Below are 137,363 nucleotides of genomic sequence, written 5' to 3'. Positions count from 1 at the left end.
TGATAACACATTTAAAAAATTTATATGTGAGATAAAGACATCATATGGCAACCTTTTTCGTGCTGCGGCGGATAGAAATTAAAAAAAATTTTTTTTGCATAGAACGGTAAAATTTACATAGAAAAACCACCCTACTGTATAACTCATGATTTAGGAAATACCAAGTCACTGTGGAAAGGAAGTGAGAACAGAGTTATATCGATCCACATCGACTTATAAATCAGCGCAGAAAAGAGAAAGACCAATACACACTAAAGATACACGGGATACAATCGATTTATTGAGTCAATCTTGTCCGAAAGAGAGTTTGGGGGATGTTTTTTTTTTCTCCTGATGGGGGACTGAGAAACACTTCACTCGGATAAAACTGCGGCTCTCCCTGGAAAAACAACCACATGAAAAAGAAATAAAGCATAAAAAATATTATTCATATGTAAAACTGAAAAACAAGAACATTAATTAATGAAGTCTTGAAATACAGGGGAAGAGCCGCCTGAAATGATGACGCCTCCGTAAAAGGCCAGTTTTTTTCTGGTACAGAATTTGTTGGAACGTGCACGTGCGTATTGTGAACCTGACATGATGTTTGTTTCTGTGTAATGCTTGTTATAGTGCTGCCATCTATTTTTCGGACTACGAGTGAAGTGAAAGGGTTGAAGACTTGTAATTTTGTGGGCCTGTTGCTCTCCATGGCGAGACTTTTTAACGGGAAGATCGGCTCGCATTCGCGATTCGAAGTTGCGAACCACAGAAAACCAACTGCAAAAAAAAAGGCGGATAGGACTAGAGAGACTGGAGACCCGTTGATCAACCATTTATCACTTTGATTCTTTTGCTCTATTCATTTAGAAAACACTCAACGAATGGATAGGGATCCCCACTAAAACGCCGCGCACCCTCTTCTAGACTCGTGAGATTTGTAAAGACATTGAGCTAGACGCGGGGGGGGGGGGTCCCTGTCAGAATGGGAGTTGGTAAATGAAAAGAGAAAACATATGTCCATAAATGTACATAATTTTCAGCCTTTGTTCAGCTACTCAAGTCAAAATTTAAATAAAAGTATTGACGTTCCTTAGAATATTCAGGGGGAAAACAATCCCTGCTCGTGCCAGTATCATCGTTACGTGGAAAAGAAATGATCGGGCTCTGAATTGGCGATTTCTACGCCCCACATCCAATCACTATGTGGTATTTGTGAGCCAATCAGGGAGATTTTGCGCCAAAATAAGAAGAAACTAAATAGGATGCGGTGATTCAAAATGCGGTAAACTTGCTTGGCAATCTTGATGACATTACAGATGAACTTGGCAACCCGTGTGGAAGCTTTCTATCTCTAGGAGGTGCTTATTCATGGCCCTCCAATTCCTTGAGTGGGACTCCTACGTTGGGATATCTGGCGGGGACGTCCTGGTCAGATTTTTCCACGTTCCCCATCTGCTAGAGCCCTGTCAGTCCCACCCTTGACGATAGGTGGGGAGGAGGCGATCATTTTTAATAGTATGCCTTCATGAAGGGAACGAAAAAAGTGCTGCTAAACGATATTTTTGTGGGCCCTGCGATGATTAAAATATTTCAATCGATTCAAATCTCAACTTTATGAAGACTCCAATATACAGTATTTAGGCACTTGCTTATTTTTATAATGAAATCAATTTAGAAGAGATTTGATTTTTCCTTATCTCTAAAAAAAATACATAATGATATTATTTTATCTCGTTAAAATTTATCTATTTGTAATATTTCTTGGCATTAGCGCAACGCGATTGATTCCCAAGAAGGAAGGTTACGTCAGAGTAACACCTTGTAACGTTCTTTTTTGTGATTATCTATCTTTTATTTATAGTTTTAAAGCTGATGATGATGATGATTATATATGATAAAATATTGTAAGAACGTGCATTTTTTTCTTTTGATAAAACAGGGGAGAAAAATTATTACGCAATTTTTTGCAGCAACTATATCCCAAACTTTTGATGTTGGTCCGATGATTGAGGATATATCGCGATTTCTGTTTTTTGGCCGCTCAGTGTACTCTGAATCACATCGAATGATTACATGGCGCTAACTTGAAAGTCCGAGGATCAATTGTGTAAATTCATAATTCTTACAATACAAACTTACCAGAAAAGAAATACGAAACAGTGGTTCTCAAAATGTGTGTCCCGTCTCCCAGCATGCCCCCCACATCTTGAATCCAGGGCCTCCCTACACTGATATATTCGACAGGCCCCCTTTATAGTGAATTCATAGTGTAAAAAATAATAATAATAATGAAGTCTGTACTGAGCCCCCAGGCAAGGGGTCCCAGTACAGATTGCCCCTTTTTCAGTCCTACCTTTGTGGGGGGCCATGGTTCCCTGCGGCGTCGCCAAATTTTGTTGAGGGGAATCGTATTGAGCATAGAATACTGATATCTGCCAACGTAATAATGATTAATTGGAATCAGACTTTACCCAACATTCGCACGACTACCATGAGAGGGGGAAGGGATGGTAAATGAACAGTATAGTGAGGGTGCCTGAGATAAAAATGTCCGCTAAGCATTGCAAGAGAGAAAGTACAAGCTAGTAAATTATGGCAGAGTCATCATTTTCATGTGGGCTAAGTAAGGCAGCTGGGAAATGATTGCTGAGTAAGGCCAAACGATGATTGTTGAAGGCCTTTGATAAACGATGGCTGAGTAATGCCAACTGGTGAAGTATGAGCAGCAAACTTAAGTTTCGGTTCGACCCATAGGCCAAGAATCAACCCCCTGGTCTAACCACTTGTTGATGGCTTAGGTAAAGGCACTGGCAAATGATGGCTAGGGAAAATAAACAACGTGTAAATCAGTGATTCCCAACGTGGGCGTTAACGCCCCCTCTGTTTCTCGGAGGGCGGTAGAAGCTACAGGTATAACATAGGGTCCTATGGGTTAGATTGCGTTGGGGGCGATGGGAGAAAAAATTTTCTGAAGAAGGGGGCGACGGGACAAAAAAGGTTGGGGAACTTTGGTGTAAATTATGGCTAGGGCAAAGAAACCACGGGTAAATGATGATCAGGGTAAAAGAGTCACGAGTAAACGGTCTCCACGGCAAGAGGGTTAAAGAGAACCACTTTAAAAAGGAGGTTCACTAAAAAGTCTTTTAGCCTGTGTCCCACCGAAAATCCCGGTCCAAGGGAATTTCGGGATTTAGGGAGAGGGGTATGAGGGATTCATATATGCGTTCATTTTCGTGGTTCATACCTTTAGTGTATTCAATTATTACCTAAAAATGAATACTCATTGTTGTTCGGCAACCCTTTGACAACGCAAGCTGCGAGGGCACTCCTGTTCAGGTTCATCTCGGGAGCTGTCGTCCATTCGTGGGAAGATGTGTTCAGGTATTCCACGTTCGGCACCGTCGTCATACCTACATAAATACCCGAAAAGCATGTGCAGGTTGAATATTCGACAATAACATCTCGGAAAAAAATTGTATTTTTCATTGTTTAATAATTAATTTATAAGAAATGCATCATAGAAAAATGTCAAACATGAGTGAAAAATTGAGGGCTTAGGTTTGCCAGACGTCCCATATAAGCGGATTTAAAAGCGTACTACGGAGGTACATCTTATATTAATGGGTTTTGGGGGGGGGGGGTTTCCAGCCACACCACATAAAAATTATTGCGTTGAGGGTCGATCGTGTACTCTGACCTTCCACGTTCCAGTTCATATCAAATGATACGCATGCCTTGAGAGTGTTTATAGCTATACCCAAGCTTCCCATGCATTTTAAGGTGGGTGGGGGGTGGGGGGTACTTGTTCTATACAGAATGTTAGGACGATCGGTCGAACATAGGGGTTCTTAACCTTCTTTTAGCTGAGACCCAAAGTTAACAAATCGACACCATAGAAAAATTAAAAACTCTTGTTAAATATAGTCCATTCTGGTTATAACGATCTCCCCCCCCCCACACCCCCCCCCATCGTTCCGTTGAAAACGGACGTAAAACCCGGTGGTCGTAAAATCGAAAGGAAAACAAATAGGATACTCGTTATAACAAAAAAACATTAATGACCGATCCAATAGGCCAATATAATGAAATGGTCGCTATAACGTGGGGCCGTTATAACGAGCGTCTACTGTATTTCTTAAGGTCATTTGTGAAACCAGTAGCGTAACAAGTGGACTTTTACGACCAACCTTAAACAAAAGCCTCGGTGATTCAAGTTTCGGTTCGACCCGTAGGTCAAGAATCAACCCCCTGGTCTAACTAACAACTTGTTTCCAAAACTTTTCACTTCTGCCACTTCCCACCCCCTCTCTCTCAAAAGAAAAATTCTCTCATCGCCCCCCAGTTTCCTGAACAATCCCATACGACCATGGGATCCTATATTGTTATCGTATATCTGTTATCGCCCCACCTCCGATATGTTCCATCATCTCCCTCCCTTAGAGGAACACTAGTCTAATCCATTTTTTGATTCTGGAACACTAGTCTAATCCATTTTTTGATTCTGGAACACTAGTCTAATCCATTTTTTGAGTCTGGAACACTAGTATAATCCATTTTTTGATTCTGGAACACTAGTCTAATCCATTTTTTGAGTCTGGAACACTAGTATAATCCATTTTTTGATTCTGGAACACTAGTCTAATCCATTTTTTGAGTCTGGAACACTAGTCTAATCCATTTTTTGATTCTGGAACACTAGTCTAATCCCTTTTTTGATTCTGGAACACTAGTCTAATCCCTTTTTTGATTCTGGAACACTAGTCTAATCCCTTTTTTGATTCTGGAACACTAGTCTAACTGGTAATGGATTTATAAGCTAGTCTAATTGGTAATTGTAACACAACACTAGTCTAATCCATTGTTATGGAAGATTTCTCAAGATTTTTTCGTTGACTGCACCATTGGAAATTAGATAATGGTTTTAAGTATCTAGCGGCACATCCTTGCTCGATCTTGAAGCACTTCGGTGGCACCTAGAAGTGCCGGAAGGGAGGAGGGAATGTTACAGTTCTCACTGCGTTTAATATATAATTTAATCCCCCATAGTATTTTACGGCACCATAAGATGTCGCAGCACACTGGTCTATTCAGGGTGCATAGCAAACGCGGGGGGGGGGGGGGTATGTATGGTGGCATTCATTTTATTACTGGTGAACCGTTGATCGTGGAAATATACTTCCAATCAGGAAAGGTTTTCCAAATAACGTGCAATACTCAGATATGTCATTCTTGTTTCAAGGGTATAATTATTAAATTTTTTGTATAATTATTAAAATGAAAAAAAATTAACTTTTTATACAGTCCCCGTGGAAACCAAAACCCAATTAGAAAGTTGTTGCCCTGTGTCTATTGATGTCAACAAAGAAAATTCCATGTTTCTAAGTGCAATATTCACTGAGATAAAAAACTCGAAAAACGGAGCAAAGTTGGGAAAAACAGCTCTAAATGCGGAAAACCCGTTTTACCCGCATATAACACTGTTTTGCTCCAAATTTTCTCCGTTTCTCGAAGTTGAATATCTCAGTAAATATTGCACTTAGAAACATTAGATTTTTTTTTGTTGTTGAGAGATAAGGCTTTGTTGAAAGACAACTTTCTAATTCGGTTTTGGGGCTCACGGGGACTGTTTAAAAAGTTATTCTTTTTATTTTAATAACCATACAATCCCTTGAAGCATGAATGACTTATCTGAGTAGTACACGTTATTTGGAAAAACCTTTTCTAATTGGAAGTATATTTTTTACGATCAACGGTTTCACAGTGAAATGCCATAATCCCCCTGTTTGCTATGCTGCACCCTGTACAGACCAGTGTGCTGCGACACTTTCATCAACCTGTGATTTGAAAAAATCTGGTATCGAAACCTTTGAGAACGTTTTCATGTTCTACCACAATTTTGTCCATCCAATCAAATGCAAATACAACGCCACAACAGGCAAAATTCCCAACAATTTCGCTAGTTTCATAGTCATGGTTTTTTCATGCCCTACCACGCAACAGTAGAACTGAATATAGTATTCGTTGGCACGATTTTAAAGTCGTACACCCTTGACTTCAAAATCGAGGGTTTACTGCATTTTAACACAGTAATTATAATTAAAGATGAATTTTTATCGATGAATTTTTATCCATTTTTTAACGATGAGCTTGACAGAATTGCCAAAATAGAGCAATGGCGAATCTTGCATGAAACTAAATATGGCTAATTATTATGGAATGAAAATGAGATTTTTTTTCTTTTTTTAAATTATATTTTTTACCATTGAAACCTCCGACGACGTAGAGTTTGCCTTCGAGAACGACGGTTGCGAAATTGCTGCGCGGAATCGTCATGGGAGGAGCTTCTCGCCAGTGCCTGGTAACAGGGTCGTAGCACTCCACTGCAAAAAAATAAATTGATGAACAACACACGGTAAATAACACTCTCTGCAATACAAACCCATAGTTGCTATCCGAGGAAAAAGAGATCACGTGAAATTATTCAAGTACATAATAGTGTCAGAGACGAATTAATGATTTTGCCACCCTTCTCGTATTCTAGTCTAACTTTCTTGACCACCCATTTCTCGAATTTACTACCTCTTAAGCCAAGTTTTCCTAGGCAAAAGGTTTTCTACGGTGCGTGCAGCGTGAAATCGCTGATTGGTTAAAAACATGAAATTCACGTTTTTTAACCAATCAGCGTTTTCACGCTGCAGGTAACCTACTCCTAGGAAAACCCGGCTTTAGGCTATTACCTGCTCAGCCGCCAACCGCTATAAATACGTCTCTGTCTCTAAGTCACTCACGTGATAGCAAACTTTCTTGGTCAATCTTTTGGGCGTTCACTGAACTGTCCTCTTGTTTATTAGACCACTCTTTTATGCTTACACAACTTATGGATCTCCAACTTTCGAACCCATCAAATCACTAGTTTTTATAACTAGTGATTTGGCTTCACTAGTTTTCATGGTTGCAATCGATTTCAATACATCGGACATACTTCTTTTTACTGGAGATAGACTAAACGTTCATACAAAGGTTTCTAACAGCTGGCTGATGCCAAGATATATTTTGGAAAGAGAGAAAATTCAACTGCTCCTGCGGGGAATCGAACCCACTTCCTTTCACTTTCCGGGTGAACGCCCTAGACCACTAGACTACAGATGCAATTGAATATCTCAACCTTTCCTTTCAGCTAGTGTGTACTGAACCAGGTGGTGACTTATCCGAGGATAAGTCGCCATTTGGTGGCATTGTCAGCAATTATCAGCTTTGGCCTGAGTTAGGTCCGACCGTCCATGTACGGTCCCGTTCAGTGCACACGAGCTCTAAGGAAAAATTTAGATATTCATTGCCTCTGTAGTCTAGTGGTCTAGGGCATTCACACGGAAAGGGAAAGGACGTGGGTTCGATTCCCCGCAGAGGCAGTTGAATTTTCTCTCTTTCTTTCCAAAATATATCTTCGCATCAGCCAGCTGTTAATGGATAGCGGGGAATGACATCATCCTCGGATAAACATTCATAGTCGGCAATAGCATTGGACAGACAGGGACTTTTTTTGGCATCCCTGTACAGCAAACACAGGCTCAAAATGCGTTTTTCCGTTTGTGAGATTCACAAAGAAAAATAACATTACGTTTTCCCCGCTGCTACTATAAACTGTGTACTAATATTCTTTTGTTCCATTTTTATTTGAACTATTTCCAGCGTTTCAGCCATCGTTTAATGGGCGGTTGACCAAGCGCATAGTCATTAGCCATCAATTTGTATTCATGAGTAAGTACTCACAGTGTAGCTATTTCATACATGAAACTTCATTTCCATTAATTTTTTTGTTGTTATTCGCCCTCTTCTATAAGATTGTGAGTTGATTTACGAGGCTTCGTGCGACACAAAATATAATTGAGATATGACTTTTTTATTGTGCGTACGTCTATTACAACATTCTGCCATTATAAAAATATTATGAAGATAAATAAGAGATAAATGACCGTCAAGGGAACGACATGTTTTTCGTAAGAGATGAATAAACATTCTCTCTCTTTCAGATGCTATATTATTTATTTGTATGTACGTATGGTTGGTATAATGACTTTCTACGTTGCCTACTGACTAGGAATAAACATGTCCATAGGCAGTCGACAATTTAGATCGAGAGAACCGAAAGATACCCAGGGTCTATCGCACGAGGTGATTTCATCACTGTCCCATGGGAATTCGGGTGCCTCCGGAGATTTATTGAAGTATGAAAATGACATTGTCGGCCACTACTGGCAGCAAACAGAAGCGTATTTACAGGGGGCTAGCGGGCTATAGCCCAGGGCGGGAAGTTTGGAGGGGCAGTAAATTTGAGGAATGAAAGATCAAGATAATTAGTAGAATGGGAGAAGGGCGGCAAATTTTTTATGTCGCAAGAGGTAAAACCATAATAAATCCTCCTCTTCCAGACAGCGAGGGATTAGATCAGTGAAGGGTCAAAAGAGTGGCTAAGAATATAGGCTGACCATATTTTCTCGAGAGAAATACGGGAAATTGAGATTCCAAATACGGGACATCACCAATTATCGCCAAAAATGACGCCAACCGAACAAAGTTGCCAAATGTTGTTGAAATCACGGAAAAATCACAATGCCTGGAAATGAAGCATTACTGAAAATTGCAGTGGATTAAAATGAATTCCACGAAAAAACATGTTCACCAAGACAAATGTGGGAGAGAGATCAATATATTCTTATTTATAGTTGTAATTATCATAATATAATTTATGAGTTGAAAAATAATTTCAATGTTTGACTTCAATAAAGAATAAAAATTCAAGTGGGCTTCGTGTAAAACACGGGAAAAACCGGGACACGTTTGCTAAAAAGTCGGGACGGCCAAAAAAACAGAAAATACCGGGACTGTCCAGGGAAATACGGGACGTATGGTCACCTTACTAAGAAAGTGTGAAGCATGTTAATAATCAAAAGAGAAACTTGGGGTACGACCAGATCGGTTTTTCCACACAACGACACTCGTTAGAAGATATCTGTGATTCTTATAATTGCGTTCAATTCTTATTTTGTATTCTTACCGCTGTTGAGCCGGTTAGTACCGTTGAATCCACCGAGTACAAAGACGAGGTCACCGTAAGCGCAGACGTTGACGCCACTGCGAGGGGAAGACATCGTGGGGATGAGAGTCCACGTATCGATGCTCGGGTCGTACACTTCTGCCGAGTTCAGTACTTGTGTACCGCTGAAGCCTCCGGCTATAAATATTTTGCCTAAAAATACACAGTGATTATTAATACAGATAATTTTAAACGTCATTGACATTAATTACTGATGACAGTGACTTCAAGTAAACAGTCTACATTAGATGCGTTTCCCCAAGATGAGCAATATTGCCCATACCCGGGGGGGGGGGGGCGTGTTGGAGATGAGGAACAATAGCGTCAAAGCCAGGGGGTGTTGTGAGTGCTCGAGCACCCATGGCAATTTATGGCATGGGTCTGAGCACCCCCAAGTGGAATCAGAAATCAAAATTTTCAACGTAAAGATCAAGACCGAGCACCCACAACACTTCCAAAGAGTTCCAAACATTTCCGACATACCTGGTAGCAGGATTACCCCGTAAAAATCATGCTTTTAGACCACGGAAATAACAATCTTGCTAAACTAAGAGAACTAATTTTCAGGGTAACGGTGACCTCGAAAGCCCATGAGAATCACGTCCCAGGAAGACCCACAAGATTCTGGACGAGGAAGACTTCGCGGATTATGTTTTGGAGAAGTTTCTGGAAGACCACAGTAATCAAGCTCCAAGTACAACAATCATGATAAGTCACATTTAAAATTTGGATAATAAAATATTTCGCACTTTAGTTCAGTGGCATTTATTGCGTTGGAATAATGACTCTGCTCTGGGTAGCTCCTCTTTTTTCCGATGTTTACCGTAATTCATTTTTTTCTTAATCACCGAATGTTAAGGCGCGATAGCCCAGATCGATAAGGTACCTAAAGATGCGAAGGATGTTTAGAGATGTCACGAGTTCGATAGCCGGTTCGTCCTTGTCAAACTTGACACGCCCTTGTCCTAACGCGGAGGTACAACAGAAACGGTGACATGATCACAGAATAAGATTGGCTCAACAAGAGGTCCCACACCTCTTGTAGTTGGCGTGTCTAGTTAGCTTTCGTGTGCAGAAAATGAACGTGGTGCGTCAAAAATGATCGAAACATCAGAATTTTAAGAAAACAATAGCTTAAAAGAAATTCAAATTCTTGTTAAATATACAAAAGACGAAATCTGAACGATTGCGATGAATTAGTGACGCGATTGTGCTACGATGAATGAACCTAGATCTGCTCAGATCGGATACCTCAAATACAATGTTATCCCCGTGATAAACCAACAAATCCGCGTACAGATTACTCACTTTATGCGGTTAATCAGTTCTGAAAAACAATCGTGTCAGGCAATTTCTCGTAAAGTGAGATCGAGCAAAGCAGAGGATACCCGTAACACAGAAACGGGACGTGGGGACAAAATGCCACGTAACTGGAAAGACCGAATCCATATCAATATTGACTTGAAGTTGGCTTCTCGGCAGCTGAGGAGGGGGATGGTGGAGGAGAGACAGAGAATTGGAATGGATGATGACGCGAACTTCGAAGCTTGTTATGGGGCAGAATGCCAATGAAGAGCGAAGCGTAATATCGATACGAGATAACGATAAATGATTTGAAGCTGTCAATGCTACGGCAGTGCACCAGTAGTTAGCTTTGCGCTAACAATGTGGGACGGAAGTGCAAGCCCAACACTTCTAAGGAACGGAAGTTTCCGTTAGGCTTGTCAAAGCAGAACGGAAGTGGCCATCCAGGCTCGTCGATCTGGTACGAAAGTGTTCGTACAGGAATGAAATGGCAGTTCAATCTAGAAAGCACGACAGCACTTGAGCGCATTGAATGGAGCAAAGCGATTTGAAGTTGATGCTACGGCAGTGAACGAGTAGCCGTAGTTTGATTTGCGCCAACAATGCGCGTACTGAAGTGAAAGTCCATTTCGAAATCGGAACTCAGTGGCCGCTCAGGTTCTTTAAACTAGAAAGCTTGCCGTCTAGGCGCGACAGCGAAGATGGTTGCGTAGGTGAGAAAACCCGAACGTAAGCGGTCGTCCAGACTCCAGAGCCATGTTCTGGTTTGGTGGCCGTCCAGGCTCTTCAAATAGAAGCGTTCTAGTAGCATAGACGGTGGGAGAAACTTATTATCTGGTAACCAACACAACACAACAGATACCTGTGTTTGTGTCAGTCACTTGGAACGGAAGCCCCCTGTTGTTAAAAAAAAATTATTGGTTTCCGTGGGGGCTTCGTTTCATGGGGGGGGGGGGCGCCGGGGGAGATTATGAACAATTATACCTTGATTTTTTGAGAAGCCAAACGGGGATCAGAAAAATGTTGTGAGCAACTGATAATGCACATCATGTCCATTTATGCCGACAAGTTCCAAGAGAATGGTTGCCTGAGTAAAACTAGAATGAAAGCGGCCATCTCTATTCTATTCCAACTAGAAACGTTCTAGAAACGCAAACACATGATGGAAAAATTAACTTTTGTCATATTTTCCGGTAATCAGCACAGAACGATTAGTTGTGTCAGTCGCTCAAAGTTCCACTGTCATTTCAAATTATTCGTTAACGTGGGGCTTCGTTTCTTGCGGAAAAATTTAACGCATATACCTTTAAATTTCAGTTACGAAAAAGCCCCAAGAGAATCAAAAATGTTTTCCAGCAACTGATAATACACGTTGTCCTTTTGACTGTCTACAAGTTTCAAGTAAACAGAATGGATGATGATACGAACTTCGACGCTAGCTATAGGAACGGGATGTCAATAACGAGGAGTCAAGCAAGTGCATGAAATAGCGATTTGAATTTGTCGATGCTACGGTAGTAAACTAGTAGCCGCCGTTGGATTTGTGCCAACAATTTGTGTCAACGTACTGAAGTGAAAGCCCGACACTTTGTAGAATCAGAATGGAAGTTGCCCGGTCCAGGCTCTTCCAAGAATGGAAAAGTTATCCAGGCTCTCTCTAACCTGGTACGAACGGAAGTGGCTGTAGAGGATAATGGCCGTCCAGTCTCTTCAAATTAGAAAGAACGTGCTGCTCGGGCACGAAAATGGTTGCAAGGAAACGGAAGTATCTATTCCAACTGGAAGCGTTCTAGAAACGCTGGGCGGAGACAGGCTCAGCTTACAATTTTCCAGTAGGAAGCACAGAACAGAAAGCTGTGTTAACTGGAATGCATCTTTTATTTCAAATTATTGGTTACCGTGGGGCTTCGTTTCTTAAACATTTTAAGGTATATTAGTTTAATTTTTCTTACGAGAAGCGCCATGAAAACTAAAAAAATGTTTTGACCAACTGATAATACACATCTCCATGTTGTCCTCTGAATTGTCAAGAATCAGCTTCCTATGTAAAAGATCAAGACGAGCACTTTCAACACTTACACTTCAACAGTTCCGACGCCCTTGTTAAGGGAGCGGTAATAGCTGCTGACGCAATATAGGATCTTATCAGATCGATCAGGAGGGAGGGGAGGGGGTTGGAAGGTGATGAGAAAAATCTTTCTTTTGAGAGGGAGGCGGTAAAACAGAAAAGTTTTGGTAATTACGGTCTACGTTATACGGATTACGTCTGAAGTTTCGCGTCTTCGTGGAGTGGCTAGTGTTTAAAGCAATATGCGAAGTAGACTTTCACTACGTGACGTCGCTAGACTTCGGTTCAACAGTACATATAAACACATTTAAAATAACTTATAATCAACTTCGTGCTTAAATATACTGCTACTAAACCACACATACACCTCGCCCACATTCCTCTGCGGGATTTATAACAAATTGGTACATATATGGAAATATGGAAAATGCATATATGGAAATATGGAAAATGCATATATGGAAATATGGAAAATGCATATATGGAAATATGGAAAATGCATATATGGAAATATGGAAAATGCATGTATGGAAATATGGAAAATGCATATATGGAAATATGGAAAATGCATATATGGAAATATGGAAAATGCATATATGGAAATATGGAAAATGCATATATGGAAATATGGAAAATGGAAATATAGAAAATGCATATATGGAAATTGGGCGCTCTCAACGTCATTCATGGCAATTTGTGATGATTATAAAGATACATTTCTCTTGTCAGAACGGGTTGTTAAACTGAAAGGAAGTTTGTTATATTCTGGGACAAATACCGTTCTGAGGTCTTCGAAATACGCATGCACATATACACACTGTTTATGACAAGCCTGGACAAATCGCAAAAAAATCTAGGTGCCAGGAAAACATTTTTACCCGAAGAAAAAGATCAAAATAATTTGAAGCCTTAGTCCTTTTAATTTTTTTTTTCAGGACATAGTGATCCTATTTCGTGTTGGCAATGTTATGCTGCTATAAATTCAGAACATTTTGTGAACATCGGAGCAGCCAAACATTGGCTGGTCTCAGCCTGCAGTTTAGTTAACTATACAAAGAAAATGTTTAGGTACCAATAACAAGTTTTTTGTCGCCATGGCGACCTGGCGCCTGGGATTTGTTCAGCCCTGGCGTATGACAATGTGAATTTTTCAAATACCACTTATCTCTTAACAGGAAATACTTACCGTTCAATGTCGCAGCGTTCGCGTCGCTCCTAGTGTGGTGCATCGACATTATCATCTTCCACTGGTTGTTGCCGCAATCGTAACGCTCGACAGAGTTCATGCGGACCCGTCCGTCGTAGCCACCCATGGCGTACACGAAACCGTCGATCGTGGCGACGCTCACGTAACAACGAGCGACGTACATGTTCGACCTCTCCCTCCACCTACAAACGACGGGATCGAACGCCTTGACACTGCTGAAGCAAGAATTTCCATCGAATCCACCGATCATGTAGATAATGCCGTCCACGACAGCAAGCCCGTGGTACGCCCTGAAGAATCGGAAAAAAAAAATTACTATTCACTATATAAACAACACAATGGAAGACCTCTCAATAGCAAGCGTACAGGAGAGAAAGGCTAACCCAGGGAACTTCAACCTTCGAGACATTGTGGGCCAATTCAGATTTGCCATGAAGCTTACGGGCCATGCCCCCCCACACAAAGTTGGGGTTGACAAAGCTCCAGCTCAGTCCCCGGGAGAGATGATTCTCTATTTTTTTTTCATACAAGAAATTCACTAAAGAGGGCCTTTAAAAACCGTGGTTTGTGGGGCCCACCAGAAAATTTCCAATCTAGGGGACCCGCTGCGGGCCATCGCATCAAGTTATATAGCGATATTTATAATCTAAAGATGAATCCAGATTCACAAGAACTTGATGTAACTTGCAAATGGTGTCATAACGGATTGGCCAAACACGGCTCCGAATAAGAAAAAAAGCCAAAAACAGCCAAAAAGAATATTATTTCTTTCAGTTTATTTAAAAAAATATTTACATATATATATATTTAAAATAATTTTAAATATTTGTATTTTTTAAATAATTTCAAATTTAGTAATAGCATAGTGATTGGATGTGGAGCATAGAAATCGCCAATTCTGAGCCCGATCATTTCTTTTTCTTACAACGATGACACGAGCAGGGAATTTTTTCTCCTGAATATTCTGCTTGAAAATGGACTACTTAATGACATCATAAGCAGACTGCGAAGCCTTCTATCTCTAGGAGGTGCTGGCAGCACTGACAAACATGATCGGGCTCGGAAATTTCTATGCCCCACATCCAATCACTATGCGGTATTTGTGAGCCAATCAGGAAGATTCTACACCAGAATAAAAAGAAACGAAATAGGATGCTGTGTTTCAAAATGTGGCAAACTTGCTAGGTAGTGTAATGACGTTTATGGCAAATACTGCATAGGTCTTCTATCTCTAGGAGGTGCTGGAGGGGGGGGGGTGGACGCTATCAATTACGAACTGTACCCACGAAGTGCCGAAAAACCTCTGGACCGCAAAAAGTTGAGACGGCGACACTGGTAATGAATCAGGATCAGGTGAATAGTGTTAATGGTTGTGGATGCGAGTTTCATCGACTTATTATTATGTTTTTATTTAACACTCTTCCAAGTTTCTGCAGCTATTTCCTAAAAATGGTTGATGGACCAAGGCGAAGAGCTCCGAGGGCAACATGTTGAAGACATCCCTGGTTTCAACCAAACTCGAATTCCTAGACAAAGTTATCTCATTGTATATAAAAGATTCAGCCCTCACCTTGGCAGATCGTCGGTGAAGGGCGACGGGAACCAGCGCTTAGCTCGGTTGTCGTAAGTCTCAATGATGTTGCTGGCACTTCCGTTGAACCAACCGCCGATGACGAATATGATCTCGTTGGGAATGCGAGGCCGGACTGCCGGGTGGTGCAGTTCGAGGGGCATCTGTACGTCGCCTGCATTCAACATGTCGGAGAACAGCGAAGAGACCTGGTACAAGATCGGCGCGCAATCCGGATTGTCGGACACGAAAGGATGAGTCGCCACTTGTCGATCGTAGAACCTGATCAATGAGGAAAATAGAGGCAAGAAAAGAGAACAAAAAAGTTTCAGAGAGGACCGAAACACAGGCATGTAATTTCTTTTCGTTTAAAATGAAATTCGTATCATAGGTGGCAAATGCCGATGCTTACTCGAGGGTGCTGAAGCCAAAACGGAAGCAAAACAGAAGGCGAGGCATGTACTGGAGCCTGAATTCGGGATCGTTCTCAACCCACTGGACGGCGGCCCAAAACACCGCGTTTTCATCTGGGGCGTTCAACTCGTCGGCGTGCAGGGTCGCTTCGAGGTCATCCACGGACATCGCCTCGAAATACTTCTGGTTGACAAACACCTAAAGGAAAGGCACATAATTTTATGCTCAAGCATTGCTCGCGAAAAAAACACTTGCAATACAGTCGAATCCCGTTTTAACGAATATTGTTATAGCGAAAATCTCGTTTTAACGAACACTTTTTTTTTAATCCTCCAAATAAGTTTTACATAGGAACAATGCTAGGTAACCTGGAATTCCTTTATAACGAAATTTCGTTTCAACGAAGTGATTCCTCCAGTCTCTTGGCATTCGTTATGACGGGATTCGACTGTATTAAGGGGAACAGATGTTTTTTGGATATTATGTTGAGGTGAACTCGGAAAGAAAAGTCATTTTGTCTCCACCGGGACTCGAACCTCTTCCATATCGGGTAAGCATGCTACCATCTACACCACTACAGACATGACCTTTCTTTATTTCACTCACTGTGGCGTGAGGCGCTGAAGTAGAAGCATTAGTAGCCTCTCTTAACATCAGGAAATGACCCCAGGTTATCATTTTTTTTATTTACTATCATTGCAGGAATGACCCTATTGGTAGGGTGAAATTTTAATTGTTACTTGAATTTTTACAAGTAAGTTATAAAAAAAACCAATACATTTTTGGATTTAATTCGGGATGGGCATGTTCACATGTCCACAAGGGTGAGACTGACAGGGCTCCGTCCCGGGGACAAGGGATGATTCTTATAATTTATTTTTCTCACTCAATCAACTCACTGCAGAAAGACCTGTGAAAAAATCTGTCCACCAAGTCCGCAACAGATCACAGCCTAGGGACCCTGCTGCAGGATGTGAGGGTGGGGAGGCCCATGAGAATGTGAGGACCATGCCATGGAGTCCCCATGCCCATGGGGATTGCTCGAAATTAACTTCACTTCATGGAGATCCACTGAATATTGACTTTCTCTACAGGGTGGGCCCGTGGTGCATTGGCCATCACTACAAGGGCTCCGCGACATCAAAAAGTTTAGAGAAATACTGAATTAAAAGGCCATTCGAGGTCGCTTTTATAAAGCCAGGGTCACACTCGTGTCAAGGCTGGCCCAGTATGTGCCAAGGTTGGTCACGGGGCAAGTAGTAAGGCTGTTGCACCATTGGCAATGATCATCAATTGTTGATGGCCGGTAGAACAGAATGAGCAGTACCTTCAAGCCTTCAACACAAGTCAAAGGTGCCGTCTTCCTTCCCGATCTTCCAATCCGTATGGCAGCATATTGGTCGAAGAATGCCGGCAGTCACAACATAGAGATTGCTCTGAACAAATATTCGCCAAGGAAGATTGGACCAAACTGGGCCATGTAGCCTACGCCACTGCTGCTTCTTTGTGTCAGGGGAAGACAAATACTGGAAACAAAACATTTGTGGAAGTTTGACACGAGTGTGGCCTTGGCTTAACCAAATATGCCCAGAAACGAAAATAATGTTATTATTATTGACCATATACATGGCCATTAAATAATATTGCGTGTTATTTTAAAGTATAAGACATAAGGAACTTACTCGTTCGAAGTTTTTCAGCAAGTACTTCTTGCACAAACGAATCAGATCGACGCAGGACGTCGCCCTCGCAAAGTTCAGGATCTCGACGCAGTTCCGCTCGTTCAGGTTGTCCACGAGGAGCTCCAGGCACTTCCCCTTGATTTCTGGCATCCCCAGGTTTTCCGACAGCACCATGACGCTCTCGGCGTGACCCTCCGGCGACACGTTCAGCTCCCCAGCGTACAGATACTTGATGATCGCCTGGATGTCGGATCCCGTGAAGCCGATCAGGGGGACAACCATCTTCTCCTGCTGGGCATCCATCGGCGTCTCGATCACCAGCGCCCTGAAGAAAGGGCTGGCCGAGGCCAGCAACTCCAGGTGGACGTTCGAACGGTGGCCATCCCAGGTGCTCAGCTTGCCATTTGTCAAGTGGTCGTTTTTGTGCAGAGCCTCGAATTTTTTCCGGATCTCGTCGATGCTATTCGCTTTGGGCATTTAAGTCGAACGGTTCGAAAGTTTTGTGTGAATCTACCATACCTCAGAAAATGTTTGCGCAATAACTTCTAGACTTTCCCTCGAACGGATTTCGTTTTTTGTTTGGATTTCGATACTCAGTTCTGCCTGGGCTTTCAACTCTGCATAAGAATTTTGAATGACGGTTGCCGTTCTAATTCAAATTATCCGAAAAAATAAAAATGGTAAATATATATAGAAATACTTTATAGCGGCTGGCACCGTCGTCCAACACCATCCTCTTAACCAATTTTATAAGAAAATAATAATTTGCGTTCATTTACACACACAAAAACACACATGTATAGAAATACTTTATTAGTATTTTTTCATTCTCTCAGCCTTCTGTGTAATGAAACCTGTTTCTCGCAGAACTGAACTGGAATGACGTCACCAACTATCAGAAAGATGTATAAATGTCCGAATTTCTGGTTCAGTGGTAGCCAACCTTTTCCTACACCTTGTAAATAATTGGACCTCAAATCTTGCGTACAGTCAACCCTCGGTTTACGAACTTAATTCACTCCTGAAGTCAGTTCGTAAACAAAATTTTTCGCAAACCGAAATCATTTTAATAAACAATGAAAAAAGAAAAAAAAAAGGCATTAATCCGTTCTCGGGGCTCCGAATATTTCTGGTGTGAACTTTTACAACAGCTCCTGGGCATAATCAATGGTTACCATCAAACCAATACACAAAAAAATTACCATAATTCTAAAGAAATGAATACAAACGGAATTAAAACGATGCCAGAAGAAAGTTTGGTTTCGTAAATATGAATAATCTATAATCTTATTGTCAAAGCCCTCAAAATCTCCGTTCGCACTACACAATCTGGCCATAAAATATCTGGCTTCGAAGCTAAATTCATGGTTCTCTGTAAGACACTCGCAACCGACCTGTTGTAAATAAGAACTATGTAATGTAGGATGATAAAAATAAATGTTTCCAGAAGTTACATTGCAGATGTTCGTGATAAAGATATCATTGCAAAACATCTTTGAAAAAGTTCTTTTCTTCAGAGCTTCGTAAAGCTTGAAACGACCTGCTTATCCAAGGGCTGGACCAGATTAGCCGTATTTGGTGGCGGGAATTTTGCTTTGATGAAATATCATTCCTCAACCAAATTCTGTCGAAAATAATAATAATGTAATCTCAGACGTCTGAAAAAATGTCTCTTTCGGGAGTTAAGCCGTTTTGCGTGTTCATAAACCAAGATTAGTTTGTAAACCGAAGTTAACTATACCCATAGGATCGTTAAGAGATTTCGTCAGTATGAAACATGCTTAGTTCTTATCGGGACGGAATCTTTCTTGACAGAGAAGTGCCATTTTCTCTTGTAAAAAAATCTCTCTATATTTTTTACAAGCGACCGCAGAAGCAATGACTACTGCGATAAATCCCATCACCGAATGGTTAGTGCACCAAGCTTTCAGTGAGTGGACGGAAAGAACAGCCGCTCGTAATCGGCTAAACAGTACACGTACCCCTTGAGGTGCGTCTACATATACTTATTCGGTTTAGGGGTGATAAATAAATGCTCATAACTTTTCTCTTTCTTCTTTTTTTCTTCCTCTTATTTTCCCACCCACGCACAAACCGATTGCGAGGGCAGCACTCCAGTCTACCACTATAAAAAATTTAAGAGGCCGAGCCTGTCTGATGCACCGACCATCGTCGGATCATTGCAAGTACCACTTTCGTTGCTCGTGAATCATTCGACTTATCAATCATCATCATGTTTCAACCATGTTTGTCACCATGCAAATAAACCTGTCATCATGTTTGAGAGAATCATTGCAATATGTCATACCATTCACATTCTACGAGAGCTTAGCCAACTTAAGGGCAACGCACAGCATGGGTGTGTGTTGGGAACCTCTACTTCACTACACATCAACTCCAGCCACATCGCTATATGAAATTTACTGCCGTTAACAAGTTGGGTTGGAAATGAAGGCGCCATCTATCGGTGATCACCTCAAGTTCGTTTGGGGGAAAATATCGTGTTATCTAAATTCTTCCCCGGGATTGAACCTGGGATCTAAGGACAACTTTGACAGTGGTAGATGAGCATCGTACCACCACGTCACGAGGGCATCGTCACCAACCTCTGTGGCGACGTCATGAGGTGTTGGTATATTGATTTTTGCTCATTCAATGCGTTAATATGTTTCATTTCTAGGCCATTCTGTGGAGCCGCGGATAAACGATGACAGATCCAATGTCATGCCCCCCCCCCCAAAATGGTAGGGCTGACAGAGCTCTTGCCCTGGGGCCAGAGACAGTTTGCACCATTTTTTGTTTTTTATGCCATAAATTCACTATACGGACCTGTGAAATTTATGACTTGGGAGCCTGCGAAGGATTCCAGCCTAGGAGCCCTGCTCCAGGATGTGGGACCATGGTTGATAAAGCCTGAGAACTACTTCCCTAGAATAATTCATGTTTGTGCTCGAGAAGTGCTGCCATCTGTCTTTCATGTGTAAGTGACAGATGCCTAATTTTCGTGATTATGCAAATATCACGTTGAAGATCTGAGCCTGCTCTCCCCCCCCCCCACCCCTTTCTCTCTCGGGAGAGACCTTTTTAAACAGAAGACCAGCTCACAGTCGGACTTCAAAGTTTGAAAACCACTACGAAATTGACTTCAAAAATGTGAGTGAGAGTTTGGCAGCCCGTTTGCAGACACGGTAAAGATCGGCAAGAAACTAGGTGGTCAATCAATTGCATAAGAAGCAAAGTCCAACGTTTCAAACGTTCCCGCAAGGACGCAGGTGTTGATTCAACTTAGACAGAAAACAACCAGTCAGACACATAATCACTATTGAATCAAACAATCCTAAAAATTTCATATTTTATCCCTCATATATACATATCAATTTCACAAATTTCATAATTACCTTTTTTTTCATCGCTTTCTTTTTTTTTTCTTCAGAAAGTTCCGAGACGGTCCGACAAGGGTTGAAATTGTCACCAGAAACGATGGAGCCTGGGCCGTGTACGGTTTGAACAGCCCCGTGTGCATAAAACGACCGCGACAAAAAATGATCAACTCCAGTGATATTTACTCCATACCAGTATTGAAATTACAATGCATTAAAATCATTTTGATTAAAATGATTTCAATACTTTTTATGATACATATAAATGAATTATGCCTTCTAAAATTGTACGGTAGAATAGCGTCTTTCGCGGCTGACAATATATTATGTGTCGAAGGTAAAAATATTTCTCATTTGATAACTAAAGTTTAAGATGACCTTAGACAGATTAAACACATGGCTAGCAGAAAATAAATTACTTCCACACGTAAAAAAAAACAAAATTCATGTCTAAAAATTAGAGATATAAAACCAGAAACTCCATTATCACTAAGATTGCACGTTTGTAAATACCAATCCCAAATATCTGTTCTTGCAGTCACTCAGAAAGAGTAAGAGATTATAACTACTTAGGTTGTAGTTACATACAAGACGATCTAAAATTGAATAGCCATTCTAACAATGTCTGTGATATGATAAGAATACAAATTGCAGCTTTATATACACTCATGTCCATAAATTAAGGATAACGCCAGCTCCGGCAAATAAAGGTTCAGAAACAAAACAAACGTTACTTATTCATAAAGCCCATTTATTAAACAAAAGATAAAGAACAAAAACGATGGTGTATGTATGATACCATCCATAAAAACTACGATTTTTGCTCCCTGGAGCAATTGTAAAAAATATCTCCTTTGCAAAAACTTTCTATTACATGGTTGGTATGATGGTTAATACATTGTATGTCTCCCATGCGATGAAATACAGTCCGTACAACGCCTAGGCATGCTGAGTATCAAATTATCGATCTGATCTTGGGGAAGATCACTCCACTCAGCAAGCAATGCTCTCCGAAGTTCCGGTACACATGTAGGAGGTGGTTGACGGGCTGCAACTCGTCGGCCAAGCATGTCCCACACATTCTCTATCGGATTCAAGTCAGGTGAGAGTGCTGGCCATTCCATACGGGTTATATCCTCAGATTCAAGGCATTCGTTTACGATGTTTGCTCGGTGAGGACGGGCGTTGTCATCCATAAACACAAATTCTGCGCCCATGGCATCCCTAAAGAAACGTACATGTTGCTCCAGAATGATGTCCCGATAAATCCGGGCTTTCATGGTTCCGGTTTGAACATGCAGATCTGTTCTGGAACCCAGTATAATTCCACCCCAAACGAGCGGTGCTGCACCACCGTAACGGTGTCGTTCAATGATGTCGCCTTGGTGGTAACGGGTACCTGGCGTTCTCCGTATGAAAGTCCGACGTGAATCAGACTTCAAGCTAAACCTGGACTCGTCGGAAAACATCACACAAGCCCACTGTGACGATGTCCACATTGCGTGTTCTCTACTCCAGGCTAATCGCTGCCGACAGTGAGTTGCCGTGAGCGGAACACATTTGACAGGCCTGCGAGCATATAGACCAATATCTCCCAAACGTCTGTACACGGTTTGAATTGAAACTGTGGTACCCGTGGCTGCAGATAGCTGACGAGACAGGTCGGATGTTGTGCTCCGTCTGCTTCTTTTGGCAGTTACTGCCAAATACCGGTCTTCATTCGGTGTTGTAACTCGAGGGCGACCTGTACTGTAACGTCTACTGACATTTCCGTTATCTTGGAATCGTTGCCAAAGCCTAGAGATGACACTTTGGGCAATTCCAAGTTCCTCGGGTACTTCCATCTGAGTACGCCCACATTCTAGGCGGCCGATAATTCTACCACGTAAAAAATCATCCACATGCGTCCTCTGTGTCAAAGCTATTTGCTTATGGCACTGAGTGCCTTATAGAACTCTTCTTTGCCACCATTCCTTATATACCCCCCTCTTACACTCTCGTCATTGTGACGTACTATCGGCATCATCTGGTGGCTTCCTGAAATTTGCATATCATTCTTGCAGACGTGTGTGATAATTCTACAGGTGAAATTTTTACTTTAGATTTCGATTCCCGTGTGATTCTGAATTATCCTTCCTTAATTTATGGCCATGAGTGTAGATTAAGAAACATTGTAAGTCCGGAACTCCTTAAAACAGTTTTCTACGCTTGGATCCATTCAAGAGTAACCTACGCTATTACAGTGTGGGGAGGTGCCTACCACGATAACATCAAGAACTTAATTAACAATCGCATGAAACGTAAGGTAATAACATTTACTAATCCAGTTCCACTGAAATTAGCAATTTTAATACTTGATCTAAGGCAAATTTATGTGTATAAAATGATAATTTTCATGACTAAAAACCATAATTTATTTCTTAAAACTAACAACGATAGAACCTCAAATAGATACAACCTCTTGTATTCAACTCTAAAAACAAATAAATACCTTGTTCAAAAAAGTATAAATTACCTAGGACCAACCATTTGTAACAAATTCGGAAAAAAATCATCAGACCTTAGAATAATAAAGAAACATCTCGAGAAAGAAATTCCCATATTTTCAAACTCTCTATAACGAATTTTAAAAAGTTTACTGAAAATATAAATAGGCAACCAAAGCAAAATTTCAAATATCTATTATAAATAAATAAATAAATCAAGAACCTGCCGTTTATTATACAGTATATAGAAATATTTTAAGCTCTAAAACGGACCAAATGGGTCCCTAAGAGCTGCATAGTATATGTTTTGTCTTTATTTATTTATTGTGTATATTATTTGTATTCATGTATTTGCGTATGTTGTTTTGGAATTTAAAAAAAAGTTAGCATCGAAATGAGCTCATCATTACCGCACGCCATCCTTTATAACACGATCAATGAATCCGTAATAAGAAACATCTCAAGTATCGAGAGTTTCGTAAAGAAAAAGACCAATAATAACAGTCTGGAAGCAATCCATTAACGGAAGTTAAATGGAGGTCGGGGTTTATTATCCACAGAAAGGGCGAGCTTCTGTATGTTCAAAAACTTGAACCATTTCCCATTTGAAGCAGTAAATTTAATAATAGAGATGGCGCAATATATCTCGGAGTAGCACTTGCAGTGTCACAATTATTACTCCATTATCATTATCGTTCATGGCTAAGTAGCTCGATTGCTCTCGGATCCTTTTAGAGTGTTTATCGATCCCATAAAAACTTCTCTTCATTACAATAGGAACATTATTGAATAATAACTACTGTGATAGTCTAATAATAATAATGGAAATAATTATCTACATCCTGGAATTCCATATTAAATTAAACCTAAAAATTTTAAACAACAATTGAAATTCATGAAACCGTAGCTCGTCGTTGTGTTTATTATCAGAAATACAGGGCGTTCATAATTAAAAGACCCTATTTTAAAGTAGTCTACAGGTGAAACCAGTCATCAGAAAATTGTGAAATTTTGTGGACTTCAAAAGTGATGGGAATTTGTTTCAGGGGGGGAAAACTAGTTGCACGTGTCACTACCAGAGGGCGTTTTATTAAGAAATTACACATTTAGGCAAACGTTTACAATTTTAACAATTGTTCAACACTTTTACAATTGTTGCTGCAACAAAACATGTTCCACATGATGGCCATCATTTTCAGATGCCATGTGAAATCGCAAGATGGCATGTTCCACAACCGACCGAAGTGTGTGCTTGGAATGTTCAGCACGTGGCGTGAAATGCTGCCTTTAAGCCGGGTTTTCCTAGGAGTAGAACTTTTGCGCCGTGTGCAGCGTGAAAACGCTGATTGGTTAAAAACCTGAAATTCAGGTTTGTTTTTTTTTTACCAATCAGCGTTTTCACTCTGCGTGCGCTGTAGAAACCTGCTTCTAGGAAAACCTGGCTTTAAGGTCAGGTAAAGTTTTTGGATTGTCACGACTTACCAGACGTTTCAAACGCCCCCAAAGCCGAGAATCGCATGGATTAATCTCCGGAGATCGGAGAGGCCATAGATTAGGGAAGCGCTGGCTTATGACACGCTCTTCTGTAAAATGTGTTTTAAGAACATTCTTAACACAAACCGCAATGTGTGGAGGAGCTCCGTCTTGCATAAAGATGTGTCTGCAAGGCAGTGACGTGCTTCCAGAGCAGGAACAATTTCATTCTGTAACAGCAATCCATATCGCTTCCGGCTATCGAACATGTCAACCTCGTAGAAGTAGGGACCGAGAATAAATGATGCGGTAAATCCACACCATACCGTCACTTTTGGTGAATGCAACGGAACCTCTAAGATAGCTTGCGGATTTTCTGGTTCCCAAATTCGACAGTTGTGTGTATTGACTGCGCCATCCAAGTGAAAATGCGCTACGTCTGTCCAGAGGATATTCCAAGGCCATTCTGAATCGACCTCAACGCGAGCTAGAAACTACAATGAGAACCGGAGTCGAGCGTCATAATCACGTGGAAGCAACCGCTGCACAAGTGAAAGTTTGTACGTACAATATCGGAGGATATTCCGCATGATCTTATGGACAGTTGAACGTGGCCTATACAACGCCTGTGCTACACGCCTGACGCTACGAGAATTTGATTCCACCACGAGAATTTGAAGCTCTGTCCTCTTCCCCCAGATGCGAAACCTCCTGTACTGCGTCTATGGAAACGGGTTTTCTTCCTCTTCCAGGACGAACAGCCAACGATCCTGTGGTTTCAAATTTCGTTATCATACTCCGAAGTTTTTCAATGGTGGGCAATGGTGTCGTCTGATGGGCAATTTTGAGACATGTCCAATAACACTACTCTGGTTTTAATGCTTCTCCCGGCCTTGGCGCAAGACCTTTGGCCCATATTCGTAATGAAACCGTTTTACGCTATACCTCGGGAGGTTCGCAGCGCAAATAAGAGACAATGGTATCGTCTGTTAGATATATAAGACAAATCCGATTATACCAATTTCATTGTGTAAGGTACTCACCGCGCGACTCAAGGCACAATAAACGTATTCACGTCAAAACTTGCATGTCTATTACACGGTCTACCCCAATTTATTTATTTATTTATTTTTGAACTTTTCAGGCTCATAAAAACCGGAATCGATAGAAATTTCGTCGTGAATGTTTCAAATATATATGGATTTTAGCATTAGGATAATTAAATAATGAATCGCATGTAAATGTGATTCATTATTTAATTATCCTAAATAATTAAATAATGAATCGTAGGGAAGTACTTAAGAAATTTACATTTTTCTCCTAAGGAGAAGAAAAGTTTTATTATATTTTTCATTGTGTGAACAGACTCGTAAACAAACTGGTATTTGTATAAGTATAACGAGCATTTCGAGCATAAACTGAATGCGTTTACTCACTCCGAAGATTAATGGATTTCTTTGTAATTTTCTAAAATCACAATGCATGAATAATGAGTTTGGACGCGACGCGCTAACGCACACAACTGAAAATTTCTGGACATTGTTATTTTCCTACGAATGGATGGGAAGAGAGGACGGATATTAATAATTCTGAAGCCTAAAATATGGGTATTAAGTGCTCGCGTTTGAAAAATCGTTCCCGAATCCTGAAATTTTTATATGCTCCGATGTAAGTGACGATTTGGATCGGTTCCAAATTGGCAATATTTTTCTCTCCCCCCCCCCCTTTACATTTTTTCTGGAAGAAGGTCACCAAACGATGTGGTGAGTCAGTAGAAGTATCAACGATATCTTGGAAAGAGGAGTTTTTTCTTCCTCTACTAAGCAGAATTCGATTTTGTCATATAACGTTGAGGGTAATTCTGAACTGAATTTCTAATATAAACTTTAAGGAGGCACTATAGCACACTAAAAGAAACACGAATGGTAAATGCATTGGCTTGAGTTACGGGATTTAGGCTCTGACTGCCGATTTAGGTAATATTGACTCCAACTGCTACAATATGAAAAACAACGCAAAATGCAACGAATTTCTTATTTCATAATACAGCATTCCTAAAAATTTATTTTCCAAAAAACGCATTTTTTATAATGCATTTCATTTCACCGGTTGAGAACACTGACCTGGCATGCTTATTGACTGCTCCTGTGATGAAAAGTTGTCAAAACAAACAGATTTATGATTGCAGTTGAATTCATGAGGGATGAACTCCGAATTCACGAATTCCGAAAAAAGCAAACAGGCGGCATTCCTTAGCGAGCCAAAAGTCTCTAACGGTGGATAAAATGCATTGCAAATAAGACACCATGAGTTATATAAGATGTAAATGCAAGAAATTCCGTGGTTTTTTTTTTCTGCCTGATATAGTACTCCCGTTCAAGATTTTATATTGCATTTCCCAACTTTCCACACTCCAAAGTAGAATGTGTCGAAAACTGCAACGTACGGTACATATTGTTCAGTGTTTCTGCTGAACAATTTTAGGGAAAATTTAAGCACAAGAGTTTTGCAAGAAATCTGGATTATCTCTATTTAACGAATCCGCGATAAATATCGTAACCTTGTCATAATCTAACCTCAGAAAGAAAAAAGTATAATAGATAACAGAAATTTTTTTAGAGTCCTATTTCACCCCCTCACCTTACGTGTTTTCTTTCGTTCTTACATGTATGCAGTAGAAAACCACATTGTACGTGTGGGGGAAAAAATCTTCCGTAGATAATAGGGTTGCTATACAGCTTCGCGATGGTGAATAGAGAGGAAAGAAAACACAGAGAAATCGTTTGAATTTATTCCGCTGGAGTGTGGACGTAATATTACGGCCGTGATCGTAAAGAAGTTAAATGCAAATAAAGAAAACACTATTATATGTAGGATTTTTTTTCACCGCAGAACACTTTCAGCCAACTGAGGGCTCGTTACAGAGACGCAATGCAAAAAACATTCTGCTTTGACGCTTCCAAGTATCCCCCCACCCAGAAAGGTTTGCACACCAATAGAAATCCGTAAGATCTTGCTTACCCTTACGTGTATACCCTTGAAATGCGTAAGAGACTTCTGCATTTTCAGAAATGCTTTGTGGGGGGTGCAGGAATACTTACCCCTAAATATGCGTACGGGGCATGTGTACTCCTGAAGAATGCATCGGAGGCTTCTGTATTTCTTTAAGCCGGGTTTTCCTAGGAGTAGAATTTTTCCGGGTGCAGCGTGAAAACGCTGATTGGTTAAAAACTATAAATTCAGGTTTTTTTTGACCAATCAGAGTTTTCACGCTGCACGCACTGTAGAAACCTGCTTCTAGGAAAACCTGGCTTTAAATTGTCTAAGAAGTATTTCTAAAATGTGAGACGCTTGTGTATTTCTTTTAAGTGTGTATTAAAGCCAACGTAGTTCTAGAGATGAGAATAGGGTTCGCGTAATTTTAGAAATGCGTAGAAAATTTGCTTACTCTCAGACATGCTAACCAAGCGTGTTTGTGTTTCCAGAAATTCGTAGGCTGTTCTAAAAAAAAAATGTTTATTTCAAAAATTTCTTCAGAGGCTTGTACATCACTAGAGGTACCCAATAGGTGTGCATGCTGCTATTAAAAATGTCCAGGAAGATCATTCACCCATATGTGTATAGCCTATACTGTGTCGTGACTGGTGGTTTTTCAATCTTTTATTAATTTCCTAGTTTTTTTCCGCCATTGCTGATTATCTTTCCCTTACCCCGAAGGGTACCAAAGGTTGGGCATCATAGTGCAGTGCCTTGGTGCAGTGTTTCCCAGAGTGGGCGAAATTGCTCCGTCGAGAGCGATGGAAGCTCTGTTTTTAGTTCAGAATCATCCTGTACATTATCGACTTTATGATTTATGTTGTATTTTTTTAAAATCTCGATTCATGTATTGAGATTACAATATCAAAGGTATAATCAATAGATAAAATTCTTCAAAAATGTTAATTTTATAGCTTTATCCTTAAAAGGATAGGATAACCTCATAATGCCATATTTCTCAAGCATGGCCACCCATCCTTTGTGTAGCAGGAACCCCTTAGTGCGATCTTAAAATGGGACTTTCAACCAGAGTCTTAGCCTATGTTGATCTTCTAGTAAATTCATAGCGTTAAAATTTTAAAATTTAGAAAGGCAATCCCCAGGTCTTGTCAGTTTTTTTCTCATGCTAATAAGGATCTTTGCATCGTGTGCAAAGAATCTGTGACGTGTCACATCTTTTCTATTATAAATAGGTTCTCACATTTCTTTTGACTCGAAGAGCTTGAGACTTTATCGATTCTTCCCCTCTGGATTCGTATCTCAGCTACGAACCCTCTGGAATAATTTTATTACAACCAAAATAAGTGAAGAAATTTAAACAACATAATCTTTTTTTAACTTATTTTAATGTATAAAAAATTAATTTCTACAACAATTTCTTGCTCTCTCTAGTCTTTTCGTTGGAGGATTTCTTTGACAGATTCCTTGACATGATCCCAAAGAGATCCGAGATCCTCTTTGTAGGGCCTCAGGAACTCGATGGCTTGGATGGCGACTTCTTTGCTGACGTTCTTTGTCTTCAGTACGAGCTGTTTCAAATCATACAAGAAAATACGGATTAGCGAGTATGAACAACATAACACTGATACACAGGGTCGTCTTAACGCATGGGTCCTACTCAGGTAAAGTCAGTTATATGGAACCACATTATTATGAGAACTGTTATTATGATACTCTAGGCCAGTGGTTCTCAACCGGGGGGCCATATGGCCCCCTTGTGGTACTGGGATACTTCAGGGGGCCACGGAAGAAAATGGAGAAAGGGGCCATGACAGGTGGTTTGGAGAGCTGAGAAGAAAAATTAAGGTGTGAAGAAATAAAGATTTTACATTAGTGACTAACACTTACAGTGAGAGAGAGAATCCAACAAAACCACCCATAAAACCAGGGTGCCTCTAAATTTTTCAGATTCCCCTTCCCTATATGAAATTTATTGTATGAAAAAAAAAGAAAGATGAAAACCATATTAGGCCCCGGGCTGTAGCTCTGTCAGTCCCACTCTTGTGAGGGGCCTCATGCCCATAAGTGACTCCACCTTATGATATTTTGTATAGTACAATTAATTTTGAAAATAAATAGGAAATATGTAGGCTGTTTATTTCCAGCTAAAGTATGGGACTACCGTAGCATCACTTTGCCTAAGGACGAGGGACCCATGATATTGAGACTGTCCTGATAGAACTCGGACTAGCGGGGAGATCAATAAATTCTAGGCTAGTGGTCTGGAGGCCAATTTTCTTTGCAAAATTTTCGTTCAGTATAAATTCACTGAAAAAAATCATTTCAATATGTATAAAGTGTCTTGCTTCTAGATAAGAGTTTAAAACTCTGGATAAGACGGGGGAGCCACGAGAAAAAAATATGGTTCAGGGGGGGGGGGGCATGGGCAAAAAAGGTTAAGAAACAATGCTCTATGCTGTCTGTGAATTAGTAAACTGAAACTTCCGGCCAGGTATTAAAAACAAAAAAAACAATTTACTTCCCCCCCCCCCCCCCCCATGCTGTTTAGGTGGCTCTGCACTTACGTCATTCAATCTCTACTGAAACTTCTTTTATCGTCTTCCATGCTAAATTCTTTTGTAATAGTCGGCCAATATATGCAAAGAAATTACTCGCTGTGGCATTCTCTAAGATATGACCCACGGACTCAACCCATGGCTCGCAGGACCAAATGTGGCCTTCGGAGTCATCTGACACGGCTCGCGACAAATTACCAAACCACTCGAGTGCCCCCCCCTCCCCACGGAAGATTATTAAATAACTTAAGTGAACCGTGGCACATGTCCAGACCATTTACAATGCCAACGGCACTTATCCAGATCACTTAAGAGACCCCAAGCAAATTTCCAAATTATTTTAGTGGCCCACGACACACCTCCAGTTCACTTAAGTGCTCATGGTACATTTCAAATTTCTTAAGAGGCTGACAACACATTTGTAGATCGCTTGAGTGGCTCGGAGCATCACTCAAGCTGCCCACGACTAATTTACAGTTCACTCAAGTGGCCCGCGGTAGTTTTATAGATCTCTTTCACGGCTTGTGGCACATTTCCAGATTATTTTAGTGACTCGAAATGCATTTCCAGATCACTCAATAGGCCAGCGGCACATTTTCAGATCACCTGAATGGTTCGATGCATATTTCCAGATAACTCACGTGGCTCGCGATACGTTTCGAAACTAATGAAGTGGCCCGCACTATTTAAAATGTTGAGCACTCTTACAATATAAATCCGGGGGATTACACTATAAAAGTTTCATAAAATAAGTTTTATAAGCGTTTTTCCAAATTTTAATAATGCAACCAATAAGCTTATCAGTTGCATTTACCCGAACGTAATCAATAAGCTTATTGGTTGTTTTTTTTTTCAAGTAGTGTAGTATCCCAGCCTAAGAACTATTCATTCGACTGCAATTCTTTGGTTTAACAGAAGCGGCGGCATGACCACAGAAAAAGATTGCTTCCGCAGGGAGTCCCACATTGAGGGGTTAGCTTACCAACCTCTCAGTGAGTATAAAAGAAAACAAGCTGCCGTTCGGAATCGGAACTAAATTGTGGGTCCCCGGTGTAATTAGCCTTCGTGTGCAGAAAATGGCCGCGGTGCGACAAAAATGATCAAATGATAATTCTCTTGCTTATCTTTCACAAGATAATAACATTAATATTATTATCAAAATAATAATATTAATCCCTTAATATAATTATGGATTATTTTTCAGGTGATTTTAACACTTGAGGTCATAGATACGTTTTGACAAAAAAGCATAGTACGAAATTGTGGTAACGGAACTTACCTCTTGAGCGATCTTCTTGATGTTGGCGATCTTGCCCTTGGCCTTCTCGAGTCCGCTCTTGATGGTCCTCTCAACCCATTCTCCGAACTTGGCGTAGTTGTCTCTGAGTTCGATGTCGATTTTCTTGAAGTAGTCCTTAACCTTCTGCAGAGCTTCGTTTACTGATCGGGCTTCCCTGCTGTTTTCGTCGTCATCGTCTTCAAGAAGGGTGTCGATGATATCAAGAACCTTTTCCTTGCCTTTCTCCTTCAGAGTCTTCAAGAAATGCTTTAGGATCTGGAAACGCAGAGAGAGGGGGAAGAAAAATACATTTAATAAACTTATTTAACACTCAGCGTGCTCCCAACATCCAGGGATGAAGACGGTTTTCCGTCTCATATAGTGTTGTCCGTCTTAGATAGTGATACCCTTAGCGAATGCCTCGGCTTACGAAGTTTTCGGCTAAAGAACATGATTCCGGAGCGAATTATCATCGTTAGCTGAGGTATCACTATATTCGCAACGTATGAGTTTGAGTGACATCTATCTTTCACAAAAAACAATTGAAAAAGAAATTATTTTTTTTACGCAGCCGTTTTGAGAGAGAGCAAGTTTTCTCCGACTATTCCCGCAACCTAGGGGTTAATGGTTCTCTTTACACACTAATTTCATTCATCGCGGGATTCCTGCACATCTCGTCATTCTGTAATAATTGAGATGATACTCGATCTCGCTATGCTTTTTTCGAAGTCTGTTTATTTTTCAAGATAAGATGAAATATGGTTAATAGGTGGCATTCAGACCAGTTTTATCCTATAGCCAGGGCGTCGGGAGTGTTTTAGACCTGTGGATACTTTTGTCTTGAACTTCACGTAACAAATTTTGATTTCTGCAACTATTCTGGGGGTACTTGAGCACCCAAAACATCCCCGGCTCCGACGCCACTGCCTACAGCTCAGAAATTACCAAACTTTTTACGACCACGTCAACCATGCGAATACACCATCTTGGAATCATTTCGAGATGCCCAAGAACAAAAAAAATCAATACTTAAATAAATATTAGGATTTGAAGAAAAGATTGCCATAACTTTGTTAACCCTTTAAGCGGCGCAACAGAAATCACTGAAACCCCTTAAAAACACCACTTTCTTTTTAACTAAGTTTTTTTTTTATCTTTTTTTAATTAAGTAGGCTTCCCCCGATTTTCAGCAGATGCAAACCAACGGCGTATAGGGAAAATTGTTACCGCATTGAGAAATCAACTTTATAAAATATCTGGACTTGTCAATGCCAAAATAAGGATACGAGATATCTTGTCAATGCCAGTTAGAGGGTTAAAATTACTGAAATGAGACGTGTCATTGTCTCAAGATAGACACGCTATGCCAGATGTCATCTATAATGGCACCTGAAATAATCATTATGAAATTTCTTATCTTATCTTATAAAATCTGAACTAGAATTGCATAACTGATATTGCAATTTGATATAGCAAATTGCTTAAAACTCGTATCCATTCGACGAGAATCTTTAGTAAAAATTTAATTTAAATTATATGAACTTACATCGCTTCCTTGTCCCAAGACTTTCATAAGTTTTTCTTTGACCAGTTCAGAGTCAACCTTGGATAAGATCTGCAAAAATATATATATATTCGTTTTTATAATCATACACTTATACGACATCTGTAATCGGGACGAAGGCTAATACAGTTAAATAATTATGGAAATAAATCGAAGAATCCTAGACATTTTAAGAATTCAATGGAATCATTATTTTATGGGTTTTTTTCCTTCTTTTTTCCCCCTGTTTTGGATAGATATTATCATGCTATACCCGTGAAACATAATTAAGTTCGAGGTTAATTAGGTAAATTGCGTCTCCCCACTTACGTGCTTCTTGAGATTTCTCAAAAATTCTTTGAGGTCGATTTCACCAAGAGTTTCTTCGATGACTGTGAAGGAGCGCTTGCTCTTGGTCAGTTTGTCGAGGAACTTGTCGAAAAAGTCCTTTGCCTTGTTCTTGATCTTGTTGAGAAGATCCTTAGCACGGTTTCCCACGTCTACCTTCAGGTCCTTGAGCTTATCACGGACTTCATTCAGCTGGATAAATGATTTAAAAAAAATTACGTTGGACATGAATTTAAAGTTGCATTGATTTTTTTTTGTACTTGACACATTCTTTAATCATATCCACTTTATAAAATTTTTCAAATCGAATAAAAAATTCAATAGATGGCTCTTGGAATTACAAACCTTGTCGATAATATCCTGTTTGACGGTTTTGCCTTGCTCAACGGCATCCTTGATTTTCTCTAGGAGCTTGTTGAGGGAATCTCTCAGTTCTTTTTCGAGTTCCGTCTTTATGTTATCGTCAGCGCTAAAAAACGATCATTTTTATTCAATAAAATGATAACTCCTCTCAACATTTCATTTCACACCGTACACCGTCCAGGCTCTATCGACCATTGGCAATATGTTAACCATTGCTCCGGAAGAGGGGCTGGATGGTGTCGGATGCGTTACCCTCTCAACAAATAACTACATTGAAGCTTCTATGAGTGAACCACCATAGACGGATTAAGGCGCGGAGGAAAATATTGGGCTCCCTTAAATTAGAAAAACTGTAAAGGGGCCATTCAAGTATTACGTCAGAAGATTTTTAGCCATTTTTGGCCTCCCCCTGTCAGCAAAAGTCATCAAAACACTGACCTCCTCCCCCCCTTGTCAGCAAAATTTCGTCAGAAGCTTAGAATATTTCATATCTTCAAAGAAGGTGGTTGATGACGTAAGCAACTTTCATATCCCTCCCCCCCCCCTGCCATCAAAAGTCAGCAAATCCGAAACCCCCCCCCCCCCCCGATGCTGACGCAATACTTGAATGACCCCAAAGTTGAAGTTTTACGGACTGTTCAAAAGTCGGCGCCCAGCACGCGCGCGCCCGGTGCACCTAACGGGTAGGTCAACGGGACTCCAAATCAGACAAGAAGGGGACAAAAATTATAGAATGCCTTCATTAATTCTGAAATTATTTGTTTGATTAATTATGGAATTATTTCTATATCATTTATTGAAATTTCCATCAATATTCTAAATTTTCATTAATATTTTATTGTGCCTCTTTTTTCATTTTTGTACAGATATTTTTCAGTATTCCTGTGAATTCTGTATTGATGTGTGTGCCTTTTTAGATGTCCATTTCCTCCCTCAAAATAATAATCGAGTTTCAAGAGGAGGCCTTCAATAATGTTTGGGCCCCCCCTCAAACCCCCGAAATCACTGAAATGCTCTTGGTAAAGATGATCCTGTTGTATCCAGATTCTCACCGGGTTCTATTAACTTCTCATCTTTAATGTTAATCGAGTCTTTAACACAGTGGTTCTCAAACTTTTGCCTCCCACGGCTCTCTTTCCTCATTAGTCATTGTTTACTCGAAGATCCCCAGAATAATCTCGAAAATAACCTCAATTCGTGGCACACATTGAGTAGGCTCACATCAATATAGACAGCTCACCGCTACACCCCTAGGAGCTGCGGTGCACACTATGAGAAACACTGCTTTGGTCCTTTGTTAAGAAAGGAAATAAATTTTTCTCGCGAAATTTTAATTGTCTTATATACGAATGAGTCTTAATTTCGGACCAAGAGCTTTCAAGGATAATGAATACCAACGGTACTGTACTTACTAATCAGCTTCCTCAGCGTCTGCGACATCAACGAAGTCTTTCAGTCGAGGAGCTTCGGCCATTCCGGCCATGAAGTCAGCCACGACTTCATCAGCTGCCCTGTCGAGAGCTATAAAACAACAAAAACAATTTTGCATTTTTTTTCCCCGTCTACGCTTAAACTGCAATTAACTGCTAAATAATATTGCACTGAGTTCGAACTCACCATCGTGCAGCAAATCAGCCGCAGCACAGCCAACCAAGAACAAGATCAGTAGAGCTTTCATCGTGCTATAGTAAAAAAATAACGGAAAACAACCCTAATTATAATAAAAAATGCAATCAGTTTTTTTTTTCTTGCAGTTTCATCCATTATGTATCTCAAATGTTGAAAGCAAATTAGAGAAATTTTCAAGTTGTCAGCTTAATCTCGTAGGTCTGAAACAGCTTATCCATGAAACATGCATTGTTACATGGAGTTTATGTTGTGGGTATTTAAGCATGTAAAATTACAGTGTCTTTCTCAGAGGTCGCTTTTAGGGCCGTGCGAAAGGTGTGGTTGCACTGGACCCTGTGCTTTTGAGCAGGGCGTACTCAAGGTAATACAAGTGAAGAAAATATACAGGTTGATTCAAAAGTCAGTTAGCAATTCAAAGTTTAATAATTCACGTAACGCAAAGGGATAAAAATTGACACACGTGATGGAAACGACACGGGATTTTATTGAAATTTTTACAAAAATGACCAAAATTGTAATTACGATTTCATTTAAAATTATGATTTATAATGGTAATTCTCATTTATGTTATCAGATGAAGCGTCATCTGTTGGCCATTTTCGTAAATAATTTTTTTTATGGTTTCAATATAAAACCTTTATGTCGTTTCCAGCATGTGTGTCAATATTTATCCCTCTACGCACCTTATTTTCAGGAATTATTAATCTTTCAAATGTTAGCTGACTTTTAGATCACCCTCAGATGCTGTCACCCCTCTTTTACGGCCAAATGATAATTTCTCCGTGTATAATAAAAGTATGGTTTTCAAACCCCTGATTAACGGTCACGTCTCTTTTACGGACGAATTTTTTTTTTTTTTTTGTTCTACCGATGTCCGCAAGAAAGAGGTTTCACTAAAACAGAAATTAATATATCAGGAAAATAAAACCGCCGTGGAGGGAAAGGTAGGGTAACACTGGAAAGATAGGTATATTTAATGCCCAGGGTACCAAACGTGCCCTTTTTCTTCCCAAAATTGTCGATGGGGGGGACATAAAAAATATATGTTTTGCCTGGGTAAATAAATTTGTTTTTAGTTTTGAGTCAAAGAATAAAACTGGGGCCCCCAAATCATTGAAAGCTTTCAACAGATCTTAAGTATTTCTTTGATTAATTCAGAATTTCCATCAGTGATGGAATTATTTCTTTCATTAATGCTGAATTTTCCTCATGATGAAATCACTGAACTTATTCTATAAAATAATGAATAAATTATTTTGAATTTTATCGCTGATGGAAATTCAGAATATTTATTTCTTTCATTGATTCTGAATTTTCATCAGCGCTGGAATTATTTCTTTCAATTATTTTTCTTCTTTTTAATCCATCAATTCTATATTTTTCATTAGTTTTGAAATGTTTTCTTTGATAAATTTGAAATTTTCTTCGGTTCTGAATTTTCATTGATTGCTGTGTTAATTTACATTTATTATATATATATATTTTTCTTTTTGTATGGATATTTTTTATCGTTCCTGTATATTTTGCCATAATTAATGAATTTTTGGATGTCGATGAAATTACATTAATTACATAGATGGATTACACAAATTTAAAAATGTCAATGGACCATTGTACCAACTCACCTGAAGGAATTCTTCAAGAATGCGCTGCAATTCGTGAACCATAAATTTTATATACGTATGTAAATTATTTTCTACTTTTTGCCTCGTAGAGATAACATTTTCAGTTCTACAAATCAGGTTCATATCATTATATCAATGCTACATACTGCAATTGTTATTTCTTTTTATTTTTATCAGCAGAACACATTACAGGTTCCCACACTTCCATAGATGTAACTGACTTATGGTGCTTGATAAATCAAATACGACTTTTTCCTTAAAAAAATAAAAAATAAAATATTTAACATAGTGATCCTATTTTATTACTATATTATTATAATGATCCTGTTTCGATATTTATCAATATTATTGAATTTTACATTTTGATGAGAGATATATGAATGGGGAATAAAAAAAGGCACGATTATGGCTATATTAATTACGAGGAACTTTTCCAAAAAGAGATCTTCATAGTATTTCTTTCTAGTACAGTAATATCCCGACTTTACGCTATTTGAGTTACTCAAATAGCGATGTTAGTAAATTTACACAAAATCTCTTATTTACTACCCGAGTTTTGATTTTGGAGTAACGCAATTTTCAGTGAAAAATACACATATCTGAAATCCATGTGTAATCTGGGATTATTGATGAGAGAATATAGAGATAATTGAATGATAATCAAGTTAAGAGAGCATGGTATGCAATGAAACTACACTGTGATTTTCTAGAGGCTACAGTGTATAAAGACGAAAACTTTGCCGGGATTTCGAAATGGAATCCCAAATCTTGTTCGGTACCTGCTATATTTTTCTGAGAAGATCATAATTTCAAACCTGAATTCTAACGAAAGTTTTAAAATAATCTGTTTGATATGATGTGCTCTTCAACCGTTAGAGGGCGCTTTTTTATTTTCTGCAATATTTAATGAAATGACTTGATAAATGTAATGGCTTGGCCTTCATGAATGTGAAATATGGCGAGAAAATAATTTTTTTTTTGCATCCCTGAGAGGGAAGGTGGGTGGTGGTTTATCGCCCTTGTATACAATGATATCGATGAATTTTCAAGATGTTAGTTTTAAGTGGAAAGGATAAACTATAAAAATAATAATTTATTACAGTAAAACTTGGAAAAAACAGAGGGACGAAAAAAACAAAAAAAATTAGTCTGTAAAAGAGGGGTGACCGTTAATCAGGGGTTTAAAATACACACTTTTATTATGCAAGGGGAAATTATTATTTGGCCGTAAAAGGAAGGGTGACCGCATCTGAGGGGTGTCTGCTAAGAGGGTTTTCACTGTATTTCATTGGCAAATATTTGTAAAAAATGAAAATTTTCAAAAACTTTTAGGTTATTAAAATACATAACGACAAATCTGGTAACTATTCTGATTCTATTTCGTATGATTTTGTATCAGCCAGTACTGAAAACACAAAAAAAAAATGTGCGAAATGAAATCATAAATTACAGAATATTATCTAGAAAATTATTCTAAAAATCTGTATACAAAATTCATTCATATTATCCGTTTCTTCTAACTTATTTTTATAAATCTTGAAATTTCTGAAAACTTGTGACACTTTTCTAAGAACAACGTGGCACTCTACAAGTAAGCCTATTTTACATATTAACTGTTCAGTGGGGCTTCTCTTTCGTATTACAAAAAAACACATCTTTATGATGTGCATTTACTGCTTACGTGGATGTTTCGTTTTGTCTTTCTCTTCAGAAAAAGGGGAGAAGCATGGGCGAAGATACGGGGGGGGGGGGGCGTGGGGGGCATCCCCCCCCCCAGAGTCAAACGTGGAGTCGACTGATCTAATGTATATATGAATTGACATCATCATCATCGTGCCCCCCCCCAGCAATAATGACTTTGCACCCCCAGACTTCCAAGTCAATCTCCGCCTATGGGGAGAAGGACACCAATCTCCCCACTTGCAAGCATATCATATTATAGCCTAGCAATAAAAACTATCACACTTCCAAGCTCTAATTACGAGGAGGTTTACCCCCCTTTTAAGAACCTTACTCCTGGGTAAGGTCAAACAGCGTGGTGGGAGTCATAATGATTGATAAAAAAAACAATTGGTCATAGCCCAGGAGTGAACATTTTTTACATTTTCTGGTGGGCCGAATAGAAAGGCTCTGGTGGGCTAAAAACCAACCAGTTAAAGTGTTAAAAACAGGCTTGTTTCAGCACTCAAATGTTCTGCATCATGTCTCTGAACTGCACATGCTCGTCACCAGGTCCCACATTGTACTCAGCGTTAAGATGCTCCCAAGATATGTACAGTTATTTTCAAGACCGTAGTGGGGGGGGGGGGGGGGCTTGGAGGTCTGGTTCCCCCCAAAATGTGAGAAAATGACCGAAAAAAGGGAAAAAGATGGCCAAATAAATTGTTCTATCTCTTTGCCCCCCCCCTCCAAACGACATTTCTGGCTACGGCCTGGTCATTTTTACTGGGACCAATTCTCTGGTTGGAAATAATTCCTGCATAATACCATGCCCTCTGGGGCAATGGGCTTACATCACGCAAGCTGCAGAGCCAGGTCATGCTCAGTTCAGTCTGTAATCTGTCACAAAGCATTCGTGGAGCGCTTAAGGTTAGAAATCTTCAACGAGTTTCGTCTGTACATACAGGTCATTGCTTAGACGGATGCTAGTTGAGATCCCACTCTAAATTACTTGTTAAAGCTTCTTTGACTGTTGGTGAGTTCTCTCTTTCATTCAAAAATGCTCAAGATACCCCCACGTTGTTGCGAGATTCATAATTCCGAATTATTGTTAAAATCACCTTATAACATAGAACTCGACAATGTCTTTCTTCAGTCTTACAATAGGAGCACTGACGGAGGTCATCGGCGATCGGGGAAGATCCAGTTGGAAAAGAAAAGGTCTGTTTTTCATTTCCATTTTTACCATCAATTATTTTTTACGACATTCAGGGCCCCCAACTAAAAGGGAGCAGGCGGGGGTCTGATGCCCCAGAGGCCGGACCAGAGGCGAAGCAAATTTCTCTCTTTTACCCCTTCTTCAACATTACAAGGGGTGAGGGTGCAAAAATTCGTACTTGCCCGTGCTGACCAAGGATCTAGTTGCGACCCCCATAACATTACCATAAGTTTTACCGGTGTATTACCATAAATTTCCGGCTCTTAAGCTTGAGCACTATCAACCAGAGTCGCTGACATGAAGTTAGAATTGAGCGGGGCGGAAAGGGCACCGAAAATTAACGGTTAACCCGTATATACGGGACTCAAGTGCATAATCAGGAGGAGGGGGTGTGTGTTGCCCTGTGTATTCATTAATTATTGAGGTGAGTTACCCTCAGATAAAGTATTGAAGGGGTGGGGCGCGGGAGGGGGGATCAAACAGCATTACCCCCAGAGGTTCCGGTACCTAGGACTCGAAGCTATATCTATATCATAGGGTTAACAAAATTCTAAGGCCAAACTTTATTTCGGAAAAAGTCGGCAACTTGACATTGACTCTCAATTACAGGAATTACAGACAAAAAAATGGAGGTTAGAAAAACAGTTCTAGACAAAGCCATAATATGATTTCAGTACGACCTCTGTATAACGTTGATCACTTTTTACGTCACCCTGTATTTAACGTCATTTCTTAAAGAGCCCTGCATCATTAATTAGCAAATTAGAACTTTACTCAAGAGTCAGCCCGCTAATAAATAAATTTTCATTGGTTCCCAGGGTTGACGTAATACCGATGTCTGACTGTGTAATGGAGTAGAACCTCACGATAACGGATGGAATGGGAATGGAAATTTTGTCCGCTGTTGGCTATAGTCGATATCGTAAAGAATATTAAATAAACGTTAGGTATCTGTGTGGTAGTGAGAATACAGAGGATTCTTCCAATAACGGGCACTTCCGATATTGGGCACCTCTGTTACACGCCCATTGAATGGTACTTTTCCAAGTACCATGTAGTAGGGTTTTATGTATTCCAGTCTTCTTACTAACAGACACTACCAATTCGACCTCCCCGAACATTTCAGTCCCATGGAAGTCCGTTACAGTGAACTTAACGCATGGGCCTGTCCGGGCACGGCCGGGGGGGGGGGGCTTGAGAGCACCGGGGGCTTCCTAAAAATGAGATTCGATTAAAATTTTCGAGAGTAAGCATGGAAATTAGTTGGCAAGCACTTGTGGCCCCAGAAGAATCTCTTTTCCCGGGGCCCATGATGCTCTTAAGACGTCTCTCTGATCCGTTATCGTGAGGTTACGGTGCCTTTTTACTTTTTGGCACGATTTTCTTATAACTCTCATCACTCATTCGGAAAGTTCAAATGTAATCTTTTATAAGAATTCAAAGTTCACACAATCACTCGAGACACACTGATAACCACTCGCAGGACCTCCAGTATAGTCCTGCACAGGAGAGTAGCGAACGAAAAACGGGACAAGTGGCTGACTCACTTACTTGGCGTAGTGTCAAATTTTACTATATTTATAATCAGTAGATCTATACTTATACACTCGGACACACACTGGAATGTCTTATTAAGCCGTATAAGCCGAGGTCGAGTGAACGTAGCTCATTGCGTAAATCTTCTCAGAGTAGTCCGCAAAACTCGAAGTAGTCACCAATATGGGTTCGACTATCGCTTCGGCGGTACCGCCCGCTGGCTATCTCCGTCCTGTACTATTTTTCTGTACGGGAGGTTTATGGGGAGTAGCGGACGAACGGGTCAAGTTGCAGACTCACTCACTTGGCGTAGTGCATGGAAATCGGCAGGGATTAATTCGTCACTCTATAGTCACACCCGGACAAGTCTTAAGCACTTTATAAGCTGAGGTCGAGTGAATGTCGACAGTGCGTAAAACTTCCCAGAGTAGTTCGCGAAACCCAGAGTCATCGACATCAACACAACAGGCATGTCACATGAAACATCATCACATGGTAAAACCTGTCCAAGTTAGACACCTACGGTTCCAGTTAAAATCTATCCAAGTTGGAGAGGTATCCAAGATATAGAGCAGTGTTTCTCAAAGTGGGAAATGCTTGGAGGCGTGGATGCTATGGAATGGTTTGCTGGGGGGGGGGGGCAATACAGGCTAATTAGGGTATAATATAGGATAATTACAGGTATAATATACGATCCTATGGGTTTTCTTCAGTACGGGGACGATTAGGGCCGGACACAGGCAAGTATAAAGGGCATGGCCCCAATGATTCTGTCCAAGACAAGGAAGGAACCCACAAGTCTACAAGTCTATAGGGTTTTGAACCAACCATTCCCCCCCCCCCAAGCCTAGTGCACACGCGGGTATAGGAGCAACAACCTATCCCTTTGACGACGTATTTAAAATTACATAACTACATGGAAGGGGGCGGATAATTGCATGCTTGGCATGGCTGAAAGAGTATTTAGTTGCGGTCCTCTGTGGACAATCGGTCGTCTACCTCTGGCAGCCCTTCCATTGCGGTGCTCTGCGTACAGATATTGCAGATATGGCCCTCACAACTTTGAGCAAGGCCTTTAGGATGTGATCTTTGAGAAGCCTCAGGACAGATATTTTACACGGACCCCTTTAAGGGAATTTATAGTGGTGAAGAAACAAATAATAATAATACTTCTTGACCCCCCCCCCCCCCAGACTGAAGACCTGTACTTTACCAGACTGATAAACCTGTCAAGCGATATAGCCTATAGCCAGGTTTGGTGAAGGAGGGTGCCCGAGGACACTGGAGAAACAACGGGGGGAGAATTATGAGTACCGCAAAGCAGTTGTCACATCGAGCCGCGAAATATTTGAGCCAGTTCGTGGCGTTGCGAAAGAAAATTTCTGAAGAAGAGGGGGAGGGGGGATGTGGAACAAAATACATTATTATAGATATTCTTGTTATAGGATCTAAGTAACTATCTAGAACTTGAAAAATACCTTTAAAGTATAGTAAAACCTCTGATTAACGTCCACTCCCATAGGCGCCGGAACCTCGGGGATTAGGCAATTTGAGACGCCCATCAGTAAATTTTGTAAGGGGGGTGAGCCCCCCCCACAACAATTTCTGAAAAAACAGTGCAATTCACCTTCCGTCTCCTGCGAGTCCGTATATACGACCAGCGCCTTCCAGCCCTTCAATGTTTTCTCCATGTCGGGCCGCCTCTGGTCATCCCTATTGACCCTATTACACGGTCATACAATAATTTGCCTCGAATAATGCATTTCAAACCTCTGATGAACGGTCACCCCACTTTTACGGCTGAGGGTTTTGTCTCGCTGGTGTCCGCAAAGAAGGGGGCTTTACTGTAATTATTATTTTAAGGATAATTTAAATATAAATTATTGGTAAGAACAGAGATTTTTTTGTAGGAAATAATTAATCCAAGCCATTGTTAAGAAGTTTGGAGATTTTTCTGCCTCTCTCTCAATACATATTTTCTTATTTTTCTTTCTATGAACTCGCTTCACCGAAAAACTCCAACTACAATTTGGAGGACTCGTCGCATCGAAGCCACAAGTCCCTTAGACGGAACCTGGTGATGTGAATCCCGTTTCCCAGGAGCAAAGAACTGGACGTCGATGTGGCAACGATTTCCACGGACCTCATCTGACATCATTTTTACGACACTTGAAAACAATTTGTTCGCGATGTGTATGATGACGGCGCGATATACACTTATGTACAATTACAATAAATTGTGACGTATTTATGACGTAGTCGAGTGCTTTTATTATTCCTTTCATTTTGGACTTGTATGCAGTGTATAGAGGAAACACGCTGTTATGATTTCAATCATAACAGTTTTCTCTATTCGGTAGAAATAATATTGCATTTGGATAGCATTACCTTGATGTTTAGAAATGTAGAGATCTTTGACGATATGTAGAAATAATCCTGAAGGTACTGCTTAAGTCAAGGGTGCTCAAATTTTAGGAGAGTGCGGGCCACTTCAATGGTTTGAAAATTTGTCACAGACTAGTTAAATGATCTGTAAATATACTACTAGCCACTTGAATGAACAGTAAATGTACCATGGCCTTGAGTGATCTGGAACGGTGTCGTAGGTTACTCAAATGATCTGTAAACGCGCCGTGGATCGCTTGAGTGATTTGGAACTGCACCACGTCACGTAAGTGATCTCGGCACGGGAAACGTTCCGCTCGTCTGTTAAATGATCTGCTGGTCACTTTAGTGATCTGGAAATGTGCTGCGGGGACATATAAGTGATGTTGAACTGCACCGCGGATCACTTAAGGGATCTGTAAACGTCCTGCTTGTTTCATTTTCTCAAAATTTGGTTTGAGATCGTGGGGCCACATCAGATGACTCCGAACGTGATAAAGAAATAGCGATAATTTATCACGTCAAAGTCGTGATTCTACAATTTCATTTACCATCCGTGGATGAACTATGTACGTTCCGCGCCTACACTTCAGTTACATGGCCCGCCGGTTACTGGTGTCCATGGATGTCTGTGCTACTTGTCTAAGACTTATTAATACCCGTCTTTTATGCCCCAAGTATTACAAGACTTCCGTCCTGTATACTCCAGGATTATCCATTATCTATATGCCTATGCCGGAACGTATTGTGTGAGTGCATCTTTTTTATATGCATGGCCCTACCGTATTTGTGTTGTCAGTTGAGCTGGTTTGATATTCTTCCGCGTGCTGCCATCTGCCTTCCATATTTAGAAGTAAAAAATTGTCATTGCTTAGACTTCCGTGTTATGCAAGTATTATGTTAAAGGTCTGCCTGCTCTCTGCGGAGAGACTTTTCCAAACGGAAGACCGGCCTGGAAGTTGGAAAACCGCAGGAAACCAAATCCAGCCAACCACCACTATGTTGGATTCGAACCCGGATCCTCACGATGAGGGGTCCAGCACGATGCCCACACGACCGCACAGCGGCAGCAATGATTACTGCAGCTTCCCCGGCTGCGAACGTACCAGACAGCGCTATTGACGACAGCGTCGATACGCCGCTCAATCACGTAAGCTTTTGTATTCATACGGATTGACTTTCTAAAACTGTCGCAAATTTTGATTGGATCGCATCGACAAAACAACCGCCCCCTTTCCCGACGAGTGTTCCTATGAGCGCGGCGATCGGGTCAAAAAGATCAAGGGCAGAGGAATCCCCGGAGGAGGCGGAGCAGGAGGATCGGATGCGTGCGTGCGTGTTGCAGTTGTCGATGGACGTTATGCGGTAAAGACACACCAACATGTCGGTGAAGGGCATGAAGAGCATCTTCAAAGAGTGCGGCGGGGGCAACACCACAAACTCCGTAAATTTCGTCGTCGAGAACGAGGTGGGTAAATACCATTTACAAATCGCGATTTATTATCCATGTTGACTTAAAACATTTTATTCGCGGATTAATCAACATGTACGCTGACTATAATGGCCTCGAAATGTCAGTTGTAGAAAAGAGTAGAAACATTGAAATGACAGCTAAACAGCCCCCTCCCCCCCACGAACTGTCGGCCCTCGCCTATGTGTGGAAGCGATTTATAATCCATGTGGGCTATTAATTTCTCTCTCTCTCGGATATCCAACATGTATATGCCGACTACATTGGCCTCGAAATGTCAATTGAAGAAGAGTGGGAAATATTGAGATGACCGCTAAACACCCCTCACTTAGAGCCGGGCCGACAAACTGAAGCCCTGTCAGTTTCCGCCATGGCCCCCCACATCCTGTAGCGGGGCCCCTAGGCTGGGATCTTTTGCGGGCCCCTCGGTCAGACTTTTAACGGGCCCCTTCTGCTGTTAATTTATAGCGTGAAAAAGCAAAAAAATTACTACCGTCCCGGGCCCCAGGGCTAGAGCCCTGTCAGCCCCCCTATGTGGGGAGAGGGCCCTTGGGGGGCATTGCACCCCCCCCCCCTAGCGTCAAAAGTGAAGTCAACTAGCCTAATGTATATGTGTGTATATAAATTGACATCACATCAGTGCCGTCTTAAGGCATGGGCCCACCCCGAGGGCCTCGAGAGAAAAAGGGACCTCACAAAAAAATGAGATCTTGTTCAGATTTTCAAGAATTTGCCTGGTAGGGCCTCAGAAAAAATCATTTGGCCCGGTGCCCATGATGCTCTTAAGATGCCCTGGGCATCACCATCTTGCCCCCCCACCGACTTCCAAGTCTATCTCCGCCTATGAAAGAGCCATGGATCTAAAAATTGATATTCTCTGAATTTGTTTAAAATACAAAATGTAAGATCTTGGCGCCTGATTATGACAAGAGGGGGGGGGGCGGGCTTAATATAGTAATCATGGGCCCTGCAACAGAGGTCAAGTATATTTTGTTTAAATGTTTTGGGAATCTGAATAAATACCATGCGGGAATCTGGCCCTGGACGATCCTCTTTCAATAATTGTGCGGCTTTGTCATTTGAGTCTGCGGCTATTTTATATTAGTGCTTTTTAATTTTATATGAAAAACGCATTTTCATATTCCATCATTTGTGTGGTTAAAAAAATGTTTTCAACAACAAGCAAAGTGTTTTAATGAAAAAAAAAAATACAGTATAGTTGATCATCTCTACAGAAAGCTTGCGCAATTAGTCTAATTAACACTTGTAAATTGCCTTCAAGGGCCAGATGAGGTTAAATGCATTGATGGTTTAACTTGTTTTGAATGAATACAATGCTTTGAATTCAAAATTATATCTATCAGCACCATGAGAGGGAATATTAATGTGTATAAGCAGGTGAAAATTACATACCTTGGGTAAATAAATGTCCCTGTTTTGTTGCCATTGTATTTCACCATGTTGCTCATGAACAATGGTGTATTTTGTTGTCTATGTTGGTGGTACGAAGATTTTCAACAGCTGGCTGATGTGAAGATGAATTTCAAAAACTCGCCACCAGTGGGGAATGCACTGTGTGCCATATTGTTAAACGAAATAAGACATGAAGACATCTCTGGGGTTACCTCAAAGCCACTTATGGTGATAACATAAACAATTTTGTGGTATTGAAAAATGTGATACACCGACATGTCCGTAACATTCCTCCTGATATGCTAAGAGCTACTGTTGAGAACACAGTAATGCAATTTAACTTGCTTTCAGAAAATGGTGGATGCCACATTGAACGTGCTTTACAACTTGTTTTAGAAGCGATTAAAAAAAATTTTAAATCAATGTCTTCATATCTTATTTTGTTTATTTAACAATATTGCATACAGCGCCATTCCCCACTGGTGTAAGTTTTTTAACTTTTTCTTATGGAATCCCATGACCTCCTGTAAACTATTACCAAGTTTGATAACATTTTGTCCGGTAGTTTTCCTTTTGTGGCCATTTCAAAGTGGAACTTTAATTATAAAGACCCTGCATAATAGTCCTTCCAGGGAATATTCTCCTTGATGAGGGTATTCTCAAGTTATTTATAGAGATTATTTATTATAATATGATATATATTATAATAAATAATTTTATATCTCAAGAATATTCTCCTAAAGATCATTCTCGAGAATTTTACATCTCTAACCTTACAATTTTTTATTTATTTTTTACTATCGATAAGCAGTGGCGTCGGAGCCGGGGGTGCTGTGGGTGCTCGAGCACCCACGGAAGTTTTTAAAACAGGTCCGAGCACCCACAGAATTGATTCAGAAATCGAAATTTCCTACATGGAACTCAAGATGAGCACCCACAGGTTCGAAACACTTCCGACGCACCTGTCGATAAGTAGAGTGCTGTGTAATTTCATATTAAAAATACTGTATGGTATTCGTTGGTCCTGCAAAAAACAGAATAAAAAAGTGATGATCTGTATCGAATAATCGAAAAAAATAAAATGTGAAAATTGAGTCAATAATTGTCAACCACTAGTCAGTTATTTTGTCATCTTCAAGTTGGTTTTTTATGTTCATATGAAATATGATGAGCCTTAACGTAAATTAATTTTTGAATACGCGATCATTTTTCATCAAAAAAAAAAAAATCATGTGCTCATGTAGTGTTTTTATTTTCCAGGCTAATCTACCAGCTTTGAGTCGATATTCGGTTCTGATTCAAGTGAAAGCATGTGGTCTGACAGCTGTAAATGATAAAGTAATTAGTTTTAAATTTCATCAACTTTTTCATATTCTCAGTGATCGCATTTGTTCTTTTCACAGGCCCAAGTTTTGCATTTAATGTATTTCAAAAAGTCTTTTACAAGGGTTTTTAGGCTTTAAAGCTAATAGAGGCCTAAAAAAAAATTAAATCCCTTTTTTTTTCTTTTAATTTGTACAATTTAATTTCTTATGTAGTTTCTGCGGATGGCTGCACTCAATTACGGAGCTATGGGAGATACTATCAATACTACGGAAATCTGTTTTCTTCAATTTGTATTTTATCTTTTTTCCCCTGAAAAAAAATTTGTCTGAGTTTCTATTGCTGTATTTTTTTTTTTAATTGCTTTGATCTTTACCATAATGATAAATTTGTATACACATGTGAGAGTTTTTTGCAAAATTCGCTTTTAAATTGTTTACACTATTTCTTAAGTTGCTGACTATGCATTATGTACACGTATAAAATTATTTTGGCCTGGTTTATGTGAAGTAATGATGCATGTTTTGTCATAAAAGAAGTGACACACACACACAGTAATACGCAAATCAATTTACTATTCTTTATTTTTAAATTACGATTTGCAGTATCAAATTTAATTTCTAAGAAAATTTCATTTCTAGTTGTTGCAGTTGGTTTCACGAGACACTTCATCACGACTGAGTGTTGGGAAAGACATTTCTGGTATTGTTCGTGAGGTTGGGAATTCAGTATCTACCCTAAAACCGGGCGATGAAGTTGTTGGTAAGAATCCAGTATTTTGAAGATTTCATTATTTTGTTATAACTTTAGCCTGGATTAGGTAGTCCTATATGCAAATGCATTTGTGTGTATATGCATTTGCATATTTTGGTCTCTTTTTTTAGCATTAATGGATATAAATGCATGAAATCAAAGAATTTTTTTAACCCTGGAATACTAATAAAAATATGATCTGATAAAAACTACATTTTAACTGCCCATACATCTACGTTTCTGAGATGTAGAGTTAGTATTCTAGAGTTAAATCATATCTGCATTTTTTTGCATGTTGATTTTTTAATGCGTATTTTCTCGTTTTTGGTATATATTTTGGAATTTTTTTTAACTTTTTTCAACTCTTTTAAAGCTTATTTTGGGTTTTTAATGCATATTTTGGCATTTTTAAGTACATATTTGTATATTTTTAGAGCATATTTTGCCGTTTTTTTTTAGTTCATATAATCCGGGCTCAAGTTATAACCTAATGTTTTCCATCTTGTGATGAAGAAAGTTTGTTTCTAATAAGATGCGGTTCAGTTGTGTGTTCTGTATGTTTATGATCTGAGATGAAACATTTAAATTTGATAACTAAAGCTGATTGGTGGTGTCATTTTAAATGTTTGGTCCCAAATCTTACAGATCCTTGTGACACACTATTGTGCCGCGCCATTATGATCAAATACAGTTTGAAAAACGTTACAGTAAAAGTCTGTTATAACAAGAGCTTCAATTGCTAAAAATACTAGTTATGACTGATCCCAAAGCAGAATGTGCTGAAAACTGTGACTTAAGTCGCAGAATAATCAGTGCTGTTACAGAAGAATTTTACAAAAAATGAGGAAAACACTATTTTGAGAATTTTCACCACGCATTTTCAGCCACCTGAGGGCTTGTTGCAGAACAATGTAAAATATTCTTTTTCGTGGATGACTGACGACTTCTCTTTGTCAGAAAATTTAAATTTTTTTGCTCTGTCAAGTAATACTATAATGTTCGCTCACCCAAAGGAAAGGAGAAAAAAGTTGTATTTCAAACACTTTCTCTCTCCTCTTCTATTTTGAAAACTCAAAATGTGAACAATAGCTAACTCCACCCACTGATTGACAGGTTGGAGAGATGGAAAACGTGTTCATAGGAGAAGTATTTGTTTATATTTAGTACACGTTACAAGCATGTTTTTGGAAAATATTTGCCATATTAGGTATACAAATTGTTTCATAATTTAGTACCTCGTTATTTGATATTTAGTTTTTGTATCTTTAACATCAACTTGTCGTTTACGGTGTATTGTAAATTTCCCCATAATAAATTGGAATATTCTGGTTATAAGCCATATTCATTGTATTAGATTTATATTGTAATACTCTGAGAAAAGTTTTTTTCCTGTATATCTTGCAGATGGACTAACATATTTGCTCTTGTTATAAGAAACAGTTCCATTCCCAAATTAATTTTTTTTTTTTTTTTTTTGGTCCTTTTTGTAAACAACGAAACAATTTAAGTGAATATTGTATCCATCGTAGTTCATTGAAAGTTAGGGAAAATAGTTCATAAGTTGGTTTGAAAATGATAAGGATATGCATTTCAATCATCAAAATTATGTGATATATTGTCTTTCAGGTGTTATTCCTCTTGATTATGGATTTTCTGGTTGTGCAGATTTTGTGATAATGCATGAGTTCGATGTCAGTGAGTACTTGTCTTCTTGAATATTATTCTGTTTATGAAGTTTGGGGGGGGGGGACTCATTCAGAAATGTGAATATTTTGGTTCGAATATCTTTTCTATCAAGCAATTTTAGAAATTCTTTGGATCTTGTAATGTAAGCATAAAAGTTGATTGTAATAGGATTCACATAGAATATGGGAAAGATGTTTGCGAATGCCAAAAATGGGGGAATCTATAATGTAAGCACAAAAATAATAATCAGAAGTTCATCCCAGTTCAAAATATAGACTGTTTTTAATAATCTAGCATTCAATTCTTTAAAATATGTACACTCATGTCCAGAAGTTAGGCATAATTCATAAAATGCAAAAAAAATAAACATGGATGCAATGATTCGAAATACTTGTGAAGAATCATGGGACAGGTGAAACATTGTGTATAAGCAACTCAGACATGCACAAAGCACCGGTGCATGTTGAAATGAGTATAAAATGGCCTCGAGTAGCATGGCTATTTTTGGCTGAAATTTTGCAATTGCTGTGGAATAGGGCATTGCTAACAATGAATAAGGATGAAAGATGTCACAAAGATGCCAACTGAACATGTTTGTAAAGGGACGAATCATTGGAATGTTGGAATCCGGACGATCCCAAACTGAAGTATCTAAAATTGTGAATGTACCTTAGTGTGTATCTCCAGACTGTGACAGAGATTTCAAACCACTGGAGATTTTACCTGATAAGTACCAGGTCAGCCAAGTGTAACAACTGCTCAGTGCGAGTGATATTCAGGCAATAACTTCATGCCATCAGAGGAACCGTTCTTTCAGGCCACTGAGTTCAGCCAGACAGCCGCTGTGGTGGTCAAGTGGTCATAGCGACAGACTCACATCGGGAGGACCTGGGTTCGAACCCCTCCGCCAAGACAGTGGTGGTCTTTTGAAGTTGGTTTCCCACCAAGCTCCGAACTTGAATTTAAAATTGCTCTGTGAAGCTTGAAACTCTTTTGAGCACACAACTCGTCAATAGCCTCTTCAGTAGTATGGGAAATCATTGTGCAGCATGCACGGCTACTAGAGGCACCAAATTAAACTGCACACTGCATTAAACTTTAGCATCACATTAATTTAATCATTCAGTCTCACTAAAATTGGCCCTCATATTGTGAACCTTTCTCTTTCAACCATTTTCTCTGGATAATAAAAATTTTTGCATTTTATTCTTCTATAACCCTATTACACCAACATATTGTGTTTCCTTCCTTTCCAATGCAGATTTCCCTGAGTATTCACATAAACAGGAATGATGCTTAACTTTTATATATGATTGCATAAGACCACCATTGAACGTATTATACAGTGTAGTTATCATTACAGCATCGGCTGTGGACAAATAGTTTTCTCATAAGCATTCTATTATAAGAAACTTGTTTTATATAAGTATATATTATGACCGATCAGGTAATCATAAATTTTGTTTTTAAATAAGCTTTTCTCGTTTTAAGGTGCCATCATGAGTCTGAGTATCTAATCAATGTTTGCTGCTCTGATACTATTATAAAGTGATATTAGTAGAAACTAAGTGTACATACAGAGCAGAATCAAAATGAATCAAATATTTATTTCTTTGCAGCAAGGAAACCAGAAGAGATCAGCTTCGTGGATGCAGCTGCATGTATAGGGGATGCAGTACGTGCTTACACTGCACTGCATTATCTGGGGAGAATGAGCAGTGGAGACACCGTGTTGATCATGGATGGAGCTTCAGCTTTCGGCAGCTTGTGCATTCAGTTGGCTTATCATTGGGGTGCCAAGGCTAGTTACTGATTTGGGATTTTTTTAAAATATTGATTTGGAATGCTGTTGTTAATTTTATTATTGCGGAACAGATATAACTAGCTTTTCAAATTTCAGTTTCATATTGAAGTTATTTTTATTTTCTTATTTGCCTTTCTCAAACACAGGTAATAACTACTGTGAGCAGTGATGAGGAGAAACAATACCTAGCAGATATGGACAGCCAGTTGGCATTAATCATCGATCTGAGAACAAAAAGTATTCCTTACTGCAGCACCAATTACAGAAATGGAAACAGCGAGCTTGTGTGGTCAGCCTGCATGGAAGAATCTGGTGGTCTTGGTGTTGATCTCATTATTGATAATGGTGTCACTCTGTTTGCTGACAATGAACACAGGAGATTGGCGAATGATTACTATTATCATCCTGTCCCAAGCAAGCATGAGATAATCTCAGCTCTTAGTGTGGGCGGACGTTGGATTACTTCCAAAGAAGACCTGCAGGTATTATTATAGTCATTTGTGTTTCTCGAGTGCAAGCCTTTTTATTGTTTTTTTATTTAAAGTCTTAATTCTTCCTGATTAAAAAAATGTTCTGTGTATATGTATGTATACACTTTACAGTTCATTTGCATTTATTGTGGAACTATATTTGAAACTATGAGTAGTTCTTTACCTTTACATTAGGTTGCATTCCCAGTGAACTTCAACTTCAATTCCTGTATCCCCAGTGGGCTTCAAATTACATTCTCACAACCCTTTAAATAATTATACATGTAATAAATAACCTATATACCATAGAAAATTTCCCCACCTTGAACAAAGTTGATTTTTAACCAGCATTAAGAATCAGTGAGTTAGATTTTCATCTGTTTCTTAATTGTTAGATTTTCCTTTTAAATTTATGTGTGCAGTAGACTGTCAATAATCCGGTCTTGCACTGTCCAGTCCAGTGTCTGGCCCGTCCAGTAATCTTGCATTTTAGGCTGGTTTTCTTCAAGTATAGAAAAAGAAAACACATGCCACACTGTATGTTGTACCATGCAGTACAATTCCCAGATTTTGTTTGTGTATCCCAATTTACGTACAACAAAATGGAAAAAAATATGAAATACAAATTTTCACCACAAATCAGGCCCATCATTTCAACTTTTTCCGGGAACGGGGGCAAAGTATATATATATATATATTTGTATATTTGTATATATACATGCCATTTCTAGTGAATTTTTTAAAGCAGTCTCCTCTCTCTCCTCCCCCCCCCCCGATCCACCCCCATATGACACGTCTGCCACAAGTCATTCAAGTTGAATTTACAGCTCAAGTTAATCAATACCAGTTAAATCTTCATAAACAATTTAAAGTTCAAATATTTTACATTTTAATTATAGTTCATTGTCAACAAACAAATTTATGTTGTTGACAAAAGTTTTTACCCTCCTATTCACTTCTTGTTCCCGGGGGCAGTTCGATCGGTATACACTAGGAATGTGCGTCAAAAATTGGTTTTTCTCTGTAAATTATTCAAAATTACTAACGGTACACGGTTACCTCTTATTACTAACGGTATCTCTAAATTATTATTATGTATACATTCATCGTATACAAATTTTTAAAATGGAGTTATGTTTATGATTTATCACTGGTTTTAAATTAGTGATACAGTAGACTCTCTGTAATCCGGCACATATCAGACCGGGGGCTGCACTGAATTATATATATTTTGGAAGGTCTTTGAGAAAACAATATATTCAAATTACTTAATTTGAATTGCGCCAGATTTTTATCAGCAAAACGCCATGTAAAGCCAAAAATGAATTGAACTTTAAATATGAATTTAGAATGTTGTGTACATTTTAAATTTTCTGAAATTAGTTTGCATAATGAATCTGTACATTTCTTCTGTAACAAAAAAATAAAATTACAATTATACCTGATAATTGTATTGTTCCATTTGTAAAAAAAAGTGTTGCGCTGGGGGTATATTCCTTGGTAAAGTCAACCAGCTTCCCACCTTTCTCAAGCTTTATAATTATCTTTTTTTAACAGGAGTTAATGTTTTATGGTTTTGTTTCGATTACATTGCACTCACAAGAGAAACAATACAGATGCAGACAAGACACTATCACGAATGAAGGATCTTGGAAATCAAAGCAAAGATTGAACTGTATTGACACTATGGGTGGATTACAATACAGAATATTGTTCAGTATTGTCTTCTTCTAAACAACAAACCCATGCAGAGACACACACGGACATTACCCATTTCTCCACATCCACAAAGAGCTGACGCCACTCTTTATGGGGGCCATATAGTGTATAATTCTTTGTGGCCACACACACAATAGCTATGCTGTTTTGTTTTTTTCTCCTTGTTTATCTTCGTATTTTTATCTTATTGGCTTATTTGTGGAACATGTTTATGCGCATGTTTTAGCCTGTAAAAGTGGTCCGTGATGGAACAAAAGAACCTGCAAGAAAATGCTGGATTAACGCGCGGTCGGATTATTGAGTATCTACTGTATTTTACGAGAACTTCCCTGATTTCTTTCTTTGGTCACCCTTATATCATGGTATTTTCTCACTCAAATATGGTCAACTTCTTATGGTTCAAATTATGTAATTTAATGCAATAGCTCTTTAGAGCTTTTTTGACAGTCATTTTTCTTCATTTTTTTTTACTGTTGTAATCATTTGAATCGCACAAACATACATTTATTCATATTTTCAAGACGGCTACAACATCTTAATTTATTTTTCTAATTATTGGTTTTCTCTTGCTGTAGCTTGATCCTGCTAATTCCAGACTGCTCTTTCTGAAGTGTGCAAGCATTGGCTTTCTGTTTGAACATGCTTGGACTTTATCATCAACACAGCAAGGGCAGTACCAACGTATCCTTTTGAATATCATTGTATTTTAGATTCAAGGGTTTTATGAATTATCAATATTATGTGAGAATCTGTCAAATTTATATCTAATATACTTTTTAATTAGTTTTCTTGCACCTTTATTTCAAATAACAATTTGGTTACCACATTTTTTACTTATGATCCACAGATTATGTGCTTAAAAAATTAGAATTACTTAGTGCAGATCATATACCATTGCGCAGTATCAACTTTTTTTTTTCTGTGAGGTTGGAATAAAGCCTTCCATATTTAAAATAGTAGGTAGAAAAATAGGAATTTTTTTCCCTACAGAAACATGACTTAAAACCATTTGCATTAAATGGAATTTTTGTCAAAGCAGTGAAACTTCTGTAGATTAAATGTACAATGCACCTCGTACAAATTCCTCTACCAAATTTGTAACAGATTAGTACATGCCAGAATGTGTGTTCTCAGTTTATGTGTTGCCCTAACATATTTATTTATTCAGTATTGATTTTCTGAGGCCTATACAAAAGAATGCAGTGGAGAAATTTGACAGCTGTTACAAATAAAATCGGAAAGAAACTTAATTTTTGAAACAGTCTATGCAAAAATAGGTAAATATATATATATATATATATTGGAAAAGTGTAAAGGCTAGAGTATATAGGATATGAGCAGTGTCAATATTTAAAAATAGAACATTTTGAAAAAGTTAATCGAGAGAGATGTCTGTGGATAGTATGCGGTTAGCTATTGAGTTGAGTTGCTCTTATGTTCAGTAATAGAGATGGAGGAGGACCCCAACAAAAAATTTGAAATGAAGCAGGTAATTTATTTCGAATTGATTCTAACTTTTTAATATTGGAGTGTATATAGGAATCCCAGATTTTTCACAGGCACATGAGGAGACTGGAACGATATAGGTTTGGAAGCAGAGATGTAGTTGACATTAGAGTTCGGACTGAGTTCAGAATTCCTTGTCAAGAGTTCTAACAACATTTATGTTATCAGAATTGCACTTGTTCCGTGTTCTTGCTGGGGCTACCATCTGCCTTCCATATTTCGAAATTTCCATCGGTAGATTAAATTACTCTATGGATCATTCACACATTGAAATTATGGCTCTTTCTATTTTTGTGGAAAAATTATAAATTGATTTCTTAACGAAACATACTAGATATTCTGATGGATATAATGGAAAAAGCTGCTGATGGAATCATAAGGTGAGATCTGAATTTGATTTTCTTATCAATTCATCCCTGTTTTGTTTGCTTGTAAAAGTTACACTGACTGAATATACATATAATGTTTTCTTCCTTTTCAGGCCAAATGTAAGTCATACTGTATCGTTTGAGGAAGTCCCAGAAACTATGAAGAAACTCCAGAGTATCAGGGTTGGCAAACCAGTTTTCAAAACCGACTGATTGAGAAGTTCTGTCAGTGCTTTCAGTGATGATTTTTTTTGTTACGTGCAGAGTAATTTATTCCATTTTCTTTTAATTTTAGTTTTTTGGACTTATATCAGAGTCTTTTTTTATTGATATATCTTTTTTGTCTGTCTAGTCATAGTCATTGTAATTTTTGTTTTCGTTTTAGCCCTTCAACAGTTGAAATTTTGTTTGCACAGAGCACACTAAGTTGTAGCATATAAATCACGTTGTTTCTCTTGAGCATTTTATAGATACAGTCACTATTTTAGAAACGCTATATTTCTCTAGTTACATAGTTTATAATATTAGAATGCAAAAGTTCACATTCGTCCTTAACTAATGAGGGTAGTCAATATTTTGTCCCATGGCCATTTATGTTATCGACTTCTAATTCCATTGGTCATTCATGTTATGGACTTCTAATTCCATTGGTCTTGTTGAAGGGAACAGAATTGAAGTTTGCTTTGCCTCTTACTGGAATGCTTAAACTATACATTTATCACAACATGCAAGATATATAAATATATATCAAAGCGTAATTATTTGTACAAAATATTGACTACCTCAATCACAAACACTTTTGTTTGGAAACAAATGGTGCTGCAGATCCTGTCCAAATCATTGTTTATTCCTTTTACCACATACATTTACACATGCTCATTTTTGCCACTCTAATATTTGCTTCTGTGCTTTCGATGAAACATTCCATGTTGTTTGACATGACATTAAACATGCTTGTGCACATAGTACATTCATACTGAGATGAAAGGAAGTGATTCCAACATCTTTTGAACTATTTATATTTGTTAGTCTTTATTATAGTCATCAGATCGGCCAAACCTCTTTTCTAAAAATTTCATAATTTTGGACATTTTCATGATTTTTTTGAAACCTTATTGAATGGGAATATGTTGACTTCATTCCCGATTCTTTAATATTTGTTCGTTTAGATAGCACTGACAACCTTTTCAAAAGTCAACTGTAAGTTTAAAATTTTTTGTTAAAAACACGCGAGTTTAAAAAAAAAGTTACCTAGCCAATGGAAATTTTGGTTGGCTCGAATTTGAATTACCATTATCCAACATCTCTCATTGGACAAAAATAGAGCCAAAGCCATGTACGATATGAACGAGAAAAAAAACCCAATAGTTTTATGGGAAGACAAACTAAAAGTACGAAGTGATGGTTGTCACATTAATATGTAACTATTTCAGCAATCAATTATAAAAAAAAAGAGCAATGTATATTATAAGTCACTGCTTTCAAATGGTTTTTAATCTGCAATGTATTTATCAATTTAAATGTTATCTAGATGTTTCTAATCTGTGTTGTTAAATGGATGGTAGACCCCCAATAAAAAAATTTTATATTATTCAGCATAATTAAACTTTTTTTTTTGTGAGACTGTATCAAAAAATTTGAAGAAATGTGCACCTAATAATTGGCCCTAGTGTAGATATTGGAAATCAAAATTTTACAGAATAGAAGTGAAGAAAAATTTTGTACTCTGTCTATAACCCTAAATAAATGATAAAAAAATAATGTATAATATGCAAATAATCGTCAAGACGGATTGCAACAGTTGGCATGCAGGCTACATGTGGCCTTGATAAGGTAAAAGTATCGTGCATTAAATTAAATTTATGATTGTTATTTGAGCTATCGGTTCCAACAATAGATTTCCTGACTACTCATTTCTAGTGAAAAAAGTAATTTAATAATTAATAACTTACAAACTGATTATTTTCCTCAATTTCTCTAAAGTTTATGATAAAGTTCCCCATGATAAACTTCTCCTTAAGCTCTCTAATCGTGGCCTCAATGTACAATTACTTGAATGGGTGGAGGCTTTCCTAAAATAATTGAAAACAGTTTGTCCATTTTAAAGATCATAACTCCCCGTCCACCTCTGTAAAGCCTGGTACCCATCAAGGATTGGTCCTCTCCCCATTATTGTTCTTAATTTACATCAATGTCCTCCTATAATCCTTCAACTGCACCACTAGATTCTTTGCTGATGACTGTGTAATTTACCGTATCATTCACCAAGAGTCTGATCACGAACTTCTCCTACATAACCTGGCTTCCATTGCTGACTGGTGTTCATTATGGCAAATGCCTATCAATATCTCAAAAACAGTTCACATGAGAGTTACTCATAAATTACTTATTCTTGAATATTCTTTCCTACGTCGCTGAAATCTGGGTTCACCTACACCTCCAGTAATATAGACAAACTTGAATCAATCCAAAATACACCTGATTTGTCCACGACTGCTGGTCACCTTTATTTTTGTGTCTGAACCTAAACGAACTTAATCTCCTTCCTCTCTCCACTCTTTGTCTCAATTCTCGATTAACCCCAATATATAAGATTTTCCATGGTCATCTCAACATTGATATGACCTTCTGGTATCCTAGCCAAACCATCCTACCACTCCAGAAGACTCCACCATTTCTTTAAAATAAGTTTTCGCTTCTACTGACTGCTTTAAATACAGCTTCTTTTCTCATACCATGGGTGAATGGAACAAACCAGATCTATTATTGACTCCCCACCCCCTCCCCCATCACAATTTTTTTGTCCAACATAAAACAGTATCTTTGTCACTTTCGATCACATCCTTTGTATAGGTCCCAAGGTCACCAATATTGTGTAAATAAATAAATTTAAATGATGGTGTGGCTTATACATCAAAGTGGTACCACTTGTGCTGCCCACGATGTTGGTTCACAAACAGAAAGAAGTTGGCCACTCCGATCAAGATGGCAGCCAAGTATGATGTAACATATGTAAATCACAATTGTAGAAGTTTGTCAACAGAAACATCATTCTCATTTTTTAACTTTGACAGCGTTATTCAGGGGTACCAAAACATGTCGGGTTCCTGGATGTCACTGTGGTTATTTGTCTTAAATACTGCTTCTAATTTTTCATTATTTACACACATTTCATTAAATACACACGGAATACACATTGTTCACAAAGCTTTCTTTTTTAAGAAAAGATTGTCTTGAATATGCCATTATATTTTTAGATATGATAAATGAGATATATAGGGTTCTACTGTGTGTGCACATTATATGAGAATAACTTCAATCACGTGTAGCACATACTTTTATTCACATGTATCAAGTTATAAGAAAAACGAGACAAATTCGAAAATTAAGAATGCAATATGAGTATTTTAACTGAGAAATTTTAAATGTTAAAAAATACCAGAAAAAAACTCCCAAAATGTTTTTTTGGTATTCTTGATTTGATTCTGCGTTCTTCAAAGGAACGAATAAAGCACAAGTTATTGTACAGCAAGAGATTTATACTTATGTATATAACAGAAGAGCACAAGTACCATTGAGAAGGGAAAAATAATGTTGATATGTGAATGTACAGTATTATATTTGGGATATATAAAAAAAGCAAGACGTCCATTTTTGTGTTATGAATTCAAGGAAGTCTTAAATTTGATGAAATCTTTGTAATGTATATTTTGCTAATCCGCATATTTTTATTTTGCAAATTGTATTAATTTTTTTCCTCGCCATTATTTGTTTTCGTCCATGTGTCCGCCACAGCTTATGCTTTTTATCGATAATTACAGCAGCTTATGTTGGAAAATATAAGCATCTTTGCTGCTAATAAAGTATGATAGCCCTATAATGTGCATTATATGTTTAGATTCATTGATGAGATAGATTTATAACTAGGTTACGGAGTCGGAACTAAAATAATATGACATATACTATAGAAGACTAGAGGTGTTGAGGATAATGTAATAATCAATTAAATTACTTAGCGTTTATGCTTTTAAGCATGCTTTTGAAGTTCGTTCGACTAATAAAATACCTTTAAAGGAGAAAATTCATGAAAGAATAAAGAGAGAAGCTTGGAATTTTTTCATTGCGATAGAATTGGGGGGGGGGAAAAGTTGACTCTGTAGAGATGATAGTATTATTTTCGATATGTTGTGATATAGTAGTTGGAATTGTTTGGAAATCATGTAATTGTTATTAGATTATTTTAATCCTAATCTATCTCTACTCTATTAAATACTAGACTTTTTTCCCAAATTTTTTCATATCATGAATATACATATGATCAGAACGTAAAATTTTGTATTTATGAAGACCATATACATCAGGGGTCTTCAACCCATAATCCGCGGGCCAAATGTGGCCCTCAGAGCTGTTGGCTGTCTCCTTGCTGACCATTTTTAGAAATAGCTACTTTACATAGAAAAATTATTAAATTCCAAAAAAATAATGCTATAGAGCTCTGGCCACTGGAATCGGTACTGCTGTATTTAGAACTCTCTGTGATATACTTTCCAGATTCCATAGTAATGCTGTGAATTTGATACATTAAAAAGGCTGTTGTAGCAAATTCAGGGAACCCGGAGCCAAAACACTTTTTTGAGGCCTATGTTTTCATTTTGGCTACATATTTCGATCAGCCAAATTCTGCATCCAAAAGACATACATAGTTACAGAATTTAATGAAATGTTAAACACCTTAATGAAGGAAATAATTTTAAAATTATTGAAAAAAAAATCATAATTGATGAAAATCTATAATTAATGAAAGAAATATTTACAGAATTGTTGAAAGAAATTTCAGAAAACTCATGAAAAAAAATTTTGCAAAAATTTTTCATAATGAGAATTTAAATTATTAATGAAAAAATTTTTCAGAATGATCAAGCATGTCTCAGGTTTAATAAAGAAAAAAAATTAATGAATTAATTAATGAAAGGAAGAGTTATTTGAAAATAACAAAAAATTTAAATTCAACGAAAGAAATGAATTCAGAGTAAAAAATCATTGCTGAATAATTTGGGGAACCCTGTTTAATAATTGAGAATACCACTGTATGACTTGGTAGCCCGCTGGCTTCATGGAAAGTTTAATTTGGCCCACAATGTCCTGAAGGTTGAAGACCCCTGATATGGGTCTTTTTTTCTCTCTTTAAAATTTCTGTATGAAATGCAAATATTATTTGATCTCAAACTATCGTTATTTTGTGAATCTGGGAATAGTCACGTTTTTAAAAAACACATTTCCGTTGGGGATCATTTAGTAATCATGCTCAACTTTTTGAATGATAACTATAGTGAAATATTTCCGACGACAAAATTTAAAATCAAATACTTTGGGATATAGGGTATAGCACAAATGCATAACTTGTCGAAAGAAGTATTTTGAAAGCAAAATTTACTATAGAGAAATTAGGGTTAGTGAACCGGTTGTTTGATTTGAAGTTATGATTAATATTCTTGTAAAAATTTTAAACATAATCTCATTTAACGCTCCAAGATTGTATTTATATGTTCTAAACTTGAGCCCATGCTAAGTATCCCAAATTGCTCTCCTCCTGCCTATAAATATCTTTTAGTAATATTCATGTTATTACCATATTGGTTTTAAGAAAAATACTATTCATGAGACTATCATTTTGTTCTATTTTTCATTTGTATTCTTGTCCTGAAACCACCTGAACATGAGACATTCCTATTCTGTTTGTTTAAACATTGGAAAAGAAAAGTCTGAGATTGTTTCTAATGAAGATTAGAAATTGTTATTAGATACGTAAATATGTGTATGTGCTAATTTGTTCTTTAGTATTGCATGTGTTGCAGTTTACAATAAACTTTCGTCAAATTATTCTTTTGCTCATATTTTTTCCTACATTTTTAAAAGAGGGGTGAAAACTTTTTGAGTCACATTTATATAAGATACAAGTATCTTAATAAGGCTGGGATTGTACTATAGAATTACACATAGCTCTTTCATGTAACTAGAAAAATTCAACCAATGAGCATATTGGTTACATTCGAGCAAGTGTAATCAGTGGGCTTATTGGTGGTGGGGTTTTTTCCCAAGTTTTGTAGAAGATCATTTATCAAACTTTTATAGTGTAATCCCCGGAATAAGAGAAGTGCTTCAAAGCAGCCAATTTAACCCCTCTATTATGGTAAGTGAACTTGGTTAATTCAAATTTTAGGAATTCCCTTTGAGTTCCTTATTCAATTTTAACGTTAAAATTATTTGTACTGTAATGTTTTGGATAATCCGCAGTTTTTTTGATTCAGTTCTGGTAAAACGTGTTTACAATTCATGTCTCTCTAGCATCATTGTTCGTTTAATTTTTGAGTATCAGTGTAACATTTTTTTCCATGTCTCACAAAGTTCATACTCGTGTTCAACTCTAAAAAAAAAGTTAACTTAAGGATGTTAACTTAAAAAAGTTAACTTGGACATTGATGGAAAATCAAGTCACATTTCACAAGTGAATCTTCTTACGAAGAGGATAAAAACATATTCTAATAGTTGCAGAGGTTAAGGACATGGAAAAAAATAGGGCTGTTGAAGTTAAAATATCGCATTTTTCATTCTATAAATCATCTTGAAGATTTTGTGCAATGTTCAAGAGTTTATCCAAAAGAAAATTACAAATTTATAAATGAAATAGTTTTCGCGATCATTTACATTTTATATAAACCCTTGGTGTAACAAAGAGAAAGTTAGCATATTAAGTGATAGCATTCAATACGTTTTTCATAATTATCAAGAGTTTTTGAATTTTTATGCAAGTATAGTTTTCCTATAGCGATGAATTACATAATTCGAATTTTTTTTTTTTGCTGTGTCTGTCCCCTTGAGATTCGAATGTATTTCAGACATAAGCATCGAAAATTGAAATCTTTTTTCCTTGTTTGATGTAATTTTATGCATTTTTTCGCAAGTCAACCGACTAAGCTTTTTCCTCTTTATACAGTGTAACTTCGTCTATACGTCGCTCAGTAATACGACGTTTAGGGACCGTTCAAGTATTACTTCATCAGATTTTTAGTAATATCCATCAAATGTACGCAATTTCTCTAGGCCAAGAAGAGAAGGACCCAACCTTCAGAAGAGTGCGGGTCACAAAGTGATTTGCAAATATGCCGCGGATCCCCTAAGTTCTCTAAAACTGTGCGTTGTGATTTGTAAATAGGCTGCGGCTCACTTCAGTGATCTGAAACTGACGCTGTTCACTTAAGCATTCTTTAAATTTTACCCGAAATTCCTTTAGTACTCTGGAACTGTGCCGCGGTGATATGTAAATATGCCACGAGTTACCTAAGTAATCTGGAGCAGCGCTGCGGGTCACTTATGTGATATGGGGTCATTCAAGTATGTCAGCATCGGGGGGGAAGAGGGGGTTTCGCATTTGCTGACTTTTGATGACGCGGGGGGGGGGGGGTTTGAAGGTTGCTTACGTCATCAACCACCCCTTTTTGAAGATATGAAATATTCTAAGCTGCGAGGGGGGGGGGGTCAAAAATGTATGAAAATCTGCTTACGTAATACTTAAATGTCTCCTATGGAAAAAAATGTGTCGCCTAGTTTATTTTTACGAAATTGGGTTTGAGATCCCGGACCACATTGAATTACTCCGAGGCCGGGCTATGGGGGTTGAGTATATACTCTGTAGACAGTGAAAACGCAAGATGCAATCAAACATTGAATTTATTTGAGTATTTTCAAATAAATGCAATGTATATATATTTTGTATATGTCTGTTGAGAAGAGGGCGTTTTTTTTCAAAGGAGTCTCAGTTATGCTACTTACGCATTTATACAGCGTTTTGACCCGGCCTCGTGAACGTCGTATAAACGGGGTTCCACTGTATAACATACATTTAGAATTGAACTCGTGCCACTTTAAAATAAGAGAGCACTTTAATCCTACCCTTCAGTGTGCAAGGCCGTATATATCCGGTCAAAAAAACCTTTTTATTTCATCAATAACAAGCCTAGCATTGGCATTTTATAGGGATGTTTAGTGGTTTCTGCTATGCTGGTTAAACGGGTCAAGTAGCCCAGCAGAAATAACTAAACCTTCAAAATTCCACATCTTATTTTTTAAATGAAGTAGGTGTCATGCTATGGCATGAATCTCATAATTTTTCTCAATTTTTGATCGACCCCTTATGTTCGGAATCGACAATTGTTAATGAGAGAGATGCGTACATTTCGCCTAAGAACGTGTGTTCTGCACCTCGCTAAGAATAGATTTCTCTATTCTTAGCGCGGTGCAGATCAAAAATTGCAAAAAATTATGAGATTCATGCCATAGCATGACAGTAGGCTTTCTTCCGTTTTTCAGCAGGTGCAAACTAAGGGGAAAAGTGTTCCATTGAGAAATCTCATTTACACAATACAGTAAAACCTCGTTAAGTCGTCACTCCGGTTAAGTCGTCATTTTTCTTCAGGCCCTTCCACCTCTCATAGACAACAATGTTATTAAACCCTCGTTTACTCGTCGCTAATTTCGGTTAACTCGTCACTGTGAAAAAATTTGAGAAAGTGAAACAGACTATTTTTATGGCTCCCATTAAAAAAGAGCTTATTAGCAGCATTGCCATATGCTTAAAAGTGACCATAAAATCCTATATACCCAAACGGAACAGTTTAAGTAACGAAAGTTACGCTGGGGAAGTTCATTTGCCGACTAAAGTTTTTGCAACGTTGGGGACTGTTCAAGCCAAAGCGCTTGAAGAGTCTCCGGGGCGTCTCTTCAAGCGCTTTGGTTCAAGCTAGATCTCATTTCTGCCTGGGCTCTACTGGAGAAACCGCGAGAAACCCAGGCTCTGTCGTAAGAAGCAACGTAAGCACTTCGGCCCCCCCAGGAGGGAGGACCAGGGCAACTCCGGCAAAACCAAAATTTATTGATACGCCAAGGATTGCACATGGTGCAAGGAAATCAAAAATTATGTAAATCGAAGAATCAGATTAATCAAGTCAAAATGCAACGCGCGGGCACGGGTACTAAATAATCATAGAAAGCATGGACTCTACTAATTTATGGCTTGAAATTCAAACAAAATATCTTTGTTGAAAAAAATTTGACATTCTTTCCCAAGTTGAGGTCTTCTGTTTACTTTTCCCTGCCCAGGACCCCTCCACCAAGTCAAAAGTGTTCGAGATTACTTTGTAGTTGTATCATTAACTACTGATGAAGGATTAAAACACCAAATTTTAAATTTGATGTATATGTAAAATTAATGTGCAGTAGAGAGTTCTATTATGAAGAAAAGCTACTTAAATCTTTAGACTAACAGTTGCTCTGTTAGTCTAAATTAAAAATTACTAGTATAAATCAAAGTGTACAGTACATTTTACCACAATAACTTAAGTAATAGGAGATAAAAAGGTAAAAAATTGCTATTATTTATTCTTTCACGATCTATAAATTTTGTTAATATTGTTATTTTGATTAATACTTTAATAAATTTCAAATTACTTTAAATTTATACGATTTTCACAACATTGCACATTGAAACTGATGGCACTCCGCTTAAGCCGTCATAATTTTTCGATAACTTGCGGTGATGACTTATCGAGGTTTTACTGTATTTGGACTTATCAATGCTAAAATAAGAGACGTTTAAGAAGGCGGGACTAAGGAGAGGCGTCATGCTGCTTAAATAGCTAATGAGAATGTTGGACCACCATATATGGCCTGCTTTCATTAGTTGTTGGAGAACCAGAGTTGTGGAGAGAAAAAATTAGATGTGAAGAGAGAGAGAGAGAGATTTTTCAAGTGAGGAAACGTGAATTCTTTCAGAATGCAGCAGAACGGCCCACATAGAACCAGAGCCATCTTTTAATGTATGAGCTTATCCGGGGGGCCTCTCACGTCCATAGAGAGAGCGTACAGATGAGATTTGTTGTCTATTGATCGTCGACAGTTAATATGCGAGCTGTTGCATTAGACCGGTTTCTCTGAGCACAGAATTTCGATATCTGTACGGAATGACGAAATATAATACGAGATACCTCATACAGTATTAGGGAATTTTTAAGTACTCTCTCGGAAGAAAAAAACTGTGTACACGGAAGTATTCTTAGACTCTAAACGTCCATATTTTGTAAACATATTCGCCATGAAAAAATTGCACCTTTCTCAGTTATTTTTGTCCATGACCACAAAAAAAATGGGTAAAAACAAAATTTTATATATATATATATATATCACTAAAACTATGCCTTCAGGAAAATACTGAAAAATAAGTACACACGCACAGTGCAGTATTATGTGTTACATGTGAGAAATATCAATAAACTGGAACCCCTTCTGCCACCTATCAAATAAAACTTACAATTCTTCAGTTAAAATCAGTGACCATATTTTGATTAATTTGCCGCATGAAAAAACAGTTAATATTTTATAAGCTATAATGTCAGTTAAACTATTAAGTTTGCGTCAAAATTTTAATAGTTACTGTTTGCGTATATTAAAATAACATTAGTAAAACTGGCAAAAAGTATCAACTTGCTTTTAGCTTTCTTCAGGAGTCTACTCCAGTTCGAAGCATGGGCGGAGATATGGGGGACATTGCCCCCCCCCCCCCAGCGTCAAAGGTGGAGTCGACTGATCTAATATATGTATATATGAATTGATACATCATCATCTTGCACCCCTCAGACTTCCACGTCTATCTCCGTATCTCCGTCTACGGTTCGAAGATGTGTGTTTCTCACGTGCAAATAACCACTGCGCAGTGGTTCGCTAAACCTTTTTTTATCCCATGGCCCCCTTTGGACCATATTTTTTTTCTCGTGAAACCCCGCTCACTCTCATCCAGGAGCGGGACTCTTTCCACGTACTGAATTGAATTTGGTCAAAACTGAATTTTTTTAATGAACAAAATCCTATAAATAAGATCGATCTCCGAAACACCCTGGGCCAGGCACGGATCGAGAAGTATGGTGATAGATTGGCTTCCCAGTGCCAAATTACATGGGAAAAAGAGATCTGTGTAAAATATGAGACGATCCAACGGACCTACATAATAAATCTCCCCTCCCGAAACATCACCATAGGCCTGCGTCTATCCCGGGTTAGAGTTAAGTGAGCTTCCTTCATGTGGAAGTTCTGCCATCTCACTGTCGTGGGTAAAGTGCTGTCCTGGGGTCTCATATCTTCCAATTATAAAAAAGTATCCAAATAACGTGCGGACCTATATACATACATATAGGTGCGTCATTAATATTGCAAGAGACTGTATAGTTATCGAAACATAAAATTTAATTTTTTATACGGACACCCTGAGCTAAAAAACACAATTAAAAGTTGTTGCCCTGTCTTTCCTGAGGCCAGCAAAAAAAAACCTTTTACGTTTCTAAGTGCAATATTCGCTGAGATATTTTAATTTAAAAAACGGGGGGGGGAACAACCAAAACTAACGGACAATGCTTCTTTCCCTTATTTAGCTGTTCTTTCCAATTTTTGGCTTAGGAGAGACAGGGCAACAACAACTTTCTAATTGTGTTTTTGAGGACAGGGTTAATAAAAAGTTAATTTTTTTTAAATTTTAATAACTGTACAGCCCCTTGCAATATGAATGATGTTATTTGCCGTCATAGGCGTACGCAGAATTTCCTCGAAGAGGGTTTCAGATGTTTTTCCCTTCTGAGGGGAGGTTACGTTTTTTCCTGCAAAATAACACTATAATCTTGGCTCGAGGGGGCTTGGAACCCCCCCCCCCTCTTGCGTACGCCAATGTTTGCCGTTATATAATGAATGACGTAGTGCTGCACGTTATTTGGACACTTTTTCCTATTTGGAACTATGCCTCTAGGTTAAACGGTTCGCTAATTAAATGTGGCCTTGGGACTTACTACCCAGTATATAGTGTTCGCGATTGTGGTTGGTCAAGTGCATGACCCCCACAAGGGGTAGGCTGACAAGGCTCCAGCCCTGGGGCCCGGGACAATTTTCAGAATTTTTCGCTTTTTCACGCTATAAATTCAACATAAAAGGACCCGTGAAAGTCTGGTCGGGGGGGGGGGCTGCTCCAGGATGTGGGGGCCATGGTCAAGTGGTCATAGAGACGGACCCCACTGACGCCACGGTGGTGGTTGGCTGAAGTTGGTTTTCTGTGGTTTCCAACTTCGAAGCACGAATGTGAGCCGATCTCCCCGTTAAAAAGCCTCGCCGCAGACAGCAACAGACCTACAACGGTATACTATTCAATCATTACACTGCTTCATGCATTGTTAGAAAAACTGATGGCAGCGCTACACAGAAACAAACTTCACGGAAGGTTCACTAGACACACACACACATTCCAACATGTAGCAATTCATTAGAAGTTCCACAAAGGAATATGGACGAGGTACATGTCCGGTTTAGTAGTAGTATATCGTGTTCACAAGCGCATATATGAAAACTTTCAGTTGTTTGGGGTCCGTTCTTTGACTTGGGAGCTCTTAAGATATCATTGACTACGGGAGTGGCATTCTTAGTACATGCCCACGAAAGACTCCTCACAAAATTTCCCGTATTTTTCCGCGAGGAAATATGGTTAGCCTATACCGTTCTTAAGCAATCGAAATTTCATTAACCCCCCCCCCCCCCTCCTACCTTGTATTTTTAGCTTCTCTTTCTACAAATTATACATTCATTGCACAAACTTCTATCTTCGTTAATTGCGATGACTTCGACGTTTTGAATCAGCTGAGACATCTATCTCTTCTTCTGCATAGCACGCCTAACACTCAGCTCAAACAATCGTTTTGTTTTTTTTTTGCGGTCTGATACAATTATGCCTTTAGGCCGCTGCACACTACTCTGCCGTGACGTGGGAACACGTCACGGTGAATTCTGATTCGTGGAAATTCTGTATGTCATGGAAATTACTTTCCCATGCCATTTCGCGTCAATCTTGCGGCCATAAATTAAAAAAGATTTCTATGCCTAAATTTTTTAAACGGACTGTACAAATCTGAAACTTAGTCGATCTTTTAGCTTAACCCAAAGTTTCAAATCGACGTAATTCGGGGCCTAGGATAATGTATCTTCGTTTCGTTGGCTACGTGTGCATTTCGAGTTTCTTAACTTTATTTGCCCACAAGCCTCCGGTGGTATCGGCTAAACACGGGACCGAGCTTCAATATGTCCAAATTGTAAGCATTTATTGTACAGTATACTTATTATACAGTATTGTGAGAAAGTTTTGTTTTTTTCTACTCCATTTCTATAACTCGAATTTCTCAATTTGACACCGTTTATACTTTATACCTATATCATACAAAGTTATTTGGAATAGTAGGCCTTTTTAATCGAAGTTTTTAATTCAAAGTGTGTTTTGGTTTCATTTTTCTACTTGAAAGCGCCCAATCAGAGGCTGACAAGAAAAAAACATTTGGGGTTCTAGTGTTGTCAAACGTCTCGGGTCCATATGGTATTCGAAGCTATCCAAAAGATGGACGGTGGGATCAAGTGATGCACTGTACATTCATGATTGTGTTCTTTTCTGGGGACTAAGGTGTGTTCAGCTCCAATGCTGTATTTACGGGGGGGGGGGGGGGGTAGCGGGCTATAGCTCATGGCGGCAAGTTGGGAGTGGCAGTAAATTTTTAGGGATGCGTGACTAAGAAAATTAGTACATAATGGGCGAAGGGCGTCAAAATTTTATAACCACGGATCAGCCTCTGCCCAGAGACCGAGATTGGAGTGTTCGCAAGCATGAGTAAACAAAAGAGCGTGCGAACACGTGTGAGCAAAAGAGTGACCTAGAACGTGCGCAAGCATGTGAATAACTGAAACAGTGACGTAAAGCGTTTGCAAGAATGTGAATGTCTGAAAGAGTGACCTAAAGCGTTTGCAAGAATGTGAATGTCTGAAAGAATGACCTAGAGTGCGTTCAGGCATGTGAATGACAAAAATAGTGTGCAAGCATGTGAATGACCAAAACAATACAAGCACGTGAATGGCCAAAAGTGTTCTCAAGCATGCGAGAGACCAAAAGAATATGCAAGCATATGAGTGACCAAAAGTGTACAAGCATGTGAATGACCAAAGGATATGCAAACATGTGAAGGACCAAAGAATATGCAAACGTGTGAATGACCAAAAGGGTATGCAAACATGTGACAAAAGAATACGCAAGAATGTTACTGATCAAGAAGGACTTGACTTAGGGACACAGGTGAGGAGCACAGGGCAGCGAATTCGAGAAATAAGCAGTCAAGAAAATTTAACTAGAACGGAAGAAGGGCGACAGAATTCCTGTAGCCCACCGGCGGCAAAACCGTAAATACGCATCTACTCAGCTACCACAGTCATGGTCCCCGACAAGGGGTGGGCTGACAAAGTTCCAGCCCTGGGGCCCGGGACAATTTTCACAATTTTTTTGCTTTTCACGCTGTAAATCCATCATAAAGGGGCCCGTGAAAGTCTGGTCGGGGGGCCCGCAAAAGATCCCGGCCTAGGGGCCCTACTCCAGTATGTGGGGATCATGACCACAGCCCTCACAAGTTGTTTATAGGTAGGGGGTGCACAACCTTTTCAATCCGCGGGCCAGATATGTGGTATGTCTACCACTCGTGGGTCAGAAACCTGTACATAAAGAATGATCCTACGACACGTATTTTACGGGTTATTTCCGTAATTTTGGCAGTCCCAACTTCTTTTTTATAAAAAAACACATTCCCCGTTTTTTCTACTACTTCCAACAAGGCTTAGCTGAATTTTTAAAATGAAGAATTACAATTATTTTCATGACTAATAAGTAATACGGTAATTAGGACTCTTTATCATAATTACATGTATTGTATTCATCTAGCATAATTTGTCAAACATATGCAATACTTTTTTTTTTCAGTGAAATACATTTTCACTGGCAGTACCCATCATTTTTTCCACGACTGTAAATTTTTCGAAAATTCTAGCGATAGTTGGCGACTTCACTTGCCTTTGACAATTTCTTTTGGCGATATCTCGTATTTTTATGAAAGGTATATGGTCAGCCTAGGTATTTATCGTGCTGTGTGTATTGATACTTTTCTACCTGAAGAACTTCCATTTCTCCCGCGGGCCGGAAGTCGTGCACAGGGGCTCAAAAACCATGAGCTTTCAGGTTCCTGTGTCTATGCCCAATATACAGGGTGTCCTGTAAGTGCTAATGCAGTCTTTATCTCATCAACCGTTTGTCGTAGAGGTATAGTTTCAATTTCAAAAATTCTCATGTGTTCAAAAATTACTCAGTTGCCAGTTTTGAGAATGGAAAATACAGCGTGTCGCAAAATAGGTGGTCGAGTGGTCAGAGTGACGGACTCGCATCGGGAGGACCCGGGTTCGAACCACACCGTTGCCGCAGCGGTGGTCTGCTGAAGTTGATTTACTGTGGTTCCCAAGTTCGAGGCGAGAATGCGGGCCAATCTCCACGTTGTAGTCTCGCCACAGAGAGCAATAGGCCTACAACGGTACAAATACTCAATCACTACACTTCCCACACAATTTGAAATATAGATGGCAGCACAAAATATTCTCACACAACGCTATACACTGACTGTTAGGTACACACACTTACACCTCCAGCACGACTCAATCCGTAGTAAACTATCGATAGTGATAAACCAGAGTTGTGCTCGGTTTAAAAAAAAAAGTGTGTCACAAAATAAAAAATCTAAATTTTTATACGGTCCCCCTGTCCTCTAACTTCCAGTTAGAAAGTTGTTGCCCTGTGTCCAACCAAAGAGATCCTATGTTTATAACTGCCCAACTTTTCTTGAGCTGGACAAATTTTAGGCGACAGGTCGCCATGGCAACTAAAAAATTGGCATTGGCGCCTAAAATTTTCTTTGTCTAGTTACTAAATTGCAAGCTGAAATCACAAAATTTTTGGAATTTATGACAGCATATCTGCCAATGTGAGAGAGGAGGTCACTATTCCCTCTATAAAAGTCAAAAGAATCATTATTTTGGACCTGTTTTTCGGGTAAAGTTTTTTTTTGCGTCTAGATTTTTTTTGCGATTTGTTCAACCGTGGTGTACATAAATTAAGGTGCCATATGGTCATATTTTTCCTTACTTCATAGGAATGTCTCTATCTTCAATGAAGATTACTTAAAATATTTATTGAAATCGTGGATGAAAATAATTTTCGTAACTTTTAAATAGTAGTATGATAATGCTATGACGATTATGTGTAGCGCAATTTGTGGAGAACCCCTCGGGATAGTAATCTCCTGTTGCTAAACCGAAAGTGTGAAGATATGCTCGAAGCTTCTAGGTTAGTCTGGAAAAATCCCTTTTGACCTTTGGAAAGTGGCGCCACCAACTTGGTTCTACGAAATAAAATTCTGTGGAAACTTCTCTCTCGAAGGTTCGATGAGCCTATAAAAAGTGATGTGATCACAAGAGAGTCAGTGTTGTTGGACTTCATCCTCAAAGTGAGATTGATTCTTATTTTTAGTTCGTTCTTGTGAATAATTGTAAATAGCTGTTTTCTGTAAAATAAATCTGTGACTTCCTGCAAATCGTTCCTCTGCTTATTTCAAGGGCTTGTGAGAAGTTAACCGGAACAATAATTAGGACAATAAATATAAACATTCTTCTCATATATTCTTCAACCACTGGTCCACGGACCGGTGCCGGTCTTTCTAACATTTCGTCTAATTTTTAAATTTTCCACCGTATGATTGAAGAGCTGCATTATCGCCCCGGATGAGGTTGAAAATGCTTTACAATTTTCTATTTTTGTGAAAAAATATTGTTCAGCTGTTTCAGTAATAAGACCCAGAGAGGGAAATCGAATGGAAGGTAATGGAGCGCTTTATATCACAAACACAACGCCGAAAACACCCACTTATACTGTTCATTTTCGCATCAGCCAGCTGTTAAAAATCTTCGTATGGTAGCGCTGAGTGACGTCATCCTTGCATAAATCGTAACCTGGTGGAAGCGTCAGCAGTTGTGAGCTTGGCCTGAGTCAGGTCCGGTCACGTTCAGTTAGACCTTTTCACTACTTCACCGCAATATCTTCAAAAAGGGTGGTTGATGACGTAAGCATCATCCAACCCCCCCCCCATCAAAAGTCAGCAAATCGGACCCCCCCCCACCATTGACGCAATACGTGAATGACCCCCTATGGCAATTTCCAACTAGTGGGGATGGGTGGGAAATGAAGACGCCATCTATCGGTAGTCAACCCAGGCTCGATCGGTAAAGAACTTTTCGGACACGTTCTTTTGGGTAGATTCGAACCCATGGATTTTGACGACAACCTTCATCGTGGAAGACGAGCATCTTACTAACAACGTAAGGCAGTGGCGGCATTTTACCATCGTTTAAACTTAAATTAACCGGCAGACCATTTAATTGACCATTGTTTTTTGAAAAAGAGGATTTATTCCCAAACCTTCCTACCTCATACATGCACTTGCACAACTTCACATACATTACTCACTTGTCTTTCCCTTCACCGGGGGTCCCCAAGGGGCCCCAGCCCGTATGTTGGCTAATGGTCCGCTTTAAGGGCCAGTCACCTTCGTAAAATTTTGAGTCTGGTCAGGTCAGACGAGCATCTTACCACTGCGTCACTCGGGCACAGAACTTTCAACTGGTCCTTGGTCTCAGAAAGGTTGAGAAACGCTGCTCTAGACCAGTCCTGATCTGGCAAGCTTAGCTATAAATTATACGCGTATTGCAAGACATCACTCGTGTTTCAAGTCAAAATTTAGAAGAAAAAAAATTTCCTTGTCTTGCAAAATATTTGTGAACTAAGATTTTATACTGCAAAATTGGTAATTTAAAGATTGTTTTCTTTCAGTTATTCCGTCATGGCGACAGAGCTCCAATAGGCGTTTATCCCACCGATCCAAACTCAAATTACAACTGGCCGGAAGGTTTGGCTAAACTCACTCCGGTAAATATCGTTTGAATGAATAATTACGCACATTGAACAGTATTCATGAACATAAAAGCTTTGGATGTATCGCACTTTTATAAATATTTCTTACCTTTTTAATTTTTATATTTTAGCTTGGGAAGAGACAACATTATATGCTTGGAAAGACTTTGCGCAAACTATATGCAGATTTCATCACAACTAATCCAAGTGAAGTAGGCATCCGATGTATACTTTTTCCCCTTCAAATTTCAACATGAAATTCCTTTTTTTTATGAGAAACACCGAGTTTTACTCTTATATATATACGGGGTGATTATAAAAAAACTATCCCGACATATGGGGCCCCTAACTATCATACCATTCACAGAAACTGAATGAAATTTTGGCATAAGGTATTTTGAGGTATGCGCTCAAGAATGATATGGAAAACAACAGTGTCACTCTAACAGTTACGGTTACAGTGAGAAAATTTCGAAAATATCAAATGGCAACACCAATTTTTTTGTATTGGAATGCGATCTCCATACTGAAAAACACTAAAATGGCACCTGTAGCACGAAAATCCCCGGAGCTAGGCAAGGAAAAAGTAAAAAGGACTTTGCCGTGCACCAGAGCATTAATGTTCGTTTCATTCGTCACACCGTTTCTTCGGCTGAGATCCCAGCCTGATTAGTCCTCCACAAGGTCATGTGGAAAATTTGTGAAACACAATAAAATGCTTTATTTTATGCTGCTTCTCTGTCCTCACTTTTAGCCTATCTACCGCCGGTGATTTTCATGCTACAGTTGCCGTTCGAACGCTATTTAGGGTTTTTCACAATGGAGATCACATTCCAATACAAAAAACTTGGTGTTGCCATTTGATATTTTCGAAATTTTCTCACGGTAACCGTAACTGTTAGAGTGACACTGTTGTTTTCCATATCATTCTTGAGCGCATACCTCAAAATACCTTATGCCAAAATTTCATTCAGTTTCTGTGAATGGTATGATAGTTAGGGGCCCATATGTCGGGATAGTTTTTTTATAATCACCCTGTATATATTTAACGAAATACTTCATAATCATTTGCATTGATATTCTTTAAAGCAAAGACGTGCAACTTTTTTTAGTCTGTGAGCCTGATAGCTCACCTCTGCCGGCTAAGATGCCCCCCAAAGCTGCTGGTGAAACGACAAAAATAAATAGAAAACGGCAAACAGCCTGGAATTCTACACGAACACGTCTTTCCACCGTAGGGTATATTATTTAAATTATCTAAATATGCAAAAAAAAACAACCTCGAGTTGGTTGAGCCAATTTGGCCTTGAAAGTTACTTGAATCTCAAAGCAATTTTTTTTCTCTCTTAGAATGATCTTTTCACCTTGTTTCCACAATATTAATGCTCGTATAAAAAAAAAAAAATCTGTCGGCATTATATATACACAGTACTGTGCATGCAAAACAAATACCTAGTAGATTGACATTCCTGTGGTCAGATGGCATAATGTCACACAAGTCACTTTTCCCAAAAAAAATGAGTTCGCATTCTGGAGTCTCGTTCGTCAAAATTTTAGAAGGAGACAAAATTTTGCCCATCTCTTTCTGTTTACGAGGAACCAACGGAGACAAATTGCAAGAAGTCAGAAAGCCCCAGTATCATATTTTGTTGCAAAATATTGTTTACAAATTTGCCCTGGTGAAAATTTTGGAAAAATGACTTATTAAATATTGCCATCTGAGCACAGATTTGCTATCGACTTAGAAACGCTGCTACAAACTTGTCAACAAATTAACATTAATAAGATATTAGGCAACATTTTTTTAAAGGCAATAATATGTACATATATAATGTTGATATTTGAATAACTTGGGTTAGTATTAAATGGGTGGGTGGGTGTGTGTGTGTGATAGTTTTAGACAATATTCTATTTGAAAATTTTAATATTTTGTTTTCATTTCCCCAAGATTGATGTCCTAAGCTCAGAAGTTGATAGATGCATGAAGAGTGCTGAAACTAATCTAGCATCATTCTATGCACCACGAGAAGCATGGAAGTTTGAGAGCAATTTTGATTGGCAGCCTATTCCTGTTCGATATGTACCAGTAGAGAAAGACAAAGTAATTCTGTACATCTCTAATTTTTTTTATGCTATCAGCAGTCATTTGTCACTGATAGTCAAAAAAAATTATTCCTTTCTTTCAACATTACATTCTAATTTAGAGACTGCAGGATTATAACATATTTTACGAGACTGATTTTTTTTCCTTCAAAATATTTTTTAAATTAAAATGTTTCATTGACATTTTCATGAAAATCAATAACAATCCGTTCTAAGGGAATTAAAATTAATGACTTGAAATTTTCTAAGGAAATATGAACGCATTTTTCGGGAGGAAAAGCTCCTGCTGTAATTCTTATCAAGGGCCGGGATTATACTACACAAGCTTGGTAAAAGATCTTTTACAAAACTCAAAAGAAAACAACCAATACGCCATTTGCTTACATTCGCTCAATGTAATCGATACAATTATTGGTTGCATTTTTCAAGTTTTATGAGTTTTTTTAAGAGCTTTTATAAATATTTTATAGTGTAATCATCAATAAGCGTATCGGTTACATTCGTGAAAATGTATTATGTAGGCTTATCGGTTGTTTTTTTTTTCAAATTTTAGAAAAGATCTTTGATCAACTTTTATAGTTTAATTCCGGCCAAAAATAATTGTTAGAACCTTTATCCAGAATTTTTGTTTTCAGTTTCGCTTCAATGGCACCCTTTATTAAAAGGCTAAGAGTTCTCAGTCATACTTATTCATAAAGGTAATTTTAACGCCATTAATCAATGTGATGAAGTTGCCTCTAAGGCAATACACATATTGAGGTGACAGGGAGGTACGGGAGTGTAGAATAGATTAACGACGAAAACAGTGGTATAGTTTTGGTTTACACAGCACATACTTGAGGAGCAAGACAAAGGAGAGAAACAAAACTCAACGAGGCTACGACTTGAAATAAGTTTGTTTTCTTCTCGATCTGCGGATATTGGTCCTGTTTTCTCCCCCTTCAATAAAAAGAGCTTCTGAGGGATCATTACAATCACACCCTTACATTTCAGAACCCCTCTGGTCATTTTCTCCATCTTCCCACCTGACTATGTGCGGGCATCTCTTCCTCCACCCAGGGCGATTTTGTCTTCCTGGTCGTAATTCTTGCACCTCGTCCCACTATGTGCGCAGCCTAAGAATGTAATCCACTATTGAATCTTAGTTTTGTATATCACTTTTATCTAAAATGGATTGATTATTTTTGTTTCATGTACGCAGTACCTTGAAGTCACTAGTTATTGTCCTCATTCTCGAATGGCAGAGCAACGCATGATAAATTCTGACGGCAGTCAACAAATAATAAAAGACAATTGGGTAAGCTGATATTATCTACCCGAGTTCTAGTGGCTCAGCTTGAACTGGAAATGGGCTTGATTTCCCTTTGCGAGAACGAAAAGTCCATCTGATAAAAACTCAATAAATTTATCACTTTTAATCATTAAATTATAATATTGTTGATAACGTATGTAGCAAAGGTTTGCATTGAGTTTTCACTCGGCATTTGGTCAATGGAGTGCAAGGCATCTTTAGGAGTAATGATGCAATGTGCCGGGATCGTCACTCCAGCAAATGCAACGTGTGAAACCTTTCAATTGCAATGACTTAATATTGCGGAAACATTTTGTTCTTTGGACTATGTATGTATGTATGCAAAAGATTTATTAGAATTAATAAAGTTTGCTTGAGACGAAAAAAAAGGGTTTAATGCACGGTGCGTAGGTAACAGCACGTATGGTATTTCACTGGCGAACCATTGATCCCAGAGGCATACTTCAAATTAGAAAAATTATCTAAATAACGTATATATATACAACTCAGATACGTCATTCATGTTGCAAGGGGTTGTACAGTTATCAAAATAAAAAAATTAACTTTTTATGCTGTCCCCATTGAGAAGAAATAAAAGTTTCTTTATTTCTCCTCTAAGGCTGTCCCCGTGCGCCCAAAAACTCAATTAGAAAGTTGTTGCCGTCTCTCCTGATGTAAAAAAAATTCACTTTTCTAAGAGCAATAGTAGGGGAAAAATGGGGTTTTCAGGACAATAGGCACTCCCCACTTACTCCCCACCAGGACAATAGGCACTCCCCACTTACTCCCCACCAGGACAATAGGCAATCCCCACCTTACGAGGGGATGTCTTCCGCAGCCCTCCGCTAGATGGCGCTCACACGCGATAAGGGATGCCTCGATAAGAGGGATGACGCTTTACTGTTTTTTTTCCCTAAATTAAATTGTTTTATTGGGGGTCGTTCACAAAATAAAATTTTTTATGCCACGCCAGGGATCTTTCCTAAATTACATTTTTATTGGGAGTCATTATTAAATTAGAATTTTTTTATGTCTGGTTGTTCTTGAATTAAATTTTTTTGTCACACAACACTCCATCTTTCTTAAATTAAACTTTTTTATGTCAGTTTTCCAGTCAATAACGTCACCCTGTGTATACCGAAGCTAACAAGAAAGAGAGGGCTATGGCACTCGAAAGTCACGTGATCAACTGGGTTATACTTTTTCTCCCAATCATCCTAGAAAGTTAAAGCTAATGACGAAAATTAAAGTTTCCAACATCATTAAATTATCGCATGACGTCACATTTTCTAAGAGGGATCGTTCTTAAATTATCGTTTTCTCTAACTTACTTTTTTTTTTTTTCAAACAGGTTTGATGAGGGCTTAAATTATTTTTTAAAATAAAAAAATTATCGTGTTTAGCAAATACGATACCAAAGAACCTTTCCCAAATTAAATTTATTTTATGTCACATTTTCTGAGGAAGTTATTCTAAAAGGCATCGTCATTAGATTGTCGTTTGGAATTTTCTTTTCTATGCCAAGTGATGAGATTCTGTTCAAAGAGGGGTCATTCCTAAATCATAGTTTATATATATTTTTTTTCCTATCCCCATATTCAAATCTGACGTGATGCGATTTTCCACAAGCTCGTTTATAAATCAGCTAGTAAAAATGCATGTATAACAAGTTCTTAAGGAACAATTTATTTGAATATAGCACCACTTTATTTTCGTATACGTCCTTCCAAAATGATCGTTTTCCCTAATACACTCCGTAATGGGATTTTTTTTTCAAAGAGGGGTTGTATCGCTCGTAAAACTTTTTTTGTGAAATTTGTCACAACTCTGACGTCACATCCAATCAATTTCACATGCCCATGATTTCAGTTTTTCACAAGGGTCGTTCTTGAATTATCGTTTACACGTCATTAAATTATCGTTCGGGTAAACTTTTCATGCTCTGACATGTTTTTACAATCCTGTAACTTTTCTTGAAATATGAGTTCTTTTACCTAACTGAGAGAATTTTCCGAGCTGTAAAATAAAAGAGCTACCGCGCAAATGAATTACAAAGTCTTTTCTACAAATCAAGTTTTCATTTATTCAATATTTTAAATAATTTTCTTCAATCATGCATTTCAAATTTTCGTAATTAATCAAGCAATTTTCCGCGACGTTATGATTTTCCTACTGGAATTTTAGCGATGTCATGAAAGTCAAGACATGATCGTAATAGATGCAATATGTTATGTTATCATGCAACTGTAGGCATTCGTGCCCAGCTGATAACCCATGGCGCATCCATGACGACTAAATATTTTTCCCCGCGAAATCATATCTTTTTTTTTTTAACTTCCGACTATAGCATCGATAATGTAGAACTCGTGTTCATCACTTCAGATTGGTGTGTGTGTGTGTGTGTGTGTGTTTTTTCGCTAGCTTCTGTTATTTTTTTCAATGACATTCTCTCTAATGTTCTGGTTACAATAAAATAGTTTATGTTGGAAAAACTATAAATTGCGAAGGAAGGAGGAAAAGCTCCAATGCAATTCTTCCATCTACCGAGATATCACACTTAGTACGAGAAGAGGTTAAATAAATGTCGAACTAGCATAAAAAAACTCTTGATCAGTATAGTTCATTCTTAATAGTCAACCAGCAGGCAGACTTTCTAGCTTTCATACAAAATAGTAATTTTTTACAGCATGCATTTGTTAATCTTAAAGAAACCCCCGCGACGTTTTAGTGGTCTCACAGTCAAATAGTGTGATAAGACAAAATATTTTATCCGAATTTATATGATTTCATGAAGTAACAAAACATTAAAGGTAATCTTTCAACGAAGAGTCGAGAATCACTTACCGAGGTGGATGCTCATTCATCGTTTATTGAGACTGCAAAAAAAAAAGTTAGCTTACATCGTTTAATACTAACTTCAACCTTTTACCTGCAAACTTGCGCATTTGTGAACATCGGGGAAAAAATAACAGCGATGAAGAAGATGCTATAGAAACAATAAAATCAAAAATGTAGTAATACCACAAGAGGCTATGAAATACTTTTAACATATATTTATTTTTATTGATTATTCTAGATAATTTCTTTGAATCGTATCATTTTCCACACAACTCAACATCATCATCACCATGATTCATTAGTGGATCTCCATTTGGATTTGCCCGCAAGTTTCCATCCGCAAGAAGTTCTGGGTACAACTGTGAATCTGATAATATCGGGGAAGTCGCCTCTGATGGTAAACTTGAGATGTCGATTAAAAGGACTTCATTGGCTGATTCACGATTACACACCCAATCTCGAACCCGTTGTTGAGTCTAAAAAATGAAACATTTGGGGAAAAAACCATTTAATTTAAAAAAAAATAGTTTAAGTATTAAATAATTTAAAGAATAATTTTGCTCTTTTCGAGTTTTCATACAAAAGATTTCAATTTTAGTGATGAGGATTATATAGACAACCGAAGAAAAGAACTTTTATTTATTTTTTGTTCCCCTATGAGATCACAAAACAGTTTATGAAACTATGACGGTGAAACTGAATAAATCATGCCGATCAAAAGGCGTGTTGCACTTCGATAGTATGTTTAAAATGTTGATACTAATAGGAAAACAAAAAAAATATTTTTTAGCATCGATTTTTATTTTTCTATTCAGCATAAAAATAGTTTAAACAAAATTAAGTGTCAGGAATATTATGTTTATTACAACTGACTACGTTCGAGAAACTTTTAAAAATAGAGCAGTCTATACAAAACGTATGATTTTAATCATAATTCACAGATATTTTTGAGCTATTACGCATTATTTCCTCGAAATTAGCTTATTTTTATACTTTCGCTGAACATTGTATACTGAAAAACATTGTATACTGAAAAACATTGTATACTATAAACATTGTATACTATAAACATTGTATACTATAAACATTGTATATAGTCATTTTTATACACTACGTGGCTATACTAGTTGTCAATGCAATGAATATGCTAAATATTTTCTGAAATATGTTAGTTTTTATGAAACAATACATGAACTTTGACAGAAAAGAATTTCAATATTTTATATTTAAACAGTTGTAAAATGCAACTGAACATACAGCCAGTTCATTGCACAGTTAGTATCATCTGAAACCACGACTAAAAAAAATGTCATTAAAATATCGAACACACTTTTGAGGAAATGAGTTTTGCGCGCAGTGTAGTTACGAAAAACACGAATCTTCATGAAACACGTTTAAAAATTAGTTGAGATCTATACTCCGATTGAATTGACACAACTAGAATTTTTTTCAACACTTCAAATGTATAAGAATAAAATAGTTACGTATTTCCATGAAAAAGAAAAGAATCGTCAATTTCCATGAAATTCGTCATTTGAAGATAGTCTGCAACCTTAAGTTCAGATCGAGAAACGCTCATAACGTTATATATATATCGATCGCTAATAAATGAGAGATGCACATCACACACGGTTCTTATTTTTACCTTTAAAACCAAAAACGATCCAAACTCTCTTGGATAATTTTCACCGCTTGATGGATGTACATCATTCTTCACGCATATTTAAAATGCAGGTTTAACACTCCAATAAAGCCGAAACCACTGATAATTTTTTTTTATACTCTTCTAAATTTTTAAATTTTCATGGCAAGAAAGGACTGAAATTTTTCTAATCAGAGACTAATTCAACCTCAAGAGTCACAACAGGCGAAATGACCAAGACAGTCAAAATTAACAGGAAAACAATATAAAATAATTGTTTGATTTCACAATAAGAATCAATAAAACAGAATAAATTGAAAACTACTTACATCAATTTTCCTTTTTTTTTCGTTGATGAATTTCCCTCCTCAGGAGACCTTTTCATAGATGACTGGGCATTCCCTTCCAAGGCATCACACATCTCATGTAAGGATTCTATGCTCATTTCAAACTGAGCGAAGTCATTGAGTAAATCACACTCTTGCTGCATATTGTAAGAAAACCTAGAAAAATTCAGCTGAAATGTGAAGAAAATGTCGCTGTCACAGTGAGGTGAGTATCCCGACGTGCTCTTGGTATTTAAACTCTCTTATCAGTCAATGACGCATCATGACAAGTAACGCGAATAAAAGAATGAATACGGAAAGCCGTGACGTGGACTACAACATAATTTCAATTAGCAACTTCTTATCAAAAATATACTTCGAATCAATTTCACTCTGTCTTTTGAAAATATCACTATCTTCTAAATCCGTAATTGAAATAATTCAACCTCTCATAAGAAAGTCGCAACCAGACATGAAAAAAAGTTCTTTCGACTCCATTCTTGAATTGCCATATGAAGTAGTTGCATATCACCCGACACATGCGAGAACACTATGTATCGATCACATATTCAGAGACCCTCGCGAAGAATGGTAATGAAAATTTTAACAACTTTGAAGCTCCACGTGAAGAAAATCCCTCTTACTTACGTCACTCAGATCACTGTATAGACTTTTTTTTTCTTCACATCTCTGTCTCTACACTCCACAAGCCAATATAGCGCATTTTTTTTAAATTAATTATTTTTTTTTCTGTTTGAAACTATAAAAAAATTTTAAAAAAATGGTTAAACTCTTTCCCAGATCTAGTTCTTACATTTTAACCACTCCCAAAACGCTAAAACTTTAGCTAAAGCACAATGGCTCAGCTGCTTTGGGTGACATGAACATGAAACCAGACGAAACATTCATCAGGGAATCTAATAGTATATAGGATCGAAGACCGAAGTTTTCGCTTTTTCTTCGCCCTTCACGAAAATCGTGTGATAATTTTCATCTATCCGGGTTAACGTCTGCTACAACCATCTCGTACGGGTTAAAATCCAAATACCACACAAGGTTGTGATGTTTCCACGCACCCATGAAACCTGGGAGAATTCTCCATCACTTAAAACGTGAACACTAAATGGCGCTTTATAAATGCTATGATATGTGTCATCTGTTTCCAAGTTAAAGAAACTTAATTCCTTAATAATAAATTCTCGCGAACTCAACCTATAACCCTAGTCATCTAACAGGCATGTCATAGCAAACAGGAAGAAATTTACTTACTCATAGAGTGTAGCGACAGAGATGGGAAATCTAAGTGCACTAGCTGGAATCAAACGAAAGAAATGAGGTGATTACAGTTTATCAGACACCAGTTCAAATAAACTTAGATTAGACCAAGTTGAGGATTTCAGCTCGTATAGAATTATGCTAAAATATCAAAGTTCAACTAAATTTGGGGGGGGGGGTGATGTGTTACGCCGCGATTGCAGCCGCAGCTAACATGGCAACCTAAATGGCTCAGAATAGAGGCACTAGTGTTAGTCAGCCACTTGAGTGTTTGCCCATCCTTACGCCTCTTCTTTGATTCATATATGACTATTTAAAAGTATCTCGCGGTTTAGCACCCCTCACTTCATGAACATGGGTTGCATATTATGGAGCTGTTGGTTTCACTTGATTATCACACACATTGGTATATGTTTAGTTAGTTTTTAGTTTATACCAAGAGCACGTCGGGATACTCACCTCACTGTGACAGCGATTTTCTTCACATTTCAGCTGAATTTTTCTAGGTTTTCTTACAATATGCAGCAAGAGTGTGATTTACTCAATGACTTCACTCAGTTTGAAATGAGCATAGAATCCTTACATGAGATGCGTGATGCCTTGGAAGGGAAAATGCCCGGTCATCTATGGAAAGGTCTCCTGAGGAGGGAAATTCATCAACGAAAAAAAAAAAAAAGGAAAATTGATGTAAGTAGTTTTCAAATTATTCTGTTTTATTGATTCTTATTGTGAAATCAAACAATTATTTTATATTGTTTTCCTGTTAATTTTGACTGTCTTGGTCATTTCGCCTGTTGTGACTCTTGAGGTTGAATTAGTCTCTGATTAGAAAAATTTCAGTCCTTTCTTGCCATGAAAATTTAAAAATTTAGAAGAGTATAAAAAAAAATTATCAGTGGTTTCGGCTTTATTGGAGTGTTAAACCTGCATTTTAAATATGCGTGAAGAATGATGTACATCCATCAAGCGGTGAAAATTATCCAAGAGAGTTTGGATCGTTTTTGGTTTTAAAGGTAAAAATAAGAACCGTGTGTGATGTGCATCTCTCATTTATTAGCGATCGATATATATATAACGTTATGAGCGTTTCTCGATCTGAACTTAAGGTTGCAGACTATCTTCAAATGACGAATTTCATGGAAATTGACGATTCTTTTCTTTTTCATGGAAATACGTAACTATTTTATTCTTATACATTTGAAGTGTTGAAAAAAATTCTAGTTGTGTCAATTCAATCGGAGTATAGATCTCAACTAATTTTTAAACGTGTTTCATGAAGATTCGTGTTTTTCGTAACTACACTGCGCGCAAAACTCATTTCCTCAAAAGTGTGTTCGATATTTTAATGACATTTTTTTTAGTCGTGGTTTCAGATGATACTAACTGTGCAATGAACTGGCTGTATGTTCAGTTGCATTTTACAACTGTTTAAATATAAAATATTGAAATTCTTTTCTGTCAAAGTTCATGTATTGTTTCATAAAAACTAACATATTTCAGAAAATATTTAGCATATTCATTGCATTGACAACTAGTATAGCCACGTAGTGTATAAAAATGACTATATACAATGTTTATAGTATACAATGTTTATAGTATACAATGTTTATAGTATACAATGTTTTTCAGTATACAATGTTTTTCAGTATACAATGTTCAGCGAAAGTATAAAAATAAGCTAATTTCGAGGAAATAATGCGTAATAGCTCAAAAATATCTGTGAATTATGATTAAAATCATACGTTTTGTATAGACTGCTCTATTTTTAAAAGTTTCTCGAACGTAGTCAGTTGTAATAAACATAATATTCCTGACACTTAATTTTGTTTAAACTATTTTTATGCTGAATAGAAAAATAAAAATCGATGCTAAAAAATATTTTTTTTGTTTTCCTATTAGTATCAACATTTTAAACATACTATCGAAGTGCAACACGCCTTTTGATCGGCATGATTTATTCAGTTTCACCGTCATAGTTTCATAAACTGTTTTGTGATCTCATAGGGGAACAAAAAATAAATAAAAGTTCTTTTCTTCGGTTGTCTATATAATCCTCATCACTAAAATTGAAATCTTTTGTATGAAAACTCGAAAAGAGCAAAATTATTCTTTAAATTATTTAATACTTAAACTATTTTTTTTTAAATTAAATGGTTTTTTCCCCAAATGTTTCATTTTTTAGACTCAACAACGGGTTCGAGATTGGGTGTGTAATCGTGAATCAGCCAATGAAGTCCTTTTAATCGACATCTCAAGTTTACCATCAGAGGCGACTTCCCCGATATTATCAGATTCACAGTTGTACCCAGAACTTCTTGCGGATGGAAACTTGCGGGCAAATCCAAATGGAGATCCACTAATGAATCATGGTGATGATGATGTTGAGTTGTGTGGAAAATGATACGATTCAAAGAAATTATCTAGAATAATCAATAAAAATAAATATATGTTAAAAGTATTTCATAGCCTCTTGTGGTATTACTACATTTTTGATTTTATTGTTTCTATAGCATCTTCTTCATCGCTGTTATTTTTTCCCCGATGTTCACAAATGCGCAAGTTTGCAGGTAAAAGGTTGAAGTTAGTATTAAACGATGTAAGCTAACTTTTTTTTTTGCAGTCTCAATAAACGATGAATGAGCATCCACCTCGGTAAGTGATTCTCGACTCTTCGTTGAAAGATTACCTTTAATGTTTTGTTACTTCATGAAATCATATAAATTCGGATAAAATATTTTGTCTTATCACACTATTTGACTGTGAGACCACTAAAACGTCGCGGGGGTTTCTTTAAGATTAACAAATGCATGCTGTAAAAAATTACTATTTTGTATGAAAGCTAGAAAGTCTGCCTGCTGGTTGACTATTAAGAATGAACTATACTGATCAAGAGTTTTTTTATGCTAGTTCGACATTTATTTAACCTCTTCTCGTACTAAGTGTGATATCTCGGTAGATGGAAGAATTGCATTGGAGCTTTTCCTCCTTCCTTCGCAATTTATAGTTTTTCCAACATAAACTATTTTATTGTAACCAGAACATTAGAGAGAATGTCATTGAAAAAAATAACAGAAGCTAGCGAAAAAACACACACACACACACACACACACCAATCTGAAGTGATGAACACGAGTTCTACATTATCGATGCTATAGTCGGAAGTTAAAAAAAAAAAGATATGATTTCGCGGGGAAAAATATTTAGTCGTCATGGATGCGCCATGGGTTATCAGCTGGGCACGAATGCCTACAGTTGCATGATAACATAACATATTGCATCTATTACGATCATGTCTTGACTTTCATGACATCGCTAAAATTCCAGTAGGAAAATCATAACGTCGCGGAAAATTGCTTGATTAATTACGAAAATTTGAAATGCATGATTGAAGAAAATTATTTAAAATATTGAATAAATGAAAACTTGATTTGTAGAAAAGACTTTGTAATTCATTTGCGCGGTAGCTCTTTTATTTTACAGCTCGGAAAATTCTCTCAGTTAGGTAAAAGAACTCATATTTCAAGAAAAGTTACAGGATTGTAAAAACATGTCAGAGCATGAAAAGTTTACCCGAACGATAATTTAATGACGTGTAAACGATAATTCAAGAACGACCCTTGTGAAAAACTGAAATCATGGGCATGTGAAATTGATTGGATGTGACGTCAGAGTTGTGACAAATTTCACAAAAAAAGTTTTACGAGCGATACAACCCCTCTTTGAAAAAAAAATCCCATTACGGAGTGTATTAGGGAAAACGATCATTTTGGAAGGACGTATACGAAAATAAAGTGGTGCTATATTCAAATAAATTGTTCCTTAAGAACTTGTTATACATGCATTTTTACTAGCTGATTTATAAACGAGCTTGTGGAAAATCGCATCACGTCAGATTTGAATATGGGGATAGGAAAAAAAATATATATAAACTATGATTTAGGAATGACCCCTCTTTGAACAGAATCTCATCACTTGGCATAGAAAAGAAAATTCCAAACGACAATCTAATGACGATGCCTTTTAGAATAACTTCCTCAGAAAATGTGACATAAAATAAATTTAATTTGGGAAAGGTTCTTTGGTATCGTATTTGCTAAACACGATAATTTTTTTATTTTAAAAAATAATTTAAGCCCTCATCAAACCTGTTTGAAAAAAAAAGTAAGTTAGAGAAAACGATAATTTAAGAACGATCCCTAATGTGACGTCATGCGATAATTTAATGATGTTGGAAACTTTAATTTTCGTCATTAGCTTTAACTTTCTAGGATGATTGGGAGAAAAAGTATAACCCAGTTGATCACGTGACTTTCGAGTGCCATAGCCCTCTCTTTCTTGTTAGCTTCGGTATACACAGGGTGACGTTATTGACTGGAAAACTGACATAAAAAAGTTTAATTTAAGAAAGATGGAGTGTTGTGTGACAAAAAAATTTAATTCAAGAACAACCAGACATAAAAAAATTCTAATTTAATAATGACTCCCAATAAAAATGTAATTTAGGAAAGATCCCTGGCGTGGCATAAAAAATTTTATTTTGTGAACGACCCCCAATAAAACAATTTAATTTAGGGAAAAAAAACAGTAAAGCGTCATCCCTCTTATCGAGGCATCCCTTATCGCGTGTGAGCGCCATCTAGCGGAGGGCTGCGGAATACATCCCCTCGTAAGGTGGGGATTGCCTATTGTCCTGGTGGGGAGTAAGTGGGGAGTGCCTATTGTCCTGGTGGGGAGTAAGTGGGGAGTGCCTATTGTCCTGAAAACCCCATTTTTCCCCTACTAGCAATATTCTGAAATATTCTAATTCGAAAAATGGAAGAAAGTGCGGAAAAAAAACAGCATTAAATGCCGGTAATTCACTCGCGCATTTTTTTTAAATTTTAATTTAATTAAAATAAAAAAATGTGTGTGTGTAAATTTAAAAGTAAAAAGGGGTTGCATAGTAATTCAATTACTATACAACCCCTTGCAATATGAATGATGTATCTGAATTCTACGCATTATTTGGGTACTTTTTTTTAATTGGAAGTACAGTATTCCTCTAGGACAGTGGTTCTCAACCTTTTTTGACTCGCGGAGCCCTTTTCAGTATATAATTTCTATGGCGGAGCCCTGTTTGACTCGAGGAGCCCTTTTTTGTACACGATTTTTATGGCAGAGCCTTGTAGGCCTCTCTTATTTACTCATCTCTATCAAATCTACTGATTAATTTTATTTTCCTCGAGTCGGGCTCCGCTGAGTACCGGTTGAGAACCGCTGCTCTAGGATCAACGGTTTGCCACTAAAATGCCGTACGTGATGTTATCTATGCACCCTATATACAAGATGATTCAGAAAAGACGGGAAAATCTTTAAGAGGTGATAGTGTGTGTATATATATATATACACACCAATACAATGGTCTAACATGAAACGCAAACGCGCTAGCGCGTTTCGAGACATCCGCTCCGCAAACGTTAAAATGACATTCCTGTTGAAATTTATTGGGAGAAAAAAAACACCACAAACATACGTGCAAATGTAACCTAGGGAAGAAGAAACCGTATGCAAATCTGCGTCACAGTGGATAAAAAGGCGCGGACGCCAGCCCTGTGAATTTATTCCAGCGTGCAACCGTTCCAACAGTTGTAACGTACGTGATAATGGGGCACTTTAGTATTACTCAAAAAGCAGACGTGCATTTCATTTAAGGAGTTGCAAGAGGAAGTAACACAGAGGCAGCACGGATGTACGGTGAGCGTTCTCCCAACCTGCGGTTGCCCAATCCGAAAACATTTGCGCGCTTGCATTGGCAGCTGTGCGAAACGGGATCCTTTCTTATATCCTGGTCTGATGCACTGTATATTTGCATACGGTTTCTCCTTCCCCAGGTTACATTTGCATGCATGGTGTGCTTTTAGTTTCTCCCGATAAATTTCAACAGGAATGCCGTAATGGCCGTTTCAAAACGCGCTAGCATTTCATGTTAGACTATGCATTCCTTGATGACAATTGTTTGTATTAGTGTGTACTTACCACCTCTTAAAACTTTTCCCATCTTTTCTGAATCACCTTTTATTATATGCAGCAATCGAAAATAATTTAAAAATACGTATTTACTGGTGTTAAGCTATTAATACCTTGCAAGTTATACTCTAAAATATTTGGGCAATCTAATGTCTAGAAACTTGATTAAAAAACTGGTATGATGATGGAAAAATTGCATTGTGGTTTTTCACTGTTTTTTGTTGTCTAATTTTACATACGGTTTTTTTTCCCCTTAAGGAAATGTTCCAGAATTTAACCTTATCATCAGGAATGAATATATCTAGCTGGCAGGAAGCTTCTTATTTATTCGATATTCTGATGATTGAGGTGACATTGTCTTGAAATTGACATTTTTAAATTAGAGTAATTGTATTGACATGTTTTCTGGTGGATGCGACTATGCTAATAGTTTTCATGATTTTATATTCTCTTCTTAGATTGGACACAGCTAAACAAATGTTTGGTCCCTTGAAGTTCGTTATTGCTGAGGTTTAACTGTGTTGTGTTAAAAAAAAAGTGATTAATAACATGAAAAAGTTAAGAGCCCTGTAACTGTGTGTGTGTGTGATTAATTTTTTTTTTAACTTTTTTTGAAACTTGTCTGAAATATGCATCTGTATTGCCTTATTACTCCTGATGTCTTTGAGGGGGGCGTGAATTTTTCTTTTATCTTCATTTTCAGAAAAAATATAATCTTACAATACCATCATGGGCAGAAGCATATTGGGATCAATTGAGGAAAGTATACGTACTCTATTTCTATTGGAGTTTTAATTCAGACATTCTGCTCAGATTTCGTGCAGGTATGACTATGTTGCTGTGGAGATTATTTGGTTTCATTATAATTATTTGTTGTCATTATATTTGTTATAATTTAGTGATTCATTCAGTTAAAAAGCATACAAAAAGTTTTAAAATTTCCCACAATTTTACATAAGGGTTGATATATTCTCCAACGTATGATAATTTCATGGTACATATATTTTGTTCACATACAACAGGGCCACTCTTGGGTCTTATGATTGATAAGATGGAAAACAAGATTCAGAATGAAAGCTTTAAGAGCAAAGTTCAGATTTACTCTGCAGTAAGTTTTTAATTAAGTACATTAAGAAACCTTTGAAAATGTAATTACTTGCATTTTTACCACATGTTATTGTGTTCGGTATGGCGATTCTTTGGCCAAATTTGACTAAAAATCTTCCTTGTTCCCCCCCCCCCCATTGCCCTTATCACTGTGAATTTTTTTTTACTTGGTACTGTTGTTGTTCTAATATTCTCTCTCCATGATTCTAGCATGACACCAATATTGCTGTTGTCCTCCAAGCACTGAATCTCTTTAATATGGTTCCACCACCATATTGTGCTACATTATTGTTTGAGCTACATAAGGTCAATGGATATTATGCTGTCCGTATCAGGTACCTGAATTCATCTACTCCAGAAAATGGTGATCAGATTCCTCATGTTCTTGTACTTGAGGGATGCTCCGAATTCTGTCCTCTGAAATATTTTATAGATTATTCTAAGCATCTCATTCCGGAAGATTGGGAGGCTGAATGCAAGGATCCATCATTGTTACATAATTGCAATACTGTGATAAGTGATACTTATCACCATGGCGCTGCAAATCATATCCAAATTGTTGATTATTCCTTTTATCGCATATGCTTACATACGTTTATTTTTGTCACAATAATATTTGCTTCTGTGCTTCCAATATAACATTCTATGTCGCCTGACATGCTTGTGTATATAGTATATTTGCACTAAGATAAAAAGAAGCAATTCAAACATCTTTTGAGCTATTTACCTATCCATTTGATACTTTTAATATCACCTTCAAACTCCTGTTAAAAACATTTCATACAGCATGACCTTTCAAACAAAGTTAATTTTATTTTTTTAAACATTTTCCCAAATAATATATTGAATGAAGAACAAATTTCATTCCCAGTTTTTTAATATTTGTTCGTTTAGATGGCACTGACAATCTTCTCGAACATCAATTATATATAAGTTAAACATTTTATTCTCAAAACTACAAGTTACAAAATAATAAGTTATATGGCCATGAAAAATAGGACTTTTTGGTGGCTCGAATTTAAATAATCATGGTCTGATGCCTCTAATTGAGGACAATGGACATTTCTAATCAGAAATAGTGCCTGAATATACAATACAAAAGAAAGGTCACTAAAAATGACTTCCAATAGCTTTATGAGAAGACAAATAATGCTGATATTATCACAAAAATTAGAAACTTTGCCTGGTTTTAATTTATACAAAAATTGCCACGTTTTCAAGACAAATAAAATTTGGCAATTTTTGTATAAATGCTGATATTATTTGATCCGATCTTACACCATTATTTGTTAAAACTGGGAATAGTCATGACTAAGAGAGATATATTTCCATTAAATTAGTATAGCAATCATGCTCAACTTTTGGAACAATAGCAAAATATTTCCAATGACAAAATTAAAAATAAAATACTTTGGGATATAATGTACACAGCACAAACATATAACTTGATGAAAGAAGTATTTTAAACCAAAATTTATTAGAGGAAAATTATATTTAGTGAACTGGGGGTGTTTGATTTGAAGCAATGGTTCATATCTTTGTGAAACAGAAAAACAATTTTATTCAACGTTTTATAAGCTTTGTATATTCTAAACTTGATCCTGTGATATTCACTTTCACATGCCAATAAATATCTTTTGGTAATATTAAAGTTATTACCCTATTTATTTTAAGAAAACAATGACATATTCATAAATAGTATTTTTGTTCTTTGCGTAAACAAGTATTCCTGATTCTAAATCACTGAGACAATCCTATTCTGCTTGTTTAAACATCTGAGAAGACAGAGATTGTTTCTAATTAAATTTTTTGTTGTTATCAGATGCATAAATATGTGGATGTGTTAATTTGTTTCTTATTATAGAGTGTGTTGGAATTTACAATAAACTTTCGTCAAATTATTCTTGTTTTACTTATTTTTTCTACTTTTTGAGACACATTTAAAAAATACAAGTACATTGATAAAAACACTTAAAAGGGAGCTAAACTCATTCTTTTACCTATACTCTTCCTCCTTCCTTGTTCGTTAAGTACATTACTTTGTTAAGCCACAGTGTAAAGTTAAGACAAAAAGTGTAAACCTGGGTGAATTAAAATTTTGCACTGGCGCCTAAAATTTTCTAATTGTGAGTATTAAATTGGAGTCTCAAGACAACACATTAAAAAAAAAATTTATATCAGCATGCCAATCAGGATAGAAAGGGGGGTTTCAAGATCCAGAAAACAAAATTTCAACCTAGAAATTGTATTTTCTGGATGTTATGCCGAAACAAATATTTGGAAAGAAAAGTGATTTGTCTCCTCTGGGAATCAAACCTGGGTCTCCTTACATACTGGGCAAGTGAGCTAACCAATACACCAAAAACACACTTTTCAATTCTTTATAACACACATTATTAGGGTAAAGCACTGAGTGGGGGAATTACATCTTTGCTTAACTACAGCAATTTTCGCCTCAGGTGGCGTTTTGTATTAAGAGATGGTTTGTTTGTTTTTTTTTGGCCCAAAATATACTGAGAAATTGAATTTTATGGATGTTATGCCGAAACGAATATTTGGAAAGTAAAGTGATTTGTCTCCTCTGGCAATCGCATCTGGGTCTCCTTGCATGCCAGGCAAGTATGCTAACCAATACACCAGAAACACACTTTTCAATTCCTTATTGAGGCTCACTTGTTTTCTCAATTCAAAGTTGATGTAGACAAAAGAAAAAACATGAAATTGGAGTCCTTAGATAGAGTTACTAGCAAAAAGAAAAGATGGTGGAAGCTTTTCAAATCAATACTTTTTGCACTCGTCATAATAGCAGAAAAAGTTGAGAAAACTGTGTGAAATTTTATCAAAAACATGTTTAATTTTAAGATATCGCTTATTTAAATCCAAATATATGACCATTCATACTTAAAGACACTTCAACATACAAACTTTATATTCCTTTAGAATCAAAAACTGGCAAGAAAACTTGATCGGAAAACCTGTTAGGAATTCATGATCAATAATAACAGTGTGTTATAAACATTCATGGAATTTACTCATAAAAGGTTATATGTATAGAGACTCATTTCTTGGTCACTTGTGCCTAATATTGTAGATACACCTGTTACTGAAGAGAATTTTATTTCTAATGAAAAGGTGAAGCTATACACAATGGCATCAACTAATGTTATAAATTTCCTTTCTCTCGTTGTAACCGGCCAGCATAAGTCCGAGAAACTAGTCCAAATGAATCCATGTATCTATCCATGCACATAGCAATACATTTCTGTAACAAAAAAAGAAACACATTAATAATTTGAAACAAAATAATCTAACAATAAACGAACAATCAGTTTTTGAGATTGAACGGTTGTTATAATTATACTTCCAACTGCAGATGCTTAAGGGCCTCAAGTGATTGAATAGCCTACTGTATCAAAGTCTAATTTATGGGACTACAACTGGAAAAAATTACTGACACCAGAAGTAAGCATCCATCTTGAATGAACGAAGGCGAAATGTACTAGATTTTCCTGTTTTCACTAGTTGTGGCCCTGCCAACTGAGATAACCTCAATGACAAATGATAATTCTTTGTTTAAAATTACCATTATGCTATTTAAAACTACGAAAAGGAATGAAAATCATGAATTGGTTTTTCCATTGTGGCCTACAAAAATGCAAGTCAGGGACAGTCATTTTGTATGAAATCTCGGTGGCAACTTGGTAAAATTGTGTATCGAATTAAGTTATATAATGTGTCATTTTACACTAATGAAGAGCCATCATGTTATTACATTTTTTTATAGTTCATAAAAGTAGGGCTTGATGAATCCAAGGTTGCCATGGCAACTATAGAAACAGCATTGGTGCCTAAAATTTTCTGTATGTGTTTGTTAAATTGGAGTCTATGAATGACACAAAATTATCTGTTTTCATGGAAATACCTCTTTTAACATAGGTAAAGGATATAGTCCTTGTAGAGTTGAAAACCCCATTATTTAGGACCCTTTTTCTTGAGATTAAAATCCTTTTTGGCTCATTAATTTGGCTTTCTTTCTTTCTTTCAAACCGAGCATAACTCGGGCCAATCGCCATGGGCAATTTACTATCTAGTGAGTTGCGTCAGAGGTGTAAGTGTGTGTACCTAACAGCCTGAGTGCACACCTAGTGTTTTGCCTGATTTTTCAGTGCTGCCATCTATATTGCAGACGTGAAGTGAGTGAAGTTTAATGATTCAGTATTTTACCCTTTGTAGGCTTGTTCTGTGGTGAAACTTTTTAATGGTGAGATTGACTAGCATTCGCACCTCAAAGTTGGAAACCACAGAAAACCAACTTCAGCCGACCACCACTGTGATACCAGTGGTGGTTTGAACCCGGGACCTAGCGGTGAGAGTCCATGACTATGTCCACTCGACTACCACAGTGGCCATAAATTTGGTTGGCACCTAAACATTTTTTCAATATGCCAAGCCCTGCATAAAAACATCAAGTTACCCAGCTGAGTTCCAAATATACACATGCTTTTATCACACAAATTACAGTTTTAGATATCACCCCTAACAAGCCTGAGGCAACCACCAGTAGATGGCGCCTTCATTTCCAACCCAACTCATTCAGTAGTGACTGCAATATGGCAATATGACTAGAGTTGTGGTGTGTGGTAAAGTAGTAGTAGTTTTAGATATCAAACAACCTAATCAAATTATTCCTCAAAGCACATTTTCGGGATATGATTCTCAACTTTATTACACGTTCACCTGATAAATTCTAGATTCTCATAGTAGAAAAAAAACTGCTTTATTACATAGCATTTCTTATTTTTTATATATTTAAAAAGCTTACGAAGCGTAGATAGAGTCAAGTAAATAGTGAAACACAACCTTTTCTCTAGGAAAGAAAAATTCTTTGTTCGTTGTCAGCTCGCAACACCATTATGTCAAAGATATGTTCTCTATTACTCCACCCTTTCTTAAATGGGCATTTGGGGGAGAAAAAAAACATGTTTTCACGCAGACATGTCTTAATCCCATTCTAAGTCATTATCTGAATCAATAAAATAAATTATCTCGTGACCAAGAATGAAATAAAAGAAATTTCCATCGAAACTTTGTTATCAAAATGGCATTTGTGCTTCGATAAATTCTGCACGTTTACACAATGATAGGGGGGGATAAGACTGAAAAACAAAAATAACTTTATTTGTTGGTTTAAGATTTAGAGGAAGCTTATCTTTCAAATGAGCAGTAATAAAAAAAAAACTTGTTTACCTTTTTACTCATAAAAGATGTTTTATAGCAACTGCCGTGAAAATCAAAAACACACGTGCGTTAGGACATCTGTTTTCCTCTGTAGTTATTATTCTGCGGGGCTTGAGGAATCAAAAAGAATTTTCTTTTTAAATTAGGTGAAAGCCAAATTTCTTAGGTGTAAAGGGTCATTTAAGTATTACATCAGCATCGATGAGGGGGGGGGGAGGGTTCGGGTTTGCTGACTTTTGATGGGGTGGGGGGGGGGTTGAATAATGCTTACATCATCAACCACCCTTTGTAAAAATATGACATATTCTTAATAGCATCTTATCTTACTGGGTGTACAAAAAACGAGAACCTTTCACTAGTTTGTGGGCACCTGAACAAACATTCTTTCTATTGATAAGTCCTCTATAGAGCCACTTTAGTGATCTCTAAATGATCCTTCAAGTGAGCTGGAAATGTGTGTCCAGGCCACTCAAGTGTTCTAGAAATGTGTAGCAGGCTCTTAACTCTCTTAAAAGTGCTCTGGAACTGTCTTGCATGCCACTCAAATGATCTGTAACTATACTGTTAATCGGGTAAATAATCTGAGAATGTCCCGCGGGTAACTTGAGTGATGTAGAACTGCACTGTTAGCTACTTAAGTGCTCTAAAACTGTGCCATATAAGGGATCTTGAATGTGCCACAGACCACTTAAGTGTTTTGGAACTGTTCCGTGGTTCACTTAAGTGATCTGTAAATGAGTGATGGGTCACTTAAGTGATCTGTAAATGAGTGATGGGTCACTTAAGTGATCTGTAAATGAGTGATGGGTCACTTAAGTGATCTGTAAATGAGTGATGGGTCACTTAAGTGATCTGTAAATGTGCCAAGAGCCTACTTCAGTGATCTGAAAATGTGTCACGAGCCACTTAAATACTTTGGAGTTGTGTCATGCTTCACTTAAGCAAAATTTATCTGTAAATGTGCCACTTAGTTCATTTTCACAAAATTTGTATGAGGTGGCGGACCACATCAGATAACCCAGAGGGCCATAAATTTAGCACTTGTCGCTTAGAGGGCGGATCCCAATAAATTTCTTAATGAGAAATTTTGTGTTCTTAGCCTTCAAATAGCATTTAACTTAATAGAAATTTATTATAAAATATAAAGGTATTTTTTTCCGAAATTTTAATTTTGTTAACTAATTTTTGCACGATTTTTTTTCCTGTTTATCGGGCTCATGTCTCTTCCCCCCCCCCCCTGTACGTATCTGATCACAATATATGTTAGGAGGTAGAAGGGAACTGCTGACGAAAATTTGCTGACAAGGGAGGGTTCGGCTTTTGCTGGGGTATCAAAAATAGCTTAAAATCTGTTGGCATGATACTTGCTTGGCCCCTATAGTTTAATTTATAGACTCCAATTTAACAATCACCGCCAAAACAGAATGTTTTGCAATGTTCTGCAACGAGCCTTCAGCTGACTGGAAATGTTCTGCGGTAAAAATTCCCATAACAGTGTTTTCTACACTTAAAATTCCTCCAGATTGTTTTGCAGCAGCACTGATCGTTCTGTGACGTGTATCACAGATTTCAAAATATTCTGCTTTCGGGGCAATCACATGCAGAAAATTTTAGGCATCATACCAATTTTATGGTCTCCATGGTGACATGGCACATGGGATTTGTCTAGCCGTGTTACGTATGCATTCGTATCAAACATGTCTCTAAAATATTTTTCATGGAAAAAAACACTCCAATAATGTATTGACTGATTTTTTTCTTCGATGAATCTAGCTCCATTGGTCTCATATTTTTAGCCTCAAAGAATTACAAACGAAGTATTTTTTTAAATGTTTTTTTTTTTTAACCGAGCACAACTCAGGTCTATCGCCATAGGCAATTTTCTACCTAGTGAGTTGTGCCGGAAGTGTAATTGTGTGTACCTAACAGTCTGAGTACGTATCTAGTGTTGTGTATGATTTTTCAGTGCTGCCATCTATATCTCAGAAGTCAAGTGAGTGATGTGTCGTGACTGAATATTTGTACTGTTTGTAGGTCTGTTGCGAGACTTTTTAACGGGGAGATCGGCTCGCATTTGCGCCTCGAAGTTGAGAACCACAGAAACCAACTTCAGTCGACCACCACTGTGGTGACGGTGGGGGCTCAAACCCGGGTCCCCGCGATGCGAGTCCGTCACTATGACCACTCGACCACCACAGCGGCATATTTTTTTAAAATGCTAATTTCTGTGTGTATAACAATCAGATATTTTAAAGATACAAATCTTGGATTCATTTGCCACTATTAGTCGTCAACCCTTGCAGTGGCCTTGATGAGATAACTCGCCTAACTTGATGCCTTTTATTTCGGCAAATCCAGAAACATCTCGCCTCTTTAAAATTCTCTTATTTCAACAAGGATGAATTTAAATAGTATGTACGGTTTGACAAATCAAAAAAAAAAAAATTAAAAAAAATCAAGCAACAGGAATATTTTATAGGCACTAAAAGGAGTTTTTTCTCGACAAAATTGGTCAAAATTACTGTATGTTTTGTCTTGTCTGGGACTTAAAGACCCCTGGCATAATTTAAGCAGACACGTTGGCATAATTTCCAATAACTTTGCGATGCCCTTCGACTTCAATTAAGTTTTATCACACATAAAAAATATTAGCTGCCAATTTTTTAGTCATGACGACGACCTGGCGTTGGGGATTTCCCAGCCCTGATAGTTTAATGTGGTTATGTTTTTCACAATCAAACCTGTTTGCTGCTGTGGTGGTCGAGTGGTCATAGTGACGGAGTCGCATCGCAAGGATCCAGGTTCAAATCCCACTGTCGCCACAGTGGTGGTCAGCTGAAGTTAGTTTTCTGCGGTTCCCAACTTCAAGGTGCGTGAAGTTGCAACTTCAAGCATTCGAGATGATCTCCTCAATTAAAAAGACTCGTTGCAGAGAGCAACAGGCTTACAACGGTATAATTATTCATTCATTACACTTCACTCACTATGAGTTGAGAAAAAACTCACTAGTTTAAAAAAAAAATGATTGCAAATGGCAGCACTACACATATATAACGAGCATTACACAAAAACAAACTTCACTATACATACACACACATTCCAACATGCACCAATTCGTTAGAAGTTTTACAGAGGAATATGGACGAGGTGCGTGTCTGGTTTAGTAGTAGTTTAGTAATCAAACCTGTTTTCCATGTTCTCCAACTTATCAGATCAACTGCCAGTGGGCAGAGTCAGCTTTTGGTCAAAGTTTGATAACATCAGGAGAAAACTGTGCATTTTTCTGTCCCTTCAGAATAGTAGCTTATAGGAACATGCGTATAGTATAGGGAATAGAAAAAGCCAGAGTATTTTTCTTCCTCTGTTTTTATTATTATTATTGGAGTTGGGGGGGGGGGAGGAGAACTTCTTGAGAAAAGTGCTGCATTTTTCAGAAGGTTTAGTGATTTACACTGCGGCAGTTATAATACAGATCAGGGAAATTTTAAAAACTGCTAAAAGGGTTAACAGGCTTGACAAATTCCAAGTCATATTGAAAACCAAAAAATTCATATATTGGCGCCTCAAATTTTCTTTGTGTAAATGCAACGGAATCTGTTCCTCTTCCAGGACAAATAGCCAATGATCCTGTGGCTTCAAATTTCATTATCATACATCGAAGTTTTTGACATTCACTGGACCTTTTCAAATCCTCTTCCAAGTCCGATATTTCCGTAGAGCAGTTACTGCGGAATTGCTGTTTTGGTAAAACAATTTGACCAAGAAAGCGTAAACTTATCGCCATTGTGAGCAGCAAACACACTGAGAAACAAGATCTCCAAAAATATTTCTAAATTTTACAACAGCTGTTGCATGACATCACATAAATTTAAATGTTTACTGCAGGTATTCAAAGTGAAATGCTCTCTGGTGGCGACATGTGCAACTTATTGTTTTCCCTTTAGAACAAATTCCATCACTTCATGAAGTCCTTTACAAAATTTCACACTCTTCTGATGACTATTTTAAAGTAGCCTACAGGCGAAACTAATGTCTTTTAATTATGGACGCCCTGTATATTGGCAACATTTTAAAGCAGGTATACACAGTGCATCTGAAAATTTCTAAGACTGGTATTAGTACACAGTAACAACAGAAAATGAAAAATACATTTGACATTCTCCAAAATAAATCATTTCCATCAGCTATACACTTAAGTGCTTAGCAGTAAAAGTTGTGAAAACTAGTAAAATACTTATTAACAGATACATTTCGAAATTCCACAGCCACCTTTTTTAAATTTGTCTACATCAGAGAATTAGTGCTCCTGTTTTAGTGGATTTCATTTTCAAGCCTCAATTACAATGGACAAGTTTAATAGGTACTCATTTCAGGTTTACTCACTGCTATCAAACCTTCTCTGTGTAATAATGCCGTCTAGTAAACTCACTGCTTGCTCTGCTACAATGAGTGAAATTGAAAAATTAAAAGTGGGCTACTTCTGTCACCCCTTCCTGGTATTTTTGAAATCCCCTGTTGGTGCAATACTTCAAGGCAGAATATGCCAAAAATTGTGACATATGTCAAAAAACTATCATTGCTACTTCAGAACTTTCTCAGGAAAAACTATACGGAAAGAACTCTTCTACACAGGGAACACTATAAAGAAATTTTTATCACAGACTATTTTCAGTTAGATGAGGGTTCGTTGCAGAACAATGCAAAAGGGTCCGATTTGGGAGTGCAATATATGAAACTTGTGCTGACTAAGATGAAGCCTGCTTGCTTGCCAGCAACTTAACTCGATGGAGAATGTAGCCCAGTAAACTCGTAAAGCGCATTTGAGCCTTAGGAAGAGAAAATAGTCAGAGAGAATCCTATCTGCTCAGGAAGTAATAGGTCTTGGGTAATAATGTCAGAGAAACAAGCCACCTTTCTTCTGAGAATGAGGTCTAACATGATGTATTCTTTTTGCTAAAGAAAATAACTTTCCACGTGATTTCGCTGGTATATCAACGACATGAAATTAGTCACAGAACATTCAAATACTGCTAATATTAACTATCCTATTCTTCAGCCAGGGCTATAAAAAATAACAGCATAACGGCAGGCACTAATGCTAAGACCCAGATAAATTTATATTCATTAATGTGAGCACTGAAGCTTAACAACTATCTCTACTTCAACTATCTCACATGTGCAGTATGTAATATTAGCGGAGAATACCATCATATTGATTCTTTTTAATTATTAAACTTTCTTTCCATCATTCTTCTAGTTCTTTCCTCATCCGAAAAACCTTTCTTCCCCTCTTTTGCCATCAATCGTTCACCTTACTTACAAAAATTTCATGATATTATAATACATGATGCAACAGTATCATAGAGAAAAATAATAATAAACTGGAACTAGCGAACCTGTTCGGAATTATCTAAGCTAGCTCCAGGCTTGTATATGCATTTCTTAAAACACTTTTCTGTGATTTTCTATAATGGGTGGGAAAAAAAATGTGTTAAGTATTTATATGAGTATAGATAGATCAATTATCAATTTTACAAAATCTACAGATGCCTTTTTGAGTATCGAGAAACCTCTAAAAATTTTCTAAAAAAACTCCAAGGCACATTGGAGCAGTCATTTTAGTTTGTTCAGCTACCACACCGAACTTATACCAATTATTTGTCTGTATTTGAGCTAAGCACAATCGCTATCCAAGTACATAAAACAGTAAAGAGGGAAAAGTACTGATAAAGGAAAAATAGTTAAAACTCAAATTCCTCACATGCTTCCTTCAGAGAAAATACAATCATGATCACGATTACAGAGGATCTAACTTGGGTTAGTCACTGTATGTCAACTTCTGGTTGCTCAGCGGGAAAAATTATGGCAATACAAGTCAAACTGATTGGCATGAGTTTTGGTCTTGGCGACCTGCCGTAGATCGTTCTTGACGCCAACTGTGGCTTATACTATAGCTGTTCCTTCTATCAGAAAGTGGTCTACTTACACTAGCGAAAGATGGCCTACTTTTTTACCTCAAAACGCACTGCTAAAATGGTGTCAAACAGTGAAAACCACAAGAAAATTTGGTTAGCGTTGGATTTACAAGAATAGGTATTCATTACCTAAATGTGAATCCCATGCTCACACAAATGTCTCCAAGGAGCAAATTTGGCACAATTAGAAATCACCAATTTCGCACAATTAGAAATCACCAATTTCGCACACAATGCAGAATCACAGCAGTTATTTATATATATATATTTAAATACATTTCAGATCAATGCAATTTTAAGTAGCCCTTTATTTCCTTCTCATTGGAAATTGTTTTTGCAATTTCTGTCCCAACTGGTGAGATTTTTTCCATACGTTTGGTAACTTATTTTTGCGAGAATTGGCGATATCAGATAATCATAATTCTCATTTTACAGGGGTCTGCCCAGTCAAAATTTGGGTCCATTTACTGGACCCTTCACAAAATTCTGGATCTGAAAAACTCATACAAATTAATGAAACCATAATTTGACATTTCATTTCTTTTGCGATTAATAAACTCGCTTATATTTTGCTTCCCACAAAAAATTACTTATTTTTCACGAAATTAATAACCCTTTTCAGAAAAAAAATTACAATTTTCAGAAATACAGGACCCTACAAAAAAATTCCCCCTATTTTTCTCTACAAAATATGGTCAGTCTATTAATATAATAAGTGTAACCTACTATAGACCTACACTTATTCTTAAAGCTCATGTTGTAACACAAACTCTTTTTCCACTATTATCTCTTCATTTAATCGGCTTTAAGGTAAACTAAAAATAATTCCTAATATAATTATTCATTGCTATGATAGCCTAATTTATTAAATTAAAGTCACAATCTCTCTCTCTCTCTATGGTTATGTAATGCTATTTTTAGGATCTAGCTTAACTCCGGTCAGAGGAAGTTCACCATGTGCCCAGGAAGTGCTTTACCTGCAGAAGATCTTGCGCTAACAACATACTACTTTTTGCTTCACTTAGTCCATCAGTTCCACTAAATTTTCCTGAGCCAAGTGAATCTATCTTCAATAGATTCAATAATTTTAACCCACTGCAATAAGAAATAGTCCTGTATCCTCCTCCCCCCCCCCCCCAATTAGCTACATTTTAACAATTTCACTCAGTGATATTAAATTATACCACATTCAGGATCATTATCTTCCCCCGCCCATTTCACTCCCTAAAGTGTGATCAGTAGAGCTCGGATTATATGTAAATGCGCATATGCATTTACATGTTTTGGTCTTTTTCAGCATCAATGCCTATAAATGCATAAAATCAAAAATTTTTAGAATAAGTGCATATTTTTCAAGCTTTATTTAAATGTAATCAGTTTTTTTATAATTTTTTAAATAAATATTACTAATAATACAGCAAAACCTCTCTTTTGCGGGAACAAAAAAATTCATTCGTAAAATAGGGGTGACCGTTGATCAAGTATTTGAAACGCATACTTCTATTATAGAAGCGGGAAAATATTATTTCGGTATAAAAGAAGGGTGACCGCATCTGAGGGGGTGTCCGTTAAGAGGGTTCTACTGTATTTTTATAACGTTGATTTTTTTTGCCATAGGTGGAATTTAGTGAATTAATACAGATGCTCGTATTTTCCAAATATCAAGTGTTCTATTTTTAAGACTATTTCTAGAGATATGTCAAAAGCATTAAATTTTTTTAGAAATAGCATCGAAAATCTTTACTGGTATTTTGTTATAGAGCAGCTACAACAAACTAGAAATTAAAAATGCCTAAATAAAAAATACGTAGAAGTTTTTTACATATGCAGTGTATACATGTGTGGGAATATTTTTTGTAAATGCATATGCACTAAGATATAGAACATATTTATTTTAAAAGCATATCTGTTTTTTTTTTTTTGCATGGCGATTCTTTAAATGCTTATTTTCTTATTTTTGGTAATTTTAAACTTTTTCCGGATTTTTTTAGTGTATATTTTGGGTTTTTTAATGCATATTTTAACATTTTTAATGACATTTTTTGGTATTTTCAAGTGCATACATTGGCATTTTAAGTGCATACATTGGCATTTTAAGTGAATATTTTAGCATTTTTAAGTGAATATTTTGGCATTTTTAAGTGAATATTTTGGCATTTTTAAGTGAATATTTTGGCATTTTTAAGTGAATATTTTGGCATTTTTAAGTGAATATTTTGGCATTTTTAAGTGCATATTTGCATACTTTTAGAGCATATTTCGCAATTTTTTAGTGCATATAATCCGGGCTCTAGTGATGAGACTACTGATACGTAACCTTCCCCTCTATTTATCCTTTAAAACTCAAATTGGGATACTAATTCTCGCTCTTTTTCAATAATTTTCTCTCTAATTAAACAGCTATGAGGCTGATTGAAATTAATTCGAAACGATATGGTAAATTTGTAAATTTAGACGGGGAAGTTGCAATCGGTTCCAATGTAATATTATGTAATGTTATTTTTGCAACCTAACTTGGGGTCAAGAGGAAGTTCACCATGTGCCCAAGAAAGTGTTTTACCTGCAGGAGCTCCTGCGCTAACAACACCGCTACTTGCTGCTTCACTTGGTCCATCAGCTCCTCTTTTTGAGCTCCGCTAAGTTTTCCTGAACCAAGTGAATCCATCTTCAATAGATTTATTAATTTAACTAAACACTTTAACACCTCGATAGGCAGACGGATATAAACAAACCGCAATTACGACCGGATCGGACTAGGGATAATCCGAGCTCTTTCCGTCTTCTTCGAGTAACAATGTTTAGCTATTTTATATTGGAAAATATAATTCGATGAATAAATATAATAACTAAAATCAATTTTATTACTTTTAAAAATATTTATGTATTTATAAATTTTATAGTTTTTTTTCCACACTGTCTTTTTTTTTTTGGTTTCAGGGAGGAAAGCATCAATATATTTCGCAATACCTCATTGCGCAATGTGTTGGTTATGTAATCTCGATCCTAGAATCCTAGATGGCAGAGACAAGACAGTCCTTGATGAAACGCGACTTCCTTTGAAGACGTCATCAAATTAAAAACCAATCAATGCCCTCGATGGTATCTAGCGTCTAGGATTTGTTTACGCATGGCTAGATAAATACAAATCTGGGGCTCAGCTGATCCTAGCTTATTCCCCCGAGTTTGACGAGTGTTTCTTTTATTCCCGGAGTTCCAGTGGCGTAGGATAATGTTTCGTAGCATCGGCTATGTGTACATTTGGAGTTTCTTAATTTTATTTGCCCTCAAACCTTCATTGGTGTCGGCCGAACAAAAAACCGAGCTTCAATATGTCCAGATCGTAAGCATATTTGTTTTGTTTTTTTTTAATGTACAGTATTGTGAAGTTTTGTTTTCCCCCCTCTAACTCGATGTCAACTCTAATTTGTTAATTTGACGCCGTTTAATATTTATTTTCCGTTAGTTTTTTTTCCCCCCTGTACGGGCACCAATGTTATTTTTTTAGTAACTACTTGTGTTATATGGCAGCCAAATGAAATTGGGTCAAGGTGTCAACTGAGAGTGAAGGTCAGTGGAGGCTAAATAAGATTAGTTTCAAGGTTTTTTTTTTCACTTGAGTGGGGCCACGGACATGGGGCTACCCCCATAAGGGTAGGCATGGCCCCCCACAAAAGGGAGGGGGCTGACAGGGCCCGGAACAGTTCTCATCATTTTGTTTTTTCACGGTATAAATTAACTACAGAAGGGGCCCGTGAAAAAGATTCCAGCCTGAGACCCCTCTCCAGGATGAGGGGTAGGGCTGACATTGCTTGAGCCTGGGGGGGGGGATGCTCGTGAATATCTTGTCTGGGGCCCAACCTTGGTTTGGGGGGGGGGCACTGCAAGGTTACTATTAGGGTGCCCTTAATTACTTTGTGAAATATGTTGTTAGGTTGGTGAATATATGTGTAATCTCCAGAGGAGACAAAGCAGGGGCCTAGTCGGACTGATTTCGAATGTTTTATAATTGGCCTCCTAAATTATAGGGCCCTGGGCAAATGAGGGACCCGTTTTTTGCATGGGCTAACAGCACATACCCAGGTCCCCAAAACTAACTGCCTTTTCCCTTTGAAACATGGGCTCGCATACCCCCTTCACATAGGCTTTCCTCAAAGGATACTATATACAAGGAGCTCCAAAAATTAATATTTGCTGAAGGTCTGAACTGTTGAGGAACAGGCCCTGGGCAAATTGCCCTCTTGTGAGAATTAGTCTCGGACAAAATCACTGTTAAATCATAAAAAAAAAAAAAAAATGTGAATTGCTCTTTTATAAAGAGACGAGAAGTTCAACGAATTTCATGTTCAGTTTTTTCCTGTTATAAAATAAAATTTCACTTAATCCGAACATGATGGACAATTATGAATTTAACCCACCAATCTGATGGAATAGGGGGTGCTTCACCTCCGACCTATTGGTTAAGGACAGTCTAGTGTATTTTTTTCCTTCCTATTGCTTCTTGAATGCAAACTACGATTTTAATCTTGCAATAGCTTTGAAGTTAAATCTTGAATTATAATATTTCAAAGAAATGTTATACAATTTTACCAATTTCTAACTAATTGTCGAATATGCCGGAAACTGTGACGAGTGTCGCAGAACAATCTGTGTTACTGCAGAAGAATCCCATAATAGTGTTTTCTACACTTTTCTTAAGAAAGTTTTCCACAGAATGTTTCCAGTCAGTTGAGGGCTCATTCCACAACAGTGCAAAACATCCTGCTTTTGGGACTAATCGGTACAGGTCAGAATGTATGAGTGTTTACGTGTTGCCCCCAACGTAATTATCACAGAGTTAGATGGCTACTTCTCGTACACAGAACACATATATCTTGCATATTGACAGTTAACATGTCAAATGCACGAATTATTGTGTTTATATAAGTATTATGTCCAACCAGTACAGCAGAACTGTGATGATTTGACACCCCAAGAGTATCGATAAACATGTCTACTTAAGAGGACGTCGCATTAACAACGTCTCATTTGATCTCGCCCTCACAAATTTTGATTATCATTTATACATGTATAAAAAATAATTAGACACTTCTATTCTATTTATAGATTAATAAATTCATCTGATTTTTTTATAAAAGTTTTCTGAAAAATCTCGAACTAGTGTAAAAAAACTGTTTATTTGTGAATGAGTGATGAAATTGTCGAAAAATTTTTGATCTAGTTTACTTAACCATCTCGCTTAAAAATTTCAGTGTCATTCACAGCTGTCGTGACTTTTGTAGTCCACAGGTCAAATTTTGAGGTTCTGAACAATGGGAAGTGACTAGAAGGTGTGGAGGAGAATCTTTGGCCAAAATACAACGAAGTCAAAATAATAATAAATGTTGAAATGCAGGAGCATATATAGGCCTATATTCATGAAAATACATCAACTACCCTATGCACGGGCAATTCTGAATACACAATTGTAATAACATGGTGAAAATTGTAGTCAACTTGAGTAAGGTTTAGTCATCTTGTTTCTCCTTGTTGCATTAAATATTGCCCCACTGTGAGAATAATAAGTGTCGAGTTATCTGCAATTCAAATTATTTAGGTTGTACTGTATATGTGAAGTCTCTTTGATGTCTAAAAAAACGAGTCTCTTTAGACTAGTCCTGATCTAGGAGGTGGTTGTATATAAATGATTTACTTGTACTGTAAGACATCACTCGTGTTTCAAGTCTAAATTTGTATTTTAAAAAAATTGTGTTTATTTTGCAGAACACTCTTAAATGAAGGTTTTACTATATAATTGGTGATTTGAATTTTTTCTCCCTTTTAGTTATTCCGTCATGGTGACAGAGCTCCAATAGACCTCTATCCCACTGATCCAAACTTGCACTATAAATGGCCGGAAGGTTTGGCGAAACTCACTCCGGCAAGTATCTTTTGAAAACAGATAATTTTATGTGTTGAACAGTATTCAGCTGGATATATATATAAATATAATAGCATAATTTTTAAATATTTTTAACAGTATATAACGGGTTTTTTTTGTTTGACTTGCATATTTTAGCTTGGAAAGAAGCAACACTATATGCATGGAAAGACTTTGCGCAAATTATATGCAGATTTCATCACGACCAATCCAACTGAGGTATGATCTTTTACATTTTGTTTTCAAATTTCAACATAATTGTCTACATAAACACTACACATTTCATGCATTTACTTTAACCTTTCAGCTGCCACTTATGATGTGTTTTTTTTGTCTCTCTCACGTTTGGTTAATGAAAAGATACATAACTTTTTATGTCTGCAGGGCCAGGTATACAAGATCGCTGCCGCTTGAGGGCCACAAACTGGAGTATTTATAGTGTTGTGTGCATTGATTATTTTTTTTAGAAATACTCTTTGCAAGCCAAAGGTTGTACATCCCTGCTTTAGTCTCTTATTTAAAATTAATACAGTTTGAAGGCATAAGTGGAGATATAGTTGAGATTCTGGGGAGGGGGGCCCGTGATGATGATGATGATGTCAGTTCATATATAAGCACATACATTAGATCAGTCTGCTCCGCCTTTGATGCTGACACCCCCCCTTTTCCCATATAGCTTCCCATATTTGAAATTAATAGTTAAAAAAATGCTGACATTTTCAACCTATGGCATATTTCCTGCTGTAAATCTTAGTGAAGCCTACAGGCCACTATACTATAAACATTTGCTATCAATGAGCTAGCTATGTGTTGAAGAACCCTTATTCTACCCTTTTCACAGCTGATAAAAGGGACGTACTGTAACCCAGGGCTTTGCAAATTCTGCATGTCCAGGTTTCTGGAATTCGCATCTAAAATTTGCTATGCCTGGTTACTTATAGTCTAATGACAACATACAGTTTTCATAATAGAAGTCAGTGTCTCTACCAACATGAAATAAGGGGTCACCAAGTCTTAAAACTGGAAAAAAAAAGTTTTCTTTTTTACTTTTTTTAATACATTGCTCTAAAAGGGGCATTTAGTCTAACGAAATAAATCCCATATCCAGGATCTGATTTTGTTAAGAGATCTATGCAGAGGAGAAATTAGGGTCAGGTTTTGGTCAGTGAATTTTGGGGTCCTCAAAACTATAAGAGGCCGAATGGGCAAATGCCGCCTCTTATAGTGAAACCGGGTCCTGTCTAAGTCTAACATTAATTACTTGTAAGCAAACGAATGTTAGACAAGATAATATACATAATTTTTCTATTTTTTAAGTCTGTAATGTATGTATTATACTGTGTAAGCTTAATGTTTTTATTTTATTTGGGTTAGTGTTAAGTGTGTGTGTCTGTCTTAGATGGTTTTATTGCAAATTGATATTCATTCATTTTCCCAAGATTGACGTCATAAGCTCAGCTGCTGATAGATGCTTGAAGAGTGCCGAAACTAATCTAGCAACATTCTATGCACCACGAGATCCATGGAAGTTTGAGAGCGATTTTGACTGGCAACCAATTCCTGTTCAATATATACCGGTGGAGGAAGATAAAGTAATTCTATATGTATCTAAATTTCTTTTTTTTTCTATATGAGTTAATGGAATAGTCATCTATACGTAGGTTAACCAGATTTTAATACAATGAAACTGGAACATCGAGCCAATTCTTTGCCAAATATTGTTCAGTACGACTTGCAGTGCAACGAAATTGTGTTTAATTAACTATTATTTTTATGTTCTTCAAATTATATCTAGTCACCCTACATATATAAATTTTCGAAATGATTATTCAATATATAAATGAAATTTCAGTAAAATGTGAAATCGTAGTTCTTATATTGTAGTTTCTGTAAATTAATGTTAAACTTATATACTTGAATTTTCAATAACTCTATTAGTTGAGGCTAGTAGCCAAAAATTCTGTACGTCATCAAAATTATTTAGCATTTTATTGAGTTTCCAGTAATCTACTATTTTCGTTTGGCATGGAAGTTTTGCAAAAATAACTTTACATACAGGGAAACCTGAGTAGGGTAGTGAGTTTTTGTTTAATTATAGTGCACTGTTTTTACAAAATTAAAATGACCATTTAGGCTCTGCATTCATTTATTATAAATAGGGGAAATCTGCATCTTTCAACGCTACATTCAAATAAGAAGGGTTGATGGCAGGACCATACAACAACTGTGGGTGCTATTTTCCAAGCACTCTAAAAATATATCAAACTGTAGAACCAACCTCCCCTGTCTCTCTTGCCATGTTCCTACATCTAAGAATTTCTCATTTGATGGGAGTTCAATATCTGATCTATGTGGGGTGATCACATGATCCATATTTTATGGGAAAATAATTTTTTCTTAAAATTATCACTTTTTGAAATATTTTAAATTGAGTTTGGTCATAATTCATTGGATTAATAATAATTTAATTGTATTTGAAATGGACAATGATTATCCTTTTAATTTCATGTAGTATCTTGAAGCCAGTAGTTATTGTCCTCGTGCTGATTTAGAAGAGCAGAACGTTATAAATTCTCCTGGTGGTCAACAGATAATAAAAGATAATTGGGTAAGTTTCAAGTAATAAATAATTCAATGATTTAGCTTGACTTTGCTGGTAGATTTGCTTTTTTTTTATAAGCGAAGGAAAAATTATCTGATTATAGTTTTATATGCTCATCATTTGCAATAATTGAATTGACTACTATAATGTGGTTAATAACACATTGTTAAGCAAAAGTTTGATTATAATGCTACTGCTTGAAAAAGTTTATTTTAAGAACACTAAGTATATTATTACACGTTGTGTATTATTATTTGCGTTTTCGGGCTATTGGTTATTGCAATTGCGTTTCTACTTAATATTTGGTTAACCCTTACAGTGGCAATCTAGAAATATCTTGGCTTCTTAAAACCATATCAGCAATCCAGAAATATCTTTGGTTCTCAAAACGACAACACTGAGCCCAGATACCATTGTAAGTGTTCTTCTAATAACATTCCCCCACATCAATCAACCGCCAGTGGGCTGAGTCTGCTTCTGTTCAAAGTCTGATAACAGAAGGGGTAGAGAAAGGAAAAACATTATTTCTCCTTCAAAGTTGTATATGATTATACTTACAGCACACACACATAAGTAAAAGAAAATTATCTGCTTTTTTCCTTCCTTGTTTTTTATTTTGTGTTGGAGTGGGAAGCATTTATCAGCTCATGAGATCAGAAAAAAATTACTCTTCATGAAAATAGGTGGCGATTGCTAGAAGGTTTAGCAATTTCCTCTGTGGCAGTTATAATGCGGATCAGGAAAATTTTAAAAACCATTTTAACCCTCTGGCTGCTCATCCCGCGATTTCCACGGGCAACTCAAATGTAGCAAAATTTGCTCATCCTGCGATTTCCGTGGGCATGTGTTTTTCTTCCTTTATTGAGAAGCGCATCCCGTTTTTTTCCCGTTTAACCACTGAAAAAAATTATATACAGTATTAGACGTTTCATTTACGTTTTGGCCAACAGATGTCGTTAGTTGTCCAATAAATTGCGGCATTTGAAGGCACGTGGTATTACCGCTCAAACTTCACTTTTTGAGTGAAAAAAATTACGTAATTTTTGAAGCAATTTCGGTCCAAAAATTGAGCAGTCAGAGGGTTAAAGGGTTGATGGAGTAGCAAGGTATCTCTTTAGGAGTAAATGCTGGATCCTCATTCCAGCAATTGGAACGTGAAAACTTTCAGTTAGTAATTGAATAGTACGTTGACATTTTGTTCTTTGAACAATGTCTGAAAAAGCTTTGTATGTTTTATTAGAATATGTTTTCATTGACAGAAAAGATGTACTAGAAATCTTGTAGTACATTGAAAGATTAAAAAATATTTATTTCTCTATTTTTTTCAATGATGTGGAATCCAAAATAAACGAAATGGACATTTACTGGGTGGCAAATGGTATTTTTTTTTCTTTTTTAAACTAAGTGGTTAATACCTTACAAGTTTAATTCCAAAATCTTTTGAGTGATATAATGTCTAAAATCTTGTTTAAAAGACTGGTGTATGATGAGAAATGGACAAGTTGCATTTATATATTTTATTTGTTTTTTTGTGCTTTCATCAAATTTTCTTTTTTTTCCTTTAAGGCTATGTTCCGGAATTTGACTTTATCATCAGGCAAAAATATCTCTGTCTGGAAGACAGCTTCTTACCTGTTTGATGTACTGATGATTGAGGTGATACTCTCTTCAAAATGTTAAAAAGCTTGTATTTTTTTATTATTATTTCTAGAATAACAGAATCTTGCATATATTTAGTCAGCATGTTGTACTCTTTCATATGGTTAGGGGGAGAGTAAGTGGGTATGGGACAGTTGCTTTTACGCATAAAATTAATTTACTCATGTTTTTTATTTACATAAATGTTAGCTTTTATCACGTAATATTTATTGCGAACAAACTTCGGACAAAGATGATTTACCTTGCTTCAAATTGAAAAAAATCATTTTCACTATTCGAAAGTAAATATACTTAATTTTGTAAAATTTTTTAGATTTATACCTTTTTGAATGAAAATTGGATGGTATAATAGTTAAGAGAGAACATTCCTAAATATATTGAGGCATTGACATTCAGCTTAAAAATTAAGTGATTTATGTTTCAGACTTTCTTACATATGAATCCATTGGAGGAAGGAATGGGACATCCTCAATTTAATTCGTTTAATTAGCTTATTAGTTTGAAAATATTTGATAATGTGACAATTGAATAGTTTTATATTTAGAGGTATTCTCAACTTTTGTTCAGATGCCTTCATCTCTATTTTTGATGAATCTGTTGTAATTTTTGGTTCTTGAACAGTTAAATTTTTTTTATAAATTTTCAATATAGTGGCATTATTTTATTTAAATCTGGTCTCAGAAATATAATTTTTCAAAGCTTTTTCAATATTGTCATGTTTTGAAAATAGTCCTTTCAATTATTTAAATGATCTAAATTATTTAAATTTAGTTTGAATTTATTGCACTTCAGTGTTAATTTTAAATTTTCACTTTTTAATTATTGTCCCACTTCTCCCACATAGGAGAATAAATGGAAATTCTTTTTTGCAAATTTAAATTTTTCTCCAAAAGAATACATTAATATTTGTTTTGAAGTTTCATATTTTTTCTTATTTAAAAAAAAAAATGAGGTTCTTGATTCATCAGTTAAATTTTATATTTTAAGAAAAAAAATTAAAAATATTTTTGTGAAAAGTGTCTCATTCTTCCCCACTTTCTCCCACAGTGAACCTCAAAAAATATTAAAATTAGTGAAAACAAACTATCAAAAAAAGTTTTCAGACATAAATTTTTCTTCATTTTTCCCCCAATTTAAAATTATCAGTGCAGTAGATTCCCAAATATAGGAAAAAAAGGCAGGCAGAATAACGAGTAAGCCAGATAGGTCAGAGTTTTGTAAATGCTCACTTCCTATCCCATCCGTATCATTAAACACTTATACCAAAACCTGCTCTTTATGTTTTCTGACCTTAGTTCAAACCACTACTTCATAAATTTTGTTACACACTGTATTGTAAGTTTTAAAAATCTATTTCACAAAAATAATCAAAGAACAAAGATATTGTGCATTTCATGGTAAATTTTATAATGTCTAACTTGATTGCAGGAAACAAAGATCATGTATACTGTACAGCAGTGTTTCCCAACTTTTCCTGGACCGACCCCCTGTAGAGAAGGTTACTTTCAAGCAATCCCACCTACGAAGGGGTGTTTGATGTGAATGTGTTAAATCATCTGACAGCACTGGGTGTATTTGCAAGAAGTTGCATAAAAAATAATTTAAACTCTTATCTCAAGAAGTATTCAAAATATATCAGTGTTTATGTATCTCTTTAAGACATCCAGCGATGCCACTCTAGTCTTTATACCTCTTTCTAGTCTGGGCATCAGACTCGTGGCCCGCTTTGATAACTAAATTGTTTTAAGCTCTATCTCGAAAGGTTTGCAATGCAAAAGAAAACAATGGTGCCATCTGATAGACATTTTTGAGGCAAATCCAATGACGACCAACTTCTTCATTCTAGTTTTAATACTACTTTCTGTCTTGGCACCAGATCTGCGACCCGTATTTGTAACACAATTGTTTTATGCTATATCACAAGAAGTTTGCATCGCAAATAGACAACATTGGTATTGTCTGTTGGCTATTCAAAGGACAAATCCAACTATACCAATTTCATTTTGTCAGTATCTATCACGTAAAGGTAGGTCCAAAGAACGTATTAGTGTCAAAACTTCCAACTATGTTGATGGCACTGCCCATCCCAATTTTGCTAACTGTAAAACTTGTCTAGACTGTAATTGCATTGCCTTATTACTATTAATATATAATATAATGAGTTTTTTCTATCTTCACTTTCAGAAAAAATATAATCTTACAACACCATCATGGGCAGAAGCTTATTGGTATCAATTGAAGAAGGTACACGTGCTCTCCTTCTATTGGAATTTCAATTCTCAAATTCTGCTTAGACTTCGTGCAGGTATGTCTATATTAATGTGTATTCTAATCGCACACATATACTGTTCGGTTTTTTTTCAACTGAATGAATTGATAAAATTTTTTCCTTAAAAATTCACACCATGTTAAGTAGGGTTGATTTATTCTCTGATATTGTTTGTTTTTTTTTTTTTTTTTACGACAGGGCCGCTCTTGGGACTTATAATTGATAAAATGGAAAACAAGATTTACAATGAAAGTTTCAAGGGAAAAATTCAAATTTACTCGGCTGTAAGTTTCTCCTTTAAGTTTATCAAGAACCATTTGGAATTGTAATTACATGTACTTCACTTATCACGGCTGGACTAATCTATTTCCCAATATACCCGAGGCATTTATATTTTTCAATCTCGTGTCCCATGTGGGCATACTAAAAAATATATAAAACACAAAAAAAATGTTTCGATTATCGGCTGCAATGCAAATGTTTCTCCATTATCCATTCCTTGTGACATTGAAAGCCCATGCAGCTCATTTTTATATTGATGAATCATTTTGCGATTCACTACAATAACTGTATGAACGTTCAATAAGTCAAATATGGTTTTGTATGGCCTATTCACAGGGATCCATTTATAACATTTTTCCACTTAGTGAAACTTTTGTGGTCTCAACTTTTACTAATACTTAACAGCTTTAAGCAGAAAATTTTGATATTTTTTCCTGCTTATGTTTTTTTTAATGGTTTTTGGAGAAGTTTATAAACGAGATACACTATATGGCATGTCCAGAAAGCTTCTGGGGGGGGGGGGGGGGGACTCCTAGTAAAATAAATGACTTGTAAAATAGGCACATTATTTGGATACTTTTTGATTTGAAGTATGTTTCCATGACCAGTTGAGAAGAAAAAGGCTTGGGGGTAAGAAGGACTTCCTATGTATGCTGTATAACAAGGTTTGTTGATGTGATCGTAGCTCTTAAATAATTATTTAAGAGCTACTAGTTTAGAAGGGGGAAAACCACTGAAGACTTTGTTAGGTAGTTGCGATGGATTATGTTAGTCAATGTACTTCAACCTATTTTATTCTCGTGGCCCTAAATATTTTGCGGCCTGGTGCTGCTGCGCCCCTTGCACCTGCTCAATTCCAGTTCTGGAAAGTAAATCAATATGATTACATAAGCAAATCGAACAGCAACTTACCCACTTCTTTTCAGACTCTAACATTGTGGAAAATTACTATTATCTGGCCTTAGATTTTCGGTTACTGGCTGCATTAATTTCGTGAGGATCAGCATCAATAGTCTAAAAAAAATTATAAATTTGACACTGAATCTAATGAGATGCCCTTAACAAGGAGGGAGGGGTGTGTGATAGGGAATTTTTTTTGACAAGGGGTGATGAGACAAATAAGATTGGGAAGTGCTGTGCTACTGGCATTCATCGCATCAACAGTCATAGTTGTGATAAGGTAGCTTCAGGTGATTTACATAAAAAATTTATGTATTCATTATGATTTTTTTTTTTTTGAAGATGATTGTGAATAACTATTACATGAATCTATTCGGTGCATTCTTTTTAACAGCAATAAATTATTTTTACAATGAAATTAGTAAATCCAGCAATAACATTTAGTAATATTTTTCGGGAATGTAAAATATTGATTCTTGCATGTATTATTTTGTCACGTGCACGACCGGGCATGTTAATTTTTAGAGAATTGTCCAGCCCTGTCACCCATGTGTTATTGTATTCGGTATGATAAATCTTTTGAAATCTGCATTCATCAGTATGTGGGTTAATCTGTTCGGTATTGTTGATTGTACTAATGTTTTCTCTCCTTTGTAATTCAATATTAGCATGACACCAATATTGCTGTTGTCCTCCACGCACTGAATCTCTTTAACATGGTTCCACCACCCTATTGCGCTACATTATTGTTCGAGCTACATAAGGTCGATGAAGATTATGCTGTCCGTCTTATGTACCTGAATTCATCTACTCCCGAAGATGGTGATCAGGTTCCTCATGTTCTCATACTGGAGGGATGTTCCGAATTCTGTCCTCTGGGATATTTTAAAAATTACTCCATGCATCTCATTCCGCAAGACTGGGAGGCTGAGTGCAGAGTGCCAGGATTCATCAAGGATCAATGTTTTATTGGTAGGAAATTTTTCTTTATGAAATCATGAGCCTTGATAATATTCAAGTTTACATTTTCAAGTTACAGTCCCTATGTCATCATTAATGACCTACATCGGCGATTCTTGACATTTTTGTCTTCCACAGACCCTTAGCATGGGCGGAGATATGGGGGGGGTGAAAAGTGGAGTGGGCAAATCTAATGTATATGTGTATATATGAATTGACATCATCATGCCCCACCAGAAATAATGACCTTGCCACCCCCCCCCCCCAGACTTCCAGGTTTATCTCTGCCTATGACCCTTATTACCAATAAGATAAAGGCCACAGCCACCATTTACAGAATAATATTCAACATACAGGTCTCTGCAACCATTGACTTTAGAAACTTGCTTTGTTTCAAGAACTTCTCAAATAACATGCAGTTACTTAAATTCTCGAAATTCGGGGGGGGGGGGGTTTATAAGTTTAGATAAGTGTGATAACCCGTTATTATGCATGCTTACCAATAATCTTGATAAGTTTGATAAATTTATCACTTTTACCAGTAAATATGCATAATAGTGAAGCATAGGTTTATAAATTTGATAAATACTTGAATTCATTTGTCTTTATGCATAGTACCCTAGTGTAATTGGTGAATTTGATAGATAAGAAAAAAAAATTTCAAATGAGTCTCTTATATGTGTGAAGAATAGTCTGACTCCGATATAATAAAAATTTTTAGGATCATATTTAACTATGCATAATCACCGGTAAAAGGGATAAATTTAGGGAAATTTATCAAACTTACCGAAATGCTTAGCGATTATGTATAATAACCAGATTTATCACATTAACCGTAACATATACATAGGAAAAAAATTGACTCTTTATATAGTTCCTGTGTGCTGAAAGTTCTAATTATTAAAATGTATTTCCTTCTCTAAAAAGTCATTTGCACAAAAAAAATTCATATGTTCAAATGCAATATTTATTGACATATTAAATATTTAAAATCCACAATGTTGTGACAACTTATCACTGTGTTGGCAAATACTCATCTTTCCTCTGAAGATGACACCCGTTGGTGTTGAAATGCATTAGAAGTTAGTGTATTTTCCTTATTCGTTGCTGACTTTATAATACCATTACATAGGAGTTGAATTTTATCATGGAAAGGCGCAAAGTTCGTATTGATTGTGCATTTTCCATTGGACATACGCCCATGGGGTGCTTATTCAGAATAAAGATAATAAATGCGGTAAAAGTCATTTACAACAAAAGCTCGCAATCGCAGGAAAAATTATGGTTGTAATTTTATTATAAAGAAATTTCTTTCCTTTTTTTTTTTTTTGCTTTATCATGTTATAAATTGTAAATTCCTGCTGTACCTGCATTATAATTGTCTTCGATCATTTCATTCTAATATTAGCAAATGAACCTGACTCTAGTCGTGAACTTAATTTTCGGTCTGGCAGCACAGCTGATCTAAGACTCTTTTGCATACATATTTAGCCAACCGACTGAACAATTCAAATTCTCACTCCAGGCATCATGGACTAACATCTTTTCTGTTAATTGGGAAAATTTTCTTTTTCAATGTAAAGGAGCAGCTGTACGATTTGTTCAGCTGCTCAGGAGTGACTTCAAACTCGTATGTATGGTGAAAAGCTTAAAAGTATGACTTTTCCGAGTCCATTCTTGTTTGAAGTACCGTAGAGTGTGTAATGTTTGAGAGGAATATATATATATATATATATAAAAATAATATAAGTACTAAAAATATACCCTTTTAATTCAAATTTTTCAAGGGAAACATCTACAAAATTCTCCTGATAGGAAAAATCTTTGTAACGAAAACCTGTTTACAACTCGCTGTATAATATTTTTTTACCTTTTAACATTAACTTTTTGATGAGATTCTAGTTACAAGCCATATTCGTTATAGCAGACTTTTACTGTATCTATAAATGATATATCATTTATACATACATTTATACAACCACACATATTCAGGTTGATTAGACATGTTTTAGTGCATAGAACTAATTAACACATGTTCCTTATTAAATGAGTTTATGAAGTGATCGTACAGTCTTTTAAATACTAACTGTATAATTCTGGTATTTTACAGTTGCAGTATGGTCAGATTTTATGTGTATTAAATATTTTATTGTTGCAGCGAAAAACTTTGTCATCGGACTTGGGGTCGCATTAGCAATGGTCACTGTCTTAGTCATGTACCAGTCAGCAAAGCTTAGGCGTCAGGAACAAGACGAGGGAGTCTATCATCTGTTGCCCAACTCTGCTCTGGCTTTATGAATTTGATGTGTGGCCAAAACCAAAAATTTCCAAAATATATCTTGTCCCAAAGAAAAATATGTTGTTGTACTTGTTGTCCATTTTTGACGTTCACTTTTGTGTACAGCGTGTCCCATTGGGAGCGATGTTTTTACAGTTTTGTTGAAATGTTTTGCTCAAGGAAGTGAATTCATAAATTTAAATAGAGTGATTTTTGAAGAACTATTTCTGTGTTGAAGCACATCTCATAACCTGTGATATATACATATGTTCATTGTGTTTATTATATTAATATATTATTTTTTCTCTAGTTTTGTGTTCATTTTTTTTATTTATTACCATGATCAAGATTTGAACTCTTTTATCATGATTAATTTTTATCTAACAGCGTTATGTTAAAAAAATTGTAATTTGAGGAAAAATCTACTTTTGTGTTTATCTTAGATTCATTTTTGAATTTGTTCAAAACCTGTATCTCTAATTGTTTTTAAATCCTCTTGATGTAAATTTTTTGTAAAAATTCATTAAATGTAGATAAATTGCATTCCCAGATCATTCAGATTTCTCTGTAAAAAAAACATTGTTTTTGTTAGACAGCCAATGTTGATGTTTAAAACATGCATATGTTCTACCATCATTATTGAGTTCTGTACTCGTAAAATTTCATGTATATTTGTGGAAAAAATGAGCTATGTTTTGCATGTTATAGAGATGAATGTTGTCAATGAATAAATGTGATAGTAGTAAAACTGTCTTAATAGAAATTTTATTTTTTTTCTTCGTATGAAAAATTACTGGAATTATTGAATTGTGGCAAATATTTCCAGGTGTACTCTACCCTTTAAAGTGTGTTCATTGGGAGGGTCTTCAACACATGGTCTACATGTGGTTCTTGAAGCTTCATGCATTGGCCCTCCAAAACTTGCATAGTTACAGAATTTATAGAAATGTTGGGAGGAAGAAAACCTCACAATGAATTGCAAACAGTATTTTCCAGAATTGATGAAAGAAGTAATTAAAGTTGAATTGCTCTCAGAAAATTGTGTCGGAACTGATGAAAGAAATAATCTCTGAAGTAATGAAAATGATTTCATAATTTAAAGAAATAAATTTCAGAACTGGAAAAAAAATAATTTCACAATTCATGAAAACTCATAATTGAAAAATTATTTCCAGAATTGAAATATTTTTTATAATTTTTTTTCATTGAATATGAATTTTTATTATCTCGGAATAAATAAAATTTTCTAATAACAGCCCCATTTTTTTTTTTTTTAAGCCAAGCCCATCTGTTAATCTCTTTATGATCATGGGCATAATGTGGCCAAACCACCAGTGGAATAAATTTGAACAAGTGTTCTTTTCTCTCTTCACCTATTGCAAAGCTTTATAGTAGCCATATCTATGGAAATCGCTTTTCCTTTCTATATATTCCTACTGATTTTTTTTCACACATATAGTGTATCTTTCTACTATATACATGTTATAGGGAAAGGAAACTCTCACACATCTACCTTATCCCCCATTATACTTTTCATTTTTTTCGTTTTATATATTTTTTCCTATTTCTAATGTGCATGGTTAGGTCGCTGATTTGTCAACTAGGAGATAATCGAAATTTCTGGCCAAAACTTTGTACATGAAGTGGTTAAAAAGCTATTGTGTGAATCTAGATACTGCATTATGACTTGTTGCCTCAATGTCCGAAAGGTTGACTCCTGATATAGCCTACATCACTAAAAATGTTATTACAATGATAAGGTTTACAATTTCATTTTTTATTCAATTTTCTAATAGCTTCACGAAGACTTGAATGATCAATATTCGTTGAACTTTTATACAGCTTATATTAGAAAACCATTCAGTGTAGATCTGTATAATATACAGAGTGTTTCAAAAAAGAATCATCCGATTTAAAAATCGTAACTATTCAGCTTTTAATCCGTTTTGAACGAATAATGTGTAAGTAGAAAGAGGGAATCTCGAGTTTCACGCAGTTGCCGACAGGTAGCGCTAACGCGCTCTCTTCGGCCGCCACTTAAGTGTTTGTCAATATTCGCTTTTCCCACAGTTAGAAACCGATTCGGATGACTTCATTTTCCAGCAGGACAGGGCACCAACAAACTGGAGCTTGGACGTTCGAGAATTTTTGAACAATTTCATTCCTAAACGATGGATCACAAGGGCGTAGCCGGGGGGGGGGGGGGACTTGGGGGTCTGGTCCCCCCCCCGAAATGTGAGAAAATGACCGAAAAAAGGGGAAAAAGATGGCCAAATTCATTGTTCTGTCACTTTGGTGCCCCCCGAAATGAAAGTGGTCCCCCCCCGAACGAAATTTCTGGCTACGCCCCTGATGGATCAGCCGTACGGGACCTGACGATTCAGTTAAACATCACTAGCCTCCAAGATCGCCGGACCTGTGTGCGATTTATTCTTGTGGGGGTTTATAAAGGACTCGTTTATGTGCCTCCCCTTCCAGCTACATTAGCCGAACTGAAGATACGCATGCCAGCAGCGTTTTTGCATATTTAATACTCAAAAATTGCATAAATATAATCAAATCTTTATTTTTTAAAATTTTTATTTCCTGTTTTTTTTTTTCTTTTTGTAAAAAAATAATTTTTGTTAAAATTTTTTCTGCCAGGATTATGCAGTATATATCCATCTTCACATACAATTCTTTCTAGAATTTTATTGCTAAATGTTATGTAATAAATCACACAAATACTTGAGGCATTTTCTCTTAGAAGCTATCTTAACCCCTTCTCCCCCCATGAAAGTTCAACTTTAAGTGCTGCCCTCTGATGAAAGCCCTCGAGGTTCATATTCGCCATATATTTCCAACTCAAAACTTGCACAATTCTTTAAAACAGTGCTCAACTCCTTGAAGTAAAAAAAAAAAAAAGCAACCCACTCATTTGTGCATGCAGGGTCTAAAAGGATAACTAGAATTTTGGCGTGGGAGGGGGCACACGTGATGTGTCTGTGTGTCCCTTCCACTGTAATAAACTTTCATAATTTTGTAACAGTTCTTTCGTTACTGCGTCAGGTTTGCCTCCCCCCATCGTTTCCGGCCATGGAACTAGGAATTGAATTGTTCTTCTAAACATCTTGAGAGTTCCGACCCTGGGTGAATCAGCCAACCTTTATTGTGAATAAATGCATATTTGAACGAGATTGCACTGAATCGGCACGTGTGTTGATGCCGTTATGATATGCCTCACTTTTTAAATTAAGTTTTAACTTAAGAAGATACACAAAATCGCAAGCAGGTTACTTTTTCTACAAACTAAAAAAAAACTAGTTTCTTTTTAATTTTATTAGGGGTCATTCAAGTATTACGTCAGCATCCAGGGGGAGGGGGGGGGGGTTCGGATTTGCTGACTTTTGATGATGGGGGGGGTTGAAGGTTGCTTACGTCATCAACCACCCTTTTTGAAGATATGAAATATAAGCTGCTGACGGGGGGGGGGTCAAAAATGGCTAAAAATCTGCTTACGTAATACTTGAATGGGCCCCTTAAATCACGTTCCAAATAAAGTAGGAAAATATGCTTTGGTTTTAACGTTTGTGTAGTTAAATTGCGAAAGCTTTCGGCTCCCAACCGAATGGGAAAAATGTACAGTTATTGTAGCGCCCCACAAAAAAATTTACACTTATTTTGCATACTTCTTAGAAATTTAACAATTTTTTGTTTGACACAATCTGCAAAATGGGAGAGGAGGGGGACAAACCCTTTTTTTTCTGATCATAACCTGCAAAAGAGCCCCTCAAAAGAACGCTACCGCCCTGCCGAATCTCTTGTTTTCTTCTAAAGCAGGATTTCTAATTTTATAAATGCTGAAGCCTTAACTAGCGAATCGTTCAATAGGGTGTTTGAAATTTTAAAAAAATTGAAAAAATATTTAAAATAAAGAGACGTTTGCCATTTATATCAATGTGCACACATTTGACGGCATGTTTAAGGAATAAAATTTCTCATGTTCAGAAAAGTGGGATTTTCCAATTTATGCTGCCTTGAACTTTTTCCTGGCCCCATCTAGCTCCAGCGTGATATGATCCTTTCATATATTATACACCACTACCTTAATTTTCCATTTATTCAAACGCAAAATAAATAGAAAATAAATTTAATGTAAAATTAATAACATGATGTACGTATTTCTTTTAGTGAATGTTTTTACGGCATTTTTTAAAATGGTCGATAAATATCATTCATTTCGAATTCTATTATTTTGTTTCGAATCCCTAAATATTATTCTTTTGATAGCCTTTAAAAGCTATTTTAGAGCTTAAAAATTAATGGGAAAAATGGATTCTTTTTTCTGCTTGAAAAAAAAAAGAGCTTCAAAAATTAATTATATTAAAAAAAAACATGAAACACGAGAAAAAGTAATTACGACTAAACCTCTTAATAGGTCATTGCGCTCATAAAGGAGAGCCGGTAGAAGCCCCTCCCAGAAATGAACTGGAAGAGCAGCGTTTAATCGCCTATAGCGCCACGTAATCATCTGGCGCTGCGCCAGTTTAAAAATTCGCCAATCGCTTACAAGGTCACTCGAGCACATTGAATGCTCTAATCCTCGCGTGGCATGTTGGGAAATTTCTTTTTTTCCTCCGTCGGAAACCGGTTGAAACCAGTTGTGTGTGTGTGTAAAGCGTCAGGGTGACTGCTTTATCCGTTTCTCTATTGTGTCACCTAAAAAAGAATATCTTTTGTGTTCGTTTTTTAGGGGCTTTTCCTTCCCCGCGAATAAACGACGTTCCGTGCGTGTAACGACCTTAAATGCTGTGTATGCCACGGAATAAGTCTCGCGACTGCCTTAAAAAAATCAATAGTTAAATCCTAATTTGAAAAACAAAAAAAAAGGAATATTTTCCGTTTCCCACGTGCGCGCCTTTCTAAGCAATAAAAGGCATGGCGGAACTTCCCGTCTCCACTTCTAATTTATCTAAGCGGAGAAGCTTATCATTTAACGAGAAGAAGGAAATCATTGATACCTTTAAAAAAGCAAATTTATCCAAGGCCAAATTCGCTAAATTTTATGGAATTCCTAGGACAACGCTCAACAATATTTTATCGAATGAGGCGAGTATGGAATATTTCACAGGTAATCGGAAAAGAAAGAGACAACGTGTTTCCACTTACGAGAAACTCGAAGAAGACCTTTTGAATTGGATCGAAATTACCAGATCGCAAAATGTTCATGTATCTACCATAATGCTGAAAGAAAAGGCTCTGCAGATAGCGAAGGAATTAGGTCAGCCCAATTTCACGGCATGCAATGGCTGGATACAGAGGTTCAAGACACGGAATTGCATATCTTTTGCGAAACCACGGAAGGGAGCTGCTAGAGAAGGTGAGTAGTCCTTTGAAGTTGTTAAAACACCTAAACCTATGAAATCTATCTTCCGCCACTCTTTCTATGAATCTTCTTTTGTTGTCCTGTTTCTTCCTTCATGGTCCCCACATCTTGAAGCAGGGCCCCTAGGCTGGGATCTTTGGTGGGACCCCAAACCAGACTTTTCACGGGCGCGTCTACAGTGAATTTATAGTATGAAAAAACAAAAAATGATGGTAATTACCCCAGAGCTGGAGCCTCGTCAGCCTTCCGATTAACCCCAGAATCGATTCTTGTGGGAGTCTATGTCTTCCTTAATTATGCTTAATCTTCAATTTTCAGTGATTGGATCAGAGTTTTTCAAGATGCATACTTTTTCGTATCTTAGTGTACGATTGTTAAAATTTATGTAATATTATTACAGGGCTCTTTAATTGTTTTCACTTTTTTTTCAGCGGCGGTGGTGGAAGAAGACGAAAATGAGTTGGACAAGGCTTCGAGTGGCGAGGACGAGGACAACGCAACCCAGTGGCAACACAATGATAAGATGAATTTCATCATGGAATGGAGTAAATCTAGTTCCAGACCTATCAACTCCAACCTTTGCGAAACCAACTATGGTGTCACTCCTACTCCGGAAACTCTCGAAAACGCTGAGGTAATTTGACTCTATGCTGATTTTTCGTGATGGGAGAAATTTTTGATCGGATTAGGTTAGTTAAGAACCGGCAGTGCCGTCTTAACGCATGGCCCACCCCGGATGCCTCAGAAAAATGAGAAGTAGTTAAATTTCTCGAGAATTTTCCAGATAGGGCTTCAGAAAAATCTCTTGGCGGGGGGGGGGGGGGTCATGATGTTCTTAAGACGGCCCTGGGAACAGGATGTGCCGTCAAGTCCGCAAATGGTCGAATACGGTAGTATCGGAGCCGAGGGGGGGGGGGTGGGCTTGGTTGCTGTGGGGCTTGAGCATCCACGGAAGAATTCATCCAGAAGTCGAAGTTCATGATCTTTCAAGACGAGTACTCATAGGTTCGAAACATCTCCGACGCCTCTGGCTGAATGACTTTTGCTAAGTGGGTCGAAGCCGGGGGTGCTCGAGCACCCACAGTAATTTGTAGCAGGATTAACCCCAGAATCGATTCAGAAATAAAAATTTAATTTTTCTGCATGATGCTCAACACGAGTATCCACGGCAGGGCCACAGTTGCGGGTGAGGGGGTGGATCTTGTGCTCCGGGTTCCGCCACAGAGAGCAACAGGCCTACAACGTTACAAATATTCAATCATTACACTTCATTCACAATTTGAAGTATAGATGGCAGCACTGAAATATCAGACACAACACTAGCTAGACACTCAGACTGTTAGGTGCACTCACTTTGTTCCAGACTCTGCCACGAAGCTGGGCTGGAAGAGATCTCGGCAACGAGATAAGTCCGGTGGCAGAGCCCCTGGCGTTCATTCATTGCCCCTTGTTCCGTACCGGAGAGGAAATTTCATCTTTTAACCTCTCCTTCAACATTACAATGGGCGGCAAAATGGATGGTTTGCCCCGGCTTACCCAGCACCTAGTTGCTGCCCGACCCACGGGTCTAAAACATTTCCGACGTCCCCGTTTTTTGTTGCGAGGATGTTTGGTTTCTTCTGGCGGAAAGAGCTAAGGTGTCGGAAAATTTATCTCAAAAAAACATTGGTACCTGAAAATTTCCAATTAGAAAATTATAGGTTGTCTTGTAAATAATTTTTAAGAAATTACACGCGAATCCAGCCATATTCGAAAGATGTCTACGATTTTAGCTGGTAAAAAATTGATGTGCTTATTTTGTTGATTTTTTAATGTCCTAGGACAAGGGTTCTCAAACTGTGCTCCGCGGTGCCTGGTGCGCCTACAACCTTTGTCAGGGATGCCGCGGAGCGGTCGGTCACCCTGACAAAGGGTTTTCGGAAATATTCTTTGTTAAACAGCTCCGGGTAGCCGGTGGAGCTCGCGGATAAGCATTGAACAGGAAACAGGGGTGCCGCGGGTGGAAAAAGTTTGAGAACCCCTCTGCCCTGTTTAAGAATGCAATTCTGAGGAGCTTTGACAAATATTTGTTTTGAAAACGCTCAATAGATCCAGGGCCGCAACTAGAAATAGAAACTGACTTTGTCGCCTTGGCAGCGTTGTCTTAACTCATGGGCCCATCTGGGTACGCCCCGGGGGGTCTCAGCAAAATGGGATCTGGGCTGAAATTTCAGAAAGTAAACGTGAAATTTACAAGGTAGGGCCTTAAAAAATCACCTGGCACTGGGGGGGGGGGGGGCGCACATGATGCTCTTAAAACATCCTTGCCCCCCCGGGCAAGATCTATTTTATCGCTTCCTTCCTCGTAATTCTGAATGAATAAAGAGTAAATTTGGTGCCCTTCTTGGTCCAGCGCCCGAGTCACCAGACTTCCCCTTTCCCCCATGGCCCTTCCCTAGTTGTGTGGATAGATCAGCCTACCAAACAAATACGTGACCTTCCATCCTGCGCAGTAGCATAGGCAGGATTTTGTCGTAAAAGTGGGATTTATCCAAGTGTGGATCTATGGGGCGGGGCGGCGATCGCCCCTCCTAAGAGCCGGATACTATGAAGAAAAATTTTCTGTCCCATAAAACACACCTACGCAATAAGTCCCCTCTCCGACATATTGCCTTGGACCCTACTACCCCTGCTCCATTAGCAGTTGAACCTCTGCTGTATTCACAGCTGAAGATGCCTGCCTTCATTCTATGTGAAGGTGAAGATGTCTTCCTCGGCTTCATTCGTAGCTGAAGATATCTGCCTTGGCTCATCTGAAGCTGCCTGCTTTCACTCAATTTGGAGGTGAAGATGTTTGCCTCTGCTGCATTCGCAGATGATGTCTACTTTTGTTTCATTCACCGCTGAAGATGTCTACGTCTGCTGCAGTCTCTATCTTTCCCTCAGCTGAAGATGTTTGCTTCCGTGGGTGTACCCAGCGAGGGGCGGGGGGGGGGAGACTAGAAGAGAAATTAAGTGTAGTACATAGTTGACACAGCACAGGCGTATCAATTGAGTATCGGTGAGTTGTCCCCCTCTAGTTCAGATCCTGGGTACGCCCTTGCTTGCCTCCATTCCATTCGCAGCTAAAGATGTCTGCTTTCATTCAGGTGTGGATCCAAGGGTGGGAACGATCGACCCTACCAAAAGCCGAATAATATGGCAAAATGTTCTGTCCTGTAAAATACGAGACCAGAACGAACTCACACAATTTGCCCCTCCCACCACATCGTTTTGGATCCACGCCTGGATTCACCTCATTGGGGGGGGGGCACTGTTACTTGTTGCGTTTTCTACTAGAGCGTGAACGTTTGGAAAAACCATCATAATCTCAGCTTAGCTCCCCCCCCCCCCTCTTTGCGTATGCCAGTTGTCTCAGAAGAAAAAATTATTTGTTCTACTTTGTGTTAAATGAGAATTCGATTGCATATTGCACTGTAATTTTGTCCCCTTTCGGTTCGTTTTAGCATCTTCCGGGATGGGAGGGGGGGGGGGCGTGCCATCTTGGCCCGCCCGGGGCTCATCGCTGAGCTCGTAGGGCCTCAAATGCAGAGGGTGGGGGCCTCATCATAGAGATCTGATTAAGATTTTCGAGATTTGCTTGCTAATTGAAGACATTTCTAGTCAGGTGAAGGAAAGGGCCTCAGAAAAATTATTTTGCCCGAGGGCCCACGATACTCTTTAGACTGCCAGGGGGTATAAAACTCATTTTTAGAAACTGCTTGTGGCTAATTACCATGAGACAGAACTGCAATTTTGTTTCTATATTTGATATCCTTTATTATCTCCCAATATGCTTTATGTCTTGACTTTATCACACGGAATGGACTTTAAATTATGAGAAATAATAATCATTTTCTCATTTTTTTTTTCTGAACAGGAAAGTAATCTCGGCCACAGTATTTTACCAACAGACATCGCAGGAGAATCAGATCCGTGTCAGATTGCGATGAGCAGTTTAACGTCTCAGCGTGGAAGCCATCAGTTGGGTTCGACTCGAATCGATACTAAACCTTTCGATGCGGGTTCAGCCAAATGCATTGGCATAGAAGCTGCAGCTGAAATCAGCGATTCATTTAAAATCGACGACATAATACCCGTAAAAGAACACTCATCTCTCGCCAAGAGTGAAGAGAAAAGAAATGCTGACGAATCGTCTCGAGGTATGGCGATGGTTCCCGTGACGATGGTTCCTTTCGATAGATGGATCAGCCACGAAGATGACGAGGACTATGCTTTCGCACGCAGCATAGCTGCGTCGTTGAGGAGGATAAAAGACTTCGAGAAGAAATGCCAGTTGAAGAAGAACATCCTCGATGAAATTGTCAAATTCAAAGAATACATGTAAATAGATATATCTCTGGTTTTTATCGGACGTTCCTGTTCATTCTTTGTATCAATTCATTTAAGATGAAAAATAAAGTAAAAATGTGACTAATACAACTATATCATAGGGTTTTATTGACTGTTATGGGTTCATTTGACGATTATATTGTGCGAGCGTTGAATGGATGCCTATGACCAGAGGCGCATTTGCAGGGGGGTGGGGGCTGAGCCTCTGGCGGCACTTTCAGAGGAACGGCAAGTTTGGAAAATGATTGGTCAAGAATGGGAGAAAGGCGGCAAAATTTGAAGTAGAATAGAAGAAGGGCTGGAACCAAAGATATACCTCCTGTCTAGAGATCGAGGGACTAGGTCAGGGAGTGACCAAAAACAATGACATAGAGAATATGCAATCATAAGTGTGACCAAGAGAGTGGGAGAATATACCCCCCCCCCCCCACATCGTGTAGCAGAGCACTTAGGTGGGGTCTCTGTGCTAGATCTTAACGCACCCCCCCCCCATAGTGAAAAAAAAGAATAATCTTCCCGAACCCTTGAGCCCTGCTAGTCCCACCCTTGTGGGGGGAAGGGCATGGCGAAGAACCAGCTCAGTGAGCGACCAAAAGAGTGATGTGGAGAATGAACAAAGAGTAACGTAGGGAATGTGGGTGTTAGTATGAAAGTGACCAAAAGAATGATCTAGAGCTGGCATCTTCAACCCGTTGCTCGCGAACACCGCGGTGCTTCCATAAACCACCCGGAGTGCTCAATGCTCTTGTCTGATTTCGTGTTTGCGAGCACTTGATCAACAATTCAAGTTAAACTCATTGTGCACATTGCATTCAAGGATTGAAATCATCCTTGCATCCATGCATTCGTATGTCAAACTTGCTGAAAGGGTGTTCTTTCGATGATGAGTACAGGCAGTGCTTGCGACTAGAAAAAGGTTGAAGACCTTTTGAAGAAGAGAGAGAGAGGAATTCGCCTATTCTTAACGCTTTAATATATATATATATATATATATATCTTGCAAAAGATGTGAGGCGGGGCTAATCTGGTCATGTCATGTCATGTAGCATTGATGTCGTTTACTTTATATGGCGGAAGAGAAATGCACTTGGGAGAGGGTAAATTTGAGTTGTACCTTCCGGGTATCATAAAGCGTTTATCTCGTTCACAATTTGTTCGTTTGCTTTTGTTTCGGAACACAGATAAAGCTCTTCTATTCTGGAAAAAACCCTGAGGAATCAAAACATCACCAAAAGTTACAGACAAACTGACAATCGCCTCTTGAGGGATGTACAAAAATGTCATGAACATGAAATTTTGAAAAAATGGATAAGACTGATTGAAGAGACTATAAAGCAGAGGTCTTAACCCAAACTTGGGTCTTCAGGGGACTCTGAGATGGGTCGTACATATCCACATTCAATCCGCTTATTGTTATGCCACTAGTCTAACGGCTATCTTAACGACATACATAGGTGGACTGAGCCATTACCTCCTATACGCTCATACTCCTATACTCGTAAAATCCTCATACTCCTATATACTCGTATACTCCTCATACTCCTATATACTCGTATACTCCTCATACTCCTATATACTCGTATACTCCTCATACTCCTATATACTCGTATACTCCTCATACTCCTATATACTCGTATACCTATATACTCCTGTATATAGGAGGTAGTGACTGAGCCGGGATCCAAACATTTTTGGAGCTCTTTTACCCCCATGGTTTTATGTATTTCTGGGAAGGACGGGGAGAGTCGGTATCCAAAACGGTATAATTACTACAGAAATGTTGAAAAGTATGTACTAATACACAAAAATATGAACGCACTGAACAAATATTAATGAAAACTTAGAATTAATGAGAATTTGAAATTAATGAAAGAAATACAAAATTTCACAATTAATGAAAGTATTTCCCTAGTGAGAGAGGAAAAAAATTTCTTCCATTAATTATTGCCTTGTCTTTCTTTAATATTCTTGCATTAGTACATATTCTCAATAATTTTGAATTTTCCTAATTATTTGTTTAATTAATTCTTGAGCTAATCGAAAAAACCAAAATTGAATGGTGATGAGGGAAATAATTCGAGAATCAATAAAAATTCAGAATTTATGAAAGAAATAATCTCAGAAATTATAAAAGCTTTCAATAATTTGGGGCCCTTGGTGCAGTCCCCTCTGGCCCATGTGTTAAAACGCTACAATAAATTTTAAAATTGTTAATTTTATTATTTAGGAATGTTTATTAAGCATAAATTTATAAATTTAGCACTTGGGGCGCGGTAGCCCGGTCGATAAGATGCTCGCCTAAAGTACCAAAGGATGTTTAGAGGTGTCGCGAGTTCGATACCCAGTTCGTCCTTGTCAGAAAAATTTCCTGACACAGGGGTCCAACAAAAAACGGCGACTTGACCGCAGCAAAAATTGCTACCGCAGGGAGTCCCCCATCGAGGGGTTAGCGCACCAACCTCTCGATGAGTATGAAAAGCAAGCCTGCCGTTCGGAATCGGCAATAAATTGTAGGTCCCGGTCTAATTAGCCCTCGTGTGCAGAAAATGACCGCGACAAAAATGATCAAATAAATTCCAAATAGTCCCATGAGTCGTGAAAATGGTTATGTTACGTATTTTGGGTCGGGGCTGACAAAAGGTTAAGAACCCCTGCTATAAAAGCAGTGTCTCCGCAACTCTATAATGATAAAAACATTTCAATAATTCCCATCGAAAACACGTTATAACTGAATCTTATTTTTGCGTAAGAACAAAAGAGAACTTTCTTTTATATGTATTTATCTCGAAAAACTTTATGGTACTTTCCCAGCTGTAAATTTTGTTTTCGATGTTACAGGAAAAAACAGAATAAACAAGACCAAATAATATGGAATTACACACAAAAGATGAGTTACGCGGGAAAAATATGCACCAATAAAAGGAGGTCTTGTATCTTTCGAGAAAAATCAACGAGGCAGATAACTGAAATATTTTTTATTTTGCTTGTGGATATAAATATTTATGAATGTACAGGGTGATTCAAAACTCGACGTACAGACTTTTAGGGGAGGGAGAGAAAAACACAAAAACAAAACGGAATCATATGAGAATGTAAGACCGGAAACCCCACCCTGATCAGCTGGAGGATAAACGAAGATGCAGAAAATGACAAGCCAAATAATGGGTTGAAAAACTTTACACGAGGACAGTACGAGGACAAGTTCTTACCATCCACAGCTATTGTCGAACCCTTTCAAAAATACCCGGCATTCCGCGGACGTTTGCAGCTGCGACGGAGATTTTTGCGAAGTGGATGGTAAGAACCCTTGAGCACTTGTTGTGAAACTTGTGTCCTCGCGTTTTTAGTATCGCTAAATAAAGAGTTTTTTCACCCGTTATTGGCTTGTCATTTCTGGATCTTCGTTTATCCTCCAGCTGATCAGGTTGGGGCTTCCGGTCATACTTTCTTACGTGATTCTGTTTTGTTGTTTTTTGTGTTTTCTATCTCCACCTAAAAGTTTGTACTTTAGAGTTTTGAATCACCCTGTATACGTAATTTGCACGTGATTATATTGGACGCACAACAGATACGGGAAAACTGGCTCAATGAAGAGATATCGGTGTTACAGGGAAGGAAAATTCATCTCTGACCTCACGGGGGACTCAAACCCCGATCTCTCGTTTGCCGGACAAGTGCTCTACCAACTAAGCTATAAAGACAGATAGAATAACCCTCGGAATGGTCACTATTAATTTCTATTTTATATGATGTAATGTGGGTACACCTTTCTCTAATAGATATTGCTGCGAAAATCATGTAAATAATAATTATTTATCATGCATTACGTCATTTTTCACCTGCGAATAATTGGTGATGCGATTCTTTGTGAATACCGTCAAGTTGGCTCGTTTGGCGACAGCTCCGATTCGGCAGGGTGATAATGCCAAACAAGAAGTGTGAAGATGTCACGCGAGTCGTCGAGATATTTCTGAGTTTATTTTTCTTACAAAGTGGCACAGCCTGAAGAGAATTAGCGCAGTTGTGAAATTTTTTAGTCGGAAGATAAGGTCTGGTTATACTACTACTACTACTACTACTACATCGTACATGCACCTCGTCCACATTCCTCTACGGAATTTCTAACGAATTGGTACATGCCGGAATGTGTGTATAATTCACCGATCATGAGAAAAACGTTGGCTACGCCACGTTTCGTCACGTCGGACGAGTCTATTATTCCTTTTTAGGTAAAGTGACTGCGTACATTTATAACATCGCACTAGCAACGGCACTTTCTCGATTGGCGCCTTTAGCGCTATTTTCGCCTCCTAGAAATTTCACTAAAAGCGCCGCGGCAGTGCACTCGTCAGTGTCGTCATAGCAGTGTTTGTGTTACGTAAACACCGGCTGTTCGACAGTGTCGTCTTAAGGCATGGTGGGCCCATCTGGGCCTCAAGAGGAGAGGGGCCACACAAAAACAAGACCTGGTTGAAATTTTCCAAAATTTACGTGGTAGGGGCTCATAAAAATTACTTGGCCCGGGAGGGGAAGCCCATTATGGCCCTGCTGCTCTCTCGAGCACTTTTTTACAGCATATATATACTTACAGTAGTAAGTATACTTACAGTTTTTACTTACATAGTATATTATTTTAATACAAAAATACACTTTTTTATTCTGCATAAGGGATCGAAAACTCCAGTCTTTTTCAATATTCAGTTTCATCCATCAAGCTGAAGCCGGACGCCTACACGTATAAAACAATTGTGACCATGGCCCCCAGAACGATGGAGCGGACAAGGCTCCAAAAACCCTGGAGAATTCTTATATATATTTTTTTCGTTCCACACTGTATAGTCACTCGCAAATAAGATGGCTTCGTATCGACAACGGTGCATATCCACACATGGGGAATTTGGGGACGATTCCGCACAGTCCATTTCCGCACTTACGAAAACAAAGGTCCTTGTCTTTCCTTTTCTGGTTTTTCTTCCTCTCTCTGTCACTTTCTTTTTTTTCTTCCCTACCCTATAAATATAATATAAAATTAATATAATTTTATAAATTATATTATAAATGGGTATTATTTATAAATGGATTGAAGTTATAAGGGGGTTATATCTTCATGAAACTGTGCCACTGAAATCATCTTTGACTCGTACTTTTTCAACTAATTTTTCATAATTTTAAACAAATATAACGAATATATAAGAAAACAACATTTAAACATCATTATTGTATATGCTAAAATATATATTCACTTTAATTTTTACCCTAGATCAGAACAAAAACTCCAAATCACAACGATTCTTTCTGAGATTTGCATAGTAGATGCAGTAAAATATCTTTTACGACCTTTTTTTTTCCTACGCAGTGTACAACATGAAGTTAATTCTTCACTAAATTCTTCAATATGCAGATGGGTGGAGGGGAAAAATTTGCCCCCCCCCTTCCACCCGTGATCATTATATGCCCAGGGCCGCAACTAGATGCTTGGTCAGCCGGGGCAAGCACGCATTTTGGCACTCCCTCATAATGTCGAAGGAGAGGTTAAAGAGTGAAATTTGCGCCTCCTCTAGTCCGGGGCACCAGACCCGCCTGCACCCTCCTAGTTGCGGCCCTGTATATGCCCCCCCCCTTTCCCGCTCGAAAAGCCTGTATCCGCTTACGGCAATATCCACAGCATGTTTTCAAATCTGACACATGGACACATTTCTCTTCAAATCGAGATGAGTTCTATTGTATGGCAGAAAACTTCAAGAATTTCAAAATCTGAAACATTTACTATATTAATCCATACATGTACCTCCGAAACGGAAAATTTCACTCATATTTTAGGGGTTTTGATTTGTTTTCAGAATGCTTACAATATACTCCAGCGGTACGCTAGTCCGACCGGTCCGGTAATCCGGCGTTAATAGGCGCGGTTTTTTCGTGCACAGATGAGGAAGTCATGCCACTGCATGCCTTTGCAAAGAATTTTATATTATTTAAATGGACTTTTTCAATTAACTTCCAGTATTCGTTCGATTTCGGTAATCCGGAACACTCCGGTTTGATATGTGCCGGATTAGCGAGAGTCTGCTGTATTTCAATCCACAATATACAGGATATATTTGGATATAACACGATATCTGCAAAAAAATTCGAAATCCATCCATTAACAAAACTTGAATGGTTCGATAGTCGAAGACTTGAATCCCGCGGCGAGCACCAAGGATCGAGAACTCTTGAGCTTCGGTGAGCACCATGACGGTCGCGTGCAAAAGATTGAAGATGGCTGCTCTACAGTCAGTGTAGCAAGCTTGTCACATCACGTTTGCTGTAGATTTATAGCATTTGCTAGTGATAAAAACCGAAATATGGAAAAAAAGCCGAAACTTTTAAAAGTCGTAGTAAGTAGTTTTATCAGTCGTATACGATTCATGCAGAAAGTAGGAATGATGAATTCACAATAGTGGCTATAGTTTTTGCTTTGCTTGAAAAATAACCTGAGGATATTTATGCAAAGCTATTTACTGTTTTAAAAGGAGCCAGATGGAAGGAATCCTCAGTCAGTGACTGTAGATTTGAAAATTGCATCAATAAATGCTCTCCCTCTTTCCTGCCAACGACTGAGGCATCATGTGGGCTGGATCAAACAAAGCATAATATTTAATACTGACGTGTACAACGTATTATATCTAATATTCATACACAGGTTAAGGTAAAAGTGAAAAATTCGGTAATTATAATACAAAGGCCACAACAGGCAAATTTGCTCGAAGAGGTGGCTGAAAAAATTATGCCCATAAAAAATATGGATGTCAAGTATAACCAAAATACCCAATATAAAAGCATATATCACCATAAAAAATTTAATAATATATAATACACTGTCCATAAAAAGATTATGGTTGTCTTATCTAAGTATGAATAGCTTCTCGATTTATCCCACTATGTGTATCGTACTTCTTTTTTAAACGTATCAATTGTGTTAAAATTCACAATCCCCCGGAGATAAGCTATTCCATTTCATTGACAACTCCCTGTGACACCACAACCTGGAATTTTTCCTTACTAAACGATATTGTGTACCTCCCTTAACATATCTTCTTTCTTTGTCGATCTTATAATTATTACATATTAAAATATTTTGATTTAACTGTCCTATCACTAACAATGACAGAATTTCTTAAACACCACGAAACTAATTATGAAAAATGTGTTTTCTTCCTGTCAGATGTAGTAAGATTTAGAAATTTATTTGGACTCTGAGGGATTTGATTTGTGTAAGTCGCTGGTCTATGGTAGAGTCGGAGCATATGTGTGTATGTACATACTATATATATATATGTGTGTGTGTGTGTGTATGTATATGTGTGTGCATGTATATGTGTGTGCATGTATATGTGTGTGCATGTATATGTGTCTGTATGTATATGTGTGTGCATATGATTTGTATATATTCTTTGTATATTAATGTAAATCATTGCACCTACTGCATATGTAAATGGAGCTAATATGTGAATGTGCGTTGTAAATGGCTGGGAATTTTTTTTTGTCACATGGCTGCTTTGCGAATGGTTTCTAACCATGAAATAAATATTCTATTCTATTGTGTCCCCTTGTCGAAGCAGTTGATTGACGGCGTATTAATAACTCAAGGTCCATCCTATCCATCCCAATGAAAATTTCAAACACTTCGATCATATTCTCCCTGACACCTTCGCTCTTCCAATATATAAACATAATATATAAAATAACGTATTCAAGAAATCAAGTCTTTCTTCATAACTCAAGCCTTGTGTGCCAACAAGAGCATGCGTAGCACTTCTCTGCGCCCCATCAACCAAGTCCATGTCTCTCTGTAGGTATGGTGTCCAAAACTTTACGGCATACTCCAGTGCAGGACGAACTAAGGCTCTTAAAAGCGGAAGAATGACTTCAGGAGAACGCGAAGAGACCTTTTTGTAAATGAAAATTTTGATTTGTTATGCATAAGCATTTTGGTAAGATTAATAGATTCTGTTCATATAACCAAGACTTCATCACATTTATTATCGGTGATTATGTATTCCCCAGTTCGTAAGGTTGTATTGGTAAATATAATAAATCGTCAATGAATTACTTGAATTTACCGAAAATTATGCATTCGATCGGTAATGGTTTTATTTGTATATAATAATGTGTGTGGAAAACTTTTTCGACACTTAATTCAATTTTTATGGCAAAAAGCGTGTCGTGGACGTATTGCAAACTAATAAACAGGTTAAATGAAGACAACAGAAATTATAATTTTTTTTTTAATATTTATCAAATATACAGACTTCAGTTAGGAATTATGGATAATCGCCGGCGAAAGTGATAAACACATTAAAATTCATTGAATTCACCGAGACGATCAGTGATTATGCATAATCGCAACTTTAGTAACTTTTCCTTAACATTTATGGATAAAAAATAGTTTGGAGTGAAATATTCGAAAAAAAAATTGACATTTTCGAGTGATAAAAAAAAAAAATAGTTGAAGTAAATTACCAATGTAATGTGGATACAGCCCCTATACAACTCCTATCCACTTCAGGAAGGCAATAAAAGGAAGTAGTAAATAAAAGGAAGTTTTTAGTGGTAGGTGCCGTGACCTTAGCGATGCTATAAACCTGCAAACCGTTTTTTATTTCGGTTATTTTTCTGTCTTTTTATGAATTTTTAAAGTTTCTGCGGACTTTTTGCCCACCCTGTATAATAGAAAAATTGGTAGTATTTCTCTTCCTTGGTTGT

At 37.3% G+C, this 137,363-nt stretch overlaps 6 protein-coding genes across 6 annotated transcripts; 3 read left to right on the top strand and 3 right to left on the bottom strand.

The window, feature by feature from the left end:
* Positions 1-353: 353 nt before the first annotated feature.
* On the bottom strand, positions 354-17,799 carry LOC149087363 (kelch-like protein 10). The gene is made up of 8 exons (XM_089231912.1): positions 17,323-17,799; positions 15,639-15,838; positions 15,227-15,508; positions 13,636-13,946; positions 9,038-9,229; positions 6,243-6,362; positions 3,249-3,392; positions 354-379 (listed from the first exon to the last, which is right to left on the bottom strand). The coding sequence occupies exons 1-8, from the start codon at positions 17,797-17,799 to the stop codon at positions 354-356; spliced, it is 1,752 nt and encodes a 583-aa protein (XP_089088038.1).
* An 11,225-nt stretch (positions 17,800-29,024) lies between these two features.
* Positions 29,025-37,101, bottom strand: LOC149087362 (uncharacterized). Its single transcript, XM_089231432.1, has 8 exons — positions 37,001-37,101; positions 35,364-35,428; positions 35,159-35,267; positions 33,729-33,852; positions 33,366-33,575; positions 33,039-33,107; positions 31,493-31,768; positions 29,025-29,226 (listed from the first exon to the last, which is right to left on the bottom strand). The coding sequence occupies exons 2-8, from the start codon at positions 35,422-35,424 to the stop codon at positions 29,086-29,088; spliced, it is 990 nt and encodes a 329-aa protein (XP_089087558.1). The 5' UTR covers positions 35,425-35,428; positions 37,001-37,101; the 3' UTR covers positions 29,025-29,085.
* Positions 37,102-45,086: 7,985 nt separating this feature from the next.
* Positions 45,087-62,192, top strand: LOC149087361 (ferry endosomal RAB5 effector complex subunit 4-like). The gene is made up of 9 exons (XM_089231430.1): positions 45,087-45,267; positions 47,944-48,021; positions 48,648-48,768; positions 50,386-50,454; positions 52,065-52,246; positions 52,396-52,731; positions 55,014-55,119; positions 56,279-56,324; positions 56,426-62,192. Exons 1-9 carry the CDS (start codon positions 45,181-45,183, stop codon positions 56,523-56,525), a joined length of 1,125 nt encoding a protein of 374 aa, XP_089087556.1. The 5' UTR covers positions 45,087-45,180; the 3' UTR covers positions 56,526-62,192.
* Positions 62,193-69,262: 7,070 nt separating this feature from the next.
* LOC149087358 (uncharacterized) lies at positions 69,263-119,625 on the top strand. Its single transcript, XM_089231911.1, has 19 exons — positions 69,263-69,484; positions 74,134-74,229; positions 74,346-74,426; positions 76,163-76,315; positions 77,519-77,614; positions 89,954-90,043; positions 90,399-90,519; positions 90,718-90,803; positions 91,013-91,438; positions 105,203-105,355; positions 107,837-107,932; positions 108,071-108,151; positions 109,372-109,524; positions 110,445-110,540; positions 112,101-112,190; positions 114,378-114,498; positions 114,661-114,746; positions 116,313-116,616; positions 118,763-119,625. The coding sequence occupies exons 1-19, from the start codon at positions 69,371-69,373 to the stop codon at positions 118,900-118,902; spliced, it is 2,583 nt and encodes an 860-aa protein (XP_089088037.1). The 5' UTR covers positions 69,263-69,370; the 3' UTR covers positions 118,903-119,625.
* On the top strand, positions 84,071-86,147 carry LOC149087360 (uncharacterized). Its single transcript, XM_089231428.1, has 2 exons — positions 84,071-84,376; positions 85,872-86,147. Exons 1-2 carry the CDS (start codon positions 84,209-84,211, stop codon positions 86,088-86,090), a joined length of 387 nt encoding a protein of 128 aa, XP_089087554.1. The 5' UTR covers positions 84,071-84,208; the 3' UTR covers positions 86,091-86,147.
* LOC149087359 (mitochondrial import inner membrane translocase subunit Tim13-like) lies at positions 92,992-104,808 on the bottom strand. The gene is made up of 3 exons (XM_089231429.1): positions 104,576-104,808; positions 101,437-101,505; positions 92,992-94,064 (listed from the first exon to the last, which is right to left on the bottom strand). The coding sequence occupies exons 1-3, from the start codon at positions 104,678-104,680 to the stop codon at positions 93,966-93,968; spliced, it is 273 nt and encodes a 90-aa protein (XP_089087555.1). The 5' UTR covers positions 104,681-104,808; the 3' UTR covers positions 92,992-93,965.
* Positions 119,626-137,363: the final 17,738 nt, after the last annotated feature.

The sequence above is a fragment of the Pholcus phalangioides genome, unplaced genomic scaffold, assembly GCF_987345545.1.
Source record: "Pholcus phalangioides strain wild (caught in Gottingen) unplaced genomic scaffold, Ppha-v1.0 ptg000004l_1, whole genome shotgun sequence".
Taxonomy (NCBI): domain Eukaryota; kingdom Metazoa; phylum Arthropoda; class Arachnida; order Araneae; family Pholcidae; genus Pholcus; species Pholcus phalangioides.
The sequence above is the reverse complement of the archived record's forward strand: the minus strand, read 5'-3'. Positions and strand labels throughout refer to the sequence as shown.

Coding starts and splice junctions, on each gene's coding strand:
- LOC149087363 (XM_089231912.1), bottom strand. CDS start 17,799: ATGCCCAAAGCGAATAGCATCGACGAGATCCGGAAAAAATTCGAGGCT. Junction 6,363..9,037: donor TACTAACCGGCTCAACAGCG/GTAAGAATACAA, acceptor ATTTTTTTGCAG/TGGAGTGCTACGACCCTGTT. Junction 380..3,248: donor CAATGAGTATTCATTTTTAG/GTAATAATTGAA, acceptor TTGTTTTTCCAG/GGAGAGCCGCAGTTTTATCC.
- LOC149087362 (XM_089231432.1), bottom strand. CDS start 35,424: ATGAAAGCTCTACTGATCTTGTTCTTGGTTGGCTGTGCTGCGGCTGAT. Junction 35,268..35,363: donor GGCTGATTTGCTGCACGATG/GTGAGTTCGAAC, acceptor GTTGTTTTATAG/CTCTCGACAGGGCAGCTGAT. Junction 29,227..31,492: donor TCAAGAAGATCGCTCAAGAG/GTAAGTTCCGTT, acceptor GATTTGAAACAG/CTCGTACTGAAGACAAAGAA.
- LOC149087361 (XM_089231430.1), top strand. CDS start 45,181: ATGTCGGTGAAGGGCATGAAGAGCATCTTCAAAGAGTGCGGCGGGGGC. Junction 52,247..52,395: donor CTTATCATTGGGGTGCCAAG/GCTAGTTACTGA, acceptor TCTCAAACACAG/GTAATAACTACTGTGAGCAG. Junction 55,120..56,278: donor ACAGCAAGGGCAGTACCAAC/GTATCCTTTTGA, acceptor GAAACATACTAG/ATATTCTGATGGATATAATG.
- LOC149087358 (XM_089231911.1), top strand. CDS start 69,371: ATGTATCTTCGTTTCGTTGGCTACGTGTGCATTTCGAGTTTCTTAACT. Junction 90,520..90,717: donor TCTGCTCAGATTTCGTGCAG/GTATGACTATGT, acceptor CACATACAACAG/GGCCACTCTTGGGTCTTATG. Junction 109,525..110,444: donor TACCGGTGGAGGAAGATAAA/GTAATTCTATAT, acceptor AATTTCATGTAG/TATCTTGAAGCCAGTAGTTA.
- LOC149087360 (XM_089231428.1), top strand. CDS start 84,209: ATGCAGCAAGAGTGTGATTTACTCAATGACTTCACTCAGTTTGAAATG. Junction 84,377..85,871: donor AAAAAAAAAGGAAAATTGAT/GTAAGTAGTTTT, acceptor TTCATTTTTTAG/ACTCAACAACGGGTTCGAGA.
- LOC149087359 (XM_089231429.1), bottom strand. CDS start 104,680: ATGGATTCACTTGGTTCAGGAAAACTTAGCGGAGCTCAAAAAGAGGAG. Junction 101,506..104,575: donor TAGCGCAGGAGCTCCTGCAG/GTAAAACACTTT, acceptor CACCCATTATAG/AAAATCACAGAAAAGTGTTT. Junction 94,065..101,436: donor GCTTAGATAATTCCGAACAG/GTTCGCTAGTTC, acceptor TTTTTGTTACAG/AAATGTATTGCTATGTGCAT.